The sequence below is a fragment of the Acomys minous genome (genome assembly GCF_964271855.1).
Source record: "Acomys minous genome assembly, chromosome: 5".
Taxonomy (NCBI): Eukaryota; Metazoa; Chordata; class Mammalia; order Rodentia; family Muridae; genus Acomys; species Acomys minous.
The window spans coordinates 130,401,956-130,546,134 of record NC_140494.1 but is presented as its reverse complement, the minus strand read 5'-3'; the positions used below and the strand labels follow the sequence as shown (position 1 = coordinate 130,546,134).

At 44.2% G+C, this 144,179-nt stretch overlaps 1 protein-coding gene across 1 annotated transcript; it reads right to left on the bottom strand.

The window, feature by feature from the left end:
• Window positions 1–59,743: 59,743 nt before the first annotated feature.
• ALDH1A2 (aldehyde dehydrogenase 1 family member A2) lies at window positions 59,744–138,846 on the bottom strand. The gene is made up of 14 exons (XM_084782986.1): window positions 138,713–138,846; window positions 102,829–102,933; window positions 102,547–102,687; window positions 100,246–100,375; window positions 92,131–92,192; window positions 90,006–90,134; window positions 89,793–89,906; window positions 73,399–73,501; window positions 71,522–71,706; window positions 70,129–70,293; window positions 69,861–70,018; window positions 69,145–69,219; window positions 61,771–61,859; window positions 59,744–60,403 (listed from the first exon to the last, which is right to left on the bottom strand). The coding sequence occupies exons 1-13, from the start codon at window positions 138,827–138,829 to the stop codon at window positions 61,787–61,789; spliced, it is 1,557 nt and encodes a 518-aa protein (XP_084639112.1). The 5' UTR covers window positions 138,830–138,846; the 3' UTR covers window positions 59,744–60,403; window positions 61,771–61,786.
• Window positions 138,847–144,179: the final 5,333 nt, after the last annotated feature.

The following is a 144,179-nucleotide window of genomic DNA, read 5'->3' as shown; positions in this document are numbered from 1 at the left end:
ATTCATTTAAAGTGAAAGACTTAATCTTGCCTCCCCTGGCACATCCTCTGTTTTGAAAATGCTGACTTGGCATTCTAAAAGGAAAGAGAGGTGCCAACTTCAAATCTCTTTTTAAATCCAAGTTTCATGCATTAATGAAATAGTCCCCTCTTTGCCCGTGGTGGCTGTGTCGCTTGGCCTCAGAGTTGGTGATTTTTCTGGAAACTCAATAGAACCGTTTCTCTCTTTGGCATGCTGGGAAATGTGGTTGCTAAATCTGGTTTGGAAAATCAAAATGGATAAAATATGGCATGAGATAGAGTTTCCTATTCTATTTGGGGAATTAAACAAGAAATAAAAAAGAAAGAAAGAAAGAAAGAAAGAAAGAAAGAAAAAGAGCAACCTGTGAAAACATATGTATCAGTTGCTCCTCAAGGTCAGAGCTGTAAAAGAGCACTAGAAGTCTCTGTGAAATTCTTGTCATTGTTGTTGCCTTTCCCCCTCAGCTAGCCAGTGAGGAGACAGAGAGCAGGCTCTCGAGTCAACATCTGGTTGTGTCTAGGCGGGGGAAGCAATGCTCCTTCTCCCACACGCAGGTGTGATGACACGGGTTGTCTGGACACCACATGGCAGAGTTCAAAGATGAGAAGGGAATGGGTGTGTCCTCTGTAATGGTCCACTTCATCTGTGGGCACAGTCCCCAGAGGGACACATGGGATGGAGGCAACTCACTTCCCATCACTTCTATGCACTGGGAAACAAGATGGCCATGGCAAGCCTGCCTGCCTGCCTGTCTTGGATGCCTGGGGAAGACAGTCTTTAGACATAACTATCAGGAACTTGCCAATCAGGTCACCGAGATGTTCCCTTTTGTGATTAAACCATCCCAAACCCTCACAAGAATGGGATGAGAAAAACCACCCGGAAGACTAAGCCCCTTTGTGACACGGGCTGTGCCATGAGGCTTGATCCTCCTCCTCCTCCTCCTCAGCTGTCTTGTCCACCATCCAGCTCCACACCAATGCTCCCGCCTTCCGTGGCTCGTTTTCCCATTTCATTTTGTATGTACTGCTCACTCATGTGAGACATAGGCCAAGTTTCTCCTGCTCTAAGACCCGGTTCATTGGAAATTTCCAGTTTCCTTCTTCTCCCACAGCTGGACCCTCAGAGTGTGCCCTTCCTGTTCTCTTCTGCCAAATAGTGGCTTGTAGGATATTTGTCACCTAAAGCCCAGCGCTGATGTCCGTAGTTGAAATGCAGTAGCAATGGGACATATTTGTTTTGTTCGCATGAAAGAGTGAATGAGGAAACGGGAGATATCACTATGCTGTGACCTGAAAGCACCCTGGATCCTAAAAATGCAAGTGAAAGAAGTTCTGGTCCAATCCAGTGTTTCCTAAAGACCCTTTGATACGCTTGGCATCCACTGAAAGGAAGGGGTGTGGAAAGGATTCTATAGTCAAATAAATTCTCGAATGTTCCACATTGTATCACTTCCTCATGAATTATGTGTCCCAATAAAGGTTCCCGAGAAGACTGGCCAGTCAAGACATCTTGTACTGGTTGGTTTCATCTGACAATATGCAAACAAAATAGGGAGGCCCGGCCATGATGAGTGGGTGATTCCTGACCTGTTGGTGGTTGGGAGACTGGAAGAGAATCCCAGCCCAGGGCGACTTCTGATATAGCACCCACTGGCAAAATGTGGCTTCCAGGGAAGCAGCAACATTGTTTGGGAACTTGGTAGAAATTCAAAGTCCTGGACCCCATCACAGACCTGCTGAATTAGAGATTGGGGGTTGGGTGCGGAGGGAGACTTAACTATGGTGCCATGCAGTCTGGTGTGTGTTAAGGTGGGTGACTCACTGGGCGGGAAGAAACTCCTGGCTTAGGATGTGTTGGGGAAGGTTTCTCTGAGGAGTGGGTTAGGAGAAGAAACTGGGTCTGCCTGCCTGCGTATCCTACAGTATTTATGCCAGACTCTTCTGTGGCAAGGCTTGGGGTTTCCTTAGCTTGCCTGTGGGATTATTGTCTAACCCAGAGAAGTGTGAACAAACCTTGTGTCTATGAATCGAAAGCAGACGCTTCTAGTGAGCTCCTCTGCGTGAGCTTACAGCATTTTGTCCACCAATTGCCTTCTCGGTCTTTATTGGGTCTGAACTGGGCGGGGAAGAAGTAGTCTTACAAAGTTGCCACATTGAGCAGAGCTTGAAGTTGTACAATACAACGGTTCCCACTGTTGATCCACCTTAGCCGATCAACTGTTGGGGAGCCGACAATTCCCTGAATGTTGAGAAAGGACCTGGGGGCCAGGTCCAATGAACGCCCCTGGGAAGGAGTGTTCAGCCAGTGTGGGTGTGGGTGGGGAAGTGGGGGCAGGTGTGCCAGGCATCTGCCATTCCAGGGTGATCCACACCTCAGCTCTGGCAGTTGACACTGTTTGCTCGTCCTAAGCAGCTCTTGAGCGTGTGACCTGTTCTCTTGAGTGAACTAACCTGTCAGGAAGAACTCTGAGCCAGGAACAACCATAAGTGTCTCACCAGATCCTTTGCGTACAGCAAGCAATACATCAGTCCTTAGGGTTATCTTCCTGACTCCATGCATTCGTCAGTGTGGTCTGTCTGGCCAAGCCTGACCCCTAGCACATTCACAAAGTAGATCTTGGGACCGGAAAGATGGCTCAGTAAAGTGCTGCCAAGCGAGCATGAATATTGGATTCCATGTTCAGAACTCACAGTTAAAGAGGCAGTTGTAGTGGCATGTGATTGTAATCCCTGACCTGGGGAGGTAGAGATGGGTGGGTCCATGGGGCTCACTGGCTGGCAAGCTGAATCAGTAACTCCAGGCTGATGAGAGACCCAGTCCCAAAGAGAGCAAAGTGAATAGTTCATCTTGGTTTCCACACACTCATGTATGTGCACCCATGTGTGCATGCATGCATGTTCAGCTGCACATACAGGAACACATAGTCACAGTTATGTCCCAACACGCTGACCTCATGCCTGTTCACTGAAACCCTGGGTCCCTGGGTTTGGGTGACTAGAGGTCCCCACGAATGCCTTTCCTCACAAGGGGTAGCTGAGCTCAAAGGACTCAGGCTTTCCATTTTGAAAGACAAAGCTTTCTAGAAAAGGGGAACGAAGTTGGGGGACAGGGCTGTTAACCTGGGGAACTTGATCCTTATGTCATTTCTCAGACAAAGGTGTCCTATACTTCCCTTCTCTAAGAGCGGATCTTGGCACCTGTGTTATCTAGACCATCGCATTACATATCCTGGCATTTGGAAAGAAGATCCTTTTATGTGGTTGTGAGAGAGACCTAATGCGTGATTTTCTCCTGAGGCCAGCTCCCCTTCTGTGTTTCTGTAACTATGGCCGGCCATACTTTTATATGTCATTTTGTAACACGAAGCCCACATTTAGAGCTTAAATTTAATTTTTTTAAATTGCTTTCCTAAAATTACTTAGAAGCTGCCTCTTCTGAAATTAGCTTTTATCCAATAAATTGTGTGGGACAGCAACTAGTTAAGGCAGAAGGTGGCCAAGGAGTGGGAGTGATTTGATATAGGTGGGGCTCTCACCCAATCCCTTGTCCCTCCCGAGAGCTAAGCACGGGCACGCAGGCGGTGTGGGGGGAAGGCATGGTAAGCAGCTAGGAGGGAATTAACTCTTGTAAAATGGATTAAAGGATGTCAGACCTCTTAAGGGTTTTCTCAGAACTGACAATGAGAAATGCAGATCTTCCCCCAAAAGTTCTTCCCATGGAATTAAAAGGCTAGTCAAGTTTTAGAAGAACGTGCTCAAATTTACACCTTACAGACTTCCAGTGCCTTCCACCAGAGCATGATGTCTAAGGGCAGGACCTGTGGGACCAAACCTCCCTTACCTGCGTGCAGCTGTATGAAATATGATGATGGGTGCCAGACTTAGCTACCTACGCGGACTGTGACGCCACCTCTACCTGCTTTAGGCCTTGTGACACTGAGTAAGTCACTACTCTGTCACCTTGACATGAGACTCAAGCTTCAGTGGCAGCGAAGAAGGAGGGTGCCTGGGGGCTGAGAGATTGGATAGATTTTGGGGAGCCATGGGCAGATAAAACATACTTTATTTATCAGTACACAAGCTTCTGTATAGACAGACTTGGGCAGGCTCCCAGGCACAGGGAGCACACAACGAGAGAGAGATAAACACACAGGCTGTAGACAGACAAACACAGACAGGCTGCTGAATGAATATAAAGGCCCAGACTACTGACATCATGGCAGTAACAGCAACAATGACAACAACAATAAATTAACACCCCCCCACATTTTTGCCAGAAATGGATAGCAGAATAGATTACTGATTACCTTTGAGGTTCTCTGAACATCCAGTATCATTTTTCCCCTAACTTGTTTGTAGCCTCCCAGACAACTTGCACTAGCCATGTTGGCCAATGCTGGATATTCATAGCAGCACCATGCCATCTGAATGGAAACTGGCCAGTAGTGGCCTGCTGCTCCTCTTATGCAGAATGAACCCATTGTTGTCAAAGGCTTGCCCCTGCCATGGCTGTGTGTGTGTTTGAGTTCTCAGCTGGTATCAACCAGCATTACCATTATTTTGTTGGTGCACCTGGCCACTCTGCTTGGGTCCAGAACTGGTTCTAACTAGTTGACTGCTCAGCTATGTTTTCATGGTGTCATTGATTGGGAAGAGTTTGCTAGTGAAATTTCCACAGGTAAAAGTGTGTGACGATATTAGTAGCATGTTTGTGAGTTCCATCAAAGGTAAATATAATGCCTCATTTTTCATCGTTGTGGCCCAAGACACGTAGCAACAGCTCAGCACAATGGGTTTCACCAGCCTTTACCTAGACATGTAAAGCTCTGCACATGACGGACTAAAGGGCTCTGCTTTCTGAGATTTTTATGTCTGAGCAAAGCAGATTTAATGGCCTCCTGGTGAGAGCTGTGGAAGTAAACTTGGGAGTCAACACCCATACTAGAACTGGCTTTTTTGGTGATGCAGATGCCTTTGAGTTACCCAGACCCCTGAAAGTAACCCCTCAGCCAAGCTCTTGTGAGTAACCCCAGTTTTATGCGTATCTAGAATACCACCGTCCAATATACTCTAGGTTGGTACTGGTGGATGGAGTCTTCTCAAGTGACAGGCATGCATGGGGTCTCTGAAGGCCAGTAAGGATGTTTCTAACCATATGCAGCACTTGAATGTAGCTACTATGGCTAAAGTACTGAACTCTGAATTTAATTTAATTCTAAGTCATTTGATTTCAGTGTACAGAGCCACAAGGAGTCAGTGGCCCTGCACAAGATTGCCATTGAGAGACTTTTCCTGGGAGGGCGTGAACAAATATCCACACACTCCATGTAAGGCACTGGTTAGATCCCTCCCCAGCAGAAAGTCCCACCCAAGTATAGCTTGGTCATCTGATGAGGTTATGAGGGTACTTACAAGAGCATGGAGGCGGGGTTACTTACATGGGTCTAGGTAACTCAAAGGCATCTGGATTGTAAAAAAACAAAAACAAAAACAAAAAAACCCCAAAAAAACCCAGTTCCATACTGAGTGTTGACTCAGAAGCTGCGTCCCTGGACCTCCCTTGTTCACCTGTAGGCAGCGCTAATGAAGAGTCTCCTTATGTAAGTCTCCTTATACAAGCATGTAACTTCTGAGCTCGTTAAGTTTCATGTACTTTCCTGAGCCTTGTAAGATTCCTCAGTCTTAAGGGCCTCCCTCCTCCCTCTAGAAAGAAATGTGTTAATTTGAAAGAAATAGCTAGCGGCAACAGCAAAAGCCTAGTCCTCCAACCGAGAACCTGGCAAAAGGCTAATTTCCATCGGACCTACTTAACAAAGGCAGAGGACCGCACAACGTGCCCCCCACACCACCAGCAGCAACATCTGGGTACTTGTTGAAAACGGAGATTCTCAAGTACCACGTTGCAGCCTCAAAACAGAGATTCTGAGGCTGAGGTCAAGCAAGCTGTATTTTCACAAGTACTTTGTGCTGCTTGAGCCACGAGGCAGGGGCACAGGCAGTCGTGTGCTCCACTAGATATTGAGCCCAGGGGTTTGTGCACACTAGGCAAGCTCTCTACCAAGTGAGTCACATCTCCAGCCAAGCATAAGTAAGTGACTTTATGACTAAGTGCGAACCATGAAATACCAGTTTTTCTAATTACCTCATAGACCAAATCTTTCCAGTTTAGATTCCCTGAAGAAGGCAACCAAGATGGTGAGGACAGAAACCATTACAGGAGCCGCCTGTCATCCTCTCTGTCAGAGCTTGAAGACCTTGGTGACCCTCGTGAGGATATTACCATTGCCCCATTTTCTGGGAGGCAGATGGGCTCAGCCAAGGGTGGTGGCCATCCCAGCCTCAAGGCAGTCACACTAAGTCCTGCATGCCTGTTTCTCTGCCCTGTTCATAATATTTCTGTGAGAAGTCGCTTCTGGTCCAGGAGTCACGCTCACTTGAATCTGTGAGAAATAACAAGGCACTGGCCCACGAAAGGCTTCAATGAGGTAAGATGCTGTGTGTCCTAGGACAGTACAGAGAAGGGCAAGGCTTCTCTTCCTGGGAGCTGGGCTCCAGTTCCTATGTGGAGGGGCTCAGCTCTGGTCTGTGGCCTAGCCCTTGGGACCTCTTTTCTCAATGGAGGTATGGAGATGACATGGAAGTCTACGTCCTTTCGGCTGGTGAAAGTATCCCGCCTTTACCTAGGGATGGGGCTTAAAGCACTGTCTGAAATAAGAACTGAGCTAAAATTAAAACAAAGGCCCCAAGACAAGAATCAGTCTTCCGTGGGGGAAATTCATCTCTGCATCCAACGGGCTCGAAGACAGAGAAGGAAACTGAGAGAAGCTGGGAGAGGTGCTGAAGGCTCAGGATACAAATACTAAAAAGTCATTCAGCTCTTCTGCCCACACCCATTAACATGGACTGGATGAGCCACCGCAGAGAGAAGGAAGCTTTGTGTTTGCAAACTCATTGTTCCAGGAGATCCCTGATAGGCCCAAACCATTACCTACCCCATCGCATTTGTAACCTGAGTAGTTTTTATTTCTCTCTGTCTCTCTCTGTCTCTCTCTCTCTGTCTCTCTCTCTCTCTGTCTCTGTCTCTCTCTCTCTCTCTCTCTCTCTCTCTCTCTCTGTGTGTGTGTGTGTGTGGTGTGCAGTGTGTGTGTGCAGTGTGCAAGTGGGTGTGCTTGCCCCTGCATGTGCAACTGGGCGCCAGAGGTCAATCCTGGATAGTTTTCCCTATTGCTTTCCACATTATTTTTGAGACTGATCCTGGAACTCACTATTTTGGCTAGCCTGCCTGACCAGCCCCTGGGATCCTCCTGCCTCTGTGCTGGGATTACAGGCAGATGCTCCATATCTGGATTTTTTTTTCCTGTCAATTCTAGGGATCTGAACTCAGGTCCTCATGCATGCAAAGCAAGGGCTTTATCCAGAGCCCTCTTCCCCAGCTTCACCTGAATTGCCTTTAGGACTATTTTCATGTGGCGGTTGGCAGCAACCAACTACAAACTTACGTAATCACAAATGTATATAGTAATCACTACTGTTGTGGTTTGAATGTGGAATGTCTCCCATGGGCTCAAGTGTTTGAATACTTGGTCCCTAGTTGGAGACACTGTTTGGGAAGGTTGTGGACTCTTTAGGAGGTGGAGCCTCACTGGAGAAAGTCGGTCACTGGGGTGGGCCTTGAGGTTCCATAGCCCAAGCCCATTTTCTGTTCTTACTCTGCTTCCTGAGTGCAGATACAGTGCAGCCCTCTGACCAGGCTCAGCCCTAGCTTTTGTCCTCATGCCTTCTCCACCCTGTGGATTGAAGCAGACCTTCACCCCTTAAGTTATTTTTTTGTTAGTTTTTAGGAATCAGACATAGGAGCCTCTGGCTCATCACTGTGTAAGATTTGGCCATATCATGCTTTGTGGTAGGAGGTTTGCTTTCTATTGTGTGAAGTATGTATTACTCTATTTCTGGTGTGCATCTGAGTAGTTCCCCTTTGTGGCTATTATGAAGAATGCCACCAGGCCACCGCACACTCTTCTTCCTGGGGGTGGGATTGGGTTGCAGGGCATGCAATGCAGATTTTAGCAAATACTAGCATCTCTCTGAAGGGTTGGCAATGATTTCATGCCCACCAGATTGTAAGAACTTTCAGGTTCTGAAAACTGTCTGCCCCACAGTGATGTCTGAACTGTCACCTTCAAAGGTCCAGTGCTGTGCGGAGGTCCTAAACCCTTCTTCTGATCAGTCATTTACACGGGAGAGTGGGTCCTCTGGCTCTTGTCCTCAGGGACTTCCACAAGAGCCCTGGCCAGATCAGGAACAGCTAGTCCACTCAGCAGCAGGGAAAAGCGCCTGGCTTGGCAGGAGTCAGGCCCGCCTGGTTCACCAGCCCTGTTCCTCAGCCTTGGCCCTGAGCTAAAACCTCTCTGTTTCAGGTCCTGTTCTCAGCTGTCACCCCATGGAATCACGGGCTTGACATGTGTCCTTTAGACTGCCTGGTCTTTGACAGAGCCCTGTCCCCAGCAACTCCGTTCCCTTAGCTTCCTCCTGCTGGACCTTTCTCCATCTTTCCTCAACCCTCCCTCAAACTCCTTCTCTACTTTTCTCCAAAACAGGAATTATTTTGCACATTTTCTTTCCAAGTCCAAAAATAGGAAAGAGAAGAGAACAGCTAATCTGGTCCAGCTGCGGGTTTGCTACTTAACAAAGATGTTTTAAAGCCATTTTCTCTCTGGTTTTTCCTTCACATCTGTCCCACCTCCCACCTCCTACTACACACACACACATACACACACACACACACACACACACACACACACACACACATACATACACACACACACACACACACACACACACACACACACACACACACACCCTAAACCTCCCCTCCAGAATGCAAGGAAGATATTTCAGGAGCTGCACCCAAAAATGCTAAGCGCATACCAGCCAATCCCTCTCTCATCTTACTTGCTTCTTGCTTCTCCTCATGAACGTTCCAGCACATTCTACCCCAGGCAACGTGCTGGACTTCTGGCTTTCTGGGGAAGTTTGGAGGACAGGAAAAGATGTGAAAAAGAGACCCTACCTTTGTAAAAAAAAAAAAAAAAGCAAGTTCAGTAAGCAGGCAAGCTGTGAAGTGATTGCATTTCTCTGTGAACTACCATATGCTATTAAGACATGTTTTTTTTATTCATTTCTCCATCTTACAGCTCTCAAATGTGTAACTTACACCAGGCCTGTTGGCCATTTCTGGGGCTGATGCGAATACAGCCTTGCCATGTTGACATGGCTGGCACTGAAGACACTCTGGAGGCTGATCTGAAAGGGCACTCAAGGACTTACTACAGTGCTCTTTGTGGTCAAGGACTATATCTCCCACATTGGAGGGCTTCTGATGGGAAAATGGACCATGAGCAATTAAATGGGGGGGGGGTATCAGGCATGTTGTGGGTAATGAGGAGAAATGAGGGTTCTATGACAGAGGACAATAAGCAATTAGCCTGGAGCATTAGCTTTGGATGAAAATGTTCCAGCCAAGTGCTGTGGGAAAGGCAGGTGCTAACTTCCAATGATTCCCAGATACAGGCCCCTCTTCCCCCTTTCTCAGGGTAGTTCCCTATCTGTACCCAGACCTGTAAACAGAATGGAGCAGGTATCAGTCCAAGCAGTGGCCAGCTTCCCAGCAAGCCTCACCCTTTGCCTGCCTGTAGCCTCCTCACGCCTCAGCTGGAGAAAGGGGCTGCGCCTCCACTTTCAGGCCCTGCTTAGTCAGGTGCTTCGCCCCTATTTCACTCAGCACCTCAAGCCTAATTCAGACACTTGGGGTCTATGACGTAGTCTTTGTCTCTGCATTCACGGAGCCTTAGAATATGGACCTTTCCCAGCACAGCTGCTGACACTTCTCTAAGTCACAGCGGGCTGAGCATCTGTGGAGGGGAACCCTCATGTCCAAATCCAGGTCAAATCCAAATCCTGGAAGGATCACTAGCGGGCATTTTCTTTTAAACATAGTACTTTAAAAGTATAATCTCATTTGGGCTCAAGAGAATCTACAGACAAGAGAGAGGAACATCCCCCTCCCCCTTGTTTTCGCTCAGAGTCTGAAACTTACAAAGAAAAAGTAAATAGGAGCCTGAAGGGGCCACATTGGCAGCACATTTTGGAAATAAGGAGTTTGTTGCCCACCCTCTGTGTCTCCCCTTCCCCCGCCATCACCAGCACTTAGCAAACACTGAATGATCCTGTGTGAATAAAATCAGGTTGTCTTATCTAGTATTAGAGAAGAATAAATTCTTTAGAGAGATGACTCAGAGCTTAAGAATTCTTGTTACTTTTGCAGAAGACCTGGGTTCAGTTCCCAGCACCAGCATAGTGGCTCCAACCATCCATAACTCCAGTTTCAGGAGATCCAGTGCCTCTTGGACTTCCATAGGCACTAGGCACAGACATGGTACAAATATATACCTGAAGGTAGAACACTCATACACATAAAGAAATAAATCTTTAAAAGTTACACACACACACACACACACACACACACCATTTTGGAAGACATCACTAAAGCAAAGTGAAGGACATCAGCGACCCCTTGGGTAGGTGTTAGCCGAGGAGCTCATGTCCTGTCGGTATAGACCTGGGCAATGGCCCAGTGGAGACTGTTGCTGGAGGATGTGGGCTGTGGCGTCTTTGAAGCTCACCCAGCTGGTGCTTCTTCAACTGCCCATCACCCACTCTCCTTTTAGTTTTAAGTGTTCTTCAGCTTTCCTTTGGAGGTCCACCTTTCAGCCCATGTGACTAAGGTGGGACCTCCCACACCTCCTGCATCTAGTGTTGATCAAACCATCATTTAGGTTGGTTTAGAGATGGGGTCATGGTCCAGTCTGGCTCAATGAGGGTCAGTCTGCTTTCAATACTCTCTCTCTCTCTCTCTCTCTCTCTCTCTCTCTCTCTCTCTCTCTCTCTGTGTGTGTGTGTGTGTGTGCGTGCACGCATGCATATGCATTCAATTGTGTGCGTATCTGTGGAGGCCAGAGGTTGACACCAGATAGGTTCCTCTATTGCTCACCACCTTCTTTTTGGAGGCAAAGCCTCTCACTGAACCTGAAGCTAACCATTTTGGCTAGATTGGCCGGCCATGGAGTCTCCGGGCTCTTCTGCCCTCTTACCCTCAGAGCCGGAGTTACCACCATGTCCAGTTTTTAACCCCAGTGCTTTGCCCGGCCAGCACTTCACCCACCAAGCTGTCTTTCTAGCTCCCTTTCAATAATTTCCAAAAGGAACTGTCCCTTAAGACTCTAAAGAAGTTAAACTTTATTTTTTTCTTATTCAGTATTTAATTTCTCCCTACACAGACAGAGCCCTTCTTCCTCCTGAGGGCTGATTATGCATAATTAGGAAATTGTAAGTATTCTGAGTCGTTCAAAGACACCTTCTGAGTAACTCAAGATGAACTTAGTTAATATCAATTGTCACCGAGTAATTACTGAAAATGTCCCTTTAATAAAAAGGACCTTAGTTACGGTGACACAATACAAGGCCATCTCACCCATGGTGATATTCTTTGGTTGTCAGTGAGTTAGAGACTATGTTTTGTCTTTTTCAAAGCTTCATCTTTAACGAGGCAAAGAAATTTAGTTAGGGAAGGGAAGCAGGAGAGAGATTTGTTTAAAAATAACTATTGCAACCTTTGCAAAGTTTTTCTAGCATGAATTCAATAGGAATCCAACAATAATTTAGGGGGGAAAAACCTCCCAGGCTGTTTAAAGAGTTTTTGATGGGGCCATTCACTTCTCCGCCTCAGTGCCCTTTCACTTGAGGAATCTGTGCCTGCTAAAGGCCGTCAGATAACGGGTAGTGGATATTTTCTTTTAAAGCCAGAAGTGGCTTTGACTCCTATGATGAGCATCTTAACAAGCCAGCTGAGGAAAATTAGAACCTTTTATTCAGGGAGTATCCTCAGGAAATGAGACTTATATACTAAATTTCTTCTTCCACAAACTATTGTCCCTAATGCAGAAAATGTGTGTTTTCAGGAGAGGGTGGGGGAGGTCTGTGGAGGTGCCCAGTGTGCCACTCTTGTGAGTGTGTGGTTGTGTGTATGCATGGGTGGTGTGTGGATGTGTGTGTGTGTGTGTGTGTGTGTGTGTGTGTGTGTGTGTGTGATGAATGTGTGTGTGGATGTGTGACTGAGCAAATGTAAGGTGTGTGTGAGTATGCATTGAAGCCAAAGATTAATGGTGTGTCTCCATCAGTCACCCTTCAACTTAGTTTTTGGGACAGAAACTATCTATACTTGGAGCTCCCTGAGTCACTGGCTGAATAACAAGGTCTTCCTGTTTCCACCTCCTCAGCATTGGCTTTACAAATGTACACTGCCATTCCATGATTTTAAATTTATCTATCAATCAATCTCTATCTATGTGTCTATCTGTCTATCTATCATTATCTATCAATCAATTTCTCTATGTACCTATGTATCTATCTATGAATCATATCTATCTATCTATCTATCTATCTATCTATCTATCTATCTATCTATCTATCTATTATATGTATGTATGTATGTATGTAGGCATGTATGTATGTATCATCTATCTATCTATCTATCTATCTATTATATGTATGTATGTACATATGTAGGCATGTATGTATGTATCATCTCTATTTATCTATCTATCTATCTATCTATGCTGAGGATTGGACCCTAAGCTCTCCATAGCCAAGCACTTTATGTGGGTGCTGGGCATCTGGACTCAGGCCCTCATGCTGTGAAGCAAGTATTTTATCAAATGAACCATCTCTCTAGCCTCCTGAGCTCATCTGTCTGTCTGTGTCATCACTGGGATCAGTTTCTAGGTCATTTCTGGGACACATCCATCCAGTGTAGACATGGTAACTGTATCAGTAGCTCATGTGCCATTAGGACCTTACATTTCTCTCTTAAGTGGCACAGAAATACAGCTGAGGCCATTGCATAAGCAGGGGGTTTACTGCCAATGTAATGACCACTTATCTGAATGGTCATCTTGTGGCAAGAATCATTTCAAATGCCAAATATGGCTGTTTATCCTTTACCTTACAATGAGTTAAGATAGGTTGCCTTACTCAAGTTCATATAAATAGTTGAGATAGGAGGCATGTTTCAAAGGAAGGCACCATGGCTCCCAAGGCTACACTGCCCATCCTTTCCCTCCTCAACTCTACTAGGAATGAATGAGTGCATATCCACTGCTATGAAGGAATGACAGCCTGTCCACTGCTATGAATGACAGCCTGTCCACTACTATGAATGAATGAATGACAGCCTGTCCACTACTATGAATGAATGACAGCCTGTCCACTTCTATGAATGAATGACAGCCTGTCCACTGCTATGAATGAATGACAGCCTGTCCACTGCTATGAATGAATGACAGCCTGTCCACTACTATGAATGAATGACAGCCTGTCCACTACTATGAATGGATGACAGCCTGTCCACTACTATGAATGACAGCTGGGATAGTAAGCAGGTACATTCTCCCAATACTAGTTCCTTCTCTAGCCCCTTTCCTTTCCTGAAAAATTCCTTAGATTTCATACAACATGATTACAGTTTCTCATGATTCCTTCCTATAAAACGTTCTCTCAACCACCTCATTAAAATCATTTCATCAAATTAGCCAGTGGCTTCTGTGTTGATAAAGTGGATGAGAAATTCTCATTTTGTATCTTCCTCACTGAGCCCAGAACCAACTAGTACATAGCTTCCAATTCCTGAAACCTTTCCATTGGCTACCAGTGTATACTATACCTGCCCCCCCCCCATGTCACAGGCCACCCTTTAGTCTCAGAGCCAGCTAGGTCTTCCTGTCATCTCACTATGCATATATCCAAGGACTGTAGTCTTATAACTCTCCTGTCTGTCTGTGATGTCATCAGTTTCATGGTTTTCAATGTCTACATCTTTTGTAGTTATGTCACCAACTGCTGCTTCTTCCCTAACTCAGCCAGCACCCAAAGTTCACATGTGTGAAAATGAGCTCCTGTTTAAGTCCAGCGAAGTCCCAGCAGCACTTCATCTGCTCAGAGGCTTGTCCACATCACTTTCATCACATCCATCTCTGCTCCCTCATCCAAGCTCTCGTCACCTCCTGTCTGGATGATTATAATTGTTTCCTAATCGTTTTCATGTTTCTATCCCTTGTCTAGAAGTACCAATTTGGAGGTGAGTCAGATCATGTTACTGTGCTGCTCAAAATAATTGGATGGTTTCCTCATGTGGGGAACGGGGCCGGTTGGCTACAATTGTCCAGCATCCACACACTTCTTACAATGTGCTTTAAGAGAATAGAGTTTACATTCTCTCTAGATCTGGGCAGACTCAGGGGATTTACAAGAATGGTAAAAGTAACTTTCAAAGAGGGATCACACACATCACGGCAGTAAAGCACCCATCTGCTTCTCTGGAGATTCTTGCTACTGAGCCTTGAACTTTAATCCAAAGACTCCAAACACCTCCGCCATGCTGTGAGGAAGCTCAGGTCCTAGGTAGCTGGTATTATCTGAAAGCCTATGAGAAGGGACGCCTTCAAAACTTTTGCTCTTTACCTATCAGCCACCAGCCTTGGGGTCTCCTGTGATTGAAACACTGTGGAAATGTCATGTAAAAACACGTGTTTCCCACCGGATTACCACCGTACAACCCGTGAGTATAAGAAAATGATTATTTTACTATGAATATAAAAATGGAGATGGGACCACATGCACCTCACATTTTCCTCCCTTGGGCCCTATACTCTTCTTTCAGGTACAGTCCCTACTAATGATAACAGACAGTATATTTTGTCACCATTTGACACTCATTACATGAGGAAAAATATTTATCTCCTCATAATTCTCAATACAAACGTCAATATTCGACTTACTCCTTGGCTCTTAATTATCTTCTGAGGAGGCAAAGAATAAACGGTTACCATCACCTTTGAAATATCTCCACATAAAACTCAGAAAATAAACATTCAGTCATGAAAACCAAAAGGTTTACAGCAAGAGAATTTTAGTCTTGCAAACCATCCAGCCTCAGAATCTAGTTTATGTAGGAGTTTGAAAGTAATTTGCCAAGCGGGCGAAATACCCACGCAGCCCCGGGAATACCACCAGGGCTGCTATGAACCAAGAGTTGGGATGTCACATTCCTGAGTCTACAGTACCACCTAGTACTTGAAAAAGCACCACAGGCTTCATTTATCAAGCTAAAATTTATGTTCTTACTACCCACTGTGTTCTTGAAGTTGCTTTAGACATGGGGAATTCTGCAAGAGATTAAAAAGAGTCTTTACCTTAAACATCGTTACCTACTTTCCCTCAAACAGAGTCATCTGGCTGGCAGTGTTCCCACTGGTGGCAGCTGCAGAACGCACATGTAAGATGGTAGTATTTGGCGCTTGCTCTTTGCCCCTGACCACACTGGATGCAAGCTACTGAGCTAGAGGAACCCAGGCACCGTTTTGTTCATTGTTCTCAAGTTCACTACTGTGTACCCGGTGTACATACGTATTCCTGTGTGTCAAGTACACATGCCTGTGTGTGTGTGGGGGGGGGGGCTGCCTGCGTATGCCTGTGGAGGCCAAGCCCAGCCTGGGCTCTTCCTCAGCCACTCTTTGCCTTATCTTTTGTTATGGGTCTCTTAACTGTACCTAGAGCTCATCGATTCAGGTAGGTTGGTCAGCCAATGAACTCCTAGGATCTGCCTGTCTTCCCCCAATCGGAGGTGGGAAGTGCATGGCTACACCCAGCTGTTACTCGGCTACAGGGATCTGAAGGCAGGTCTCCAGACCTTCAGTAGCTAGTTCTTCCCAAATAAGCTGGCTTCCTTGTAGAAGACCTTCCTCTTCTATGGGTCTCACAGGATCTCTGATCCAACTGTGGAGCAAGGAGATTAAAGATCTGGCAAAAGGCAGGAGGTTGCGTATGGGGCAGAGGCAAGGTTGCCAATTTAGCCAGTGAAATCCAAGGTGCTTCAGTAAACTTGAATTTCAAATATACAGGTTGATGTTGTTGTTACTGTTATTATTGTTGTTATTATTTAGCATGAGTATGCTGTGGATGTTGTATGAGATGTAGTAAAATTTTCTTATTTGGACTTAAAATCAGTCTGGCAGCTGGAGAAGAATCGCACAATCTCCCTTTTCCTGCTACTGTCCCGCCTGTGGCAGGGGACCCATGCCTCCTCAGCTTGATTCTGTATGCAGCCCTTTGCATTATGAAGCATTTCCCATTTCCAGACTTACCTTGTTTTCCCAACTTTAATGGATATTGCTTCTTGAGCCCAGAGAAGAGTTACTGGAGCCCTCAGCCCTGGCTTCAAACCAAACACACCTGCTTGCTTCCTTCTCTGTTGGTGTCCTTCCTGGTGGTGGTGAAGGGAGGGTCTGGGGCAGTGGAGGGTGGGGGATGGGGGGTGCGGGGTAGGAAAGAAGGAAGGAAGGAGAAGCCAATCCCCCCACCCCCTGCCCCACCCAAATGATGGCAACGTTCTTTGGCATTTACTTCCTGCTCTTCCCTCACATATAACTCAGCTGGTTTTAGAAGTGTCCCTGGGGAGATACCAGAAGATCGCCAGCTCCACAGCCTGCATGAGCTGACTTTAACACCAACACCACCTATAGCCTGACTCGGTCTTGCAGCTGCTTCTCTGGGAATGGGAGGAATTCATCACTTTGTTTGCCATTTCCAGGGCTTGAGTTCACAGTCGCTCGGCTCCATGGGCTTGGGCAGGACATCATGATGCGGGAAGAAACTCATCTTACAGTGGACAAGAAGCAGGGAGGAAGGAAGGGCCTGGGAGCCAGGTACAACTCTTCCAGGTAGACTCCACTTCCTAAAGTTTCTAGAACCTTCCAGCAGCTGGAGACCAAGCATTAAATTCTGAGTATGTGGGGAAAACTGCTCCATAAAAAGTCATTCAGTGTGACTTTTAGCCACAAGTATGTTTGTGGGGAATATATATGCATGGGTATTTTGATTGGTTTTTATACATTTTAAATCAATTTAATACTATAAAAGGTAAAATCTTTTTAAAATAGTGTTTGTTTTTTATTTAATTTAAAATATTTTATCTGTGTGTCTGTGTGTATGTATGTAGGTGTGTATGTATGTATGTATGTATATATGTATGTGTGTATGTCTTTCCTGCATGTAGCTCTGTACCATGTGTGTTCAGTGCCTTCAGAGGCCAGAGGAGGACATCAGATCCCCAGAACTCAAGTTACAGATGGCTGTGAGTCACCACGTGGGTGCTGGGAGTTGAACCCAGGTCCTCAGGAAGAGCAGCCAGTGTTTTTAACCACTGAGCCATCTCTACAGCCCCTAAATTATACATTTACTGCAGCAGCATGTTTCATTACACTTTAAGGAAAGCTGGTTTACTCGTCTTTCATTCAAGCATCTGGGACGCTGAGGCAGGAGGATTGAGTTTGAGGCCAACCTGGGCCAGCCTAACCTAGCTTTTTGAAACCTATGCCCCCAAAATGAAGAAAGGTCTTTTGGTAAATAATTATAAACTTACTCTTTGAACATATTTGAGCATTAATATATACATACATATAAAAAAATAGCCACAGTCTAAAAACCTGTGTAGCATTTAATATTTCTTCATTTTTGCCAATATGTGAGTAATAACTAAAACCATAGGCCAGTGAACAAAGACAGAACTTCATGCTCCCCCAGAAAGACTCAGAAATAAGATAAAGGCCAGCCATGCCCAGGTGGGTTCCCAGCCTGACCTTCAGCCCCCATGTGCGACAGAACAGGAGCCCCAGTCCTCAGGCACCACGGGCTCTTTTACCTGAAGAATTACCCTTTGGAATACTTTTAGAAGCATGTTTTCTTTCAAGAATTCAACAACCCTTTTGAAAAGTAAAATCTTTCCCTTGTATCATGTAGTCATGTCTTACCATATGCACGATAAAGTACATTGTTATGATCCTTTCTTGTAGTTTAGTTAGAATCCCCCCCATTCGTCCCCATCTGCACACATTGCTAGGAGGAAATCACTGGTCAACAGAGTCATGGGTTTTGAAACTTCAAGGCACCATGGAAGCCCTCTTCACCAATTTTGCAAACATTAGATGCTAAATCCTAAACGTAGAGCCTATCAGGCTGTGCCACAGTCCACTGATGCCCAAGGTAGCATTCTGTCATTTGCCTTTCTTGTATATTTCCTCACTGCCCTAGAAACTGTAAAATGACCTTTAGGGTTCTGTCTGAGGGAGTCAGGAGGACACATGATGGACATGAGAGGAGCTTCCCTAAATGATGAAAATAGAATTTCTTAGAGTGAGTGAGCGAGAGAGTGAGTGTGTGTGTGTGTGTGTGTGTGTGTGAGAGAGAGAGAGAGAGAGAGAGAGAGAGAGAGAGAGAGAGAGAGAGAGAGTGTGTGTGAGAGAGAGTTAGTTCACATATGACTAGAAGCAGGAATTGTGTCTCTACTTGCTGCAGTCACCCAGCTCTAGGAACAAGTCTGAGGCATAGCAGGTGATCAATAAATAACCTGAGCATATGAGTTGGTTTCCTCAGGGCAGCCCCATATGCACCCATTGCCCTGGGGGGATGAGACCCCAGCATGTCCCCTTAAGACGCCCGGAGCGTGGTGATAGCCCACAAGGATGCTAGTGAACAGGGTCCTTGCTGTCACAGCACACTTGTGAAGGAATAGTTTATGAAGAATATGGTGGTGGATTTTGGTTCAGTGGGCTTCTTTATTTTGATTTTGTTTCATAACATCTTTTTGATATATTCACATTTTTATAAAATGGTACAGTAAAGTTGTGAATGGGGAAGATAAATTTTTTTGAGATTAAAAACCAGCATTTGTCTCTTGTCTAAATTAGCCTCAAGTGTTTAGAATAATAAGGTGGATGAAAGTACTTTCTTTCTGAGCAGTAATCTGCATATTAGACATTTATGAGCACCCTGTTTCCATGCTGGCCTGTGAGAACCCATTTCTTTCCACTATCATCAAAGGTGGTTGTTCACAAAAACCGAACCCAAATCTGCCTGTCCACACACCTCATTAAACTCAACCTTTTCTCTGTTTCAGAGGCAAATGGTTTTTAAAGCTATGAATATCATACTGAAGAAATATGCTTCACATTCTGGGGCACAAGATGGGTTAAGAAAAAAAAATGAGAAATGCTGGAGGGTAAAGAAATAGAGAAATATACCCCACCCTAAGCAGAGAAACTGCACAAAGGGAGAGTGAGAGCCACAAGACTTTGTGTGTTTGGGTGGCCAGTGACACTCCTTTGAACACCATGTCCTCATGTGTCCTGACACTCACAGGCCTGGAGTTATGTCTCTTGCGTCCCTCCTGGGCTCAGACCTTGGCATCCTGTGGTGGTTCCTCTCAAAGGCCTTGTCCTCCCCAGTGTTTCCCCTTCCAACCACTGGCTCATTCTTCTATCAACAATTTCTACCTTACCAGGCATCACTGGGGACCACTGGAGGTGCCTGTCATCACTGCAGTGTAAATGAGGGAACTCCATCCGAGCACCTACTGTGTGCAAGTGGCCACCAGGGATGCGTTTCAGTCCTTCAACATTGTCAGAGTTAATTGGAGGAAATGTAGAGCAGTATGGGCTCAGAGAGGGAGTCAGGGTGGACCCCACCTGGGCAGGGAACATGTGTATGGGACCCGTTTGCTGCTTTCATCACTTGCCTCCACATCTGGACGGAGCCACATCTGGATCCCATTACCATTATGAAAGGTACAGGCTTCATGCTTGCTCCAAAGCTCAGCTCTGATTTCACAACCAGCTTGGAGGAGCAGGAGGCAAGTAAATACTTCCTGCTCCATTTGTAATCAACATGCACTTGACATCAATAAACTGGGGTAATTGCATTATCATTATCATTACCGTCATTATTACTGGACACAATCTAGGAGACATTAATAGAGACTTCTACAGAAGACCCCTGGGACATGTGGGACTCAAAGTGGAACAGAGAGGGTAGAAGGAGGGTGCCATTTGTCTCTTCTCTTAGTCAAGTAGATGGGAGCTTTTAAAATGTCCCCAGAAGGCTATAGAGAGTAGACTGGTAGAATAGCAACAGATGTCCCATCCTTTCTTCCACACGAAAGTGACAAGAGCTCTGAGCCTTCAGCACTTTCTGGAAACCTCAGATATTAAAACAGGACAGACTCTTCCAAATTGACAGGTACAAAGCTAACTAGTCAGTCTTAGTCTCTCTCTCTCTCTCTCTCTCTCTCTCTCTCTCTCTCTCTCTCTCTCTCTCCTCTCTCTCTCTCTATCCCGGTCTCCACATCTCTATCTTTCTATCTCTACCTTTATCTTTCTCCTTTCTCTCTCTATCACTGCCATCCCCCTGACACTGACTGGGACCCCTGGGACTGACCAGCACCCTAGGCTTGAATTTGTGTTCCAGTTTCTCTGCTGCCCAGTTTCCTACTGAAAAACAGTTCCCCTAGAGGATGCTTTCCTGGCCAGAACTCTCTCTTAATGACTCATGACTCCCTACTTCGGCCCCGAGGCCTTCTATCTGCAACCCATTCTGCTGCACTATAAATACCAGGGAGAGATGCTCATCGCCTGCCCTGAAGGCAGAACTAATAGCTGAACTTTGAGCAGGCCTGTCCACTGGATGCCCACTAGGTAGTGTGGGACATCAGACCTTGGCGTGGATTGTAGTAGAAGGTGAAAGGAAGAGGCCACTTGTCTTGTCCTTTAACTAAGTAGACAGGAGATGTTTCCAGAAGCTCCGTGTTGAGGATAGTCGCTCTATTATTGCTTATCTTGTTTCCTTAAGACGACACTTACGGGATGGTAGGGGTGGAAGAGGTAACCAAGGAAAGCACACAAATGATTTTAGTGCTCTCCATTAGTTTTTTTCTGATAATGTTGTATTTCTAATATAATAACAGAATTGAGTAGAATTAAGTATTTCTTATTTACATTATTTATTAGTTATTAAGTACATTATTTATTAGTTTTTCCTAATGCCAGACCCTGTGATCCTGCTATTGGCTTCTGCAGTGGCTAAGCCATGTGTTTAATGAAGCTTCTTGCTAACTCTGCACTCACAAGTGTGTCCACACCAGCACCTCTACACTTCCGCCCCTTCCTTTATTGGGTTTCTTTCATCTTTGTGGCTTTCCAGTTCACCAATACATGGTATGATAGTCAACACAACAATACATACAAGTAAATCCACCTCAGACTCACACCACAGTGCCCTTCAGTGTGCGCACAGCTGGAAACCAACGGATGGGACCGTAAGAGAATGTATCCCTAATTTGGTGCCTTTGATCACTTCAGACTTGTAAATTATTTTAATTGTGATTTTAAAAAAAGATATAAAGTGGACATTTACCCAAAGACTTTCCGAGTCACTTCTCTGGTAAGTGTATTAAAAGGGATGAACGAAGTGAGGCTTATTAGTTCTCTGTAATGATGGGTGACATTGAAATGGCTCTTTTCAACACAGCTTTTCAGTGAAAAGAGGCATGGAGACAGCAGTGCAGCCAACAGCTCCAAAAGAACTACAGCCAAGGGAAGATACAGGTCCAGTTCCACATTTGGCTAATTTCATTCACATTTCTAAAACAGCTTTCTGGTTTGCTTCACTGCTTTGGTGGCTTGTTGAAAAGAAAAGTGTTTTTTTTTTTTTGTTTTTTTTTGTTTGTTTGTTTTTTGTTTTAATAAAGACTCTTCCTGGGCCAGGGAGCTAGCTCGGTCAGTAAAGTGTTCACCTGGCAAGCAAGAAGACCTGAGTTTGATCCCCATAACCCATGTAAAGAATGCCAGGCATAAAGGTATACGTTTGTAATGTCAGTGCTGGAAGACAGAGACAGAGAGTCTCTGAGGCTCCAGTGGCTAGCCTGTCTTGCTTAACTGGTGAATTCTAGGCAAAAAAGAAACCCTGTCGAAAAGGAGGTGAGTGGTATCTTTGCCAGTAACACCCAAGGTTGTCCTCTGGCCTACACATGTGTGCCCCCCAACACACACAAATGCATGAGTGTACACAGTGCAATAACAATAATAAATATTAATAATAACAAATGACAATAGTAATAAGAATAGTTCTTCCTGGAGCAACAGCAAAACTACCCGACTTCGCAGATGCCAGCTCCACCCTGAGGCACTCCTTCCTCCAGGTCAGGGCAGAAACAAGAAAAGAAAACCATGTTAAACTGTTTATTCAAGTCAAATAAACTTGGCTCTAGGGCCTGCCAAGATTTTACAGTGCTAAAGGCAAGGGAGTATTAAACCAGGAAAGAAAAGGAGGGAAGTGACTGGTAAAATGTGGCAGATCTGGGACACAAAGGGCTCACAAGGCCAGGGAGCCACCTGCCTCGTTAGATCCGGTTTGTGAAATCTGAGCATCTGCCCCAACACCTGGAGTCAGCGTACAACAGAAGGAAAGAAGGAAAACTTGCAAGCCATTTCCCACTTCCTCTCAGAAGTCTCACCAGTCAGGCTCAAGGTTGGACAGGTGTGAACATGGCTTCCCTCATAGTGTGTCCTGCTCTCTGGCCTTCACTCCTGGAGTTCAGGAAGCGCCCCCAGGAGTCATATTAGTGATTCCTCTGCCTTAGCCTGCATGCTCTGTTTGGAATATTCCAGGCACCAATATTACAAAGGTCTTATTGGTCTTCTGTTTTAAGGTTGAATCTTTCTAAAACATTTTCTTCAAGAAAGAAGAGAAGGCTTATGATATCTAAGTATATGTATATCATATAAATAAGTGCATATATACCAAATCTGGCTTATGTTTGTTGCACAAGCTCCTCCATGTATTGTCTCCTGATGTCCTCCCACTCCTATGTGGCATCCAGGGTGAATAAGTTACCCTCAACACCCTGAGACTCAGGGCTAAAGGGCAAGTCACTTGCCGTGACTTGGAGCTCCGGCCTCCCTATTCATTGGGTTCCACTTACTTTTATCTAGCACATTCCTGGGGAGAACATAAGTCCATACATTGAACACAGAAAGATCTGGGAGCTAGCAGAGCTTGGAGGACAAGCCTACTGACCCTGGGGTTCCTGGGGCTGTGAGAATTCAGGAGATGCTGGGCTGGGACGTTACCTGCCGCCTGGCTCCTGGGCTTTGGCCTGGAGTGTCGGTCTGGGGCCTGGGTTAGCTTCCTCCCATTGGAGGATCCATACACTGATGAGTACAGGCGCTGGAATTAAAAGAAGCTTATTGGTGGGTGCGTTCTGCAGGATCCCAAATAGGCAGCGAGTGTAGGGGTGAGGGGTGGGGCCGCTGTCCGTGATACAGATGTTTTAGTGTTGTCACAGCCCTTTTAGCGACACAGTGACACAGCTCTTCCAGTGACACGGTTTTCTTTTTATTGGGGGGAATGAGGGCTGCATAAACCTTGAGGAAGTGGGCATGGATTTTCCAGGTGCCAGGCTAGGTGACTATCTCCAGAATTGCAGAGGTTGGTGGTGACAAGACTACATGTGCACTGGGACATGCAGGCACAGAACAGGGAGAGAGCAATCCCTACTCCTGTTGCTCTCAGGGTTGAGATTTCCGGGGTTTGAACACACCTTGACCTCACTCTAGCTCTGCGCAGTCAAGGTTCCCCACCCGGGAGCCATGGCAGCGGAGGGAAGCTCCGTGGGAAGAGAGAGGGTGGCATCTTCTCACATTGGAGGGTTTGTTCTAGAGTCCAGAGCTGCATTCTTAGGGTCACTATTCTGATTCTTAGCAGCTGATGCTAAAATGAATCTTGGTGTCCCCATGAAGGAGACAGGTCAATGTTGAGGCTATCAAAGCCAGGTTTAAGGACTTAACCTATGTCTCTGTGCTTACTAGCTGTGGGCCTTGAGCAAGTAGTCACCTCTCTATACTTCAGAGTAAGATGAGAACTGTAAGACTCTTCCACACAGGGGTTTTGAAAGGGTTGATTGAATGAAATCAGTCCTGTCCCTTCCCTATCTATGCAGAAGCTTTCAGACAGTGCCTAGAGCAAGAGAGATAATATAGTTCATGGATGAGAAAGTTGAAGATTTACTGTGTCTCACAGATGAGGAAGTTGAAGGTGGACTTTTTGTTTTGTTTTGTTTTCCAAGATAGGGTCTCTATGTTAGCCTTGGCTATCCTGGACTCAGCAATCCGCCTGCCTCTGCCTCTTGAGTGCTGGGATTAAAGGTGTTCGCCAAGGTGAGATCTTGAAGTTACTTCTTGAGGTTCCCTCTGGCTCCCTCAAGGACATTGGAAAGCAGGTCAAGTACATAAAAACTAGCATCTGCCTATGTCACTGAGCCATTGTGAAACAAATGGAAGGTTACAACGTAGACACGGTGAGCACAAGAAGAAGAACATTTGTTGTGCAGATATGAGACTCCCCACAGTAGCTAAAAGACATTCAAGAATCAAGAGAGCAGTGTGTTTGACTTTAATAAAGAAGATGGCTGCTGTCTTGCCAAGTAATGGGGAAGAGAATGGAGGCAACAAAGGGGATAAGTTGACAAAAAGAAAAAAAAAGGTAAAAAGGGAATAATCGGTAAAGTTGGAGCCTGGTGGAGACAGGAGGGTCTGTGGTGCAGAGCTCTGGTAGAAAGATTAGCCCTAGGAACCACAAGGGTGTCATCTCCTCAGAGGAAAAGGAGAAGGAGGCCATAGATACAGGCGCCTTCTGCATAGGCGTCAAGAGACCCTACTTGATGGCCCAAGCCATCTGCTAAGAGGTAGTCATAGCGTAGATGATTACAGAAGGCTTTTTGAGGCCACTCTGAATGGGAGCGAGAGTTGCCTTAGTGGAGAAGTAACGCAGAGCACAGAGGAAGACACACACAGCTGACACGGAGCGAGTAGAGCATCACCCACATTCATGGTCTGGCATCACTCAAATTTAGAAATGGGGATCTGGACTGGTTGGGAAATTCTGAAGATTTGAGAAGATTTAGAGAAAGAAGAGGGGGAAGAAATTAAAGTTAATTTAAGAAGATTCTGGATTAGGGTGGGAGAAAAACAGTCAGAAGAGACTCCACGACATGGAGGAGGCATGGATGCTGGGAGAAGGGATAGCCAGGGGCTTTCAGGAGGTGAGGGTAGCACGGTCAGACTCACAGACACGGGGGCTTATGAACTCGGAGATGAAACTGCTCTGGGAGATGTCAAAGTCCGTAGTATGGCTTTGAATTTCGGTGGCTAAAAAGGGGTATCAAATGAGATCAACAGTCTATGCACAGACTAATCTTTTGGTAGAGAAACTGGTCCTAGTGACTCCTGCCCTTCGTAAATCCCCACAATGCTGTGCCATCAATAGGCCACCAGGAGATGCTGCACTGACTCAGCATGTGTAGGAAGATTCTCTTGGATCTGCTCTGGCCCAGGCCTTATTCTATCTGACTAGCATAGGTTGGGGGTGTGCATGCCTTGATAGTGACCTGCACAGTGAACTTCTAAAGCTCATTTGGATTTTTGGCACATACCGCTCCCTGGGGCAATGCCAGTTGAAGTTATTATTTCCTCAATAACACAATACATTCTCTCACCTGCCCTGAATTTGCTTCCCCTTAAAGAAACTCATTAACATTACAATTGAGGGGCCTCACATGATTTAGGAATTGAGATGCTCCCAGCTGCCATTTTTGCAGAGTTGAGATCAGTATTTTTTTTTTCCTATTCATGTGCAGCCTCATGTCTGTCAGCCTATATCCTCTGTGAGTGTTTCTGATTAGGATGCTGACAGTGACCGTTTAACTAGCACTGTAGCTTCGCTGGCATTTTCTCATAGTTCATCTCAGTTGAGCCCCATTGCCAGCCTGAGCTGGGGAGAATGCCACCATACAGATGAGAAGTAACAAGTCTTGCCTGAGGACACATTCACCACCCTGGCCTTTCCCGAGTACTATGCTCTAGAGTCAAGGGCATGGCATTTTCTGGTTCTAGGTTCAGATTTCTACCCTAACACTTCCTCTGAATACTGTCTGGGTACCTTTATCAAAGCAAACAGGTTAGATGTATTTGCCCTGAAACAAGGTCATGGGCATCGAACATGAGAGTCTCTGCGTGCTCAGCCCACGAGAGCCACAGTCCCAAGTCCTCCGTTGCTTTCCTGATTTCTCCGTCCTTTCCCTGAATTGTAATAGACACAATGGTGCTCGGCATTTATAATTATAATTTGGAAAAGTCTGTTCTTTAGGTCACTTCAGGTTTGTTCTTTACTTTATGTCACTGAAACCAGCAAAACAGCAGAGTCTATACCGGTTTCAAGTTCCTGCATATGGGACATTTGCCAAGTGAGATAATATTAAGTGTTTCAAGACGTTTAAAATAATTAAAGTCCCATTAGACTTGTCCTCTGATCAAAATTAAATTAAGGAGAAATAGCATATAACTAGAAAATCCAAAAAAGCTTTTGAAAAGTAAATAATGTACTTCAAGATTATACATGGGTCCAAAAATAAAAGCAAATTAAGCTGGGCGTGGTGGCACATGCCTTTAATCCTAGCACTCGGGAGGCAGAGGCAGGTAGATCACTGTGAGTTCAAGGCCAGCCTAGGACAGCCAAGGATACACAGGGAAACCCTGTCTTGAAAAACCAAAAAAAAGGCAAATTAAAAGAGAAGTCAAAGTTTGAACCAAACAGAAATGATAGAGCATGTTGAAATTGTAAAGGTAGCTAAATCATTACTTAACTAATTATATGTAAATATTATAAGCTATTATGCATATATTAAAAGAAACAGCTCGGGTAAACAATCTAAGCTTCCATAGGGGGGAAAACAATAAAAAATATAAAAGCAAAAAAATCATTGATGTAGAAAAGAGAAAAAGCATAGACACAATCAATGAAACAAAAGTTGGTTGTTGAACTCAATAAAATTAATAAACGTTAAACAATATATCTACCCAGATTGAGTTTTTAAAGTGACACTACAGAATTAAGAATATCAGGAATGAAGGGGCATCATCACTAAAAATATTTTAACAAATTTATCCTAATATAGCTGGCAACTGATAAAAATAGACCAACTCCTTAAGGAACCCCACAGCCGAGTATGCCCAAAAAGAAGCAGAAAAGTATTTAAAAGAAACTGAATTTGTACTCCCAAGTCTTCTTATCACAAAAACAAACACCTCCAGGATCATGTGTGTTTAGTTTTGCGCTGCACCTGACAATTAAAGAAGAAATAATTTAAATTCTATATGGTGTAAATTTTTCAAGAAAACCATAAGAGAACACTTTCCAGCTCAACATATGAAAACAACATTACTCTGATAAGAGCACAATAAAAAGAAAATATAATAATTTATACTATATTAAATCTCATATAACCACAATTCTATCATGAACGGAGACGTGAAAGCCTTGAAAAAATTAATAAGTGAATTTCCGTACAAATTATAACATATTATGGAATATTGAACATTATTCCAGGAATACAAGGTAGGTTTAAAGCTTTAAAATCAGTGCAACTAACCTTACTAATAGAATAAAGGAAAAAAATATATTACCATAAATGTCACTAACATAAATGAGAAAGTGTGTGGCTCTCCCTAGTCCCTGGGGTTGTTGACTGGCGGAACTCAGGAACAAGGGAGCAGAAGCGGTGAACTGGGGGCTCCATGGCCACCGACGACGAAGAAAATAACCTTCTGGGATCAGCTTCAGGGAGGCAGATCAACTTTATTCGTGGTGAAGGAGGGTTATGTAGCACTGTGGGCAGGGGGTGGTGTGGAGAGCTGTGAGGTGCCACGCTTTAACATGGCCTTCCGCCATCCCGACGGTGAGCGCTCTCAAAGATAAACAAGTCCTTATATGGCAAAAGGCTGTGCAAGGGTAACTGGTGATCTGATGACGAGCAGTTCTGCTCTGACGCGGACCTATGAGGAGGTGGCACCTGGCATGAGCTGATTGGCCCTTGAGTTGTACTTTTGTACTTAAGCTTGGCCCTTCCCTTCTTCGGGGCCATTCCCACTGAGCTTAATCCTGAGTAAAGATCTCGAGAAGAAGTCTGGTTGTTGGTGTCTTATTTCCACTGGACGGTGCGGCGCCCACAAGGTGGGATTCCCAAGGTGGAGGGGTGTCACTGGTTGGAGGGCTAAGGGGCTGAGATGCCTCATTAGCATGGAGAGGCATACCAGGGATCCCAGTTCCTTTCTGAGCTGGTTCTCTCTTCCTATCAGGAGAAAGGGAGTTGGATCTGTAGTTTCCCTGAGGACTACCAGACATTTCAGGTAGAGGGTGTGGGGATCCGGGATCCCTTGTCCATAAAGGGAGTCCTCCGTTGTTCATGAGCAGCAGGGTTTCCAAACAAAAATGCACCCACGATAAGTATTACCAGTAAACTGTAATAGAAAGTAATTTCCTGCACTCAGCAAAGGCCACCTACGGAACACCAACCCCTAGGATCCTTGATCAGAAAGTCTAGATTAGAAATGAGGCGAGCATGTCTGCTCTCAGCAGTCCTGTATAAACTGAGCTGGAAGAACCATCAGGCAAGAAGATAAATACAAAGTCACCATAGGGAACTTTATTTCAGGTAACACTTAGGACTCTAGGTAGAATTTTTAAAGCTACGAGGCTAATTAATTGAAATAATAACATCATGAGAATAAATAGTTATGGATGTCATATGTGTAATATCTATGTGTACAAACATACAAAGCTCCAATTAATTCATGAAACTATAAAGCATTGATCATAGGAATCATAAAAGCCCAAAATAGAAAGATACACCATGCTCATGCTTAGGGAAGGCAGTATTGAGCCGGGCACAGTGGCGCATGCCTATAATCCTACCACTCTGGGAGGCAGCAACAGGCAGATCTCTGTGAGTTCAAGGCCAGCCTGGTATACAAAGTGAGTCCAGGACAGCCAAGGCTACACAGAGAGAAAAACCCTGCCTTGAAAAACCAAAAAAAGAAAAGTCAGTATTGTATGTGTGTTAATTGCCCAGATAGATCTGTAGGTCAAGTGCAATTCTAATAAGAATCTGTCTTAACTGTGGGGTGTATACGTGTGTGTGTGTGTGTGTGTGTGTGTGTGTGTGTGTGTGTGTGTGTGTATGTGTGTGTGTGTAAAATTCTTTTCATTCTTTATGAGAAGACAAAAGAATTAGAATAATAATTTTTTAAAAAATAAAATAATTTTGAAATAAGGACTTTCAATAAAATTACAACAATCCTGAAGATACAGTTTCAATGAAATAATGGCTCTGTAGACCCATGGAGCTGAGCAGAGATGCCATAAATCTACTACACAATCATGTCCACTGATTTTTATGGAGAGTACAAAGATGATTAAATGTTTTAAATAAATGCAAATGTATCAGATGATCATATGAAAAATTAAACTCAATCCACAATTTATAGAATATGCAAAAATTAATTCAAGTTTGACAATAGACAGAAACGTTACACTTCAAACAAAACTTTCAGAAAAAAAATAAGACCCTTGATAACTTGTCTTTCTCACATAAAATACCAAAAAGCACAATCCAGGTAATAAAAACCTGATAAATCATAAATGCTAGAATTAAATATGTCTTTTTGAAATGTTGTCTTTAAACTAAAATATACATTAGGATTGGGAGAAAATATTTGCAAGTCACATATCTGATAAAGGCCTTGATTCCACATGCAGGATGAGCTGCCAGACTCCAATAATAACAGTCAGCGAGGTCGGCTCAGTGGGTAAAGGAGTTTGCTACCAAGTCTAATGACGAGAGTTTGATTCCTGGAAACCACATGTTGGAAATAGAGAACTGACTCCCACATGTTGTCCTCTGGTCTCCAAAAATAAATAAATTTAATAGAAAATTAAAAGTGAAAATAAACCTAAAAATACTAGAAAGGTCTGAGCAGACAGTTGGCCAACGAGATTCGCCAGGGATAACAACACACTCGACAACTGTTGCTCGTTTCAGGACCATTGTTAAAGACACTAACAGCATCTAAAGGCTAAAACAATAAGTTTTGGCAAAGATGCTGAGCAACTGAAGTTCCCACACACTCACAGGAGCTCAAAGTGGTCTGGCTGCCTTGCAGAGGAATCTGCCAATTTGTTAAAATGATGCTGCCCGCCAACCTCTTCCCTAGATCTTTACCCATTTGAGATGATAGCTGATGTCACACGAAAATGTCCATAGCAGATTTATACAAAACTGGTAAATACTGGAATGGAAAGTGAGCAGACTGGGCGTGTTCATGGGGACACTAGTGTTTAATGGCTGAAGTGAGCCACAGACTCATCGCACAATGTGACTGAGATGTTTGAAGTGTGCTAATCCCAAATTAAATGCTATACATGCCCTGTTCAACACATGACACTCTTATAATGCAGATTATAAAAACAGGAAACAGATCAGGAGCCAAAGTTGGGCAAGGGTCACCTACACTCTGCCATGGTGGATCTTTGGAGGGCTGGAACTGTTTAATATCCAAATTATGGCATTTGGCTGTTAAACAGCCTGTGCTCGGGACTTACAGGACCGTGCATTGAAGAGGACTGAATTACTGTATGTATGTTGTATCTCATTTATGTGTGTGCTTATGTATGTATGTGTGTGCATATGTGTGTGAAGGCCAGGGGTGAACCTCAGTTTGTTCTTTTTCAGGAACTGTATACCTCAGGTTTTTGTGAGGCTCTAGTCTGCCAAGCCACTGAAACTATGGAGCTGTTATTACAGAACAGCATATCTTACTCTGAATAACGTTACCACTGTCCTGCACTCTCTAGGAAGTAATTTTTCCAAGGCTCTATGTAAGAGGTGTTGGCTATAACCTTAGAACATAAGAGAGTGAATGAGTTGTTAAGGCCCTTGACTGCAAGACTTGAAAGTATACTTAGCACTGAGTTAATGGTTGGGACTCCCTGACAGATAGCTGGGCACCTAGGAGTGAGTCTTACAGGCCCATGGAAGGACAGTGGCCCAGCTGCAAAGCTGTGCTGACTATGGCTTGGCACTTGCGTCTCTGCCCAGGAGCCATTTTCCTTGATGTTGAGAGGCCACATTCCTCCCTAGAGGTTCTCTGCAGGCTGAGCCCCTTGGGCAGCAGGAGCATCCGGAGTCTTCCTGTTTGGGACCCTGTGCCCTGGCTGGCTCTTACAAGCTGTATTTCCCTGTTCAGGTTGCAGTGCTCTGTGGAAAATGTGAAGCAGAAATTGTTGTGATAAGCCTGGAGCTGAGGGGCCTCTGGGGAACAGCCCCAGTGAGCTGGGTCACCTCATTTCATGAGGGCCAGGCCTGAGGGAGGATCCACAGGCTTAATTAAAGCCAGCAGGAAGGAGGGAAGAGGGAAAAAAAAACAGGGCAGTAAAGAGCAGCAAAACCGGACCTACCTCCATCGGCTGGAAAGCAACCTGGGCAGTCCCACACACTTGAACCCATTCACAATACAGTCTATGATCTTGATGGACTAGAGAGAAGGGCAGCACAAGGGCTTTATGGGTAATAAGCCATGGAGCCTGGGCAAGTGAAAGAACCTGAGCAGAAAAGACAAAGAGGCTGACCTAAGGGAGCCTCAGCATTCCTTCTGGAGACTGTAGGGTAGAGCTGGCAAGCAGTTGCTCTCTGGGTAACTAACTGGGACTTCCTAGCCAGCTAGCCTATCCTAATTGGTCATTGAGAGATCCTGTCTCTGAAAACAGGTGGATGGCTTCTGAGGCATGACATCTGAAGTTGTCTTATGGCCTCTTCTTCACATACATACACACAGATGCACACACATACATATGTACATCTGCACACATGTGTGCCTGCCCCACAAACTGACACACACACACACACACACACACACACACACACACACACACACACACACTTAGAATAGACTGGGCTTGCATTTTTCTAATGGCAGTGGCCCACTATGGGACTGGATCCTTCATAACTAACTCCGTTACCAGCAAAAGGTTCCACCTCCTGACACTGCCAGGATGACAGTCAGATTTCAACATGAAATTTGGAGAGGAGTGTCACACCAAAGCAAGGGCTCCAAGGCAGGGGAGGACTCATGAGCCAACATCTCTTCAACCAGGAAAGTGCTTTTTTTTCTGCCTTAAGTGGGACCTCAGTAAAAGTATAATATTGCTTTTTTAAAATGGTTAAACTAGTCCCAGCTTGGAGATTAGTACTCCTAAATTTGTAGATAAGAATGATTCCACAGATGGGAAATGATTTGCCCACACTCCTGCTGAGTTCAGGGCCATGGTAGGGCCAACACCCATGTCTCCTATTTCTGGGTGAAATCTCCTTATTATCTAAAACACGCTCCTGGACCAAAATTGCCTGGTATGCCTTCACTCCTGCCTGAGCCCAGGCACCATCGAGCCTTTATTCCAGATTCCTGGCACAGCCTCCGAATTGCATGTAGAAAGGACTCTAGTCCTGGCAGTGGAGGACAGGCCCAGGTAGAGGTGGTTCTTCCACACCATCTGGTTAGAGACCGACGTAGAATGAGCCCATGCTGTTCATCCCCAACCTTCCCCTCACTGTGAACCTGTGCCCCGAAACCCTTGAACTGTCCCCCCGACCCCCATCAGCCCCAAGAATGGTCCCTGACTTTCTGTGTTACAGACCAGCCCCTTCCTCAGTCTCGAGACACACTGGCCTCAGAGCCAGCTAGGCATCCTCTCCATCTTTGATGCCCCCAGCTCGTGTGGCTCTCTCTCCAGCTCTATGCAGTGACCTGTTCCAGGCCTCCATCTTTACGATTACCCATACCCCGCCCCCCGCAAGTTATCCTATTACAGATAGAAATGGCGTAGGTGAGGAGGAGGGGATGGAGGGACACATCCTCTGCCCAGTTCCTCCGAGGCGTAGAACTCCTCTTTACTGCTCTCTCGAGCCCTTTAGGCCACCCATGATGGGGGCAGAGGTCTTGGAAGCAGCCTTTCTGGAGAGTGCTGGTTCAACCACAAGGAGAAAGCAGTGATGGTGCAATGTTTTGCTCCTTTATTAGACACATCTGACTCTCAACTCCCAGAATCTCACCTCACATCCATCCTGAAGGTCTCCCTCAGTTTTGTGACCCCACAACCTTTATACAGCACCAGAAATAGCTCTGCATACGGTACTGGATGCTTGATTAATATTCAGTGTAATTCATATCCATATATTGAATTGGTATACTTTCTTCACACATTCATATTTATATATTTAGTAATATATGCATTAGCACATGGTTATACAATACATTATTATATGATATATAATCTGTTATAATAATTACTGTGTGTGTGTGTGTATGTGTGTGTGTGTGTTCTATCATTACATAAGTTCTGGGGATCAAACTCAGGTCTTCAGACCTGAGGGCTTTTACCCACTGAGCCACCTCGCCCGCCCCTGGAGTATATATATTAGCTCCTGACAATCTGTGAAAGTACTTAATGGTTATCAACAGGATTCTGCATGTCATGGCCGTGGCCAAGCCAAACAGGCACCTGGGTCTACAGGCACAGCTTAGCTGGGAGCATCGGTCTGGGAGTCCTGCAAGCTGCTCTAGTCTTGGAACGCACCCACAGGTGTGGCGGTTCCTGCCTCTCACATGGTCTTTTTTATGGGCCTCCATCTACTCACCTGCAACAGGGCTGAGTCAGGGAGCTGGAATAACCCTTCTTCACCTCAGGCCTGGGAGAAACAATTAGAGAAACATTGCAAAGCGTTTGCATGAACAAATTCATCTGAAAAACCACTTGAATGGGTCTCTGGGGAAGGACAAACAGACTTTTACAAGTTCACAGTTACTTAAGCTAAGGCCAGGTGATGATGTTTTATTTCAGGAAAAAGAAAACACCATGTGCTAGCCTAGTTGCTTATGTTGGGGCTGGCTGAGGACTGTCCGGGGAGGAGAGCTGCCCTGGGCTGGCCCTTGCAGGAGCAGCCATCCTTCCCAGCTGCTGCATCTCTGACAGCACCCCAGGTCCTGCCACCCTGTCCAAATGACGGGCTTTTCCTGACAGCCCCTTCCACAGCTCCCTTTAGCTTCATGTAGCCTTCATCGATTTTGTCTTCTTCTAGAAAATTTTCAGAGGAAATATGCTCTTCTTAGAACATAGTGTTTCCCATTGACACACCATAGGAGGTAGCTAAAAACATCCTCTTTTTTTTTTTTTTGCGTTGCATTTTTCTAACTAGTCAGCAGCAATCAGAGGACCACCCATCCTAGCTGGCAAACATGACTCTTCTCCTCTCTTCATTTCTTCTTACTTCCCTCCCTCTCTCCCTCCCTCCCTCCCTCCCTCCCTCCCTCCCTCTTTCCCTCCCTCCCTCCCTCCCTCCCTCCTTTCCTCTTGTTCTTCCTCTGTTCTTTTGCTTCTTTCCTTTTAAACATGATTTTAATGATTTACTGATTCTTAGCTCTGGGGAACCCAGCTTGTAGCTCTGTTTATAAAGCTGGAAGCTATAGCTATTTAGTAGTAAAAGTGGCTTTGTCATCCCAACAACTTGGAGGGGACCGTCACAGATTCGTGGTGTTTTAAGACTCATGTGACTGTATTGCTCGAGATCTGAAAAGGAGACAACTTTAGGCCTCTGAGAACCACAGAGGCCTTTTGGGTCTCAGGTCGAAATAAGTTGAGCTGTGAGAGTAATACAGAAAGATGAATATAAATTTCCCTTTCAGTAAAGCCCGGCTTATGCTGTGACCCCTCCCCTCCTCCTCCTCTTCCTCCTCCTCCTCCTCCTCCCCCTCCTCCTCCTCCTCGTTCCTCCTTCTCCTTCTGCTCCTCTTGGAGAAATTAGTCAAAGATATGAAACACGACGTAGGACTGACTATCTAGGTATTACTATATTCTTTTGACTCACCCCTTGACTTTTCTGGGATTATGCTTGCTCATAAGAAAACACAAGCAACTTGAACTAGATCACATTCTTAGCTTTTGTCAGCAGTAGGATCCTTTACTCCAAATCTTGCACAGGGCCTACCCATAGGAGGCCGACAAACTGGGAGTTTCCGGGATTGAAGGAAATTGGGATATTGCTTGCCCATCCCCAAGCCAGGGCCCAGGCTGAGGCAGAGTAGGGCTGATGCAGACTCCTTCCAGTTCTGGTAGGCAGACTGTCAGGACCACGGGCCTTGGCCCTGCTTCCTGGTGCTTCCACCATCTCATCTTCTCAGCTCCCCACAGGAAGAGCTGAATACAGGAGCCTCTGATTCAGACATGGCACCGTGTGTGATAACTGGGCAAGCCCACCCCCTGCCAGCACACCTCACCCTCAACCTTCATCCTCATCCCTGTTCCCTAGGCCCTGGCAGATGGGAGAACTGCCCTGAGACCTGGGAGAAGGCCAGGGGAGTGCAAGGAGGCGGTGACCTCACAGGGGAGGAGATCAAAAGAGGCTGAGCTCATCTGACCCAGGGCGGACAGCTGTGAGAACAGAGGGAGGCCTGAACCACTCCAGGCAGGGAAGGAGGAGGCTTTGGAGCCTTCTCCCGGCTCCAGGTGGTACCTGCTTTCCCTCACAATTATTTTTATGTGGACAGTTGAGGAGGGAGAGACAGGGTGGAGGAATCCTTGCTTGTTTTCCCTTTTAATTGATTTCCTGCTCTGTCCTTTTCTCCCACCGTCTCAGACTTTATAGGAATTTTGGGTTATTCAGCACACCCTCTTTCCTGTCAGACTGGACTTCATTTCTCACACTCCATCTGGGGCCCTGGTTCCTAGAGCCAACTGCCCTGGTTAACCTAGGTGAGATATTAAACTTCACCCGCATCAGGGAATCCCTCATCCTCCACCCCCAAGGCCTCTCCCTGGTGAAACTGAGGCGATAACAGTTCTCATGGTATTTCCAATTAAAAATTCCTGACATGCTTCCAGCATCAGCCAGGCAGAGAGGAGGGTGACAGAGAACAAATGGTGACAAGGGGAGAGAGAAAGCTGGAGAGGGGAGGGGTGGTGGAGGACAAGAGGGGGAAGGACTGACTGAGGCCAGAGCACCAACAGCAAAAACAGAAGCCAAGAGAAGGATGGGCATGGCTGACTGCCTGGGTAGGATGGAGAGGTCTGAGAGAGTAGCAGGACCCATCTCTGGGTGCAGCTGGGACAACTGAGTCAGCTGGCCCTTTTTTGGTGTTCCTTAGTGAGCTCAGTACAGTGTTTTGAATGATTCTTTCTTAGTGCAGTTTTATTACACCCGTCAGAGGGCCCATCCAAATCCGTACCCGAGGCCCCCCAGAAGGAAGGAACTTCAGAGGCCTAACCTTTTAAGGAAGGGGGACTCTCTCTCCCCTGGTCGTTTGTCAGCCTCTCAACTGCAGAGCACCATGTCCACCAAGCTCTGACTACAGGGCAGGTACTTGACAAATGTGTTTTGTTGAAAGCCGTGTGTTCACCCAGCCACAGGAGGAGATGAAAATGAGAGAGAGGAGGAAGGGCAGTTATGTAACATTCCCAAACACAACTGGAAAGAACATGCTGTGTGGAGGAGGAAGTGAGAACCAGCCATTTCACAAACCAGGAATCCCACAGGCACCCCCAACTTCCACACAAACCACGCAGAGGAGGGAGTCACTGCCCTCAGGGACCTTGGCCACCAGGGAGGGGGTCGCTTGAAGAAAGAGTCACATAAATGGTTTCCTGCAGTCAGTTCCAATCTCCCACAGAGTGTGTGTGTGTGTGTGTGTGTGTGTGTGTGTGTGTGTGTGTGTGTGTGATAAGCCACCCTCCACCAATTCTATCCCTCTCTAGATAATCGTCAACCCATTAAAGTTGACCGTCAAGACTGACCATCACTAACAGACTCTGGAGTTTGGCTCAGTTCAAGTCAGGGGAAGGCATTGAGCCTGCAGGAGTAGAGTGGGAATGCAAGAGTCTTCGGGGCAGGGAGTGGAGGGTGGGTGGTGAAGGGTGCCATTGTCAGGATTTCTTTTATGAATATGTAGGGAGCTGCAGGGTGTGCATAGAACAAATTTTAAGCCCAGGGTGAATGAGAGTGGACCAGTAGAGGGCGTTGTGGTGGATGAACCAAAAAGTAGGATGCTAGTGGAGATGGCTGCAGATTCTGGAAGCTACTTAGAAACTGAAGGGATTCAGTGAGGGGTATAAGGACTCTTTGCATTTTGTTTCCTTCACACTGGTGAGACAGGGTGTTGTTCTCTGAGGCAGATAACACTAAGCAGGATGTGGTGCGGGAAGCGGACGACCAGTTTTACTAAAGCTCTTCTTGTGTCCAGAGTGGACGTCCCTGCGTTACCTTGAGCTCAACACTGTTGCATTAATCACTATCTGCGCAACTTTGTGTTTATTATTTTAATTTCCTGGAAAAGTATTATTTCCATGAGGGCGGGACAGAGTCTGACTTATTCTCCAGGAAATCTGCAAGGCTTGACTTGTTGGCATCCAACAAACGTTCATTGCGTAGATGAGTGGCCATCTGCCTTGGCCCTGTCTTGCCCATGGGAAATCTCCATTTGGAACAATCTCCACTTCTGTGACTTTCACACATCCCAAACAGGATCTGTTACTAACTTCTCATGCTGGAGTTGAAAGTCACTGGGCTGGGAGTCAAAAGATCTGGGTTGAAGTCTTACTAGTTATGTGTGGTACCAGCAAGAGGGTTTCTGGGGAGTCGGAAATATGATCCTGATATGTTAGGAAACCTGAAATCCAGGCCACAAAACCACAACCAACCATGAAAAGATCATAGTGAGTGTCATGTGAAAGATGTTGGCACCAGTATGCCTGGTGATGCCTTCGTTTGTATTATTTCAGTTCATACTTATTTTGTAAATTTTTGCGTATATTGTCTGTGTATGTGTGTGCACATGCACATGCAGGGATGTGTGCTTACAGAGGACAACCTCAGCTGTCTTTCCTCAACTGTGGTCAACCCTGTTTGTTTAAGATGGGGTCTTTAATTGGCTTGGAGCACACCGAGTATGTTAGGCTGACTCATCTGTGAGCCCCAGGGATGCACCTGTCTCCACCTCCCTGGTGCTGGGATTACAGGGCCCTGTCACCAAGCCCAGATTTCTGGGTTCAAACTCAGGTCTTCAAGCTTACAAGGCATGCATCTAACCACCTGAGCTATGCTCCAGGCCCTTGTGTTTATTAGTTTTTAATTATATGCTACTAAGGGAACCTCAGAGCAGACCCAGGATCTCCAAGGAAGGACTAATTCTCCTTAAATGTTGGTCTGCTTCAAAAATAGTTTCTCTAGGGGACCTCTTAGAGACACTTGGCTCTCAGTGCTCCCTGGGAAGGAGTCAGAGTCAAAGACCTTGGGCAGAGCTCGGACTTGTAGGCTTGGGGAAAAAGTGCTAACCTTGGCTCAGAGTTGTGTTCCCATCCCAATGCGTAGTGTGACCATGGACAAGACACTAGCCTAGCCCATGACACGTTTCCACATGTTGGGACTCAGTGTTTGCTCCAGTCTAATTGCTGCCCCCAGGGTGGGACTGAGAGTTTTGGTGATGCTGCAGATGCAGAAGACCAAAGCCAAGAAAGCCAGAGCTGGAGGCATGAGGCCATTGACCTTTTCAGGTCAATGAGACAGTATGAGACACACATTCAAATCTCCAGATGTGTTTGCTTTTATGATTTAAAAGACTAACACTGAATCTGGTCCTAAACATTGCACTGGGGTGTCAGTCACCCCTCAGCTTCTGAAGTAAGTTTGCCCAAACTTCCAAGACCACTGTGTTCTGACAATAAGAGCAGCTATTTGTGCATGTTCATGTGTGTGCCTGTTCCCCTGTTCCCGTGTGTGCAACCACATATGTGTGTGTGTGCATTTTGAGACCAGAAGACAACTATGGGCATCATTTTCCAAGCACGCTTGTTTGTAGACAGCTTGCCAATTAGGCTAGGCTAGCTGGAGTGAGCCGTAGATAGCCACCTGTCTCCACCTCCCCAGGCCTGGAATCACACGTCTGTGGTACTGTGCCTAGCATTTTTTTTTTCTTCATAAAATATGGATTCCAGGGATCCAACTCAGGCCCTTGTGCCTACTAAGCAAGTGCATCACTGACTGAGCCATCTCCCCAGGCAGCTTTGCTCATCTGTTCTTACTTTCTGTCAGCCTTGGGCTGAGCACATCCCAACAAAACCATCCACAGTCTGAACCACTCTGATGTGCCTGCTGTTCTCATCTCCATCTCCCAAATGAGGACACGGGGAGCGCATAGGACTTGCCCAGGGTCGTGTGGTGGGGTGGGCACATGAGGGTTTGGATTCAGACAGTCCTGAGTGTGGAGACCAGGCCTCTAACCACCACTGTGGATTTTCTCTCTTCCTGAGAATGTGTTCCCTGTAGCTCAGTTCCACCCCAGCTGGGACGCTTCTAGTCTAGGGTTCATATTGGGTCTCCGAGTAATGTTCAGTTGCCAAGCAGGCAGTGTGTGGAGGACTGCTGTGTCCTGGGGAGAGGAAATATTTTGCTTCGTGAGTGTAAATGGTGCGTACAGGTTCTGCAAATTGTCCTCTGGGGGCTCCAGGCTGTGCTTGCAGGAAATGCTCAAGCGTCCACCCTGGACAGGACGAGCCCCAGGAGGAGGAACAGGTGCCCGGCTCGCACTTGCTGGGTTCAGTCAACAGCCTAGGCAGAGCTGATGCCCAGACCTAGTGTCACCCACAGAGACCCAGCGCAACTACCACACAGCGATGGTGAACTCTGACCATGGCATGAGGGATCTCAGTACCAGACAACCAAGAGAAACACAGGACACAGGAATTAAATCTGAACTGTACAGACCAGCAGAACACAGCATGTGGAGGACTGAACCAAGTCCTACCTTAAAGCAACAGACGTGCTTCCAAATTAGTGCTTTTTAGCCCCTCTTGAAATTGCTTGGATTAAAATCAACTTCCAAACAAGCCTGGGAGCAATATGCTGTGGTTTCTCCTCTTCACATCAATCTTCCAGCTGTTGCCTTGCTAGGATTAATTTGCCTCTGAGGGGTTTCAACACCCTCCTCCCCAGCGGATTTTCAGAGCCTGTAATGTCATGTAATCGGGACCATGTTATTTTTGTCTGGATCTCTGGGAGTGATGTAAGAGGGGACGGAAACTAGCTGACTCCCAGCCATTGGAGCAAAGGTTAAATTAGTTTTGGCTTTTCCCCAGCCGGACAGATCATTGTCCAAGCATTTATTGCACACAGCCATGCGGAATGGAAGTCTTCTCGCTCTCTTCTGGAGTTGTTCCCCCGCACCCCCCACTACCACCAACGCCCTGAGCAGTATGTCCGTCCCTTTCCATCCCTACTGTCTTCATGGTCCTACTTATGGACCCTCTGTGTGTTGGACAGTCCCTGTGTATGGCATAGAGATGGGCTGCATTGAGGATACACTGCTCAGTCCCCAGCCTTGTCAGCAGTGCAGAAGTGGGTGTCACACAGACCTCAGAAACACCCTGGTGGCTCTCTGCCTGTAGTTTCCACTTAACTGCCAAACAGTACAACTGCTGCCTACCCCAGGAAGTAGTCCAGTTGCAAGACACAGGACTGTCAGGAACTTTAAGCTTATACTTCCAGCAAGCCAGTGCAGGAACTAGGAAGAGCATCGTCAAAGACCATGTGCCCATGGTTACCATTTGCTTTACATTCTAAGTAACTTCAGAATGTGAGCTGAGCTGTGCCTGTTGAATAACACTGCAGGCCTATTGAAATCTGCCTGTTTTATTTTGTCTTTTTCTTCTGTTAGTAAACAGGAACTAACCAAGCAGCCGTAGGGTGGGTACAGGCTCCTGGGAAAACATCTCTCTAGGAGCAGGGAACATGGTGACAAGGTAAAGCGAGCTGGGACACTGGAACTCAAAGATAGCTCTGAGACGTCCTCAGGTCTGTGCAAGCCCCCCTGCATTATTTCCTTTAGCAGGTCCAGGAGGAAGGTTCTTTACTGTCCCACTTTCCAAGGTAGAGTTCACTAGTGGAGAGTCTGGGGAATAGGCTCCAAGTCCTGCAGGCAGAGTGAGAAAGCTGTCCAAGAGGGGCAGTGTGGGCCTGCCAGGCTGTTCCGCACTGTTTCCCAGCAGTAGGTGATAGGCCCAGGCTCAGCTCCTTCCTCTGTGGATCAGGAGCAATGGGCAGGCTCCTGTACTGTATGTATGTGACACGGGTCATGGAAAAGCTGAAGGCACTTGCCCTGGGAAGCACTGTGCAAGCATCTTGTTTGAGACCTGAGCTTCTCTGAACTCCATCATCGCCATCCACCTGGGCATCCATCACCAGTGACTGTCCCACAGAGTTGAAGAGCTCAGCCTTCAGGCAGGAACTGGGGAGCTCCTGGCTCACCACTCTCTACCCTTCTCAGTCATAGAGTCCTAAGCCAGGTGTGAGACAAGCTTTGACTCTCAAGTCTTAGGAGGCAGAGGCAGAGGCAGAGGCAGAGGGATCTTTCTAGCAGGACGGTGAATGTCTGCATGGAACTCACCTCACCTGCAAGATGGCTCCCTGTTCACTGACTGGGTTCTGCAAGATTTCACTGTCTGCAGCAACTTCAGGGCCAGCCTTTCCTGTTATGCAGAGGTTCTTGTTCCTTCCTGAGCTGGGGGACAGGGCAGTGAGGAAAATAACTTCAAGCAAGCAAAACGATGCTTTTTGTTTTTGTTATTCAGTGGAAGCTTTGTGTTCAATCAAACACTTGTACTGAACCCTTAAGAACCTTGGAAACGATTCTGGGTCAACACAAGGCTTGAACAAGATCTTTGCCAGCAGATGAGCCCAGGGGCGTGCACCTCCACACCTCCTTTGCTCCAAGCTTTTTATTGGCTGAGGAGAAAGGGTTGGAGTGCAGGCCCAGATATCTCATGGTCCAGGAGAGCAGCAGTCACTGCTATGCCTTCCATCAAAGAGAAACAATGTCAACTGGGTAGGCGCAGGCATGTTTCCACTGTTTATTCATGAAAACCTACCCCAGTTTTGTGAGTTAACCGCAGCTATTTTGGAAGTCTTAGGCATTCAGGCACCAAAGCCAACGCTGTCACGTGTGCTTCCGTTATCCCCGCCTCCTCGCTAATCCCCATCCACTTTTATACACTCTGCTCTTTCATTTCCCCATCACCCAACACACAGAGCAACAAAGACATAGAAACAGACTTAAAGCCATTTCTACTAGTCTGAATATAGATGGAGATTAACTTGTGTGGTTAAGAGCAGCTGTGACAGGCTCGGCCAATTTCAAATGAGTAACTTCCACCGAGGGACCCTGTATAGAGACAATTCTTGGGCTGAGCCAGCATTCTAGATGAAACCAATCTCTTTTCAGGGAAGTTACTGTTGGGAAACAATTGTCTGGTGGGTAGTTCCAAATACTCACCTCAGGTCCCCCGTCTGAGCACTAACCAGGCCCAACCCTGCTTAGTTTCTGAGATCATATGAGGTGTGCTCGGGGTGGTATGGCCACAGATGGCATATGGATCTCAAAGGAAAGTTTTTTTTAAATGCCACCCCAGACTCCTACCCAGATAGGTAAAGTGATCTGGTGTGTCTAGAGGCCTTGAGGCCTCTGGCTTGCAACTACTCATGTGAGTCTAGTGCGCAGAAGGCTTTGGGGGAGTCAACTGCACTCCACCACTCACCTTGGAGTACCTTCATAGTGGTCTGAGGGACCTACAGTGTGTGTGGAAATAGCCTGCCATTGCTGTAGGGCCACAGGCTAAATGAAAAGATATGTCTGCCACTCTGAAAGCTGGAGCTTGGCGTGTGTGGGAGTCCACAGCCGCGTCACCTGGAAGTGATTTGTCACAGATTACCCTGGATTCATTCAGTTGTGCATGAGGAAAGGCGTGGCCATCTGAAGCCATGCTCAGCAGGGTCTGCTCTCACGAATACTGGAGCTTTCCTCAGCCTGGGTCTATGAGCCAAGCCATGCACGTCTGCTGCCCCACACTGTCTGGATGGAAAGCTCTTTATCTTGAAGTGAACAGAGCAGAGATGCCTTTGCCTGTTCTCCAAGCCACAGGTCAGAGGGCTGCAGAAGGAAGGAGCCATCGGCCAGGCAGGTGCAATCACTTCAAAAGCCGGGCGTGGTGCCATGCCTGTAATCCCAGCACTCGGGAGGCAGAGGCAGGCAGATCACTGTGAGTTCGAGGCCAGCCTGGTCTACAAAGTGACTCCAGGACAGCCAAGGCTAACACAAGGAGACCTTGTCTCAAAAAACCAAACCAAACCAAAACCAAACAAAAACAAAATAAAACAAAACAAAAACAAAAACAAAAAACCCAGAATGCCAGTGTTGGTTGGACCAATTGGTGTTACTAGCTGGCTCACTCAAGAGCTTATCAAGTGAGTGAGAGATGGCTCCCAGCCTTGACAGCAAGTGACACTGGGCAGCAAGTTGCTTCCTTTAATGTGGATCATTGAGTGTGTGGGACTTCCTGTTTTGTGATCAGACATATAATAAGTTAAATGTCTAGGCTAGTCTCAAAGTCAGTTATGTAGCTGAGGTTGACCTTGAACTTCTGATCCTCCTCCCTCCACTCCCACATATTGGCATTATAGGAATGTACCACTGTGTCTGTTTCCATACGGTGCTGAGGATCAAACCAGGGCCTGCTATACTCTAGGTGAGCACTCTTATCAGTATTATCTCTTGCCCCAAATATTTTAATTACTTCATTTCCAGAAGTGGAGAAAACATTTAAAAATATCAAACAGAATATAAAATTCCAATTTAGGTATAGGAAATAACTGAAGTTTAGGAAGGAAAGGAAGAGAAAGGGAGAGGAGGGACATGAAAGAAAGAGAGGGAGGGGAAGGAGGGAGGGGTCTGGAGTTTTACCACCTTAATCTTCCTTTTCATTTTACTTTAGACTAGAAAAAATAGGCACATTTCTACCTTTTACCCTTGGTTTCTTGCTACAAATGACTTGCTCCAAAGGATGAAACAGTGAACCATGGACCCACAGACACAGCTGCTGCCACTGAGAGAAGGGACACTGCATTAAAAGGCTTCTATTGGTGGCAGAGAGCACTGCAAAACCTCAACAAATCATACACATTTTACCCTTAAACATTTAATACATGACCTCTATAAGCCACACACACCAGAATCCTATAGAGACAGACTCTGAAATCACAGATTCTTCAAAGTGAAAAGGAACCTGTGCTGACTGATGAGACACCGAGAGAGGCTGTGTCCTGGGTCATGACACATAGTCGTTGTTGTCTCTGAACCCAGGATAGGGACTGTATGTCTCTAATGTACCTTCTTCTGTCCTCTTCAACTGTAAATGGCTAAACCTGAGGTGAAAACACTTCTAGCCAAAGGAATTGAGCAGCACATTACCCATGATTCCTCAGTGCTGACAATTAACAGCATTTTGCATTTTTCTTTGTCAGGGCCACTAGTGCCCCCCCTCACCCCGTTGCCCTCCTCATCTCAAAATTGAGCCATTTAAAAAGAGATTTATTTATTTATTTATTTATTTTTACTGCTTCCATACTCAAGGCTGAGGAGCTATCCAGGTGGCCAGCTGACATTTTGACTTTCTCTTTGCAGAATGTCAAGACCTCTGCTTGATCACCACTCTGCTCAAATGGTACCTTCTGCAGCTGGGCACAACTTTGTTCTGAATAGACTGCACATATTGTCATGTTTAATGTTACTTAGCTTTCTGTAACTGTAACATACTGCCCGAGGCAATAAACTTACAAACTAAAAACTTTCTGGTTCATGGCTTCACAGTCTAGCCCATGATTAGATGAACTCATTACTTTAGAGTCTCTGGTGGGTGTGCCAGAGCACTGCATAGCCAGGAAGTATGTAAGAAGAGGAAGAGGAACAGGGTCCCCTCGAACCAAGTACAATTTGTCCTCAGAACCATTTGTAGCGTGTCATTTCTTACTCTTTCTTGGGAACTAGTCGTTAATGCTGGTCTGACAAGCAGATAACCCACTGGACTCAGAACCTTTCACACGCCCACATCTCCTAACAGTGCCACTGCATGGGCCAAACCTTTAGCACATGGACTTTTGGGGGGCCCAGACATCTACACTGTAGATTCTTTGCTCCCTAGTCTCTTCCTTCTGTCTCTTGTTCTCCCTTCCTTTCACTCATCATTTCTTTTCTTTTCTTTTCTCCTTCCTTTTTCATCTTGTTTATTTTTCTTCCTCCTCTCCCTCTCTCCCTCCCTCCTTCCCACCCTCCCTCCCTCCCACCCTCCCTCCTTCCCTGCCTTCCTCATAACTTACTCTCAGTTCCCGAGAGCTGAAGCCTTTGGCACATGACTGGCACCCCATACCAGAGGTAGCTACTTGGAGGCTCCCCTTACCAACTGGAGACTGGAACTGATTTCTTTTCTGGGAAGAAGGCAGCTTTCACTGTGACCATGGAAAGCATTCTGCCTTTTCTCCTTTCCATAGGAAAGGTGATCCTTTCTGCAGCTGGTGAAGCACAATTTGCTCTCTAGACCATTCATACCACAGTCTCTCTTTTGTTTTTGTCAGGAACTCATCAGGGCACAGCCTCCCTGATAAGCAGACATTATCCTGGCATCAGGGGCCACAAAGAACTAACATCGGGAATAAGCTTGTCAAAGCTTTGTTTTTGTTAGTGGCACTCAGTACCTGGCACGGCTTCTAAGCACAGAGCAGGAAGGCATTCCACCACACACTCCCAGCTGTCTCTAAAAGATGGTCGGCCTGAAGAATAACAAAGATGCTTGGTGTGATTGTGAGAATCTGACCACCCCAAGTCCTCCAGGCGGTGGTTAGGAGTCTGAAGCCAGCTGAGCTGGGAGCCCAAGCTTCATCCATCACCTTCAAAGCCGGACCTGCACAGAGGTCCTGGGGTGGACCACGCTGGGCCAACATGTCCCATTTGCATTTCTTTGTATTCACTGTTTGCCCTTTGCACGTCACCACCTGCTGTACCCCAAGGTAGGAGTCCATTAAAATGCTCTTAAGAGAAGGTGCCCCCTTTTCCCACAGCTCCCCTCCCAAACCTCAACCCTCCTCAGGAGTGTTCAAGGAAGGGTTCTTTCTTCCAGGATAGGACTCTGCAGGACAAAGCTCTTCAAGTATTTTATCTCATTTACAACTAGTTGCTTAAACCTCCCTGACCACACCTGTCCAGTTCCAGGTCTCCTTTGATGGAACTCTGGGGTTTAGGGAGAATTAAGTGCCTAGGCCTCTTCAAGGGTGGACAGTGGGTCTTAGGGGGACAGAGAAATCCCCAGGGCTAGGCAGATCCACACACAGCACCGGGGAGCCTAGCTGCTGTGTTCCCAAAGCTCTCTTGCCTGAGGGCAAGCACTGACTTCTGTGGCAAGGAATGTTTTCAGTGCCATCTGCCACTCCTGGGCAGATCCATAGATGGGCACCTTGTGGAGGGAGCCTTCCCCAGCTCTCAGGATGCTTGTGGGAGTTTTTTGAAGATTTTCTTGAGAATCAGATTGGTTCTGTTATGTTTATCTGTTACCTAAAATAACTGTATGTTATTTTGATCAGTATGTTAACTGAGAACTTTATTAAAGGTGGCAATCAGATTTCTGAAACAAGCCCAGGATGCATACTCTGTCAGGAAAGCAAAATGTCTGGCAGCTGTGCTGTTCTGGAATATTCTGAATGCATATGGGTACTGTACATGTGCTCACTGTTCTAAAGAATGCCTGGCCCTGCCTCTGTTCCAACCGGAAAATCACACCATTGCAAACTTCCTAAATTGCTCAACTTATCTTATTTTTTAGATTTATTTTTATCTGTGTATACATATTTGAATGCAGATGTTTCAGGGGCCAGAGGATGACGTCAGGCCCTTTGAAGCTGGAATTACAGGTGGTTGTGAGCCACCTGATGAGGATGATAGGAACCGAACTCTGGTTCTCTGCGAAAGCGGCAAATGCTGGTAACTGCTGAGCCATCTCACCAGTCCCCTAAATTGGTTTCTTCTTTAAAATTAATTTAAAAGTTGCTATTAAGGAGTTCTTTGGTTGTTTTTTGTTTTGTTTTGTTTTGTTGTTTGTTTTTTGTTTTGTTTTGTTTTAAGTGTTTTTCCCTTCATTTTACGTGTATGGTATTTTACCTGCATGCGTGTCTCCACATCACATGTGTGCAAGTGGCTTTGATGCCTGATCCCTGGAACTAGAGTCGCTGATGCTGTGAGCTGCCACATGGCTGCCGGGAACTGAACCCAGGTCCTCTAGAAGGTTCTCTTAACTGCTGATCTCTCTAGGCCCTAAAAGTTCATTTAATTCAGTAGTAAATGAAATCATCTCTAAAACTCTTGGGTAAAACTCCTTAAGATTTTCTCATTTTGGTCTCATTTGGTTGAGACCAGACTCAGCAAGTATTGGGAACTGATAGGGTACTTAGTGGCAACACTTGACAAGCAGCCATTCGGTTTCAGGTTCTCAGGACACTGGCTGAGAACAAGACAGTAACCAAATCAGGATCTGCGTTCTAAAGGCCACCAACCACATCCCTGGGACAAGTGTTGAAGATGCCATCAATTTCTTTATCAGCTGATGAGAGCAGCTTAACTGTGTACCTTTCCAACTCTAAGACACAATGGCTACCCGGCCTGCAGCAGGAAGGAGGAAATGGGTCTGTGGATTACGGCACCGTGGCCTTCTACATGCCACACACTGAACCGTCAACATGCCAGGCTCATGCGATCACACACCTCACCTCAGCAGATACTATTATATTCATACGGAAGACAGGGAAACTGAGGCAGTGGTAGGGCAGGTGGATGTCCAGATGGCCTAGCTCTAGGGTCAGGACCTCTGACTTCCCTTCAAGTTGTTAGATATACTTGCCATTTTTCATGTAGCTTATCCATTAAGTGAATCTGAGAAAATGCCCCTAAGATTAAATGGAGCTTTCCCCATGGAGCTCAGGCCCCCTTTGGCCACCTAACTTCCATGCCAGGCTGTTGCCTAGGAGGAGCCACTGATGCTCATCGGGCAAGACACTTTCCAAGCCTTTCTCTACCTCTGACAATCATGTTTTCACACTGTGCACAGGTATGCTTGAGTGCATTTCCACCAAGTAGGATCTTGTTCTGTCTGTCTGTCTGTCTGTCTGTCTGTCTGTCTGACTGGTCTGGTCTGGTCTATGTGCATATGTGCATGGACATTGAAACAAGCTTTGTTTACTCGACAGCATATTAAAGCCTTACCATTCTCTTTGCCTCCCCAGGGCATGGACAGGAGTTGGTAGGTGCAGTCTACCTTGCTAGACAGCTACACAAGAGTTTATTTACAGCAGCACCAGTGCCACCTGCTCGAGGGCAACCTGCACATCTGCCAGGGTGAGTGAGTCTGCTTGTGGGCTCACTGATCCTTTTGAATCATTCTTCTGCCGATCACCTAGTCCCACCCCTTGCTTGGTTTTCTGTCAGTGTGGCCTTTTTGAACTGATCTGGTAGGAGCTCTGGTTCTAGATGTGAACATTTTGTATGTCGTGTATATTTCAAGTATTTTCTTTTGGTGTATTGTGTGCAGCCTTTCAAAGACTATTTATTGAATGCCCTTCATGCATGTCAACAATCCCATAGGGTAGACACACTGTGTGTGCTGTTTTCCCTCCATTTTCTTTTTAATTTAAAATATATATTTGTGTGTGTGTGTGTGTTAAATGTATGTCTGTGAATGTTTGAGGGGTGATGTTATGCATATATTTGGAGCCCAGATGCTGACGTTGGTGTCTCCTCAATAGCTTTCCACCTTACATATTGAGGCAGGGTCTCAGAGCTTTCAACTAGTCCGGCTCAACAGCTTTCTGGATGCCCTGTCTCCTTCTGAGCCCTGGGATTACAGGAAGGATGTCATGCCCAAGCTGCATTAATGTGGATACCTGGGGTCTAAACTCTGGTCCTCACATCTGAGCAATGCTTTTCCCACTAAGCCATCATGTTTTCAACCTTCTCCCACCGTGTTATAGGAGAGGGGAACACAGAGGACCAGCAGCTTGTCCTGAGTCTCACATGAATGGCGAAGCCTAGCCTGTCTCGCTGCAGACCCGGTCTCATTACCACTCAATCTCTGCCTTAGGGCTCCCCTGGCCAGGTCACTTTGTGATGGGAAGAGAGAAAAGGCTCACACTCAACCAGGAAGTTCTCATCTGTGTTTTGATGGGTGTCAGTGGCTGTGACACTGTGATAAAGACCTAGGAAGGATAACTTGAACCACGAACTCCCTGGTGCAGGAGCCAAATCCCGCTCAGTATAACACAGCATGGGGCCCCGGGGTGGGGGTGGGGCAGGGGTGCTAGGAACCCGTGAGTGGAGGGAGTGCCTCTGGTAGGCTGGAGTTCCATTGTCCCAACATCGTTACCTGTTTGTTCCAGTGTCTTTGGAACTATCTTTTCCTCACTGCCCACCACCAACTACCTTTGGTTTCAGGCTGATGGCTGTGTGGCTCCTGCCCTCAGTTTCTTCTTCCTGTCTATAGCTCCCCTGGAGGCTCCATTAGAGCAGCCATTAGTCCACTGGCCAGCCTGGGTCACAGAAGAGACCTTGATGAACCTCTCTGTGTTACGGTTTCAGAGTGGCATTAAGCTTATCCTCTGGGGATGTGCCTCTCTCTGCAGTGTCCACTTGGAATGGAACAGGCTCTCAGAGCCCTGCTGGCACTTCCTGCTTTCCTAACACACACACCAGGGAAGCCACCCTTTGCCAGGCAGACAAGTGCTCTCCTCTTGAAATAGACTTCAAACACTTGGGGTTTTCTTCTCTAACACTTTTCTTCTGAGAAGTCACCGTGCCAGAGTGGGTCAGCATAGAGTTCAGGGTCTGGCTTTTATACGAGCCTGTGAATCTACCTATGTGCCACTGTATGGGGGTGGGAGTGGGGGAGGGTGGGTAGGGGGGCATGAGGGACTTGTATGCATGGCAAACCAGCGGTCCCACACTCTGACCTCTGACCTCCACCTATCCTTCTAAAATCCCCTTAGAAGCAAGGAGGTATTAAATCAAATGTCATCCGCCCCATAAAACATTTCTCCAAGATGTCATCAGTTCTTTCTCCCTTATCAAAATTTATCACCGTCTTCCTCTGCCTTCCCAAGAAGCTCTTCTTATTGATAATGGAGGGCTACCACAGAATGCTACAGAGGTCTGCTTTGCTTCCTGCATCAGAGCGGAAGTGGGGGCATGGCTCAGAACCAGTACTTCTCTCATTCAGGCCCCACATTCAGCGCGGGGCCAGACTGGACACAGGGTGTGCTATCTTTGTATGGAGGAAGGAACAAGCACAGGGAGTGATCAGACTGGCAGTGGGCATGGATTGTGCGGGGAGAAGTGAAGTCGTTGGACAGGATAGGAAGGATGCCACAACGGGAAAGGGTAGGTTGGGAGGGAGAGCTCTGGAGCTTGGGGCGTGGTCAGGCGGAGGTTGAGGGTTGGGACCCCATGGTTCCTGATACCCTGCACTCAGGAAGAACTCTGCTCTCTAGCTCCTGCATCGCCGTGCTGATAGCCTCTCCAGTCTCATTTGTTGTCAATAAACCAGGCTTACTCATAGCTCTCACGCCAGGGAGTGGTGAGATTTAAACACCGCAGTGTAATGAGAAGAACGCTGGTGAACACAGGGGACACGTGTGGAGAAGAGCAGGCAGCCCCGAGGCTACAGAGCTACAGAGCTCCGCCAAAAGCGTGGAGTCAGCGCGCAGCTGGGACCAGAACCCAGGTGCCTGGATCCTAGTAGGGGCCCCTCCCACAGCATTGGGCCATTCCCATGGCCCTCTAGATTTTCAACAATGCAAAGGGATTTCTTCCTAGGCTCATACAGAAAGCCGGCACTCAGGCCCAGCTCTGAGGTAAGCTAATTGGATGGGATACGAGAGGCAACCCAGTGATGAAGTCAAGGGATCCAAGTGCTGAAAAGATAATTTATCCCCTACCCAGACCCCTAGTGTGGCTTCACTGTGTTATTTATTAACTAAGAGCAGAAGAATGTGGACACAGAGTGCTAGGAGCATTAACAGAAATCTGTGAGCTGTTACTGACTCTAGTCCCTGGAGTGGGGCTTTTACTCTCTAGCATTGGGGTAGTTTTTCAAATACATAATCAGCCAGATTTTGGAAGTGATCTCTGCATTTCAATCCCATGCCATAAAGGACAGAAGCAGAGAAAGAGGCGGAGATACAGAGCTTCCATCTTCCCAGGGACCTGGGGAGACGCACCTTCCACATTGACCAGCCTCCTTCCCAGGCAGGATCCAGGTTCTCCACAGTTATCTGTCCCAACACTCCAAAACCCCTGTTGTCTCGCTGAGCGTGGGTGCCCTTCCCAGCTGGCTCCAGGCCAGGGGCAGAATTCTATTTTCCTTTGCAAGAGGAAAGAGGCTTGGGTCTGCTCACAACTGTAGCTTTCAGGTCCCTAAGCAGTGCTGATCTTCAGCAGGACATTAGCCAGTGTACACTGGGTCTCTGGGGTAAGCCAGGCACAGAACTAATAAGATGGGGTTTGTCTGGGGAAAGACTGCTGAGGCACGATGGACTTTGGTGGTGGTGGGTGTCCAATGTACAAATGCATTTTTCTTCTTTTTGAAGACTGAATCTAGTGTATGTAATTAACTACTAATAGTAACTAAAATAATTCAACTTTGAAATAAGATAAATAAATAGTACCCAGGACCTCACCCCTAGTTCACTTGAGTCACACTCTCCAAAGAGAAAATGGGGAGCTGTTTTTGAACCAGTTCATGGACAAGATTCTGCCACTAGTTCACGAGCCACTGCCCTCAAGAACCTCACGTCCCTTTCCAGCCAAGAGCCCTACTCTACAGATAGCACAACTGAACTCTGAAAGGGCATTGAGCCAAGGTCAAAAGGTGGGCCTTGATGTAAGGCTTCTCTTGGGTAGAGGACAGCAAGGAAAATCCAGGCCGAAGAGATGGCTTGGTAAATACTTGCTATGCAAGCTTGAGGTTTGATTTCTAGCATCCCTGTAAAAGGTGAGTGAGCTACTGTGCATGTCCCCAGTGCTGCCTGGGCTGAGACAGATGCCTAGAACTCACTGGCCAGCTAGTCTCTCTCTGAATCAGTGAGCCTCAGCTTCAGTGAGAGGCCCTGTCTCAAAAGACAAGGTAGAGCATGGCGAAGAAAGACATGGCCCGAGTCACCTGTTATTGGCTTCTAACCTACACACACACACACACACACACACACACACACACACACACACACGTACATGTGCATATACAGGGGTGCATGTGCTCACACACACAGGCTCACACTCATAAGAACATGTCCACACAACACATATACATGCATATGTATGAACATATACAAGAATACACACATGCATTCACACATGCACACACATGTGTTTTTGATGCCTGGATTTTTAAAATCACAATGGCCATCCCCTGCACCCTATCATCTTTTCTTCTTGATTTTTCTTTCTACACAAAAGGGCTTTGTTCCAGGTTTCATACTCCGAAAAACTCCTGCTTTTTTATTTTTCAACTTAATCTTGTAAGCCAAGTGATCATATGTTTAAGGGCGCACTAATGGGCTCCAGAGATACCTCATGGAAGTTTCTGGGAAGCGTCTGCCATTAGCCACCTCTTCATATTTGTCAGCAGGATAAGAGCCTTTTCCAAATGCCAACCCAGGAGGTAGAAGAGGAAGCGCACCATGCTGAGGCTCAGAACCCTGGACATAAGGGTTGTTCTTATGGGAATCATCTCTCTCTTTTGGCTCTTTTCCTATATCTGAAAAATGAGGGCATTAGACTAAATAATCCCCAACGTCCTTTTTACTTCCTAAAATGCCATCATACAATTACAATTCCTGTTGGAATCAACTTTATGTTTGAAACAGAGGTGGGAAGAACTGTCCCTTGGGAAGCCAGTTCCTTGTACCCTGACATGTCTGTAGCTCTGAGAACCAGAAATATGAGTTGGTCATTTCAGAGCTGGATGGGTGGCCAATTTTAGTCTTGATCAGGGAAAATAAAAGAGCAACAGAGGTGAGAAATAGCCTGTTAGAGTTGCAGAGGACCCACTGTGGAAAGCTGTGCATTAGCTTGCATGTGCCTGACCCAGGTCAGCCCTGCCTCACAGAGGGAGGAAAGCAAGGTATGTGTTGGTGAAATGGCAGGGGTGGGGTGGGCAGGTTTGTGTGTGTGTGTGGGAGCACTGGTGTTCAACCTTGCAGATTCTACTGTCCCAGCTAAGAGGAGGAGGAACCTTGATCTAAGGCCTCACTCCTGCCAAACTACAGGTGTTATTGAGCCCTTCAAGTCTCACATCCTGAGTGTGTGTGTGTGTGTGTGTGTGTGTGTGTGTGTGTGTGTGTGCTCTCGTGTATGGACATATCAAATCTCACTGTGGGCAGATTTGTTAAATTGTACTGTAGTGACATATTCAAAACATAAAACTCACCATCTTAACCATGATAGCACATAGTTCTGTGGCATTTAGAACATTCACCCTGTGGGCTGCTGCGACCACCATCCATCATGCCTTTGTGAAGCTCTGAACCCACAGAATCCTCAGCCCGTGGTCCTCCCTCTGCACCCCTGATGCCAGCCATCTGTCCGTCTGTCTGCCCTTCCTTCTTTCCTCCCTCCCTCCCTTCTTTTCTTCCTTCCTTCCCGTGACACTAGGAACCTCACTGAAGCAGAATACTTTACCATTTGGCTTTTTGGTAATTGGCTTATTTTACTTTATATAATGTCTTAAAGAATTATTATTGTTTTGGCTCATCACAAGATTTCCTAACTTTCCAAGGCTAAGGCTGAATAGTATATACAGTATTGCACATATTGATACATAACATGTACCTTTTACATTGTCAAATACAATGCACAGAATAAATACATGTAACTACCGGAAGCAGAGATTTAGTCGCTTCAGGATGAAGTAGGTGTGGGAAACATTTGGTACACTTCCATTTTCCCTATGGGGAAAGAGACAGAAAAGAAGACCTACACAGACCCTTCCTTGTTGTGTTTTGCTTATCCATGCCTCCACTAATGGATATGGGTGGCTTTTGCCTTTCGCTGTCATGAGTGCCACTGCTATGGACACAGGTGTATACACATCTGCTGAAGTCTCTGCTGTGACAGGTTTTCACAGGCATGAGAGGACTGTATTTGGCACACTGGGGTCTCAAGGGCAAATGCCTCAACTTGAGGATTTTGTATGGCTTCCCATGGAGCTAGTCCCTGCCCTCACAGCTTTAAACCTCTTAACCCTATGGCCCAGACCGTACTAGGCCTTGAGTCCCATCACCCTGTGACGCCCACTAGTGGGCAGCTGTAGCCACATCTACAGGTTCCTCTTTCTTCCCAGGACATGGTGGTAGCTCTACAGAGGCTTTCTTTATAAGTGCCATGGCTTCCTGCCTCTCATCTGAGGACACAGATGTGCGGCTCAAACCCCATGTAAATCAGCACATGTCTTGGAGTCTTAGGGACCTTCAAAATCAGAAAGAATTCAATTGGAGGGTATGGGAGAAACCTCCATACTGGAGACAAACATTAAAGGTCACCCAAGCATTCCTAAACAATGTGTTGAAAAGAATTCCCAACAAGCTTGTTTAGTCCAAAGCTCTTCCAAAGCCGAAGATCTCTGAGGGTTAGACAGAAGAGAAAGATAAATGTTTCTAATATGTATGTGGCTTTGGCACTAATTTCTTTGTTATCTTGGAGAGGAAAAAGAAGCCAGATTGGAATTCTTGGGTCATCATGCCCCAAGCTAAGTCCTCAAGATTCAATGGCTTTCTCAGATGGGTCTGTTTGTCCTACCCTTTTAAAGGTTATCAATTAGTCTTATGGGCAAGCCTTTATTTAGTTTGCAAGAATATCAGTTTTATGTAGGAATGAAACCAAACAAGCAACAGAAGAGCTATTCTGGGCTCTTGGGAGCTTGCCACCAGTGCTCCTTCAGGCCCAGCCGATGTGACTTCTGCCCCTGCTGAGGAGATGCTCCCGTCTGCAAGAGCCATTTCACGGCTTTGGGGAGGGAGATTCTACTTGTTTGTTTGTTTGTTTGGTCGGTTGGTTTTTTAAAGGTGTGTGTGTGTGTGTGTGTGTGTGTGTGTGTGTGTGTGTGTGTGTGTGTGCTATCTGTGTCTACCTCTGAAGGCCAGATGCCCTGGAGCTGAAGTTACAGGTGGTTGTGAGCTGGGAACTGAACTCTCGTCCTCTGGAAGAGCAGCACGTGCTCTCCACTGCTGAGCCATTTCTGCAACCCAGGAGAATCTTTTTCAAATTTCTCCTCTGGGGGAGTCCAATTTCCTTCCTAAGGACTCTTACTTCTCAAATGGCTCCCAGCCTTCCTGATGCTGCCACTCTTGAACCCAGTCCCTTCAACCATAACTTTATTTCATTGCTACTTCATAATTGTAATTTTGCTACTGTCATAAACCATAATATAAATATCTGGCATGCAGGTTACCTAATATGTGACCCCCAGAGGGGTCGAGACCCACAGGTTGAGAACTGCTGCTGTAGGTAAAAGGTTGCCACATTTCTTACATGTATGGGGCCACAGCAACCTGCACACACACAGGTACCTGCACATATGCGGGCACCTGCACACACACGGGCACCTGCACACACATGAAGAGGGAGGACGTAGGACAAGCTACATAGACAGGTAGCTGGTTTTCTTCAGCTACCACTTGGAAGGCATGGCTTTCTCCATGGGCTTCCTTCTCCCTGGTGGGCTCTCGTGCTCATCCCACTCTGCCTGTTCCACAGAGGAACAGGAGCAGGATGCAGCTTCAGTCGGCCCAGCTACAGAAAGTAAAATCTGCCAGCCCATAGGACACCAGACTTCACGGTGTCTCAGCTAGCTGTGAGGAAAACACCCTGCCTCTCCAAGATACTTTCTTCGGGGAAGCCTTGGGTTAGAGAAACTTCTGTCAGGAGGTCAGACTTCTGAATACTTCACCACATGAGAGGAAAAGGGCAAGGAGGCTGGCTTGATTGTCATGTGGGTTTGGGTCATGCGTGCTCCATACACCGTTCAGTCATGCTGTAGGATCATTGCAAGACCGAGAGGCCCTGACTGAGCTGCCTGGGCCACTCTTAGTGCCCCATAACCACTGTGTGCTGTCAGGCAGGCTGAAGGGGAGCATGGGGAAATCCCCCTGGCACAAGGCCTTTTCCTCCTGATGACCTCTCAGATGCTCACCTGCTTTAGGGCCAGATGGAGAGGAAGGTCAACCTGTCTGGCAGCCTTTGGGGTGAAACTGCTTGGATAAGGTTTCCTTTGGCCATTTATCTATGTGACAAGGGTCTGGCTGGATCACTGTTGCAGGGCTTGGCCACTCTTCAGCCTCAGGCCTTTGGAGCCTCTTGTGTCTTACTCAGTCCTGACCTTCCTTTCCTCAAGAAATTAGTGTTATCACATGATCTATAGCTGCTTCAGTGAGTGAGTGTGTGTGTCTGTGTGTGTGTGTGTGTGTGTGTGTGTGTGTGTCTGTGTGTGTGTCTGTGTGTGTAGAGGTCAGAGAAAATCTCAGCTGTCTCTCCCAGGAGCCATTCAATTTGTATTTTTGAGAGTTTTTCACTGAAGCTGAAGCCAATCAGGCTGGACTGATTGGCCAGCCAGCCCCAGGACCCAAATATCTCATGACCTTTTCTTTAAATCTAGGAACAAGGATTGAATTCAAATTCTTGTGCTTACAAGCAAACACATTATTGGCTGATCCATTTCCCCAGCCCAAAGGGCCTTTTTTTTTTTTGAGATTATAATATACTTACATTACATAATCTCCCTCTATCCTTTCCTCCCTCAAACCCTCGCCTGTATCCTTCCTTGTTGTCTTTCAAATACATGACCTCACTGGTTTATTTTTTTTTTCCTTTTCTTTTTTTGGTTTTTCAAGACAAGGTTTCTCTGTGTAGCCTTGGCTGTTCTGGATTCTCTTTGTAGACCAGGCCTGCCTCAACTTCCACCTGCTTCTGCCTCCTGGGTGCTGGGATTAAAAATGTGCACCACCACATCTGGCAAAATACATGGCCTCTTTTTAAATGAATTGTTATACGTGTGTGTGTGTGTGTGTGTGTGTGTGTGTGTGTGTGTGTGTGTGTATGTGTGTGTGTATGTGTGTGTGTATTAGGAATATATTAAGAATATACACACAGAAACCCACATATACATACACATGTACACGTGTATTTGTTTCTGAGTATGTGCATGCATGTGTCATGTGTTTCTGTGTATGTGTGTGTTCCAAGCTCCCCAGTCTGCATAGCATTACTTGTCTGTAGATTTGCAGGGCTGACCAGTTGGTATTAGATAACCAATCCATGTGCTCTTCCCTGGGAAAGCCTATTCTCCTGTTCCCAGAATTCCTTAGCTGCTTGCAGCTTTTTGTGTGAGGCTGAGGCTCCCTGGGCTTTCTTCATCCATGCTATCATGTCTATTGGTGTCATCCTTGCTCAGTTCTCTTAGGCAGACAATTGGTGAGACTTCATGGGTGCAGCTTCTGGTATGCTTAGGAGACACAACCTTACAGCAAACTCCCTATTCCCCTGGCTCTTACAAACTTCCCTCCCCTCTTATGCAGTGATCCCTGAGCCTTAGGCACAAGAATTGTGTTATAGATGCATCACTTGGTTGTAATAGTCTTTGTCTCTTGCAAAAGGTTTCCTTGATGAAAGGTGAGGACTGCACTCACTCGCAGGGTAAGGACAAATACACAGACTGTAGTTAAGAATTGTGCTGGTCTTGAAAACTGGTGTTTGTAGCTTCTCTTCCAAGATCTATGACCTCACTAGCCCTGGGTAGCTGGTTAGGTTTCCAGGCATGATTCTAGGCATGATTTCACTCTTGTTGAAGTCTTAAGTCAAATTAGAGTCTGTTTGTTACCACCAGATGGCTTAATTTCTTTTCGGCATGGTCTCCTTGTTCTGTGTTTGGAGATTGACATGTGGTCTCAGATTCCATGTTTGGAGCAGTCTACAGGGCAGACCAACTCCAGCACTCCTGGCTGGACAGTTCTCCTGGCCCTACTACACCTGCAGCCAAAGGCAACTTCTGGGGCCCTAGGAAGACAATTTCTGTGATTCCAGACAGATGTGTTTAACTCACGGACTTGTGCTGCATTTATTCCAGCTCCTTTGTGCTGGCCACTTAGAGTGGCAACTTCTGGTGCTACCCGTTTCCACACATGGCACATACCATTACACCAAAGGCCTCAGGGCCTCGTGCTTGAGAGTCCCACACTTCACTGAGCCCTCATTCTAGTTCCTTCTTACCTACACCCCAACACAGTGCTGTTCTCCTCACTCTGCCACACTGGCACTCAGCTATTGCTATGGGCAAAGCTGTTCCACCCTGGGAAGGGACTCATGAGATGGTAAAGGAAGTCACTTCATGTCATAAGACTTGCGAGGCAACAGGTACAACTAATTTCCCTGCACGTCCATCAGCTTTGCCAGTGTCTGGCTTGTGAACATTTGTGGAGAGAACCACAGAGCCGGGTGAGGGGGCTTTCCTCACATGCTACCTCTCTGATCACAGCCTCTGGCTATTGTACGGAGTGCTTCCTCGCTGGCCCTTGCTTCATTCATTGTGTGTACCTGGTGTCAGTCCTTCTTTAGGCTATAGCAAGTCACCCAAGCAGAGTTCCAACACTTTCTCTCAAATACCTGATTGTAAGGTCCATCTAGGTATTTCTGGTTCAACCACAATATTCATATCCAGAGCCCTAAGTCAAGACCTCAGCCCACAACTTCGATCCATCCTTCAGTTTCTGGGGCAGTGTGCACCTATCTCCCTTCTGACCTGACTCTGAAGTTGTAATTGTTCTCTTCTTTCAGATTAATTCAAGTGCTGGTAGCTTCTTTTCTTCCATACATCTCCATCCATCCTCATGACGTACACTAGTATTGTGTCGCTCTATATAGGATAAGAGAGAGACACACACAGAGAGACAGACAGACAGACAGACACACACACACAGAGACAGACAGACAGAGACAGAGAGAGACAGACAGACAGACAGACAGACAGACACACACACACACACACACACACACACACACACACACACACACAGAGAGGGGGGGGGAATCTCCAAAGGTCTTATTACCCCAGGTTTTTCTCTGGTTTCATCTCTGCCCAAAGTCAGGTTTGCTTTGGGAAAATCCGTCCATTCACCTTTGTCTCGACCAAAATCTTGATAGAGATTCCAAGGGTTGGGAGTGAGGGATGTAGATCCTAAATGAGGGAATCATTCTCTAAGAGCTCCACTCTGGTGCTGATGTAATGGCTCAGCAGGTAACAGTGTTTGACACATAAACCTGACTACCTGAATTTGATTCCAGAAACCCATGGTGGAAGGAGAAAACCAACTCCAGTAAGTGGTCCTGAGTTTTCTACACATGTATGTTCCCACCTCCACATCTCTCTCTCTGTCTCTCTCTCTGTCTCTCTCTCTCTCTCTGTCTCTCTCTCCCTCTCTCCCTCTCTCTCTCTCTCTCTCTCTCTCTCTGTCTCTCTCTCTCTCTCTCTCACACACACACACACACATGAAATAAAAATTCAAGTCTGTTATTAAGTAAAACCTGTCCTCTGAGAGCACAGAGGATTTCAGTGAACTCTAGCCAACAGAGCAGTCCCACTTAGAGCTGCAGGAGTCTCCTAGCAGCTCGGCAGCCTATGACTTTATTTCCCTCTGGTAAGAGTGAAGCTACAAGGAAATGCCCAGCTGATATGCCTATATTTATGTGCCACAAAACTGTAAACACAAGGGTTTTAAGCAGTGTCAGAGCACAAGTGTGTTTGTTTAACCTTAATGTATTCTATAAAATACCCTCACAGACTTCTGCTTAGTCACATAAGAGCACACCCCAGCCGAAAATCCCAGCGAAGAAGTAAAAATGAAAATGGGCTCAGTGGGACAGACTCACAAACACAAACAATCCCGAGGTGTACACAATATAAATGCTTTATTGCTAGCACAGAGGTTTCTTTTGAAGTAAATTAAAAGTCATAAATCTTCATTTTCACATTCTATACTGTGGTTTGAAGGGAGCTAGACGGTTGATGTTGTGTTCGCATGGGTGCGCTGCAGGAAGAGCAGAGCGCCCGCTGGAAGGACACGAAGCACCTGTCAGGCTGTTTGCTGAGTGCATTGTCGTCATTTGTCACTAACTGTGAGGAGAACTTGCTTGAAAACATTGTGGACAGGCAGGTTATAAATAGAAAACTGAAAACTGGTTTGGTTAGAAAGCAGAAAACTGTTAAATAGAGAAGGCGATAGATATTTGCCCATATTCTACACCTAGGTTATATTTGGCATTTTTAAATAAATGTTGTTCACCCAGGTTAGAGACTGGCTTCGGTTTGGCAGCTGGGGAGAGAGGATAAGGAAGCCAGTGATGCCCACACCAAATGGGGTTCACTGGAAGGCAGAAGGAAGGGTGGGGTTGGAAGGAGGGGGAGTTGGGCTGGCATCACAGCTCCCCGTCTGCAGGCTGCAGCTCACTTGTTGTGAGGCAGGAGCGGTGAATGGAAGCGCAGGCCGCAGGGCCGGGCAGTGGAGGCCTGGTGGGATGCGGCAGTCCCAGCACTCTGGTGCTCTGTGAATAGAGAAGGGTGTCATCAGGCTGGCCCACAGCAGATGTCAGGCAGGTGACCGAGGCACAGTGGCTGCAACAGCCTAGCACTAGAGCAGCAGGTTCAGATGCAGCGGGGACAAGAATGGAAAGGAGACTGTGCTCCTGACTCCAACAATAACTCACTCCTCAAGACCTGCCAGCCAGCCTTGGAAACAGCCATTTTTGCAAGGCCTCTGGCATCACCAACTTCCTGTGCCTATTTGGGATGTTTCAGTTGATCCGAAGATGAGCTTTGGAAAATATCTCAGTCATCAATGAAAACAAGGGCTGTGGTCTTTGATTTATTCCAGAATAAGCAAGAATCTCTCTCTCTCTCTCTCTCTCTCTCTCTCTCTCTCTCTCTCTCTCTCTCTCTCTCTCTCTCTCTCACACACACACACACACACACACACACACACACACAGAGTCTCTAAACCATGCAGTAAACTCAGGAGCTGTGACCTTTATCACCATCCACACCAGTGGATCTCAACCTTCCTAATGCTGCGACCCTTTAATACAGTCCCTTGTGTTGTGGTAACTCCCAAGACATAAAGTTATTTTCTTTGCTACTTCATAACTGGGATCTTGCTACTGTTATGAATCATAATATAAATATCTTTATTTTCTAATAGTCTCAAGTGACCCCTGTGAAAGGGTCATTCAACATCACCCCCCCCCCCAACTTGGGTCATGAAACACAGTTGGGTCATGAGAACCACTGATCTACACCCCCCACACACACACACCCTCCAAACTGGAGCAAGCTCAGAAGCTGTGAACTACCAAGATGACCTCTGACCTCCTGATCTGTACCTTCTGTTTGCTGTGTTACTTATGGAAGTAAGAAAAGGGCTCTACTACATGCCTACCACTTAGAACATCTGCAGTGTACCAGCTCCTGGCATTTTCAGTCTGCCCTGGCTCTAATAAAACCATTTCATGTTTTGCTTTGAAGAAATGGATAACATGAAATGGTAATTTGGCTGGAAACCTTGGAAAATTGTTCCTGGCCCAAACATCTGCCCTAAATGAGCTCAGCTGAGGTCTCCTTGGAAGAGGGAGGAGTGACGAGTGGGCAGGAAGGAGGAAACGAAGGCTGTGCCAGGCAGCCTTTCCTCTAGGAAGGCTCTTTGTGACAAGTGCTCCCTGGCCTCTGCTATCGCCCCAGTGTGTGGTATCATCAAGGTGACTCCTTCCAGAATGTCTATAAACCCTGCCTTGTTGGTCCATGCCAAAGCTACAGTGACCCGTCTGCTATGTCAATATTTAGGGAAGGGCTGGGATCGACTCTGTACTCCTCAGAGATGGACCACACAGAGAAGGCAGGGAGTCAGCAGTGCCTTCACCTTCTGCCGAGGCCACTTAGGAGTTCTTCTGGGGGATCTTCACTGTCACGGTCTTCACCTCTGAGTACTCTCGTAAGCCAAGCTCACCCCTGAAACACACAATGGACAGATTTAGACACCAATGGCCCAGGGGACCATGCCTGAGCTGTGGTGGCACCCTCAAGAAGGCGGGGCTGTCACCTGTGCGCAGCAGGCCAACAGGTCATGGGGCTCTGCACACAAACTCTTGTGGAGGAACAGCAAAGCCCTCCTCAGAGCAGAGAGCTGCCCTCTCATGGGCAAGCACACTGTTAAGAGCTCACTTGTTTTCAGAGCACAGTATAAAAAGGAAGTGATTCCTTGGTACCCTGAGGGGCAGGCCTAGGCTGAGTCAAGGAAGGGTGGCTCACAGCTGAGCACCATGGCTGAGAAAAGCCAGGCCCAAGGTCTGCCAACCCCTGGGCTGTGTTTCCACCTTCTTAGAGTACTGGTCGTTCAGAACTAACTGTGCCACTCTTTAGAAACCTGCTCTGAGAGGGAAGTCTTAGGTTAGAATCCTTATCTAACACAAAATTCTGGTTTCTCATTCCTTACACTTCCTAAATGGGGATGGGCAGGGCAGCCAAAGACCCACCGTGTGAGAACAGAAGCCAACTGCATCACCTTCAACATGGTCCCAACAAGTACTGCCCATGGCCCCATAACACTGATGGGAGGACTTAAGAAATAACTAAGGTGACCTCTGGGGGCACTCTTCCTAAGAGTCTCTAAAGTTACTTCCCTTCTGAAATTGTGGCTGGTGACAGGTCAGGAGCATTTACTGAGATACACTGCTGGGCTCAGGGCAAGCAAAGCCTAGTAACCCAAGTATAGCCCAAGTATCCTGCAGGTGAGTGCAACTCAGAGGAAGGGTCTGCCACAGTGTCACTTCAGCTACAGCACTTCTGTCTCCATGGGGCTGAGCTCACTCGTGTGGCTTTCTGGCCTCCCTAGTGCTGTGGACTGACCACACTACTCAGCACATGGAGGACACAGACGGAGAGGAGGTGGAAGGGAGGCAGAGAAAGGCTTTTGCTCTACAAGCCTTTCCTCGAGTTCTACCCCATTGGCACACTGCCTCTATCAGGAGATGGGCTACTCAGAATTGTGTCTATATGGGAGAGCCTCAGGAGAAAGCTGTCTTCTGCCCCAGCGGGCCACAGAAGACACAGTTCCTGCAGCTGTGTTGTACATGTAAGACCTAGGGCAATGGTTCATCCTGTTCCTCTTGGGATGCCATGGTCCTACACACAGCTCCCACAGCATTGCCAGTAGCTCCTCTAGGTACCACACCCAAGATGTCAAGGGTCCCTGGGATACAACAGCCAGCCAAGAAAGCTCTGCAAGCACACCACTGCTTCGAGAAGAGTGAACTGGGCCTCGTTGTGGCATACCCTCACTACTGCATCCAGGCTCTAGGTGTCTATTACCAGCTTGCTCTGCTTTCTCTGGATCTTTTCCTGCGCTAGGGCAATTCTGAATGTGTCTCCTCATCAGGACATCGCGTGCTTCCCGGTGGCCGCGAGGTTACTCACTGCCTTCTGTTTCCTTATGCACACCCTGAAGCACACTTTCCACTCTGGTCTGCAAGCTGTGAGAAGTATGAGGGGGAATCTATGGAATCAGAAACACATCACTATGGCTGCATTCAGGTGTGCCCATTGGCTCCCACCGTGTCTCTGTGTGTGAAACTGTGGGTAGCCTCACTGGCTGGAAGGGATGGATACTGAACCTTCTTGGAGGCAAAGGAGGTAACTCAAACCTACAGTCAAAAGGACTGCCATGTGCCCGTGTATCAAGGAGGCCATGAGAGGCCTCAGAGTAGCATAATAGTGACACTGTGGAGCAAATCAGAACCCTGGAGTCAGCTGACAGGAAAACAATGGCTCTCCCACTAGCTAGCAGAAGGGCTCCTTTGAGCTATCCCTTTCCTGTTGGCGACTCACTGGCGGCAGTTCCTGTGCCTCAAGAATAAACAGCTATCACCTAAGGACATGATTATGACTACGCTGTGGGGTTCTGACCCACGCCACACCAAAGTTTCTGTTTCTGTGGGTCTGGGGAAGGTGGAGGGGAGCAGAGCTGCTCACTCTGCTCAGTCTAAGAAGACTGTCCAAGGAACTCTACAACCCTTGAAGTTTAGATTCTTCAACAGCGTCACCACATTCATCTACAGTCTTTGCTCAAGAGGCAAGCCCTTCCCTGAAGCACTTCCACCCACAGTCCACTGTCCTCACTGCACACTGCCTCAGGGCAAAGACCCCAAGAAGCCCCCATGTCTGCCTCTCAGTAGACTTCATTAGTCACTGAGATGAAGGAAAAGAATACACCCAAAGATAAGAAAAAAGGTTAGATTTCAGTGACTCAGCAAACCATCTTGGAATGCTTGGATTTCTGGTTAGTGTGTTTCCCCACACATCTACCGAGCTTGCTGCGACCTCTGAATGAGGTCCCCACACCACCTGCACCAGTCATTTGGGAAGTCTATTAGAACATGAAGACCCTGGGAGGCTCTAGCCCAGATCTACTCAACCAGTCTCTGAGAGTGGGTCCCCAGAGAGACCCTTCAGACCACAGATGACTTCTGAGCACATGCATGAGCACGTGCATGCATGTGTGTGTGTGGGCACACTGCATGTGTGCATGTCTGAGAAGCGTGGCTACAGAGCATGCCAGCACACTTCTCATCCGTGCAGTCCTAGTCCTTGCTGCCTGAGACGTTAGAGTCCAAACTCTCTTTTTATCCTTTGGTTCAGAGGGATTTTGTAGCTTTCATCTCAGGGGACTGAAATAAGGCAGGAGCAAAAGTACAGAAAACAAGGTGGAGGGAACTTTTAAGGGACGCAGCACTGACAAGCACCCTCTAGCCTCTGACCCGGGGACACGGAAGGACACATCAGGTAACCTGTAGAGGGCAGCCTTCTTGCAGCCCTGGGGAGAAACTGAGGCTAGGTAGTCAGCCTTCCTTGGAGCTTGTTTCTGGAAGGGCCACTTCCTTCTCTGCTGTAGCTGGGGTGGGCATGGAAACTCTGGGACGTGAGGCCAACAAGCCTCCTTCCTGGAGGGGAGGCTAAGTGGATATTCTGGACACTATCAATTAGAAGGAAGCAGAGTAGGTTCTTTTATCTAAGGCATTTCCTATTACTCTAGGTCATTAATAAATAGAACACATGTTTTGTGACTAAGTAGAGACAGAGACACAGGTCATTTACACCACAGCTTCTTAAACTGTGGCCCATGGAGGCTTGTGTAGGGAGGGAATAGGGTCACGATAAGGTTGGCAACAGTCACGGGTTTCTGAACACTCAATGGCCAAAAATTAAACCAAAACCAAATATATGGTGTGTCTGAGGTGTTTCAGGCTGTGCTCGCCCATGTGGCATCTTGTGGCTTCATGTGTGCCTGCACGGTTCTGAATACATAACACACACTTAGCAGCCTGCAAGCCATCATGCTATCTACGAACCTCAGCAGTCAGCTCAGGGTCCAGACTACTGCTTGCTATGAGGCAGTGACTTCTGCTGTGAATTACATGCTTATTGTAATGAAAGGTTCCTTATAGAAATGAAATTTTTTATTATGGAAAATAAAGGCTTTTAGTATTTCCCCCTCTACTTCCTCAGCCTCTAGGTAGCAAAGTGAGCTAATCTTTGGACTGTATTATTACAATGTCTGATTTTTTAAAATTGTTATTGGAGTTTGATAAACATTTGTACAATGAATTTTAACTTTGGATTGGGATAGAATTTCCAACAAATTCTGAAATGGCCCTAAACTGCTCCTTCTACTTGGCAGTCCATGATAATACAAAGCAGAGTTCTCAGCTCTGAAAAGTGTTGAAGCTGCTCTTTGTCCTACAACATCAAATATCCTGCAAATTAGTTCTTTATATAAAAATAAACAAACACACCCATATCATTAATATGCAAAGTTTCAGTAATTTTTAACAAAATAGTAAAATTATATATATATATAAACAAATAATTACAAGGAATTCCTTTGATTGATTATCAGGAAATGTTTGGGTTGTATACCTATTTTGCATGCCTACATGCCTAGGATTTCAGAAAAAGGTGGGAAAACCTTGACTTTGATAAAGTGTAGTCAGCCTCACCAAAGAGCACCAGCCCTCATTGCTTTGTAACAACAGGAGGTCATATCACCAACATGTCTGTAAGTAGAGAGAAGTTGCTCTTCGTGTGTTCTTGGCCATGGTTATATAAGGTTTGACAGAACCAAACTGTCCCCAGAACAGCTTTCTAGCTAAGGACATTTCTTCTGGGAAGAGATCAGACCCACATAACAACAAAAGTCTGAATCCCGGCAGGGCCTGTTTCTGATGAGGGACAGGGCTCCATTACCCAGAGGCCATTTATTGCAAGTTTATTTTATACTGGTGATTCACCGTGTTAATGATCTGTAGCAAAACTGAATGAGAATAGTGCTCCCAGGACCGGTGACTGTCCCCACACTTCAGAGAGAGTGGCGAGGACAGCCATCGAGGCAGGAAATGAGAGGCAAGTGAAGTGCAGCCCCAGAGGGGGGCAGAGGTAAGGCCATATCTGAGCCAAGAAGAGGCCTCGTGTGTAGGGAGGCTGTGGCAGCTGATGGAGTACAAGCTCCTATGAGGACAGGATTCCGGAGGATTACAGTTCTGTGTGGAGGGCAGAGGCACAGGTGCATGGGAGAGCGGAAGAGCTGGTGCCACTGGCTGGGAGGCAGGAAAACCACTACACGTCAGAAGTAACATGTTCCTTAAGGAAAAGAGAAGCCACCCTCCAAGCAGCTGCCTCCCTCCCTCCTCACCACTGGCAGCCTCACTCTCTGAAGGCAAGCTTTAGGCAGGCTTTCCAGGCACAGCTACATGCTTATCAACTTAACCCTAACATATCCACAAAGCAAACTCCCAGGCAGGTACTCTAATTATTTTCATCTTGTAGAGAAGAACACAAAGGCTTGGGGAAACTGAAAGTTTTTTCTGATGCTAGAGGTGGGAAACCAAAGTGCCAAGGTTTGCATCTAAGCAGCAAGAGTTTCCAAACTACTCTTAGCCCTAAAACTGTTCTGCCCAAACAGTGCAATGCCGAGAGGCTGAAGGATGCCAGCTGCAGTGCGTGAAGCACACAGATCCCTCCTCATGTTTAATGGAGTCCCTGAACATCCCACAGACAGCATCCTTACCTCTCTCACAGTATTTCTGCTCAAGACTTCTGCTACCTTGCTTTGCCCTTCAAGCTCAAAAGAATATTCTTCTGCTCAACTGCTCCCCTCCTTAAAAGGTCAACACAGAGCCCTGTACCTGACCATGGTGAAACACTGCCCAGACTTTCACACTTACCTCCCTCATTTCTGAGTCTCTCTTTCTCTTCAGGGTCTTCCCTTCCGGCCCCTACAATGCTGCACATCTTACTTATCCAACAACATTCTAAATGCCTTAGTGTGCTGCAGTCCCTGCCCAGACGAAGCCCAGTGCTTTGCTGTCTATGTTCACTATTAGTAGATTGTGAAGCAACAATTTGCTTTTGAAAAGTCATTCAGTAATGGCCAAAGAAGGGGCAAGGGTAACGCTGCTTCTTGTGAGCCAAGGACACAGAAAACAGACTCGTTCCTGTCAAATGGAGACAGCTGAACTTTCTTCATGGGGTGTCAGATCAGGAAGCCTCTGGCCCCCGCTCACTCCATGAACACCACTCAAAAGAATCAACTTATATTGAAGTCTTCACGAGTCTCCTGTCTAGTGCCTTCTGCTATGGTGCTGTTTTTACAGGTCATCAGCATCTCAGGACAACTGGGTTAGTTCTGAAGCCTGTTCCAGAAGAGTCCCTGTGCTTGGCCCCTATGCTTCCATGGCTGCTGAGACGTGAGTGTCAGAGCAGACGTGCACTAACTGTGAGGCTGGGTAAGCTGTGACCACTCTACTCCTAATCACCTTAGCTGGGTTATCTGCACATTAAGGGAGGTATATCTGTTTCCCTGCAAAACTCAAATGTGATAATGTGAGGAAAGAAGTTACACAAAGCCAGATAACAGCAGTTACTTAGCTGAAGGCAGCTGCTGAGGTCCAGCTGTTTGTGTCACCCCAAAATGTGTATGTTGGAACCTACTGCACAACATGATAGTATTAATGAGTGGGGCCAGGCCACTGGAAACCGATTAAGTCATGAGGGCTCCACCCTAACGAGTGGGACCAGAGCCCTTCCCAGATGGGCTCCAGCACACTTCCTTTCCTCTGAACTTCATGAGGATGTGCTAAGTGCCATCTGTGAGAAACATCCTTCCCAGAAACCAAATCTACCAGCACCCTGTCCGTGGACATAGTTCCCAGAGCCATGAGCAGTAAGCTCCTAATGTTTACACTACCAAAAGAGGGTTGTATTGTAGAGGCCCAAGTGACAAAAATAACACCCGCTACTGTTAATGCAAAACTCTTCTAGCATCTTCTCCACCAGACTCTTCCAAGACATCTCTATATGCCTTAAAAACTCTACTCTGATATCTATCTCCTCAGTTACCAAGCAATTTCCCTGAAAGGCCCTGAGATGTGTTCAATTTATATCTCAGCTAGTCCCCTCCCGAGACCCATGTCCTAACCCTATAGTCCCAACTCTAAAGGATATGTAGGGGCTGAGCAGGTGGCACGAACAAATGACCTGGATGGACACAAAAGGAGTGGCAGGCAGCAGTTAGCCTCTTGGAGCTACAGGACTGAGGCAAGCTGCAGAGCTCGGAGCCCTGGTGACTTTATTCTGGAGGATGAACGTAAACAAGCCATCTTGGTTTTACATGGCGCCTCACGCCTTTAGCACACCTGATACAAGTTCCTGAAGCTGGGAAGGCAGAGTGAAACGTTCTTGTGGCAGGACCCCCAGATCCTGCCCTGGCTTGGCAGCTGCTGAACGCCAGGCCTGAAAACTGCAATAGTGTGTTCTCTGGGGTCTTTTCTGCCCTCACCAAGCAACATGGAGCTTTTACGCTGTACTTACAAGATGAAGTTGAATAATGGATCCATTTTCTCTGTCCACTGTGAGTATAAGGAAGCTGCATATTGCTCACTTTAGTACCATGTGATACTCAGCTTCTTTGAGGTTATGCTCAGTAAAATGTTAGACTAAGCTGGGCATGGTGGCTCACACCTGTAATCTCAGCACCCAGGAGGCAGAGGCAGGAGCACTGCTGTAAGTTTAAGGTCAGCTGACACTACAAAGTTCCAGGTATTTCTAGCTTCAGAGTGAGACCCTATCTCAAACAACAGAAGAAACAAAGCTTATGAATGGAGGCATAAAGGTGAAGTGAACTGTTCTGTCAACACCTCTTTGTACTGACATCTATGTATACACCAGGATCTCTGACACTTACATTTCTCTCCCATTTCCAGACATCTTGAACCCCCCAAAGGGGCTCTGAGCATTTAAGGCATTGTAACAATTGATCCTGAAAGAAGAAAATAGCACTGTTAATATGAATACCACCTCATAAAAACAATCCAAGTGGTGTATATCATTGAGAACTTTTTCAAAGAAAAATTCATAATGACTTTGATTTTCTAGTCTAGTTAATGAAAGCCTTTTCAGTTGGGGGTCTGCTGTCTTCTGTCTTCCCCATCCTTGCAGAGGACACTTATCTATTACCTTGGCCCCTGAGAATAATAACGCCCTCCCACAGGGCATTATTTTTTTGTTCCTCAAGGGTTTACATGTTGACAGCTTGGTCCACAGGCTCGTGAAGCTGGAGATGAGGAGGAATTGTTAAAGGTGGAGCCTGGTGGGGGACTCCTTAGTCATGGGGGAGTTACCTTAGAAGCAAGGGATTAAGGTAGTTCCTGCAAGAGCAAGCCCCACCTCTGAAACTTGCTCTCTAGTTTCTGTCTGGCTATGTGACCTCTTCCTCCACCACGATCTGCCATGAGGTAACATTGCCAAGAAAGGCCCTGCAAAAGTCTGACCATGCTCACTGAACTAATTGCCTCCCCTGTAAGCTAACTAAAACTCTCTTTGAAATAAAGGTAGTATTTAGTGATAGTAATAAACTGAATTAACACAGGCCTCCTTATAGCACAGGTGGGTATGTCTTACCAAACTGTCCCAGCTTGCATTGCAGACGACACCATGAGAGCCTTGTTGATGTCATTGGTGAAGACGGCGGCTACAAGCCCAAAGTCAGAGTTATTGGCTCTTTCTATAACTTCATCCATAGTCTTAAACCTCAAAATTTCCTGAACAGGACCAAAGATCTACAACAAAACAGTATATGTAAAGATGAAAAGTGTTAAAAATTGATTGCTGTCCAAATGCTCTGGAAAGCTCAGGAAAGATGTGCCTATTGTGAGAACACCCACGCTACCTCCTCCTTGGCAATCCGCATGTCATCAGTGACGTTGGAGAACACGGTGGGCTCAATGAAGAAGCCCTTCCTGCCCAGGCCTTTGCCTCCACACTCCAGCTTGGCGCCCTCGGCCACGCCGCTCTGGATGAGCTCCAGGACCTTGTTGTATTGCTTCTTATCAATCTGCAGGAGAAATCACTCCATGACTCTCAGGAGGTCTTCTCAAAAAATGGAAACACACACATTCTCATGAACCCCTTTTCTGTGATTTTCTTCCCCAAATGTCTCTGTACCCAGTCAAATCATATGAAATTGATACTACCTACTAAATTTTGAAGAATGAAAACAGTGGAAAATTTGTATGATTGCACCTACCAGAGGAAGAATCCAAAGGACTCTAATGACTCTCCAACCCGAGAAACCAGGGCAAGATTTTTTTAGATGCCAGAGGCTTGGCTCAATGGTTATTCACAGCTTCTATAAAAAATATTTCTGTCCAGATGATAGTCAAGCAAATCGCATACTAACATAAAACAATGGGCTGCACACAGCCTCTCAGTAGTGCCACCTTAGAGGAGTTCCTGCTTTGCTTTTAGAGGAGTGAATTAAACTTCCTAAAGGCGAGATTCTTGGTTGAAAACAGAAGCCCACACGGAAGCCCATACAGCCATTATGGTGAGTGGCATAAGGCCCTGCATTCACCAGGCTTTCTTAGCCAGACATCCATCTTCTCACCAGGGTTCCCAGACCGAGAGGTGGCTTCCTTTATTAGAAAACCCATGCTTTGCAACCCAGATGAGCGCTGCCAAATTCTGACCTTGACTAGATTAAGACCCAGGTTTGGGGGCCTATCATGGTTACAGCCAGCCTGAAGTCCTCAAAGAGTAGCTTGCCTGTGCAGGAGGCACATTTGGGCCGTCTCCCCCCCACTGCACTGTGGGTGCAACACAGTCAGAGTAAAAGACAGCTACACAGCCAAAGAGAAAGCCAGGCCACTTCTCACTCCTGCATGTTACAGACTCCCGCAGGGCGACAGAGAGTACTTCTGGCAGCTGGTAAAGGGGGGAGGAATCTGAGGAGGAGAAATCCATCTTCCCTGGCCAGAGCATCTGAGAAGTGGCTAGAAGGGCTGGAGTGGGGCTACATTATCAAGATCCACCCTGCTGTACCCAGATTTGGGTTTTCCTGTTAAATCACCCCCCAAAGTTTAAAATAAATGGTCTGCAATTCCAATTCCTTGGCTCTTTGGAGGTTACGTCTAGTAAAGAGAGGCACTACCCAGAGCCTGCATCCTCGCCTGTGAAGATAAGGTTAGGAGTAGGGAGCGGCTGTCTCACTGGGCCCCATCAGCACGCAGTATGTATGCTAGCTCTGATTAAAGTCCAGAAGGGTAATGCTTACTGTTCCTTACCTGAGGACCCTGCTCAGTGGTGGGATCAAAGGGGCTCCCCACAATGCGCCTCTTGGCCCTTTCCACACTTCTCCTCACGAATTCCTCATAGATGGACTCCTCCACAAAGATGCGAGACCCTGCAGTGCAGCACTGGCCTTGGTTGAAGAACACACCCTGGTGAGCCTGCTCCACGGCGTAGTCCACTACAAGAGGAGGCATCCATGTTCTCAACACAGCCTTGCCTGTGGCCTGTCAAGGAGCCGCCCTCCTCTCCACTCCAAAGGTCCAGATAAAATGCTCTGCTCATCATAGCCTATGCCAGGGAGTAGCTCTGCACTGAGAACATGACTTAGCTGTGTTTGAACCAAACAATACTTACTATGTGAACTTGGACAATCTCACCTCATTGAGCCTCCTTCTTGTTTCTGCAAACAGAAGGACCAGCCCTCATCACTCATAACAGATTTAAATTTCACCATACAAAAGACCCAGGATGATAACTGAATCTTTGAGGTGATAAAGGCATGCAACGGAGACTAACAGAAGCCACCAGAGTTGACGGTTAGCACACCACACCTGAGTGTAAGAGCTTACCAACCCGTTCCAGTTTTAAGGAAAGCAGAAATGAGAGTTTTAATGTGGCCTTTTCAGCTTAGTGTGCTGGTTGGAAAGGTAAACATATATTCTATGCATTTGACCTGTGGGCTGCCCACTCAGGACTCCCAATCAACTGGATCATGTATGCTTAATTATAATTTTGGAGGTTAAACTGTAACAGCGGTGACTCTTTGCAGACACTACATTTCCTCTACATATGGAATGTCCCACAGCAGCGGGATAATTATTGCCCTGCCCACCCCCCCGCCACTTTCCGATGTCTTACACTTCAGGGTAATATTGATAAGTCTGTGTGTTGGCTGCTAGAGCACTGACTGAATCACAGGTGTGACAGTAAACTGCCTGCTCCTCAAGAGGAAGAGGCACAAGCTCTCTGACTTCTTTGAGGTTTATTTTTAACTCCATGTGGTGTTTCTGTGTGCATGTAGGTATGTGCACATGAGTGCGGGCTCACTGAAGCTTGAGTTACAGACAGTTGTGAGCCACCTGACTGGATGCTAGGAATGAGTCTCAGGTGCACTGAAGAGCAGCACATGCTCTATCCAGCCCCAAGCTTTCTAATCTTGACAAGAAAGCTAAGGTAAACTCAGCACACCCCAAGCTGGGACGTGGTTCAGCCAGCGCACGTTCTCTCTCTGAACTTGTCTCCTTGTGGAACTGAGAAATAGTGCTGCCTGGAATGTGTGAAGAAGAAAAGGATGACAAGGGGATTTGGGAATTTCATTCTGGAGAGTTTTTTGTTTTTTGTTTTGTTTTGTTTTTTAAGATAAGAGCACACAGACGAGGAGGTCACTTCCTGTGAGTGTCTCCTAGGTTACCAATCTATCCTTCTGGTAAGATTTGTCCCAATAACCAGAGAAGTTGACATGGGCTTGGGAAAATGTAGCCAGTGAGCTGGAAGCAGCGTGTTTTGTTGTTGCTTGTTTGATGATTGAACAGCCACTAAACCCAGGTGAAAAGTTCTACATCTCTTGAATCTGGGCAGAGACTATATGAGGAGTTAGAGTCTTAGAATGCTGCTCTCTCCACTGCATATTAATGACCAAACCATCACCTTCCTATCTCATTCTGTAACATCAGAGAATCCACATGGCCCTGACTGTTCAGTGGTTGGCTTGGTGTACTTTCTCCTATGTTAAATGATTGTCTCCTCCGAGTATTGTGATGCCCTTTACTTCAAAGATCTGACTCTGGATATTCTGTCGAGAATGGCTATATAGAAGAGGAAGGTAAAGGGCAGCATTCTTGGATATAGGTGAGATCTGTGGGTCACTTACAGTCAGCATCTGCAAAAATAATATTAGGGCTTTTCCCTCCAAGTTCCAGAGTTACTCTCTTCAAATTACTTCTTCCAGCTGCTTCTTGAATAAGCTTTCCAACCTGAAAGGGAGAGAATGAAAAGAGGGCTGGCACCTCTTCTACTGCTGCAGTCAGCGTCAAAGCCGGATCCAGGCAACAATAGGACATGGTAGTTAATTGATCCTCCAGGCAAAATAACCCCAAGGGACAACTTCTGTGGTCAACTTGGGAGGACAAAACAGAGGCAGCTGAGGATGGTTGAACACTTAACGCTGAAGAGGATGGGACAATGCTTTCCTTTCATCATGGAAGACACAGGCCAGATTTTGTTGGAGATAAGTGGTAAGCAACATGTGACTAAATGTTTCACTGCCACTTTACCGTTTTCTTTGTGACTCTAGCTTCTGGGGATAAGAGGCCAATTGACCTGAAAGCCATCCTATCACAATGAAAACCTGCTCATTTACCCCCCAATCACCAACTGACCTCACCTGAAAGCCATCATATAACAACAAAAGCTGCTCATTTACCTCCCAATCACCAAGCCTCAAACCTTGGCCTCTGCTGTCGACTAAAGTTAAGGTGTTCTTGATAGTTGGGAGTCTGTCTAACTAGTGTGATTTTATAAATGCTCATTCACCTAGAATTCAAGTGAACAAGAGGCAGTCAACAAAAATAACACTCGACACTAAGTAGATATAATAGTGCTGAAACTGTGTCAAATGGAGACAGGCTTGTGCCACAGAGATGAACATGCTACCTCAGGGGCTGAGGGTGCTCTCCGAAGACTGAAGCTACCAGAGTACTCCCGGCCTGCCTGAGCAGGACCAATACTCTCTGGGGACGGCATATGTCCACTCATTGATGGCAGCAGGAGAATAAAGGCTCTGTCCAGCACAAGACCTCTTTGCAGTGCCATATTTGCCCCACCATGCCAAATGCGGTGGCTAATGCTGTCAAGTCTGCACCATGATTCATCTTCCCTTTGGCAGTGGTCTCTGATGGATGTCCTGTGCAAAACTACACCTCAGTGATGGCCTCCCAGGGTCCACACGCAACACCCAGTATTACACTGCAGAACACTGTGTCAGGTAACCTATACAGGCAGTTTGGTACTGTGCTGAGGAAATGTTACTTGTATGAAATTCTACTGAGAAATAAGGCTTTTAAAAATCTAGACGACGAATGCTATGTTTGTGTTTAGGCCTGGTGTTCTAGCTGTCTTACTGAGACTGCTGCAGGATAATGAGTGGAAAGGAGTAGCTAAGAGCAATGGCTCCCAGCTAGACCACCTGGAGTTTCTTCATTGCCTCTGTACTCAACTGTGGGATCTTGAGAAATCTGGTCAGCTTTCTTAGCTTTGGTTCCTTCCTCTGTACATGGGGATATGACTAGCATCTACATAAGAGTGTATATGTGCCATGATACAGCGACTTAACACAGATGGCTCCTAGAGCCCAGCCTAGCACACTGTAAGTGCCCATATATCGTAACTCTACATACAGGGGTGAGGAGCAAGGAGGACCTGATCTTCTGAGTTCAATGCAGAGATATCCAGGTGGCTATAAGAGTAGGTGCCACCAGATTTTCCAATGCATGCCCTCCACAGATCTCCCCCACTATGGCAGTTACCTCAGGAAATGCCCTAGTTGCCAATATTGTGCATTAGTTGGGTTGAATGCCTTTGTGTTTTACTGTAATTCTGTTTCAGTATCAATTTTTAAAGAAAAAAATGGCCTCATTCTGAGGAAATGACCTTTTTGTCACTAGATATGCTGGCCAATGATTATTTTAATGTCTACAGTAACTATATAGTCAATGAACATCAGAGAAGAATAATTTGTTGTTTTCAGAGAGTCATATCTCCGAAAAACATAGAATTAGTTTCTTGTTTTGCGTAATGTTACTCATCAAGATGTAGAAAATGCTAAAGTCAGGTGCTGAATACTAAGGACTGACTTTGCTTCACCAGCCAACGTTCTTTGCTGTCCTTCTAGCTTAGATCTCTTCCACCTCAAGGCAAACTGTTTCCAAACAAGCAAACATGTTCTTTCTTTCCTGTAAGAAGAAAACATGCAGACACAAAGGCAGTCTCTGGCCCTCTGGTGGGACAGACAACAGCGTGAGGGCGATATTACAACTAGAGTCTGAGACACCAGGAAGGGGGAGGAGCCTATCTATGGGCAGTTCAAAAACCAGCCACTCTTCAGCTCCATGCCAGCTCCTGGGAGGAGTCCCTGAAGACTTGCCCATCTGAGACTACTTGCTCTGTGAGGAATGCCATGTGCTCAGCTCTCTCAGCTCTTTGTAATTGATGTGGGCACACTGTAAAGTCTTGGGAGATAAACAAGTCAGTGACTTATTAAAGAAGACAGTTACTGGAATTCATGAGCATGTCATTCTTGCTGAGCCTAGGGCAGACATTTACATGCCCTGACTCATTCATGCTGCCCAAAACCCCTCAAGATGTCCTACCTCATTCTAGAGAACACCAGGTTTAAGAGTCAGAAACTAATAAACATTAATTACCAGGTTACCTAGCTGGTCAGCAGGAGGCTGACTGTAAGGCCCAAGCTTAGGGGCCTGCCCACCCTTCCCTATTTTGTCCTCTATTTTTCTTCCTTTTCTATGTCACCAAGAATGGAGTGTGTGTCACAGACCATCAAATCTCATCACTACACTACAAACTGATGGGAAAGGAGAAGAGCAGCTGTTGTACTTAAGAAAGAAGCTGCATCAAAGAGAAACTATGGATTTTACACTGAGCAAGATGTTGAGCAAACGTTTAGGGCAGATAAAGAAAGTGCCAGCCCAGCTTGCGCTGCTTTTCTCCAAGCCTCATTCTCTGACATTCATCAGGGATGAATGGGCCATCAGACTGTTCCGTGATGTGTCAGGTTTTGCCATTGAGAATGTTGTCCAATGATTATTTTCATGGCTGCAGAAGCTATATAGTCCATGAACATTAAAAATAAAACTTCCCCTATGACAGCCTTTCCTTAGAAACCAAGATTATGCATGATAAATACTACAGGACAAATATGAGATGAATAATGCCTTTCCTCTTTGTGGACAAAGTTCAAGTTGTAGCTCAGCCTTCAAGAGATAGATTAGGCAGTGATGGGAGAACAACTTCCCTCTGGAGTGGTAGCAGAACAGAACAATTCTAGAAATCCACCTGCTCACAGACTACATTCACTCAACGTGTACTCAACTGCCCTCTGCCATGTGCAAGGCTGACTTAGTCCTTCACCAACACGGCATTTGCAGTTATAAAGATTTCCATGTAAACCTAGAAGGTGTCCTGCTAATGGGGCTGACTCTGCAGTACACGTTGATAACGTAATACTAGATCCACATAGATTAAACCACAGAGGTTCTTTTCCATTAATACAGTTCTTCACTACAACTAACCCAATCAGGCCACTTCGATCCTTCCCTATGGAACAGGACAAGGACACAACATTAACTGCAGGGTCAGGCGTCTTATGCCTACCCATGGTTTTCTTAGTTCAAAGATCCAACCCTCTTTGACAACTTCTCTTTTACACCGCCAACTCATTAGTTTTCTTTAGATTGGAGCATGGAGAGAGATTAAGTGGCCCCAAATGGGAAGTGTTGCATATTATCACTACTACCAAACAAAACCAGAATTAATGTGACCTCAAAGCAGGGGAAAGAAATTTGCTTAAAGTTGGAGTCCAGGGAGAACCTGTACTAAGATGTCTGCAGGCCAGGCAAACCAAGCTACAGGATTATAAACACAATTCCTTGGAAAGGTGTTGGATCAAAACCTATAGGGTTAAGAAGTCTACAAAAGAGTGATTGGAAACTTAAGATCAGCCCCCGGGTTGCCTGCCCCTGCTTAGGCAGGAGGTTTGGGTGTAGCTCCCCAGAGGTATGTTCTATACTCTTTCATACATGTCCAGAAACTGGGAAGTGCATGGTGAATAAAAGAGGCTTAAGGGTCAAGATAGTGGGCAAACTGTATGAAAGCCATGCCCATTTGAATGAAGTCAGTAATGTGTAGATGAAAAGAGAAAAATCATAGTTTGGAAAACTAAAGCTTGCATGTAGCATAGAGATCATAAGAACCTAGTTTTCAGCCCATCATCTTTTGCAATGTAAGAAGGTTTCATAGCACACTCTTACCACTCCTGTCCCATCCATAGGATGACATGCCTGGGTAAGTATTGCCGTATACAGGTTTGTGGAGTAGTTTGGTTCCTAAGGATTAGAAGTCCTAGGCTTGACAGGCATGATGGTCCACACCTTCAATGCCAGCACTGAGGACGCAGAGATCTACGTGATCTCTGAGCTTGAGAACAATCTGATCTATAAAGCAAGTTCCAGAGCAGCTAGAGTTACAAGGTGAGACTGCCTTTTAAAAAGAAAAGAAAGAGAAGTAAAACCCTGGGGACTATAATGCGCCCTTTTCTCCTAACAAACCTCAGTTTGGAACTGCCCCTTCCCTTCTCTGCTTTCAGCTTCTTCAGGTGCGGAATGAAAGTTCAACCCAAGCAGTAAATTCATCCCTTAGCTCTGGTTAACTGGAGTTAAAAGGACAGATGGGACTCCTGAGGCCTGTACCCACTCAGAGACTGTTTTTCTTGCCTTAAGGAACAGAAGTAGCTTTTCCCAAGAGGACTACAGCTTCCTAGAACAGTAGAAAAGCAGGCCTCTTTTGAGTTTCCCCACACAGCGCTCCCTTATGAAGGAGTAAATGATAGTGTCTCTCTCACATTGTTTCCTAAGGCTGCACTCCCTGCAGAGGCTCCAACTCTATCTGTGTACCCCAAGCAGGAATGGGTGGTGAGTGGGGCTTTGCACACATGTGTGAAACTGGGCTAATTCTCAGCAGGAATGCTGGCACAGACCAGCCCTGCCTCCCATCCTTGTTTGAATAGCCTTCAAGATTGATATGAGGAGTGTCCCGGTGAGAGGCACAGCACTCCAGAATTCTGTTCAGAGCAATGCAACAGAAGGGGAAGGTAATTTGGTTTTCAACAAAGAAAATAATTTGTTATCCAAAACAACAACAAAAGAACACAAAAGGCTTTTCCATGCCATTTTTACACAAGGTGTTTGCTCTCTCCAGTTTCTGAACTTGAGTAAAAATGTTCATGAATTGATTACCTTAATTAAGGTGATTCCCTTCTCAGAGGTCAGAAGCAGACCTGTACAAAAGATCTCAATCCACTTTCTGAAGATGCCAGCATTCTTTAGAGTGTGTTCATTTCTTAAACTAAACCTCACTACACTGACCCTGCTTCTTCCATCTTCCTTCTAAATTTTCAGGGTGTGCTTCCTTGTTTCCGCAGAAATGGAAATAGGAATGGCTAAAATAACAGGACGCAGGCGCTTTTTGTGTGTCCTTCTGAAATACCAAGAAGCAAACCATATTAATCTGTTTTGTTTTCACCAGAAAGAAACAGAACCAAGACAAGTTTGCAGTGGTAACAGCCGTTTCCAAGCACTGTCTGTGGAAGCAGATTGTAGCAATCAACACAACCATGAGCTTCTGGCCTTTGTGCCATGATCCTCACCACTACCCATTTCCCACTGGAGCCCCACAAAAACCACACACCTTTCCTGGAACAGCCTCTGCATCTCTGAAAAACTGCTTCATCTGCTTGGCAAGGCTTTCCTCCCTCTGAGCACCACGGAGTAGCTAGCTTTCTCTCCCACCTTCCCACAGAGTTTGGTGCCTTCGTCTCTCACCCGACTATGTTTTGCCCATAGCTCTCAGCCTGCACCTGCTAACCAGCTGCCGGCCTTCCTCACCAGACTGAACTCATGGGTAGGGGTTCTATGTGATTTGTGTGTGCATATGTGTATGTGTGTGCATGTGCATGTGTAATTTTTCAGTCACAATTGCTTAAGCAGTGAGCCTAGCTACTCATGAAGCCTCTGGAAGTGAGGGAAACATAGGTGAGAGCTGTGGGAAGGCCATCCCTAGCGGAGCTTTGAGCATCCCTCTTCCTGATCTTGTAGCCTCACCTCTCACACAGGGGATAGCTCACAGTTGGAAGACTGACCATACCTAGGAAGCTCAGGCACTCACAGCTTTTTCTGTGTCTGGGCTCCACCTCTGAGAGTGTACACAGCTCAGGCTTGAGGGCACATAGCTGTGGCTATTTTTCAAAGAGAACCCGAGTATTCAAATGTACTACCACCACCAAGAACCAAGGGACCAGCTGGGGACAGCTCATGGCAGTGTGGTTGCCTAACATGTGCAAAGCCCCAGGTTCAGTTCTCAGAACTGCAAAAGAACTTGGGACAGGGTGTAAAATAAAAACAAAAAAAACAAAAACAAAAACAAAACAAAATAAGCCAAAAACCCACCTTGGAGGACAGCTTCCATCTCTCATCATGGCTCCATTCTAATGTTACTGTTGACTGAGTGTCTTTTCTGCGCTACTTGTTTTCACACACATTATTTTAATCTTCGCAGCAATCACAAGAGGCAAGAGTTATTGCTCCATTGTACAGTTGGAAGAAAAGAGGACTCAACGAGGGTTAGAAACGGCTTAGTGACTGGCACCCATGGAGCGGCAGAGCCTGGACTGAACTGGAATGTCCACGGGAGCTCAGAGCTTTTGCCACCGTGCACTCCCTCTGCGGTGGTGGCTCCTGCTCTCTAATGCACCATGGTTAGGGTCCCTCTGCTATGCACAGGGTCTTATGGCAGCAGTCTGTTGCACTTTGCCATCTTTTGTTACATAAAACATTTTTATTTCAGATAAATAAGAAACAAGTCAGGGTTTGGTTTCTTACTTTCTTTTGGTAGAAGCATGATTTACTTGAGTCAGAAAGATGTGTGTCTCACTAACTAGCTGAGCTAAAGGGCTAGGCTTCCGAGGACCTGGTCGTTCAGCCTCAGCCTAGAGAGAAGACTGCTGCAGAGTCCTTGCTTCAACAAATGAGAGAGGAAACCAGAACACTCTAGCCAGAAAAGGCAGAAACACACTTCCTCTTATTCTTTCACATTCATGATTTAAGAATTTCTAAAAAAGAAAAGCTTTTAAAAAAAATTAAAACCTGTAGATTTGAACATTTTGTCATAGCAAACTGTTATTTTTTCATTTACAAAATCCTTTGATTCACTACAGGATTTTGCACAACCTTAGGGAAAGGCCTCTTTGCTGTTTAAAAATAAATAAATGAAGCTAAAACTGCCCCAGACCGCAACCTACCTACAACGGCGAGAAGAGAGCTGACCTAAGGCCTCACTCCAGCAGCAGTAATGGGTTTGCATCATCCAACAGGACAGTCACCCACTTGGGAAATGAAAGGAGAACCCCCTGTGTGAATTAGCGTCAGTGGTAACACAGCTGCTAGCTACAAACATTGGCTTGGCACAGATCAATCTGGACTCTCCTGTAGTTTGCTTTGATGGTCTCTACTATCTTGTTGACTAATGATGAAATCATGGTTTGTTAATCTAACTGAATGAAAAAAAAACATTATATCAAGCAAAATGCAAACTGTCTTCCCGTACTTTGTTGAGAATGTTTATTGACTCTGTTTATAAGAAGCCTTTCATATTCACTTATTAAATATTTACATGCATTGTTTATGTATTTAGCTGCATAAAGAGAAGTTAATCCTGCCTTTAATCTGAGTACTGTTTGCTTTCTAGAGACTTCTTGCTGAAGTAAAATGGAAAGCAGCCGCTTCAAGGAAGCTTCTTGTTTCAGATTGTTGCAAATATTTTGTGATGTGCCAACAGGTTTCCTCTCCTGGAAAAATCCTAAAAGAAGCCATGAGCAAATCTACTTTAAAGTGACATTTTTGATCTAGAAAAATCTATGTGATTTTCTAAGTAACCAACAAAGTTAGAAAAAAAGTAGATGATGAACAAATATAAAGTAAAGGCAGGTAGGGAAATATGATTGTGTGGTTTGCCTATGAGGATCCTCTGCTTGCTCACTATTACTGTGAATAGTCACAACTTGATATTCATGTTCTAGATAAGGTCCTCTGACATCTGCCACTGACATCATCCCAGAGAGACAATAAGAAGATACCTCAAAAGCCACAGAGCTGGTACTCCCCCAAATGAATGTAAGCCTCCCTTGAGAGATACCAAACGCATACGCCACTGGAAGAAGTTAGCTGTAACAGTGCACACTGGAGTATGGTTCTCATTGTGGTCCATGTTCCTACCAGTCAAGCATGTTACCGCTCTCTTTCTACCTGGCTCTCTTTCCTAAACTCTCCTGGCTTCCCCCGTCTTAGTTGGTATTCTATTGCTGGGAAGAGACACTGTGACCACGGCAACTCTTGAAGCATACAGTTTTAGAGGCCAAGTCCATTATCACCATGGCAGTGAGCATGGTGGCACACATGGCACTGGAGCAGTAGCTTAGAACTACAGCCTGGTCCACAAGCAGCAGAAAGAGAGGAAGAGACTGAGCCTGGCATGGGCTTTTGAAACCTCGAAGCCTGTCCCGAGCGACACATCTCCTCCAACAGTGCTACACCCCAATCCTTATAATCCTTTTAAATGTGTCACTCCTTAGTGACTAATTATTCAAATATATGAGCTTAGGGGGACCATCTGATTCAAACCACCACACTCCCCCTTTATTGCTCTTTCCCGTAGTCTTTCTCCACCTTTAAAGAGTGAGTGTTTAGTTGATGTACTTTCTCCTGTTTTCAATAAAGCTATTGCCATCAAAATCATATGGTGTTGGTGAATGCAAACACAGATAGAAACAGAATAGTCTAGAAAGAGTCAAACAAATAAGAACACTCATGCTTGAAAAGTACACAGGGTAATCCAGTTGAGAGGGGCATCTTTTCAAGAAGTGGTGACAACTACAGCCATTCAAGGAAGAACTCCAATCTTTACCTTTTAACAAACACAAAAGTTAACTCAAAGTACATATTCTTAAATGTAAAGCAAAGCCAAAAATTCCCACAGGGAGAAACAGAAGGCAATCTTTGAGGTCTTAAGTCAGGCAAAGGTTTCTTAGGATTAATGCCAAAAGCTTGATCTATAAAATAAAATATTGCTGGACTCGTTCTCATCAAACCTAAGAACATTTGTTCTCCTTCAAACTACTGTTAAGATGATTAAAGAGAGACAACAGACACAGGTTAAGATCTGCAAAGTATAAAGGATTTGTACCCAGAATATACAAAGAACTTAGAAAACTCAACAGTAAGAAAAATTGTTCCCCTTCCTAAGGGGCAAAGATTAAGAGAAACCCCACCAAAGACAGTGCATGGCAGTAAATATATAAAAGAAAAATGCTTAATAGTAGAAAATTCTAAACACAAATCACATTGATATTAACATCATCTAGCTATCTGAATGGATTAAGTTAAAAAGACAAACCACACCGAACACTGGTGAAGATATGGGGGAGGTGGAAGTATTTCCATTGCAGGTAGAAGTATAAAATGGTATGAAAACATCACCCTGCCATGATCTAGCCATTCCATCCCTAGGTGCTTTACACACACACACACACACACACACACACACACACACACACACACACACACACACACACACTGTGGAGGAGGAAGCAGGGAAGATTTGTACATGAATTGCCCACAGAGGTTTTTATCTGAACTAAGCCCAATATGGGAACAACTCACCTCAAATATTCATCAACAGTTGACAGGATAATCGAGTTGTGATCTTTCCATAAAATAAAATACTATTCAGCAGTAAAAAAAAAACTAGTAGAAATATACAGCAGCATGAGTGAATCTCAAATTAATTATTCTGCACGAAAATAGCTATTGATACTGCCTCTGCCCATTCATATAAACGTGTAGAAAATGAAATTTAGTCAAAAAGTATATAGTACCCCAAAATGTAGGGACTGGGATGGAGGGAGAGATGGAGACTACTTTATTCTGGTGACTGCATGTACTTTCTGACTGAGCTCGTGCTCATAGGTGGATGGCTACCCATGCCTGCCTTACCATGCTGTACACTTTACATATGTGAGACTTACTGTATGTAGAGTATGCCTCAGTAAATCTATTAGTAACAATATCCTAAGCAAGTAATATGTTATGGTATAGGTTAACTGTACACATAGCTCTTTATTGCCCTTTATGGAGTACTAACATGAAAATTACATTGAGCCGATGTGTCTGGATATGGATTTTTATTTTTATTTTTAAAGTAAAATAGGTGAATTAGGGACAAATTAATGAAAATATAATATAATGGAAACTAAAAGTAAAGTAATCATGGAGAAAAGTAAAAGAAGGTAAGTGAAAAACAGAAGTAAAACCAAGACTATATCAGTGCCCGGTAACCTGTGATTACTGGCACATAAGACAGCAACACTTAAGGTTTTCACTCCAAGAGAGTCACAGCACAGGAACTCACCAGCTCTCGCTGTGCAGCACTGGGTCATCTGGCGAGAGTCTGTGGGATGGCTGGCAGGGACACTGCATCTAGCAGACAGTGTGGGTGGTCTTCTAGTATGTACAAATGTCTTGTCTCTGCACAAATTCACACACTTAGCAGCATGGAGTTCTAAGTGGATGTGGAGTGTGACCCAACTAATGCAATCCAAGCGAACCAGGGATGACTCTTGAGCAGGGATGAAGGATTCTTAGAAAAGTTTATTAATAAGAGTTCCTAGACTCACTGCCAAGTCCAACTTAATCCAGAAGCTCTGGGGTGACATCCAGCAACCGGAATCTGAATGTATTCCCACCAGCACCACAAGCGATGTGTTCCTGAGCAACTGCTGAAAGCAATGACATCTACACTACATGTTCCTTCTAGGTCCCCCTGCCACAGAGCTTTATTTTGGCAAACTCTGGTTCAAAGAGTGGCCCCCACACTCTAGGCCACAGCAAAATCCTAGGTGAGTTTTTCAATGGGTACCAAACTCTCTCCCTGGGCTACATTCTAAATAGTGCACTAATTTACGTAACGGATTTTAGAGGGGTTTGTGCAAGCTAACACTCAGTCAATCTTCCAAAACATAAAACAGAAGAGAAACACACATACACTACTTACTAGAAGCCAAAAATATCTGTAAACTATTTAAGAAAGCCACAAAACAAATAAAAGGAGAGTGAACTTGCCAGGGGAGAGTGGGATTTAGCCTTCAACAAACATGCTCTGCAAATGGAAGTATCATACTCAACTAGTGTTTACTGAGACCTTTCAATGTGCCAAGCAATATGGGTGGACCTTTCAAGTGTGTTGTCCCAACCCACAAATAAGCCTGTACAGAGTTACTACAGGCCTGCCAAACATGAAAAATGAAGGACAGGAAAGAGGCCAAGATCACACATTGAGAAAGCTGTGTCCTAACCCTTGCCTGGGAGAATCCATTGGCCCTTCTTTTATACCATACTTCTTCAAGCATTGATTGTTCTATAAATGTCACTCCGAAATAAATAGGAAGCTGGTAGTGATGATGCACACCTTTAGCCTCAACACTCAGGAGGCAGAAGCAAGTAGGCAGATCTCTGTGAGTTTGAGGCCAGCCTGGTGTACATAGCCAAGTTCCAGGATAGCCAGGACTATACAGTAAGACCCTATCTCAACCCCATGTTCCCCTTTAGACACCCCAAACAAATAAACAAGAAAAATAGCAAATAGCTGGGTGTGGTGGAACATGTCTTTAATCCCAGCACCCAAGAGATGAATCTCTGCCAGCCTTCCTACAACTATAACAAGTTCTAGACCAGCCAGGGTTACATAGTGAGATCCTGTCTCAAACAAACAACTACAAAACATAGGAAACAGTGGTGACTCGTCTTCACTGACACTTTGCTAAGAACCAGGCCCCATGGCAAACATTTCATTCCAGTTTGTTTCTCCTTCTCAACCCACAAAGTAGATAAAAATCATCCCTAATCTACAGACAGGAAACCTGAGGACTGCAAAGGTTTCATAGTAACAAGTCTTGTGACTAAATTAATACAACTATACAGGCATCTAAATCAGTTGGGTTTCCCATACAAATCTGGCATATGTAATCTCAATTGCTCTTCTTAGTGTAATTTGAGTCCTATGTTTGAATTTCTTGCTGACAAAGTACAATGTTATCTGCTGCTTTCTAGAGAGAGCCAAAGGGCGCTGTGGTGATGGTGTTTCTTCTCTCAGGTTGCATCGAACACTGCTTCCTTTTCTAAGTAAAAGATCAAGGATTGTTAACTCATGCTGAACCAGGTTAAGTTCCTAAGTGAATACAAAATTCTAGAAGAGTTTTAACTTACCACAAGGCTAATTCAACCGACCAACAGCTGTTCAACTTGAACATGATCTTTGCTTGTTTGTTCCTGCATAGCTTTCCAGATGGAAATTAGTTCAGTCTAATCTGGCTGAGAACCAAAACCTGAGGACTAGGAAGATGATCTAAGAGAAACAGCTACAGAGGGAAACCTTGTCATTTATCTGCTCCTTAAATATGAAGTGTCCCAGCAAGAACTCAGAGGCCCCATGCCCACCAGTCACTAAGTGTATGAGACCCAGTGCACACCGGCTGGACCTTCAAGTGCGGGTGACATTAGGAAATCAGACATGCACTGACTCCCCAACAGGCCTCATCTGGTGTGAGCAGGTTTTAGGGTTATGTATGGCTCCCTTCCCATCTTTCCCCATCATCTTGAAGAGACTTTGTAGAACAGGCAAAGTCTATGGATTGGTATGTAATCTGCCATGTTGGAATTTTAAATGTCTGTCTAAAGTAGAACTGCTAGAAAAATGAAAAAACAAAACCTGCATGCTATTGGTAGGGAGCGTCAGAAGCTCACCCTGCAGAGAAGTAAACACCGACCTACGACAAGGTGCTGGTCCTGGCATGTGGGGTTGATCTTGAAACATGACTAACACCAGCACCACGGACTTGCACACTAATGGCAGGCAGCACATTACTCACAGGGGTCTCCAGAGCTGGGGTCTGTTCTGCCATGGTTTTTTTCTCACAATTTTATTCCCATAACCTGCATTCTCAATTTCTCCAAAGAGAGCAGTGGTAAGATTAAAAGGAAGGCATACCTAAATTCTTCCCAGGTGAGAGTACCAATACAAAATTAAGAGTTAGAATTATCTCTTCCTTAAACATTTTTATTATTGGAGAGATGGCTCAGTGATTAAAAGCACCGGCTGCTCTTGCAGAGGACTTGAGTTTAGTTTCTGTCTCAGAACCATCCCTAACTCCAGTTCCAGGAGACCCCTCTTTTGGCCTCTATGGGCATTGCATGGATATTAAGCACATTTGTTCATGCAAGCATATATCTATATCTATATCTATATATCTATGTACATATATATATATACAAACTAATAATTAGTATTTAAACCAGAGGTACTAAAAATGCAATCCTAATTTGAATTTTAGAAAAAACAAATTAGAACAATGGTGAGAGCTTTTCAGAATTAAAGAATTTAAATGATCTTGCCATGAAACAGTTTCCACTGAAATTTTGCATTATCTAAAAATTGTATTGTTTGAGAGCTGGGCATAGTGATTCACATCTGTATTTGTAGGATTGTCATAAGTTTGAGGCCAGCCTGGCCTGCAGAGTAAGAATGATTTTAAAAAAAAACAATAAATGAGGGCTGGAGAGATGGCTCAGAGGTTAAAAGCTTTGACTGCTCTTCCAGAGGTCCTGAGTTCAATTCCCAGCAACCACATGGTGGCTTACAACCATCTATAATGTGATCTGGTGCCTTCTTCTGGCCTGCAGATGTACATGCAGGCAGAGTGCTGTACACGTGATAATAAATAAATAAAAATAAAAAACAATAAATGAATAAATGAATACCCTCTTTGAGATGCTACTCTGGATTTTAATGAACCTTGCCAGCAGTCAGAAAGCAGCACAGTGCTGCCCGGCATGGGGCTCTGGGCACAGCTTAGTAAGCAATATAGCAGGGGTGAGTAACTTAACCTACCCGGCTGTGCTTAGCTTACCCCTGCACCTTCTGTGGCTCCTGACGTGATGCAGTAGGATGACAAGCACGTGGCTGGCATTAAGAAGTATTTGCTCAATCATTGTGGACTATTAACACCCAAAGTTTAAGGCCTCCCTCAGAATCATTCATTTTTCTACAGCTTTATTGAGATTAATTCCATACATTATAAGACATTCCTTTTGATGTATGTGGTCTAGGCATTTTAGTCTAGTAACAGAGCTGGGCAACTCCCACAATGATTACAGCTACCTAAACATGGGGCATTACACAAAACCACAAGTAACTTCATATCCACCCACAGTCACTCATCTTAGCTCTTGGCAATCACTAATCTACTCTGAGTCTGTACATTTGCCTCTTCCAGACTCTTCTCAATTAAGTATGGTCATACAATACTTGTCGTTACCACGTTCTTTAAGTTTCATGTTTACAAAGTTGAGCCATATTATATATGTTTCATTCACCTTTTAATTGTTGATAATATACCATCTGTGGATATATTACATTTTATCTATCCATCATTTGACAGATATTTGGGCTGTCTCTGCTTTAAGGAGTGATGTTATAAACAATTGTGTGTAAGTTTCTGCGTCAGGGCAGATTTTGTCAAGTGCTTTTTTCTGTCTATTTAGATGACTGTGTAGCTTTTGTTTTTATTTGACTAATATGGAGTATTAAATTGATTGTTTTCTATACTAAGCCAACCTTGCATTCCTGGATAAATTTCTATGTGGTTGTGGTAAATAATCCTTTGTAATGCTGTTTCGCTCAGTCTGGACATATTTTATTTAGGATTCTTGCCAACTATACTCATATGAGATAAAGATGTAGGTTTCTTGTGACTCTGTTAAAAGTCTGCCTATATTTTGCCACAGTTTTTAATTCAGAATTCTTTCCAGTGGCTTGCTTTGTAGATATTACTTTCTAGTCTGATCCTAATTGGATGCAGGTGATCTTCAGAATGTAGTCTTTACTTTTAAGGCAGCAGACTCAGAGTGTTCAGGAAGAGCACCTCCCTTCCACATCCACATTTGGGGTGCATGGTTCATATATTGCAAAATTATAATGGCAAGCAAAAATCAAATAAAAGTTTGAAACCAGAATATAAACTCTTGACAAATATAAAATTCAATCATTTTAACTATAAATTACCATTCAAGTCTATTAATCTTATACAAAATCAGTAAGAGACCATTTAACTAAAGATCATTAAATTTGCCATTACTCAGCTTTGGGAAATTTCTAGATCTGCTCTGTCAGATATGCTGGTCATCAGTCACACGTAACTATAGAACACTCAGAACATGGGTAATGACGCTAAGTTGTGCTATAAATGTGAATTACACACCAGATCTCAAAGAATTCATGGAAAAATGGAAAAGTAAAATATGGAGTTACCAATTTTATAGCAATAGGCGGAAATAATAGTGTATTAAACATGTTACCAGTTTCACTTGCTTCTTTTCCATTTCCTACTCTTGTTGCTAGATACAGCTCTCACCCTTCCTGCTGGGCTGCACTGTTGTGGACCTGTGGCTACCCGGTCAGTGCGGCTGTCTGTCAGCCATGCGGTAGTTCTGAAGTGCCACTAGCTAACAGAGGAGAATGAATACAACATTGCTAGTTCTATTATCCTGTCTGGGCCTAGCCAGATGCAAGTGTTCCTTAGCATCTAGTCTCTAACAACTTTTTTAATCATCTGAACCTGAATCAAAGACATGAGAGAATAGCAGATTTGTAATGATCAGGGATCTGTAAGCCACAATGCATATTTGCCTTGATGTTTTTGGTATGGCTTACTAGGCAAAAAAAAAAAACAAAAAAACAAAACAAAACAAAACCAGTCTTCACATTTTCCACTGCCTGGAAAAATAAGATATTTTTGATGTACAAAAATGACATAGAATTCAAATTGTAGCACCTATGAAAAAGTTGTACTTGTGCACAGCCTCACTCACAAGTTCATATATCATGCATGCTTGCATGCTTGGCACCAGTTAGGCATAGTGGAGCAGGAGATGGAAACCATGCTGCTTGCAGAATCTCCAGCACATGGCTGCTCTACAGCATCCCTGACGTTGCTCCTTGAGGAGCCTGGGTGCTCACTGTGGGTGTTGAGCCTATGGGCACTATTTGCAGCATGGGGGGGGGGAGGAGAGAGAGAGAGAGAGAGAGAGAGAGAGAGAGAGAGAGAGAAATGTGTACCAGAGGACAACCTCAAGTGTCTGTCATTCCTCAGGAGCAGTTACCTTCCTTCAGTTTTTGAGGCAGAGCCTCTTCCCTGTCTTTAAACATGCCAAGCAGCTCAGGCTAGCTGGCAGGCAACCTCAGAAATGTGCCATCCCCAGCTGCCCAGCAGTGAGATTATAAATGTGCACCACTACATCTGCATTTCCATTAAACCCCTTTCCTCAGTCATAGGACTCTTAGTCAGCCCGTGGTCTCTCGTGTACTTACCTCAGTAGAGCCCGTGAATGCAATCTTGTCTATGCCAATGTGAGACGCTATTGCTGCACCTGCTGTTGGCCCATACCCCGGCAGAATATTGACGACCCCAGGTGGAAAGCCAGCCTAAGAAACACAAGTTGAGGAAGGTGTGTGTGAGTGTCACCCTTCAGGTCAGCTGGGCTCTGCGTCAGTCACAGGTTCCACATGAGGGAGGTGACCTACCTCCTTGATGAGGGCTCCCATGTAGAGCGCACTGAGTGGCGTCTGTTCTGCTGGCTTTATAACCACGGTGTTACCACAGCACAGTGCGGGAGCAATTTTCCAGGTGAACATCAGCAGAGGGAAGTTCCACTGGAAGGAAAAAGCAAGGTTGGTAGGCAGTGGGAACATTTTTCCATTACTTTTTTTCTTCTTCTAGGATTTTAAAAGAAGCTTTGACTTCTCAGATTTGAAAACTGTCCTGAATATAAATCTACTCCACCACAAAGTGTAGACCTTTGGGGGCTTGATGACATCATTTTGAAGGGAATGGCACTAGTTTTGAAATGCCTCCTTTTCTCTGCTCAGTGTGTCATCACACACCAAACACCACCTAAGGAAAGCCCATGCTGGAAGGGATCAGGGAGTCACTCTTTGTGTTTAGCTTTACTTTTTATTTTGCTTACATATTTCAAAAATTGGGCTTTGTTCTGAAGTTTCATTATGTGAAATTTTCCCTTAAATTTAGGAGTTTTACACCAAGATTTTCACATTGGTATGAAAAATGTTTTATGTATAGTAACTAGAAACTAAAATCCTACCTACAATTATCTCTAAGACAATGTGAATTTCAATGTGTCATTTTTTGTATATTTTGTCATAAAACATGCAACTATACATTTTACAAAATGTACCCACCAATGAATATACCAAAATGCCATAAGCATTCTTTCTATTGCAAAATACACCTATGCAAACCAAACGAAGGTATCTTTATGAGAATATGAACATGGGGACTAACATGATTTAAACGGAACATTAATCTTGTACTGTCATAAGCTCAGGCATGAGATTCCTTACTATCAAGTGTCATTGATAATTTCACTAAGGGAGGAAACAGCACTCCTGGTCTCCTGGATTCAGCCTCTGACCACAATGTGTTTCTGCCTGAAGCATCTCAGCTGCCATCCCTGAAGGATTCTCACTGGCTCTGGCAAGCTGCAAAAATATACAAGTGTCTTGCCTTCACCAAACACCCAATTTCTTTCCCCCTTGGTTGTTTATAAACTCAGGAGTCCTTGGTGATGTTTTAATTCCATCTACAGTGTGTAAATCTTGGAGGCAGTAATTGAGGGAGCTGGCTGACAAGAGCTCTTGCTTTGTGAGGGAGGCTGCAGCTCTGAGGGTCCGGGAGAGGGACAGGTTTGATGCTTGCAGAGAAGGTGGCAAACGCAGAGGATCTCCCTGATTGGAGGAGAGGAAGAGCTCTAACCAAACCTTTCTCTTTCCTTTCTTCATTCTCCAATGAAAGTCACAAATGGACCAGGGCTTATTGATCATCAGAACAAATACTAATAATTTCCTAAGAATCTTTGGATCTCCAACTCAAAGATTATTCTTGAGTCATTCTTCTGTGTTGAGAGAAAAATCTTCTTGTCTTATCTATACTGAGTTTGGTGTCAGCACGCCCTGCCCCTCCCCACTCAAGTCCCAGGCAGAACTATGAGAGAGTACAGTCAGAAACTTGGGTGACACTTTGTGTTGTGCCAAGGGTGTATGGGAGAGAGCGAAGAACAGTGTTTAATGTTCCAATCCAAACACTAGTCACTACATCTATTTTTCTTTACAAGATAGAAAACAGCCCAGGATGGTTTCAATTTGGACTGTGAGGGTAACTGTACTGCTGTGTCTTCTGAAGCCCCATCTCTCTAGACTCTTATGAAAAGAGGCAGCGGGAAGAAAGAGATTAAGAGCTCATATAAAACAATACGCCTGGAAAGACGGTGAGTTACCATTCTGATACACAAACAAGCAAATACAACCTCACATTATTTTCCATAAGCAGATAGACATTCATAACCGAGGGTGGGTTATTTATACACTGTTCTTTGCTTTGCTTTGCTTTGCTTATTTTTATCAGGAGAATTCTGTGACTTGAGAACTCCACTTGTGGTAATAGGCCTGAAACTCTATTCACCTGTTCAAATAAGCATTTGCAGGGAGGCTGTTAGAGATATGTCAACAACATGAGCTCAGGTTTTTCTTCCCAGTAATGGGAAACACACATCACTGAGGACCATGTTTTACGTGTCTTTAAGAGATCTGGGTCAAATGAAAATAAATACAAAGTGTGAGGAGATGCACTCACTGGGATGATCTGTCCACATACTCCAATGGGCTCATGTCTTGTGAAAGTAAAGTAGTCTCCATCTGAAAGAAAGAAGTGTGGTCACTCTACAGAGAGGGTCAAGGGGGTCAGAGGAGGCCTGAGGTGGCAGCAAAAGCCAGAAATGAAGTCGAAACACATCCTACTCACCAAGCACCACAGCTGGCATTTGTGTGTGTGTGTGTATGTGTGTGTGCATGTGTGTGTGCACGCGTGAGTGCGTGCGCATGTGTGTGCATATGTGTGTGCATGTGTGTGCATGTGTGTGTGTGTGCACGTGTGTGTGTATATGCATGTGTGAATGCACACACGCAATCATGAAAGAGGAAACTTAGACCTGGAACACAATAAAAACTCAGTTTTATGACGGGCAGCTTGGTCTTCATGTGGAGCAGGGGTCATATCTGACATGGACTCTGTTGCCTGCTTTTGGATCTCTTTCCCTAACTGGGCTGCCTCGTCTGGCCTCAGTGGAAGAGGATGTGTTGGGGTGGGTTTGTAAGGGGGCTCCCCTCTTCTGAGAAGGGATGGAGGAAAAGGGGAAGAGGGCCAGTGGGTGGGACCAGGAGGAAAGGAGGGAGGGGGCTGAGATCGGAATGTAAAATTAATGAATGAATTTGACAAATTAAAAAAACTCAGTTGTATGTTAACACATACAGAATAGTCAGCTGATTTAAATGCTGTGGTACCTCAAGTTTTTAAACGGCTTTTCTGGGTATTTTTCAAAATTAAAAGCCGTTAAGAGAAAGTCTATTGAACAAATTTTTAATGCTGGGCAGCTGGAAAGTATGAGGAAGAAAAGTAAGATGTATTCCCTACTCAGTGCAGTTGTCATAGGCAGAACCTGGGTCCTGGGGACACAGGTAGGTCCAAAGTTCCACCTCAGGGAGGTGTGATGGGAGGGTGCCCTTGTGTCCCTAGGGGCTTGGAGGATGAGCGGCAGAGATGCTGAGCAGCCTTGATTCTCTTGTAGACACTGGAATAATTAGCCAGGAATTCCAAACCAAATTCTTTAGAGAAATGCTGTTACTTTTATCTGGTTACTTTTAAAAAGCTAATTGGGCCAAGTCTTTGCTTCCTGTTTTGTTGCTGGCCTGTGGTCACCTCTTAGTGGTTTGTCTGTCAAAAGCAGCACCCTGCAAAGAAAGGGAAGTTACCACTAATACTCAAGAGAAGCCTCCCTATTGGAACTGGAGATAAAGGTGAGGACAGGAGGGCGTGGGTGAGACAAAGATAAATGACTCATTAGGTTGTGTATATTTGTCTCTCAACACATCTTAACAACTAACATTTATCACCCAGGGTTTTTAGCTAAGTTCAAAATTATGTTTTTAAATAAAGTTCTCTTTCTGCTCCTCTTGCTCCCCTGCCCTGTCCTTCCCCCCCCCCGCCCCATTCTTCCCCCTTCCTTCTCCCCCGTCCTTCCCACCCCCTGTCCTTCCCCCCCCCCGCCATCCCCCCATCCTTCCCGCTCCCATTCTTCCCCCTTCCTTCTCCCCCTTCCTCCCCCCCTCATCCTTCCCACCCCCGTCCTTCCCACCCCCATCCTTCCCCCCCGCCATCCCCCATCCTTCCCACCCCCGTCCTTCCCACCCCACGTCCTTCCCCCCCCCGCCATCCCCCCATCCTCCCCCCCATCCTTCCCCACCGTCCTTCCCCCCATCCTCCCCCCCTCATCCTTCCCACCCCCGTCCTCCCCACCCCACGTCCTTCCCCCCCCCCGCCATCCCCCCATCCTCCCCCCTCATCCTTCCCACCCCCGTCCTTCCCCCCCATCCTCCCCCCCTCATCCTTCCCACCCCCGTCCTTCCCCCCCCCGTCCTTCCCACCCCCGTCCTTCCCACCCCCATCCTTCCCACCCCCTGTCCTTCCCCCCCGCCATCCCCCCATCCTTCCCACCCCCGTCCTCCCCCCATCCTCCCCCCCTCATCCTTCCCACCCCCGTCCTCCCCACCCCCATTGCCCCATGCCCTATCTCTAGTCCTTCTCCAGATCAACCACTGCTGTTTTTCTACCTTCATCTCGCCAAGAAACTTTCACTTGCATGCAAGTTCATATGGAAGCTTCTCCTCACAAGTGTAGCCATGCTATTGTCTTCCACCCTCCTTTATCAGTCACGCAAAGGGCAAGGCAGTCCCTGGGTTTAGCAGCAGAGCGCTGCTACCTCTCCTGAGGATCACCAAGGTAGCTTTCTGCTTACACTACTGTAGACAATGCAAAAACGTAACACTGTGTATGTTTGTATATCTATGCTGGGATTTCTTGATTAAAGTGTGTTTTAATAAATGTTTGCAAATCATCTTTTATAAAAAGTTCTAACAACATGCTGACTTTTCTACTCTTTAACCAGTTTTCTCAATATCTGAATTTTAGCCAATCTGAAATCTGGAAAACGCAACTTTTTGTGTTTAATTTTGAATTGTGTTTAATGATATGTAAGGATGAACATACTGACCATTTTCAATTTTTTCCTTCAAATTTAAATCCTTTTCCTTTTTTCTACTGGGCCCATTATTTTAGTTGTTTGAGGAACATTGTGAAAAATCAAGGAAATTAGGTCTCTGTCACATTTTTGCAAGCTTTCCCCCCAATCTTCACCTCGTCTCTTGGGCTTGTTTAATAGATACTAGGCTAAGTGGAGGAAAGAAGGAGGTAGGCAGGCTTGTGCAGGCGGGGCAGCGAGTCAGAATGTAGAAACTATTCATAGGATGACATTTAGTCCAAGTGGTACTTTAAAGATCAAGTAACTACACCAACTATGTATGGAAACAACTCATGAATCTTCTGAATAGATGCTGTCAGCTGTGCCAATACAAGCCACCACTGCCCATCAGCTTACTGTTCTCTGGAAAGGTGAGCAGCAACGACACTCGTCAATCGGCATGGAAAGCTCCCACACTAAAACTATAGTTAGCTAAGGTGCTGCACTCAAGTGGCTAAATACAAAGCAATGAATCTGGAGTGGGGAACAGGACAAACACTGAGACAGAGGACAGATGTGCTCCAAGAAAAAAAGGGAAGATGAATCGAAGAATACAGTGTTTGTTTTAGCACAAGTGGAGAAAACAAGTGGTTCAGAGTAAATTCATTAGACACACATGTAATCACAGCATAGTGATTCCTAGGCTTCCCCATCTCTGTCCTACATATACAAGACTGTAAAGGTATCATGTATGTCAAAAACTACTGAAAAAATGAAAGCAAACTGCAGACCATAGCTTTAGAAGCTGATCTTAAAGGGAGTAAACTTCACATGATGATTGTGTCCCAAGATAAACTGAGCTATGAGGAATAAAACGTACTTGGTAATCTGCTCATAGATTTGATACACACTGAGCTAGAGGCTGGCACAGAAAGGGCACAGACTCTTCCAGTCCTCGCAGCCGGTTTCACTAAGTCCCAAATAAGGAAACATGGGATATCTTGTCTCTTGAACTTTTCCCAAGAGAACACTCAGTGAAAGAAAAAAGAAAGGGCCCTGGGCCTGTGAACTCAGTGGGTGTTCCTATATGTCCAGGAGATACTCTCAACTAGGGAGCTGTGATTCCTGGAAAACATGAGAGATGCACCTTCTGCCGGGCCCCTTGGGGAGGACTCAGGGCCCTGCACGGCTATCAGGGTCCTGCTCCAAGTCCCCCACGCTTCTAGATCAGGATTCCCAGGGGCCAGTCCTTTGAGAGACATCTTCCTGATCTTGTCCACTGACACTAGCTTTCTCACATGCTTCATGTAGCAAGTCGGCTCACTCCTTAACAAGGTGCACAGTGCTATTTGACGGCCTCATTTCAAAGAAAATTACCAAGTGACAAGTTTCACAAGTTAGTAACATTGTCCTGCCCACATTCTTCAAACCTAAGAATGAAAATGAAATAAGTCTACGTGTTGACTACTGTATGGGCCCAGCTCTGCAGGCTGCCCATGCTGTCTGGAATTATGTGCGTAGTGCTGCCCACACTTCAATGCTCAAAGCACCAATGATCTTCCTGAATCGATTCAGAACCCACTGCCATGAAGACTGTGCGAACCTCACAGTTAGATGTCCCATTGTGCTATGAGCTTGGTTGAACAGTACATTTCCACTGCGTATGCACACACAGTAGGTACATTAGGAAAAGCCTTTGTCCTAAAGGAGAAAGTACAGAATACGCCTCTTCGGTATTTGTGAAAAATTGAGCCACTCCCTATATTTTTTGTTGGGGATTTGATAAAATTACACAGGGGATGGAGGGAGGGAGGAAGAGAGAGAGGGTGAGAGAAAAAAAGACAGAGACAGGGAGATGGAGACAGAGAGAGGTCAATATTTAGTTAATTAAAAGTTTAATATTTAGGGGATAGAGAGATGGCTCAGAGGTTAAGAGCACTGACTGCTCTTCCAGAGGTCCTGAGTTCAATTCCCAGCAACCACATGGTGGCTCACAACCATTTATAATGTAATCTCATGCCTTCCTCTGGCTGCAGGTGTACATGCAGGCAGAGCACCGTATACATAATAATAAATAAATAAATCTTTTTTAAAAAGTTTAATATTTGAGTAATTCCTTCAAGGCAAACATTACTTTTAAAGTCAGAGACTATAAATGCCTTAAATTTTTAATATAACTTTTACTCTCCTATTCTGGCACATCCTGCATATAAACTAAAGTCTAGTGATATAATTATAGTTATAGTCAACAAATCTCAATGTATCAGAAAATGAGACATGTGATATGAACCTCAAGCTACCAGTGATAATAAACAAGAGAATTTCCATCGCTGTAGCAAGTCTTATACACCCAGTAACATGTTTGGGGTATAGCTCAATAACAGAGCATTTGGCTTCAGTAGACTTACTCTGGAGACGGCAACCCTTTAAATAGTCCAAGTATTAAGCATTGAGACTAAAAACATAAAATTATTCTGTTCTGTACTCTCGTACACTCCAATGTCTGCAGACACCATCCAGGCCTGTCTGAGCATTTTACAACAGTGACAAATTCTGTGGCTGCTCATTCTTGTCTGAAACTTTACATTAGCATGAAGTAGCACCAACACCAACTCCTTCCCGGGGTCACTGGGAGATTCTAAGATGTGGTATGATATGTTCCCGAGTTTCCACCAATAGGTCTCGGTCCTATCACTATTTTATTACACAGTCTTGAAGAAAAAAGTTAGTTTACTCCTCTGTACTTGGTTTCTGTGTCTATAAGTGAGATTAGCCTACGGGTCCCTCAGGTTCTTGCAGCATCTCTGCAGCGTCTCCAAAAGGTTCCTTGTGAAGCTGACTTCACCGCTTCCTGTCACACCCATTCAGATCCTGCTAACTATCCTGGCTCTCCTGTAATGGGTACAGCAAACAGCCTTAGCTCTCATTATGATTACAGAGGACGGAAGAGTTCACTTCTGCATTCACTATGACAGCGCCAGAACAAGCTGACTGAAGGCAAAAGCTTAGGCTTTGATCTTCATCTACGTTTTTAGCTCATCCTTCAGTTTAACAGGTAAAACTGGAATAAAGATGAAACATAAATAACTACAGATGACTTGGATAGTATTTTTTATTAAAACTTCTTTTAAAAATGTATTTATTCACTTTACATCCCAATCATAGCCCCTTCCTTCTCTCCTTCCAGTCCCATCCTTCCTTCCTCTTCCCCCATCCACCACCCTTCTATTCAGAAAGGGGAGTGCCTTCACCAACACACCCCAGCACACCAACCCACAGCAGGACTGAGCACATCCTCTTCCCCTGCAGCCTAGTGGGGCAGCCACGCCCGGAAGAAGTGGAGACAGCCCCTGTTGCCCTTACTAGGGGTCCCACGTGAAGCCAGAGCTTCTCATCAGCTACTTCTGTGTAGGAGACAACCTGGATAGTTTTTTTTTTTTTATCTTCGCTATATGTTGACATATCATAAAGCCTTTTTAAAACAAGATTCATCTTAATGTGTGGGTCATGTTTTCCTATCTACTATAAGAACCAATAAAATGGACACATTCAGAAGAAATTAGGATGCACCACAACTCCTCTGTCACACTTAGCAAACTGTAAATAAGCTTCAGTTGATCCCTCATCACAAGGAAGCTATGAGCAGGAGAGGAACAGAGGACTGTGATGGAATACTACTAAACTATTAAAAACAAGGAAATCCTGAATTTTGTGGACGAATGGATGAGACCAGAAATGATCATAATGAGTGAGTTAATCCAGAAGCAGAAAGACTCATATGGTATATACTCACTTATAATTGGGCACTAGACTAAAAGGTATGTCCCACAAAAGTCTTCACTTACAAGGAGATTGGGATAGAGGTGAGGACATCGTACTGAGACTCTAGGTAAGAGAAATATAGGAGATGGGGAAATAGAAGGACCCAGAGGGTCCTAGTAACCTACAAGAAGAACATCGTGATGGGTGGATCAGGGCCCAGGGGTGTCTGCTCAAACTATTGCACCAACCAAGGACAATACAAGTAGTAAACATTGAACCCTTACTCTGATCTACCCAATGGACAGGACACTCTCCACACTTATGTGGAGAGTGGGGACTGACTCTGACCTGAACTCTGGTGCTCCATATTTGACCACCTCCCCTTGGTGGGGAGGCCTGGGGGCACTCAAAGAAAAAATAAGCAGGCTACCAATGAGACTTGATAGCCTATGACCATATAGTGGGGGAGGAGGTCCCCCTCGGTCTTAAACCTAGGGGAGGAGATAGGGTGAAAGCGGGAGGGAGGGAGGAATGGGAGGATACAAGTGATGGGATAACAATTGAGTTGTAATCTGAATAAATTAATAAAATTAAAATTAAAAAAACAAAGATCAAAATGAGGAAAATATTTCCCAGGGCTGCTACGACAGAAGAGATAATAAATGAGCAAGAGGAAAATATCCAATAAATTGAAGTAATGATTATTATTAATCATCACAAGTAGTAGTTGCCACAGGAGGGTCAAAGCACAGGATTTATGGCCAGAGAGAATGGCTCCACTGAGTGCTAGGCCAGGAAATAATGGATAGTTTAATAAGGAGAATAGCATCAGGGCCCTTGTGAATCCAAGATATTGCATAATTCTGCAATAGCAGCTACTTGTGGGTCTTGAGTGAGATGGAATAGAGTGTGGTGGGTGAAACCCCAAGTCACAGGAAATGGCATCTTGTTGAAGGTTCAAAAATGATCACCCCTTCCCCTCTTCCCAAAACCTTCTAGAAAAAGGCTATCCTTTAAGAAGACAAGTAAGGTAGATACTTTTTCTCTGCATCTGATTGTCTGTCTATAGTCAAAATATACAAAATACAGTGACACAACTCTTAACACACATTTTGGTTCTTAGACCTGATGATTACTAGCCAAGTCACTTTGTTGAGACAGTAAGTTTTACTATCTTATTAGGCATACACTCTTTTAACTCCAGTTTGTCTTACACTGGAGTCTTACACAGATCTTAAATGTGAAAAACCATTTAATGTGTTCAAATGTTATGCAAATAAACATTCATTATTTCTTGTTATGATGACAAACAAAAACGGGGGACGTTTTGTAGAGAAATGTTGATAACACAAAAGACCACAAGTCCTAAATTCTGGACTTCGCTATAAAAAAAAAATCAACAATGAAATCAAATTAATATTGAATTACAGCATTGCAAAGGACAAATGTGAATGGGCTGAACCAATATGAAAGTAAATATCTAGTAATTATGACCTTCCTTATCAAGTTTCCCCTCAGAAGCCCCCGGCTTCTGCATGTTCCGTTTCCTCAGTCTCTTTCCTATAAAATTTCTTCCATCCAGTAACTAAAATAGATACTCTGAATCCTCCTCTGCCGCAAGCCCTTCCCTCCTGAGAGTCTGACCTAGCTCCTAGCTGCTAGTCTTTGCGTACCTACTCCATAGCTGACTGACAAACTGACTGAAGTGGCTTTCCACACTTCCATGTAGACTACATGTACACAAGAAGAGAGGTATCATCAGGGTTGGTGACACAACCTGTTTGGCCCTGTGCTCAGTTCAAGCTGTCACAAAGCCCAGTGTCGGCACTGTATATGGCTACTCTTTGTGTTCAGTGAAGTATTTCTAGTAGAGCCTCATATTTCCCTTTTTAATATACTCATGTTTCACATACCTACAGGAATGGTCATTCCATGAATTTTATCAGCCCAGCCTGCATAATACCGCAGGGTTTTGATGACTCCCTGCAAATCGATGTAAAATGCTTGCAGGAATGGCTTGCCACCATTTAGGGATTCCATGGTCTGCAGGGAAAAAAATAAAGAAATGTTAAGATCTCAGAATTTTGTAGTGACACACTAGTTTCTGTAGAAGAAGAAACAAGAAATACAGGGAACCTGGCTGGGTATAAGTGGTGATGCACACTTGTCCAACTCTGCTTTCCCAGACAGGAGAGTCTCCACTCTTAACACATACGTGTGCTAGCTATTCTTGTGCCTGTGTGTTTTCCTTAACCACTGTCCAGATATATAAACACAGCGCTTCTTTAACTGATGATAAAGAAATGCTCTGCTTGTCAAACCACCTCCTGTTATATTAATGGTCAGAGTTGAATGGAGATCTTCCTGAGAGTGCACTAGTAATATGAATCCACAAAGAGAAGCAGGGATGCTGGTTTTCTATGCATTCAACATGGACATAAAATGTTCTTCACAGCTGCCAAGCCCCCTGCTGAGAAGTGAAATATTCATGGTGCATAGCAAGCTTATTTATTACCACTAAATAAACAAGATCTCCTCTGGGGAAGCCCAGACTTTAACAATTTAAAGACTGGTTTTTGTAAACATTTATGTTAACAACCATTATCTATTAAGAGTAAAGTATCTGGTCCATTTATAAAAATAGCAACAACAAACAGCTTTACATTATAAACATCATTTTAATGACACGTTCCTAAATTGATTAAGTCTGTTACAAAAACAATGGCCATTAAAACAATGAAGACTATTTTCACTTGAGACATACTAGGCTATTAGAAGTTCAACAAATGAAATAAGCAAAAATAGATATTTACATTTTCATGTTTCTCTCTAGGAGAACATTATGTAACACATACTGATATAAAATTATTTACTTACTTAGAAAACTAAAACTGAAAATTTTCCACTCAATGAAGCTAAAGAATACTATTTGCCACTGACAACAGCAACACTTACCTACTTACTGCACAAAACAAAGTTCATTTTTAAGTGCTACTTTGTCACCACACTGGCTCACTTTTATAAAAAGAAGTTCCAATAATTTCCCAGTTCTTAAATTGGACAATAAATTCTCTATATAGTTTGCTAGCAAATAGCCAAAGTCTACAAAAACAAAGAGAAAAAGTGGGGCCCATAGCATTTGAGGACCATCCAAGGATGGATCCCCTGGCATACACTTAAGGACACTTAAGTGGTCCTTAGCTCCAGAAAGTCTTCTTTCTCAAAGAAACTAGCTATTTAGAAAAGATTTATTTTTTATTAATTGTGTGTGTGTTCGTGTGCATGCGCGCGTATATGGGTATAATCACATGAACATGGATGCCTGTGGAAGCCAGATGTCTGATTCCCTGGATCTGGAATTTCAGGCAGTTATGAACTGCCCTATGTGGGTGCCGGGAACCTAACTCAGGTCCTCAAAAGAGTACTATGTACTTGTTTTTTAATTTTTATTTTTAATTTATTATGTATACAGTGCTCTGCCTGCATGTACTCCTGCAGGCCAGAAGAGAGAGTAAGATCATATTATAGGTGATTGTAAGCCACCATGTAGTTGCTGGGAATTGAACTCAGGACCTCTGGAAGAGCATCTGGTGCTCTTAACCTCTGAGCCATCTCTCCAGGCCCTAGTATGTACTCTTAACTGCTGAGCCAACACTTCAGTTCTCAAAGCACTTTTATTAAAAACACACACACACAGCAAAATCCATCAGATAAGAAGTCCCTATGTGGTGTGTGTGTGTGTGTGTGTGTGTGTGTGTGTGTGTGTGTGTGTGTGTGTGTTTGATTGATTGTTCAAGTGAAAAAAATGGCGATATCTCTCATGATTCTAAAAGGGCAGAACAAATGGAGTAGAAAGTAGTATGGGGGTACATATTCGCCTTTTCCTATTTGATTTGCAAAAGAGCCACTTGGCATTTGTCTTTTACAGATAGCCTAGAGGTCCTGTTTCTTGATGCTTTTGTTTTGTTTGTTAAGTGGATGTATTTTGCTTTGCTCCTGGGAGGTGTGACAAAGTGAAAAAGGAAGATTCTTAGTAGAGATGCAATGCTGACTTTTTCTTCAAAATGCCACAAAAAGCTTCCCCAAAGATATCTTATATTTCATATATATACTACACACCCCCTAACTCCCCTACCCAACAACACGTCACAGAATATGTCCCAGTTGAGTGGTCTTTTGGAGTAGAACCCTAACTGCTTTCTTAGTTTACTCACTGCAAGAACTGCCCTGTCCCGTTCTACCAAGTCGGCAAGCTTGTCCAACAGACGTCCTCTTTCAGAAGCATCCATCCTTCTCCACACTGAACCAAGAGAGAAGGCCAGGCGGGCTGCCTGCACTGCTTTGTCTATATCCACCTGTTAAGAAGAGGCACAACTGAAGAGAAATACTCCACACAAAACGTGATGCTTGAACCCAAGTGTAGCAAGAAGAACACGTAATCCTTGTTTTGCTGTTACTGGTGGTTATTCCACAGAAAATCTTTAGGCAGTGCATACCTTGTCTGCTTCTTGAACTTCACACACTTGCTCTCCTGTGGCTGGATTACAGACAGGGAACACTCTCCCACTCTCTGAGTTCTGCCATTCATTGTTAATAAAGATCTACAGAAGGACACAACAAAATGGGATATGAGATATGGGAGATCAGAAGCCGGCCAATGGCCAAGCAATATGGGGCACACTGGTAATACCAGCTCTATGCACTTGTAGGCACAGACATGTACATTCTGAAGTGTGGAAAGACATTCAAAACAGGACCAAGTCCAGACTCGCTCCTCCTCATGCAGGAATACCTTCTTATGACATCTGCTTCATCCAGGGGCGAAGTAGGAATATTACCTTCAGTGAACATGCCAACCAATTAAAATGCCCTTCGATCAATAAAAAAAGAAAGACAGAGTCTTGTGTACGACCCCACACGGAGGGGTCCAGTTTCTGCCCGTTATCTACAGGCTGTGTAAAGCCCTGGGTTAAATGATGGCCATTAGGACAGTCGTGCCAGTTTCTCTGATGGAAGTCTTAGAGAATCTTCAAGGAACCTACATTCTGCTGGAATAAGCATTTCCCTAACCATAGTCAGCTCCTGAGTCAAGAATTGACTGTGCCTGGTCTAAGGAACAAGTTAAACACGTCACAGGACACATGTGTTAGCAATGCCAAAGGGCTTCTAGAACTTCAAACTTGTCTAGAGTTCACTAGAGGCATGCTTTTCCTGCATTTGATAAGGATTTTAAAGAGTTCTTCCCCGTGTCCCATTCCTTAGTCTTTGGAATAAACAGCCATGGTCTTCTGGATTCAAGTTTAGTTTTTAAGTTTTCCTGTGGAGTATATTTCTATGGATCACCTGTCTTTCATTATTTCTTGGAGGTTTTCTAAAGATCAAATTTAAAATTACTTCAGAAAAATTCTCTTTACATTTGTTTATGTTTATTCCTGTGTGTGTATACATGGGTGCTCACTGTGGCACACACACAGAGATCAGAGGACAGCTGGTTGAGGTTGTCTCTTTCCACTATGTAGGTTCCAGAGATCAAATTCACATAGTCAGGCTTGGCAGCAGGTGCTTTTACCCACCAGCAAAAAGAAAAACATTAGTTGCATTAAACAGGATAAGATTCATGCTTTCTTATTAGCATTTCTAGATCCATTGATCACTTAAAACCTTAAGACAAACTGGAGGGACTTAAGGTTATCGCACGCCCCCTGGCTCTTGACGCATTATGCTAGTTCCTTATCTTAGGATCAATTTCATCATCACCCAACACAGATTTCCAGTGAATGCTTAGAATACAAAAATAGGAAACTATGAAATCGTGGGATTGTGTAGAAATGAGCAAGCCACCGTGAGCACACTGTCCTTTAGGCTTTTAGTTACAACAACTACGATAAGACATTTCAAGAAGCTAGAAAACAGAGACATCATCTGGGTCATATTTTTTAACTTTTATTGTCCATAGCTAAGAATTCAGAATTAAGTTTCTTTATCATGGGACAGAGGACAATTAACAGAGAAAGGCCCTTCACAGCTTTTACATCAGAAGGTGGAGGCAGAAGCACAGATGCACCAGGTGTTTGGTGAGGGTGCCAAGAGCTGTCTAGTGAAGTCCTTGGTTAGGAGGCTCTACAATAACTTTTCTCAAACTCTAATCACAGAATCAGCCTGAGATAGTGTAGCTCAGTGATGGAGCGCTGCCTCATATACATGATCCAGAGTCTGATCTCCAGCACTGAAAAAAGAAAGGGTGCTAACAAACAATAGTGTTCCTCTGTCTACCCCCACCCCACCCAGGTCAAAAGAAAAAAAAAGGAAAGAAAAAATAAAAATCACTCAATAAGAATTTACTCATTTAATATTGTGTGAGAAGGCTACCAAGGCACTGGGCCATCTTCTTTTAATAGAAATATATTTGATAATTCTTTTATCTTCATGATGTCTATGAGCAAAACTTTACTTGATACAACATTTATAAAACTAAAAATGAAAAGTTTTATTTATAATATTAAATGAATTATAATATTAAGAAGATGGCCATCTGCACTGTGAGAAGGCAGAGGCCAGAAGAACCAGAAGCTCTGGCCTAGTGCAGCCCAGCAGAGTGTGTTTAAAAATCTGGCATCAGTATTTCAGGTGAGGGAGCTATTCCAGACTCATGCATGGAGCTGCTGTGCAGGTGACTGTGCTCACAGACAGTGCTTACCTCAGTTAACTGTATGACACCCAAATGTCTCGCTTGCTGTGCCTCAGTTAGCTTGTTCTCACCCTTCCTTTATTCTCATTATACCGTTTTCAAAAATAACTGAAAATGTAAAACCTTGCTAAAAATATTAGAAAGGGTTCATTGGCATCAGAAGGGAATGTGACTATTCCTCATATGCAGTGCTATTATGAAGGGGTTCCCAGCGGCCAGTGCTGGGATCTAACTCTCCTAGAACTCCAGTGCTCTTCTCTGTGGTCTAAGCTCAGTGTCCGCACCACTCCTACTTTGCTCTATGCTCCAGCTGTTCCTTCCTCCAGCTCACCAATGCTTACTTCACTTGGACCTAAGCTGTTAGTGTCAGTGTTTCTATTTTTTTTAACTTCTTTGTTATTAAAAATAATGATAGTAACAAATTAATCCCCATGGAATGACATGGACTTCTGATATTTAACAATATAGTTTAATGACTAAACAAGGAATCAGTAAAGTTCCTCGCAGTCAAATCCAGGCAACAAGTATGAAGAAGTAAGCGAGGTAGGTGCTCACCATCTATCAATCAAACACTGCAATAATCTGAGGTAGGTGCTCACCATCTATCAAACACTGCAATAATCTCTACTACAAAAAAGTAGGTGGACAGCGAAATTTGTAGGAAAACTTTTAATGAAAAAATGACTATTCTTTTATTCATGTCTCAAGGCTCTCCCTTCCATACTTACCTCTTGCGAAGAGAAAACTACTACTTGGCAAGTTACCACTTCCTCCCTGAAATCAGACTTGACAGAAGTAATGAGGCAAACTGGCATCACTTTGCTCCTGATGTGAGGCTGAGAGACATGGGGTCCCCTCTGGAGTGTTTTTCTCCAAAGATACAACAAAACTCTGGGTGATGTAAATTGGCTTTTCTACAGAGCCAATGTGACAAAGAGGGAAAGGAGCAATAAGCCACCAAAAAAAAAAAAAAAGTGTATCATGTCACATGGACTAGCTCCTGGGCCAGAGGAGAAAAGAAGAAGAGAAAAGATGATGAGACAACTGGGAAACTATGATTTGGGCAATAATATTATGCCAAACGTTGGTATTATGCCAAAACATCCTCATTTTTAATATTATACTGTGGTTATATGAGAACAGCTAGGGAGTCTGGGTGAAGATTTAACACTAGTTTTTCAACTTTTTGTTGATCTGAAACTATTTAAAAAGAAAAATGTTGAGAGTTATGAATCCTCTTTTAGTGCCTATCTTTTTAAACTATAAAATATCAAAACAAATAATTTGAATAAAAATATAAATGGCTCAACGCCTTCCTTTTCCCAAAGTAACCTTTAAATGTGAGTTTATGGAAAATAAATTAACTCAAAGAGTAACTTCAAATATGGAGCTCTGTTGCTAGAAATGCTTAATTTAAGGTTTTTCATGTTATTTTGACACAAAGGCTTGTTATCAAGAAACTAGGAAATTCTGCCTTACAGTGTTATGAGTTTCAGGGTGGGTTGTAAGGGAAAATGTGGACTTTCCCACTATAGAGTGCTTCAAAATAGAAAAACAAAAAAACAAACAAACAAAAAACCCTCCGACTCCCTGTGCGACTACTGCTCAATTTTGTAAATTACAAACATTCACTTTTAACATCATTCTGTGGTGTAAGTGAAGGCAAAACAAACAGATGGCCCATAAAAGAAGAAACCTGCCCTTTTCGCGTTCCTAAGAGGAGGGGACAAATTAGCTTGTGAATGTTAACTTTCTTTTCATGGTTGTGAAAATCTGTTCCACTAACGTTTTATGGGTTGTTGTTGGTATTGAAAGACATACTGGATGTGGTAGGCTCTTAATTAATGTTAGTGGAAAGGAATGTCTATCGGGAGGGGAAATGAATCACTGTCCAGAATCTTTACAGATAAGGTTAGAAATACAATAATACCTCTGCACCAAGACAAAATCTCAAACATACTGAAAAATGAAGATTTTTTAATTTGTTTTTATTGTGTTCTGTTGTACTTCATACAAAAGGATATCTGTAATAAAAACAGCTAAGGTATATCTTATTGAAGACACTATGAACACACTATTAGCAGTATCCTGAGTGCTTCTTCCTGACTCTGCCTCCAGCCTGCCTTGCCTGCTGCTAGAGTTAACTGCTAGCTGGACTTTTCATTCATCTATTCTTACAATCTTCTTTCTTTTCCTGACATGGTAAACTCATTATTAAAGGCAGCTCTCTACCTGATCTTGTGAAATATGTTGTTCGGTCATCTTCACATTCAACATTGTATCTGTTCGTCCTGTGGTAACTGAGAAATCTACATTTCAACCTCCCACCTTGGCATGAACCTCTTCGTGTAGGCTTTAGCTGTATTACCTTTGTCTCTATAAAAATTATTTATTTTCTTTTTTCTTGTACCATACTGTCTCATTATTAGACCCTTTTGGTATGTCGGTCTTGAGGCTTAAATTGGACAATACTAGCCTTCCAACTCCGTCCTCTGTAAATAGTTAACTATCCTGCGCTTCTGCCTTTCCATACCCACCTTAGAATCTGTTTGCTGATGGCCACAGAGTAATTTACTAGAACTTTTGTGATTCTATTTAATCCACAGATCAAGTTAAGAAGAACTGACATTCTAACATGCCTAGCCTTCCTATTCATGGAATACCCTTCTATTTGTTTAGATCTCTTTTGATTTGTTTTAGCTGAACTGTGGGTTATAAAGAATGTATTCTCATAAAGATACTGAAGCCAGTCTCTTATCCCGCAGCTCCTTCAATGGCACTGCGTGTTTTAATCTTAAACCCCAGTGCTTGTTTCTGGCATAAAGCTTTCTCCTGGAACCTTGTTGTAATCCCTCGCTAGTCTTGGGAAGCTTCATATTTTGGAGTGAGGGGCAGAGTCCTAGAGATTCTACAACAATCGCTTCGAGTATAAACAAAGACAATCTCTTCTTTCTCAGTCCATACACCTTTATTTCCTTTTCTTAGCTCACTGACTAACTAGGAATACGTTATAATATTAGAGATGAGTGACAGCAGGGGACATCTTGCTTTTTCCTAGTATTAAGAATGAAAACATCTGGTTTCTCACCATTAAATATACTGATGGCTCTACATTTTGTATAAATGTTCTTTATTAAGTTAAGAAAATTCTCTTTCTGGTCCTAGTTTGTTGAGAAGTGTTTTGTCTTGAGTGGGTATTAAGATTGTCTCAAATATTTTTCCTATAGAGACATGATGATACAACTTTTTTCTTTATCAGTCCATTGGTCAGGAAATACACTGGTCCATTTTCATATGTTACTGGACTAAGTTTGCAAATATTTTGTTGAATGTTTTGCAGCTATGCTCATGAGAGTCTGCTTTGTAGTTTTCTTTTCTCATAATCTTTATATGCCTTTAGTATTTGAATAATGATAGCCCTATAAAATAAATTAATGTCCCGCTCATCCTACTTTCTTGAACAGAATGTGAATAATTTATTTATTTATTTATTTATTTATTTATTTATTTATTTATTTATTATGTATACAGTGCTTTGCCTGCATGCACACCTGCAGGCCAGAAGAGGGCATCAGATCACATTATAGATGGTTGTGAGCAACCGTGTGGTTGCTGGGAACTGAACTCAGGACCTTTGGAAGAGCAGTCAGTGCTCTTAACCTCTGAGCCATCTCTCCAGGCCCGAAGAATTTATATGTTTGATAAAAGTCAGCAGTTGTAACACCTTGATTTGATGATGCTTTCAACTTTATTAATTACCAGCTCAATTTCTTGAATACATTTAGGCTTACTGAAATTTATTTTTCCTTGTTTAAGTTTTGGCTCAATGCATCTATAAAAGAATTGTTCATTTCACTTAAGTTATCAAGTTGTGGATCCATGGTTGCTCATAATAGTTTTAAATTTTCCTTTTTAATATAATACTTTTAAATGCCTCCTTTTTTTCATTCCTAATATAGGAATTTGGTTTTTCTCACTTTCTCACATTTGGTACTCTTACTGATTTTTTTTTTTTTTTTTTTGAGAAAACAGCCTCTGGTTTTTATCAGTCTTTTTTTTTTTTTTTCATATAAGCTAGTTTTTAAAAGTATTTTCTTCATTCTCTGGTTTCCTAACACAGAAGCTTTTTTTCTTTTAATATATACATTCAATATTATTTTGATGTTTTATTTTTATTTAGTTAAAAATATTTTCACTTTCTCTTGAGTTTTTTTCCATTGGCCAGGGTGTAGTTTAGAAATATGTTATTTAACCTCCAAGCATTGTGAGGAAGGATTGCCCAGCTATCTTTCTGTTCCAGTTCAATCCCCTGCGGTCTGAAAGTATATTTGTCTTATTTCTACTGTTTGGAATTTGTTAAATGGTGTCTCTAGTCCTGCCTGCGGTCCATCCTTCTGCTGTTCTCGAGTATCCTGCTGTGCTGGGTGGGGTTTATCTTACTGTTCCTAGGACCTGCACCTGCATTGCTGCTGGAGAAAGCCTCACTTCTGTGCTTTCCCTTAGCTCTCCACTCATTTTCAGAGCATGGTTCATTTTCATTATTAGAGGCAACAGCAGTAAGGGTACCTGCCACTGGTTCTTCTCTTTCATACTGTAACATTTCATATTATAACAGATGATTATATTTAACATATAGGATAAGGCAGAGACTGGAAATAAAAATATCTTTAGAAATGATGTAATTATTTATGTAGAAATTCCTAAGAAATCTACAAAAATAAGACTATAAATTTAGCAAAGTCTTAGAATATAAGGTCAATATATAATTGACACAATATCAAAAATCTCTAGAAACTGAAGCTTAGACACATACAGCTGTAATGTGCACATATACATATTTCTCCAGGATCTGCTTGCACTGTGACAGAAAGATCTTTAAAAACATTATTTCCTTCATTGATTAAATCAAAGTCTTGTGTAACTACTTCCAGCAGCAAACACTAACCTCTTAAAATACAGGAATTTAAAAAAAAACTTGCTTAAAGAAAAATCTAAAAAGAAGAGCTATGGGTCAGGCTGGTAATGCACAACCATGCACAACTCCCTCTAACATCTTTTCTGTGAAATAAATTGATAAGACATAAATAGCATAATTTGGAACTAAAGTGGCAGAGAATAATTAAGCATAAATTTTTTATTTTGTAGAAAAAGAAAACCCTGTGTAATCTTTCTTAAAGGAATCCTGGACTTGTTGGTAAGTACTATTGAAAACTCACAGAAGATATGTCCTCTGCTGTTCTGGGACTTATAATAATATTTCACAGAGAGATTGCTTTCAGGAAAGTTAAATGATGTAAGCAGTCTGTGACTTAGTGCCGAGATGGACAGCAGAGATAAGTATTGTAAATGTTCTCTTCAGGGAGGGAGGGCCTGCTGCGGTGGTGGCCGAAACGTTAGAAGAACACTTTGGGAAACAAGGAATAATGAGGGAAGATGAGCTGGAGCAGGGCAGGGCAGGTGGAGGATGGAAACTCTATCCCTAATAAAATGATTCCGCTGGCCTGACAGCTCCTCTTCTTTGACTGCAGCCCCTTTCTGGGGAAGCATCTGATATCCTGGCTTAAATGTGACAGAGAAGAAAGAAAGGCAAGTCTAGCTTCTCTCCTCCTGTTGCTGAGTCTGGCCCTGTAGACAGCCCGCAGGATTGGGCTTCCTCAGGCTCTACACCATCAGCCCTAGCACAACATCATCTTCCAGGTAGGGAGTGGACATTCAGAGAAGTAAGGCCCAGGAAGCAAGGAAATCCACTTAAACAATAGTAAGTAAATCCAAAAACACAGAAGAAGCAGCCAAAGGCATAGAAAGTAGGAAGCCATGCCAAAAGAGAAATAATTTTCAATGTTATCAACTAACCTCACATTTATGAAGAACAAAGATAAAATCGGGTGGAGAATAGCATGGGAGAAAAATAAGTTCCCAATGATACACAAAGTTATTAAGATAGTGCAAGAAAAATATCTTTAAGTTTACTTGTCTTAAAGTAGAAGAGGCCCTGAAACAACCTCACAGATTTGATGCTGTAAATAAATCAATAGAGAAGGAATTCACGGATTAAAGGTGAGGAAACATGGATAGAGGAAGTATATCCTGGCAATAAGTAACTAAAGAAAATATTCAAGGAGAGTGAGGGAATAGAGGGAAAGATGGAGCACAATGACACAGAGAAAATACACCTCTCAGGAGAAGTCACAACTTAAACATTGACATTCTGAATTATTCCGGCTTAATAACTAGCTCTCTTTTTCTTTTCTTAACCATGAAACTATGTTTTAAAAAATCAAGACCAACCCAGGCGTGGTGGCGCACGCCTTTAATCCCAGCACTCGGGAGGCAGAGGCAGGCGGATCACTGTGAGTTCGAGGCCAGCCTGGTCTACAGAGCGAGTCCAGAACAGTCAAGTTTACACAGAGAAACTCTTTCTCAAAAGATTAAAAACAAAAAACAAAAAACAAAAAACAAAACAAGACCAGTCAGCAAAGAGAGAGCCCATGAAAACAAGCAAACAAACGCTGGCAGGCATATATAATGATTGTGCTATGAGAACGCTTAATTTGCTGTAGGCTTGAGTCATGGTCGTGGCCTCGGCAGCCTCTGCATTTTGCTAACACCCTCCCAGTGAAGGAGGAACTGCAGAGGGTGTGGATGCTTGGGCAGTGTCACAGCGATATCTGTAGGCCTGTGCCCTGAGTCCAAAAGATTCCAAAAAGCCATGCAAAGAAATAGAAAAATAAAGACCAGGAGCCAGGCCAAGGAGATCAGTAGCCTTAGGTTGCATGTAGGCAATGTCCCCAAAGGTCTTGGGGGTCAATGGGACTCTAAAGGGTTTGCCTTCTTCTTTATAATGCCTAATAAATCTCTATTTTCAGTGGCATCAATGCTTTCTTGTCTGTATTTGCTTGTTTGTTAACCCAAGAATTTCCCTATATAGCCTCTCCTCTCCTTTTTTTTTTCCAAAAATCTGAATTGTTGAACTCAGGAGGCTGTGGCCCTGGACATGGGTTTCTATGGTCTCTTTTTATTAGCACCCTCCTGCCCTCCATCTTTCTATTTGTTTCATATCTCTTTTGCCAATATTTGTTGAGTGTCTACTCTCTTCTAAACATTGTGTCTGTAGGGTCTCCTAGATTTGTTTTCCTTTTTCTCTAGGCCAAGTGCATTGTATCTCTCAGCCTAAGCGCATTTGTCTCTCTCCGGCATGTGGTCCCATCAGTGAGAGGGCCAAGGAGGCTCCTGACTCACCATTCCAAGAGACAAAGACCAGGGCTTCCACATCCACATCAAATCACATGCAAATAATTTTTAAGGGGAAGTAAATGACTCCTGAGACCAAATTGCTTGTAGAAAGCAGGCTTGGATAAAACAAAACCAATTATGTATAATCTACTGTCCCATAATTCTTAACTGTGCTACTGGCATCTGTTTTAGTAAAAACAGAAAGAAGCAGTCAAGAGGGTGGCTTTGATAGAAGCATGTTGAATGACAGCATCTAGGGCCCTGTTGGAGCAACATGGCACTGAAGCCAAGCACACACATGGCGTCAGTGGTGACACAGTCCCAAACTGGAAGAAACTAGATGTGCCATCCATGTTGCAGGAGGACTGCTACTGGTCCTGGTTAATGTTCCTTTCTTCCTGTTCCACTTTCTATAAACAAGGTAATGCCTATACAAGCTCATTACTGTAAACTGAGCACATTTAAATTGGTAGTAAAACCAGAGTATTTACTCTAGTGCATGTATAAAGTGCCTCGTCCAAGGTTTTGGAAATGTTTCAAGTTTTGAAACCACGCAGCTGGCAGCTTTACAAGGCAAACCTTACACTGAAACCCCTCACTCTGGAAAGTCTCCTGGTGTCCCGTGTCAGGTAGTACCATTCAGCAGGCATCCATCTCCTCCCGCCCCTTGGATTCTTTTGCAATAAATTTGCATTCACATGGCTCTTATAACTCTTCCAGCACTACAGGCTCCAGTGGCTGTTGATTAAACGTATGTATCCTGCGCATTCAATCTGACTTTCATTATGGTCACTTCGTAAAACTGCCCTGAGCCGGACAAGCGATGACACATAGCAAGAACCTGGAGACCCTGCAAAGTCTCAGATGAGATTTTTCCCCCCTCTCTCTCTCCCTCTTTATTAATAGTGACCACTTGATGGCCTAGCTCTAAATCAGCCCGCATATTTGACAGCAAACGTTCCTGTCCATGGATTATATATAACCTGTCCTAAACACCAGATGAAAAAGGGATAACCCCAAGAAAGGAAGGGCTTGCTTCCATGTAAATCATGTTACAAATTGGACAACACCCAGAGAGTTCATTGTTCGCCCGCAATTGTGAAGGCCATTCCCGTTTACTATTCCCCTGGAATGGATGTTAATTAAGGCCGACTGAGACCATAAATCACCCTGAGAGTTTTACAATGTAATTCAGCATTAAGCATATGTATTTAAATAAAAAGTAACTGATTAACCACTAGTGCTTTTCCAGAAGTTGCTGAGGCCATTTCTTTATAATAGAGGCATGTCACTTTTCATTTTTGTGGTGAGGAAATGAAAGAAGTATTATCTTTGTAAAAAGGTAATAGTTAGGATAGTTAAGGGATTCATGACACTGATTATTAGGAGGAAGAGAGGAGCTGAAAAGAATGGGGGAAAGGGGAGAACAAAAAGGTTAGTGGTGGCAGTTGGTACCTATCTCTTATCTACTTTATCATTATTTCTTCTTTTGGTCCAAGAATTTACTATGCATCTGTTCAACATTAGGCACCATGCCAGGCACTGGTGGGTACGAGTAACCTTGCTGGTAACATGAAGTGTGTAGTGCTCTGGTCGGGGAGAGCAGCCCAGCTGTTGCTGTAGTAATGCAATGTTAACAATGCTTAGAAGTATTCACTGAGTCTCTCCTATGCATCTAGATACATGCTTATAGAATGACATATCTCTGTGTGTGCATGTTCATGTATACAGGTTTATGACACATACATAAGTGTCCATGTGAATGTGGAGGCCAGAGGATTCCTTCCTCAGGCATCCTCCACTTTTTTTTAAGAGTCAGAGTCTTTTAGTATCCTAGAGTACCAAGAAGGGTAGGCTGGCTGGCCATCAAGCCCCAGGGAGCCACCAGCTCCCACATTTCCAGGACTGGGATCACAAATTCACACCACTATGTTTAGCTTGTTCTAGGGATCAAACTCACATCCCTGTGCTTGCAAATCAAGCATTTTACTGGCTGAACTATTTTCCCAGCCCCAATAAAAATGATATGTTTTATATTCAAATTGTATATAATAATATCAAAAAGATAATTTGTGTGCTTCCTTGAAATCGAACCAACGCAACCACACCTGTCTGACAGAAGCAGCAGGCCATTCTTCTGGAGCAAGGGTCGGGCTTCATCCTTGTGCACGGCTGAAGAGGCAGGGATGCTAAGGCACGTGCGCTTCAAGAACTGGGCTAAGAATCTAGATACATGTCTCTGATCATGCTTCTCAGAGTAAGACAGCCTTCAGAGAGACAAATGGTTATCTAGGAAAGTACTCTGTTCTAACACTCGTGTGTGTGTGTGTGTGTGTGTGTGTGTAGTAGCAGTAGTAGTAGTAGTAGTAGTAGTAGTAGAAAAATAAGAAAGCCAGAAAAATAATCTAGAGCAGCTACTACAATTAGCTACCCAAAATGTACTTAGAACTTTTACTATTTCGTTTGATTTTATATATGTAACAAATCTGTGATGTAGGCACCATTTCACTTTCCTATAGAATGAACTATGATATGTGTTACAAGCCCAAACTCATGCTACAAATAATCACACAGCAAAACCTTGAGGTCTGCTGGGCAGGGTTCTTTCCATTCTACCCAGCATTCCTGGGTTTCCTCCTTGTCTTTGCCAAGCTTACAAAGACCAAAGGCATCCAAAATCAGGAGAAAAGTAACTAGAGAATTCACTGTAAAGCCAAACATGAAAACTGGTTATCAAGAGAATACTAAAATCTAACATTTGCACACATGGTCTGTGTGGGCATGGTTCTAGACACTTTGTACTCAGGACTGCCAAATGAAGTGAATTCTTTCTGTTCTGAAGATGAGGAAGTTGAGGCTCAGGAATATAAAGAACCTGCCAGCAGCCAGGAAGGCAATGGATCCGGAGTCCAAAACCTCAGCAGTGGGTACCTTCCACCCAGTGTGAGTATGGTGCTGGAAACTGGGCAGTATCCGGTCCAGCCTCCTCCATGCTGCATAACCTGCAAGTAGCATTTGTACTGTCAGCCTCTGTGTTTCCTCCGGTTTGATCTGGCCAACTCAATCCTTCCAGGTCTCACTCATGCCTAAGCCAGAACAATGGGGTAGAATACCACAATTCCATGCCGAACTCCCAAAAATAATATTTTCCATCAAGTATAGTCCCATATCTCAATACAGATGGGAGTTGGTGCCTCTGGGAAGAACCAGCAACCTTGCATAAACCAATGGCAAACAGTATCCTACATTCTGCAGGTCTAAGTTCCCACCTAAATTAATGTAACTGATACCTCAAAATAACATAAAGCAAGTGGCTGACAGACAACAGAGAATCAATTCTCACAGTTCCAACAGCTAGATGGCACCGGAAGGTTAGTAATGACCCACTTTCTGCCTTTCCTTCCCCTTTGTACTCTCATGGCAGAATAGAAGGGCTAGCTGTTTTAGGTCTCTTTTCTAAGGACATAGTCTAATCATGGCAAACTCTATCTAATCACCTTTCAAATATTTTGCCTTTAATGCTATTGCCTCAGTAGTCATTTGGATTGCAATATAAAAAGCTGAGGAAAGATTAGATATTCGGACAGTACATCACTCTCAGTCTGTCTAAATTCCACATTAAAACCATAGCAATTCTTAAGCAAAACATGAACTTTTATGAGCCAGGATATTTGAACATGCTGCTTCCCTTCTTTACTTGTTAAAATATTAAAATAATGGGGATCTTTCAAAACAAAATTCAAATACAACCTCTTAGGAAAGACTTCCCAAGTTCCTCAGCTACCTGCTGTCTACCTATCCTATCACCCTATTATACTTTTATCGATGTTTTATGCTGTTTGCTCCTTAAGGTCAACTACACCACTATGGCATCTTAATTTTTATAGCTATCTGAAAATACAACTATAGCCTTAGTAGCTGCTCAATAAATGTTTGTTCTGCATTGATAACTGCATAAGTAGCAAGTATGTTTTTCAGTAAGAACAAGAACAATACGCACTTCAAATTCGAGGTTCTTAGAAGCCTAGAGCCACTCCCATCTCAGCTTTGAGACAAGCTATGCCTTAATCAACAGTGAACATCTCACAGTGTGTATTTTCTCCTTTTACCTTGTCTGAATTCAATCTCCTATTTTATGGCACCACTAGGATATTGTCAATGTTTTTCTTGTCTAAACTAAGACAAACAATTTTCAACCAAAATGTGATTTTAGTGTCCTAAAAACAATGCCAATATCTTGTTAAAGCCTTTAGGAACAAAGGTGATTCACAGGCTCTTTTGAATGACACACAGCTTGGAAGGCCATGAGAACTGCATTTCTCACAGCTGACCACTAGCAAATGTGTAGCCAGTCTACAGTTTAATTTTCAACAAACTGTCTTAAGAGTCGATTTATAAGGAGATATTACTTTACATGTGTAGTCTCTTTGACAGCATTGGGAGTGTGTGTTGGGAAGCGGATAAAGGGCAGGGAGAAGAGCAGCTTGTGTTCTAATCCTGGCTTCCTGCTAAATACCTGGCAAGTGACTATGCTTTTCTGGCTTATAGTGTCTTCCTGGAGTAACCCTGGTAACCAAAGAAAGGCTAATGTGTGGCATTTGTGACACAAATCCTTCCCAGCTCTTGACAGGCTGAATTCTGGGTAAGTTTGGAGAGTATGCTCTAGGAAGATCCTCTCCACTAACTGCGAAGTGCGGCTCGTGATCTGTTGTCTGTTGTTGTTTCTTGGCGTGCTCAATCACGTTACATCTGAGGTCCAAAGGAGCGAGTGCAACCAACGGACACTTGGTGAGACGGCCTATCGTTAGTTGTGGTAAAGCACAATGTTGCACTCCCTCGGTGTGCTTCAAGGCCTCACAGCCATTTAGACAAGAGCTGCTGGACTCACCTTCTGCCTTCTGCATTCACAAGTAGCTTGTACCATTTCCCCACTATTCTAGGTTTTAACATGACTACAAAGACAACATAAAGAATTATGAAATTTAGGTAGAAAAGTCCTAAAACACAGGCCAACTGGGACTCTGTTCTATACTTCTCTCAGGAAAACTGGCTTTATTTTCAGTGTGCAACCATCTGTGTGGCAAGTTAAGGCTCTGTCACGCCTACTAAAGCTCCATTTTAATATTTACTGAGGAATATCTTTGTCTGATCTGAATTTTAACAAAGACTGGCTTTGGCTAGGAAGAGACAGTCACAGAGCTAGAAGAGGCCTTAGAATACAGACATGCATACATACATGCATACATACATACATACATACATACATGTTTCCAATCCTTTGTCCATGGCTGTCTACACCCAGAGAGTGGCAGAATAGAAGCTAGAACCACCGTGCTTCAATTCCCACACCAGTGCTTTAGCTACATTTATTTTTGCTGATGTCATTTGAAAAGCAGAGTGGATAACAATAATGTGAGCTAGCTTCTGTCACAGGGTTTGCTAGAAACCTTGATATAATCTCTTAGAAATTATTCAGCAGAAGGAGTTTTATGCGCATCTAAGCCATTTTTTTCTTCCAGCATAGGGAGACAGTTACTTCATATTTCCCTTTTTAAGGCACAATGTGTTAGTGAGACCTTGGCTTACATTAGGAAATGTGACTCAACTTTAAAATGAGGTACTGGGACAATTCCATGGTGTCCCTCGGTGTAGGAGAACTGCTGCCAGGGAACAGATAGCAGCCAGACTATGATGAGCCTCTGACAGCACATTTTCTTCTGGGCTTGCTAAAGAATAGTTGTATGCTGTTAAAAACCAGTCTCTGTGCACAGGAGCTGCAAGGGGAGACTTCAAAGGCAATCCTGTCCTAGTGACTTGGTCTAGAAGGGTGGCTTGGGACGCACAGAAGGAAAGGGAACGGCAACCAGGGCTTCTAGGAGCTGACTCCATCTGAGTGAGTGAGTGCCTTTTCACACTCCTTTCCTCTGTAGAATCTGGGTATCCACGCTGAGCAAGAGAAATGCATCTGTTGCCAAAGTGTTTATGAACCAGTCACAGCTGTTTGGCAACAGTTTCCTTTCCTGGCTAAGGAAATGAAAATAAAAATTCACACTGGCACTTTACTAGAGACTTTCCATGGAGAGCATCTGAAAAGCTCTGCACTGAGGTATAATTCCCTTCTGTAAATATTTTACAGCATCCTAGATGCTCAGCACCTGGGAAGGAAATATCATATAAAATACTTTCCTCTCTCAGAAATGCTACCTTCCCAGAGGTATGCTTTCCGGAAGCCTAACAAGGACAATGCACCACAGTGAATGCTTTCTGCCAATCAGAAGTGCCCCTTCCCAAATCATAAAAGAAAGACAACTCAGTCTCCGTGAGAGATGCTCAGATATACAAGTAGAGAATATGGCTGTGCTATTGGGCTAACACCGGAAAACAATATACAAGCGTGCTAAATTCAGTCAGGGAGAGTCTATACAATTTTATTTTCCAAGAGAGTGAGAGATTAGGGAGATGTTTCATGCAGTCAATGGTTGCTGCACAAGCATGAGGACCTGAGTTGGGATCCCTAGCACTCGCACAGTGTGTGTGCCCTCAGCAGGGAAGTAGCCTGGGCAAGGGGATCCTTGGAGGTCAGGGTTAGCCAGTGCAGCCAACCTGTGAACTCCAGGTTCACTAAGAGACTGAAAAAATAAAGTGCAGAGTAGCTGATGAAGACATCCAAAGTGGGCCTCTGGCCCTCCATACATGAGTGTATACACACACACACACACACACACACACACACACACACACACACACACACACATATACATACAGAGAGAGAGAGACAGAGACACAGAGAGACAGAGACAGAGACAGAGACAGAGACAGAGACAGAGACAGAGACAGAGAGACAGAGAGAGCGCAATTGCCCTCCTCCGACTCAGTGTAAACCTAGACTTGCTTTACTTATCCATGCTTGTATCTGTGTATGTAAAACAGAGTAAAGTAGTAAATTCACCAAGGATTGAAGTGATTAACCTTGAAAGTATCTTTTTCATCTTTCTTGTAGAACATCCTGGGAAGAATGTTCCAGAGCTAAAGATCTCCATATAACTATCGGTCTGCCTGTCCCTACAGCCCTTAGCAGGAGCAAGTCACCTCTTTAACTGTGTTTCTTCTTCCATAGGAAGCTGGTGTGCTATTAGTGTAGAGTATGTATGTACCTACAGCTTAAAATGAAAGGCCCTCCTCTCTCTGCGTTCCTGCATGAAAGGTCTCTGAGCTTCATTTGGTTTCTCCTATATCCTAAGATAGCAAACATGAGAAAATACCCAAAAGACAAAATTTTTTTAAATGTCCCTATGGAAAGGGGGTTCGAATAAGGCATTGAGATTGGCTATCAACAGGACAGGCTACCCTAATGATTGCATTAAGTTGTTTTTTCATCTCATCAGTTACTGGGAGGAAGACTCAGCAGTGCATGTTAGCCATGCAAACTGCATCAGTTAACCACTTCTGAAGCGGTTCTGGAGGGCAAATCAGGCTCCGCACCCTTTTCAGCTGACAGCACAGTTGCCATGACTACAGTATAATCAGAGGTGGTCATTAATAATATTCTAACCAGGCAATCTAAACTCTGAGGAATTCTCTAAACAGCAGGTATGGATAGGATTTAGGTGGGAATCATTTCTTATCCTCAATCAACCCTTTGACACAAGCTGCCATGTTGGAAGCTTTAATGGAAAGTTTTATTATTTTTATAGTAAATGCTTTGAATTATGTGCATTAAATCCTGCAGTATGCAGTGCTTGGGAAGTTAAATATTACTTAGTTTACCACTGACTTGCATTTGAGTCATCACTAGAGTACACGTTAGTGGATCAGTAGGCAGATCTATCATATGTACACAGAGGTTCAACAGTTTCTAGTTAAAGACACAGACTTGCTGTATGTACTCATTTCCACTTTCAGGTCTACCAGTTGTTTCAATGGATATACTTGTTGGAGTTTTATGAACAAGAGCCAAGCACTGGTGGCCAACACAGTACAGTGCTCTGTAAAACTAATAGCTTTTGTGCATTACAAAGGCAACAAAAGTCTTTTTAACTTAGAGAAAGCGTCTCAGCTTACTTTACTGATAGCTAAGAGTCAAAAAATACAAAGTAAAAAGACAGAGCAGGCTCAGATCGCTGACAGTGAATATCAAACCTTCTCCGGAACTATCTACCTCTGTCCCTGGCACAGAAGTGAGGACTTACACTCTATGCCTTGCTTCATGCCAGCATCTGGCTAAGAAGTGTTAAAAGCCCCACCCAATCACCCAAATGGCATCTTGTAGAAAAAAACCACCTAGATGACTGATGGCATTTTTCACTTTAAAGTCTATGTTTTGGCATTATGGAGGCATGGCCTCTGTTCAATAAATGTGATCTTTTATTGGCAAAAGCATGGTTTTTACCAAGCTTGCTTTGCCATGGCCTAATTCATCAATTTTAATCCAAAATCAATTAAAAATTTAAATAATGGATCTAACAGTGTGTGACTTAAATGCCACTTATTCTGTGTCCTAAGCTGAAAGGCAGAAAAGAGAATAGGCTTCCTAGAAAGTATGCAATTATAAAGTATCTGAGACACACAAGGTCAAAATTTAAAAAAAAGGGGGGGGGAATGGTTTGAGACAATTATTTTTCTGAGCTGATTGTAAGTTTGTATTTTAAATCAAGCACTGACTGCCCAACATATGACACCCACATGCAGGGCTAACATACACTGTAATGACATAGGCAGGAAGAAGCAGGGCATTGGCAGTGAGGCAGCAAAGACCCACGCAGCTTCTGAGGTGAGCATCTAACACCAAGGTCTCTCTCTGAAAGTGAAAGGGCACCGAGGAAAGCAGAGAGACAGTAGGACAGTCTGATCAGTCATCAGTCATATTCCCCAGAGGACAGATCATTTTGGGCAGCCTGATGAGGGACAGAGCTAGCTCCAGATTAGCTGGGGAGGAGCTCAATGCCTGGTCTCTCAAGGCTACTTGAAATTCTTGATGCTATCTCAAGTCACTCACAGCAAAAGGTCCTAGGAAATTGCAGAAGCCCCATGCCCAGATCAGCGCAGACCTAGCATTCCCTTAGACCATAATTCCAAGCACTGTGAAGGGCATTTCTACATCACTGTGAAGGGCATTTCTACATCACTGTGAAGGGCTTTTCTACATCACTGTGAAGGGCTTTTCTACATCACTGTGAAGGGCTTTTCTACATCACTGTGAAGGGCTTTTCCACATCAGTCGTGACCTCCGAGCTCTCCCAGCTTCTTTCAGACATAGGCCGTGTCTTAGTCTTATACTTGCTTTGTCCCCTAGAGGTGTTCCTAGTTTTATTACTGAATCTCAATCTTCCCCTCACCCACTTTGAACACAGACACACACACACACACACACACACACACACACACACACACACACACGTGCATGATCCCTCTATCCTTCACACAGTAACGCAACAGGTCAAGTTCCTATATGCATAACAATTACTAGGGAGCATGACTGAGGTGTGTCATGTAAATATTCTAGGGATCCGTTTTCTCATATACAATGTAAGATAAAACACTTTGCCAAGAGGTAATGCTGAATAAGATACTGGATTACTGAAAAGCCTGGCCCAGTGTGCACTGAAATGTTTTATTAATTTTGATTTAAGATATGAACAATTGAGTCAAGGGGTTAAAGAGTTGGCTCAGCAGTTAAGAGCACTTGTATCTCTTACAGGAGATCTGAGTTCTATTTCTAGCACCCACATGGTAGCTAACTCCAGTTACTCTGTCATTTCAGTTCCAAGGGATCTGACACCACCTTCTGGCCTCTGAAGGTTCCAAGCATGCACACTACATACATACCTACAGACAGACAGACAGACAAAATATCCATACACATAAAATAAAAATAAAGCTTTCTTAAAAGCATTTGATTCAAAGCAACTTATGAGTCGCCCATAGTCTGTGTGTTCGTTCGTTCATTCATTCATTCATTCTCTTCTGTTGCTTGAGGACCCGTTGTCAAGCCATCACAGAGAGAGATGGAAAGGCAGAAGGGGCACCCACATATGAATTAGCTCCCCAGGTCCTTTCCTGATGCTGCATGGAAGCAGGCTAAGAAAGGTGCTTCAAACAGCTCTGTTCCGGAAAGAAACTGACCAGTGGCCTGGGAAATAGGCTTTGAGAAGAAAAGCATGGAGAGAGGGCGGCAGTGCCCACTGGCAGTCTTGAGTAAGCCCAATGTAACATGATTTCTTTTTGTCTTCTGCCTGGAAACAAATGTTCTTTGCCTATCTTCCCTGGGTTTAATTAGTCTTCTGTCTTTCTCAGGATTGACCCTTCATTTGCAAATAGAGGACATCAGAAAGGCTGGTGGGTGTGGGTGTTGGAGTGAAAAGAAGTTGGAGTGTTTATTTTCAAAGCCACAGGGGTCCCCATTTGAAAAGCACCCAGCTTATCTCAGTGTTTTTGTTTGTATGATTTTGAATTGGAAGGTTGGAGCAATTCATTTAGGAGATTAAGCTGTCTTTACAATGCATCTGGATGGCCTATCTATTCAATGTATTGCTAAGGTTAAGAGAAGTCTTTCCAGGGCACTCAGTGGTCCCAGGACAACAATTAAAAAGGATTTTTTGAACCTTCCTTCATTTCAGTGGCAATTAATTTTCCATAAATGGATGTCTATTTGCTGCTCACAAATAAGACTCAGAAATCTTGTGTCCAACAGTTTAGGATAGCCAGTTTCAACAAGATACAGGATGGTCAGTTACATGAAAATTTATTATGAAGGGGAAAAATGAATAAAACCTCAGTCTAAGTATATTCCAAATCACTGAGAAATCCTGCGGTACACTTACACCAGAGAGCTACTTAATAATCCAATTCAAATTTAACTAGATATATTTTATCTTGCAAACTTAATCATATTTTCTTGGGTCATTGTACATTGTACGTGTTTCAAGAATGCCGAGTGAAAAATAGCAGATATCATCTTGTTATTGTACTTACTCTTGGCAGAATTGGAGAATTTCATCAAACAGAATAACCTTGATGAATGAATAAAGTGATATCTTAGAAATCAAGTTAGTTTTGACTCTCAGGATAAACTTAATTCTAGTAACAAAAGCCCGGCCTGTTTGTGGTAAATTTTCCCATCATAGAGAAACTTAAGGCCAAAAAGACAACTGACACCTTTGGCTGAATGAGAAATTAATTTACAAGTTTGCAAGTGAATGGTCCTTTTCATTTCTGTTCTGTTGCAGTGTGAACGTCCTGTGCTGGAAGGGCCAAGGTTAAGGAAGTTTTCTGAACCAGTAAATGAAAGGGTTCTTACTTCCTCTTGACAATAAATAAAAACAAATTTTTCATTTATTATTGGTAGAAAGAAATTATATTAGTATAAAGAGAGTGAATTTCTTAATGAAAATAACTATATCTACTCTCTCTCTCTCTCTCTCTCTCTCTCTCTCTCTCTCTCTCTCTCTCTCACTTTTACAAATGTGCAAAAGAGTCTATAAAATCCTCCTCCTCCCTCAGGATTTATATTGCAATATTATTTACAATGATTCATTCCAAACATCTTTGACTTAAAAGGATGATGAACTAATAAATGCCAGACTTTGCAGTTTATAGATTATACTTGTTACCTTAAACTCCACCTAATGTTTATAAAGACTTTAAAACTTTTGAGTTCTTAAAACTCCTTCCTTCCTTCCATCCCTCCTTCCTCCATTTATTCATTCCTTTTTCCATCCTCCTTCCCTCTTTTTTCATGGGTCTCTTCCAAGGAGAAGAAAGAAGAAGAAGAGAAGGAAGGAAAGGGAGGGAGGGAAGAAGAAACTATCAAATGTTTATTTGGTCAAGAGATCTCTATTTACGATTTAATGTTAAAAACAATTATTAGTAGTACTTGATTGTGAAATAAACTTCATGCTGGCAATAAGTCCTTCTAAGAAATACCACTGAAAGCTGACACTTGACATGGAATTCGTCTTCAAGGAAAACTAGTCATGACTACATGTTAGTCCTACATGAGAAGCTGCTGGAATGCCAGCGTCACTCCCAGTGGCCCCATCTGGCCTGAGCACTCTCCCTGCATGATAAATCACTGACAAGGTCCTTACCTTCCTGCGTTTGATCTCAGCTCAGCAAGATGTGGTTTTGATGTGAAGAACTCCAGAACTCTTAGGTCAGAGACAAATCGCAGTGGCACTGACCTGCCAAGTGCTAAGTCTCTATTAGACTGTGTGAAAAGCTGTGAGCTTCTGACAAGTTTTCTCACCTCGGAGTTTCTGGGCCCTCTGTGGTTTTCATGAACTTAGCTTGGCAGAAACGCTGCTGCAACTGCTTAAAGAGGTAACTAGGTACCTTTCCTCTCTATCTTAAGGAATTATCACAGCAGTCACTGCTCTAATTTCTAGAGCTGTAAATCTAGCAAACATGAAACATGTGATTTCTGTTGGGTATATTTTTATATAGAGATATATTTTAATGTGCAAAATATTGTCTTGTATTATGCTTTAAAAACAAAAAACAAAACATGAGAATCCCAAACTGATTCTTTCTCGGTGAACTTTTACTGCACTGCAAACCACTCATGTATAGAAGGAGAATCATTAACAGAGGTTTTGTGGACCACTCTGGTAATTACCACTATATCTTTGGGAAAGTATTCTTAACAAAAGCATCCCAAAATTGGTCCCAGAAAGACAATTAAGTGTGAATAAGTTCAGCATTGCCCTTCCTGTTCTCATAACCCCAGGTTCTGGGTATTGGAAATTGGAGTTTTAAAGCATCCAGATAGGGGAAAACAGTTCTTCTAGTTCTTTATATAAGTAGGTAAACAAACATGCATCTCATTCCATCCTCTTGTTTTAATAGTAATAAAATTATGTCTTAGAAGTTGTCATTCAGCACCACAAAACATCCTCCTGTTTCTAGGACCTAATGTACTGGGACACTCCACAAGCAATCAATTATATTCGCTTATTCATTAGTTTAATAAATACATGTTACATGAGGAGCCACTAAATGCTCATGAACTAAAGACAGATCACAGTCCTCGAGTGTCCTGTGCTCTGCCTTGTTCACTCCTGTCTGTGTACCTCAGTGAGAGGCTCTACCAAGAGACTAAGTGGGTGGGAGTAGAGGAGTTTCCCATCCTGGGATATGTATGTTATCTTGAAAAGAAATACATAAAATACAGTTATTTCAAAATGATATCCTGACACTCACTGCCTAGTTGACATCTTATCAATTAGTGACTCCACAAATGAGTAATGCAATTTTTTCTAGTGTGTGCTCATGAATTAATTCATTCAAATACCAAAATGTTTGGGGTAAACAATGTATGAAAGCATCCACGACATGAAAGAACATGAAATTCAGTGGGTAGGGAGGATCTGGGGAGAGGAAGAATGTTTTGTATGGAAAAACATTTTTAATAAAATGATTACTTTTGAAACAAGAAAATTCAAGTCCAGGAAGAAAGCTAGTGTAAGTGTTAAGCAATAGCTAACATCCTTGATGTAACATCATCAAGCACACACATCATTCACCAGCAGTAAGAAAGACAAAGACTGGAGCTAGCCCTCCGACATTACCTTTGAAAGGTTTCTTGTAAAAGACCTTAGCTGACTGAAATGATGAAGTTCCAGGTAAGCAACAGCACGCCTCATGGTTACAGACATTTTATCTCACAAATCTTTCTCTCTGGGCCACTCACAATCAGAAATACAAATCAGACCCATACTATCCCCCTGGAAAACTAAGCTAGTGACTTTGCAATCCTGAGTCAGGGTAAAACATTTATTTCTTTTGCTCATATCTGTATACAGACATCTAGAGTAAATTCTGAGCAATGATCTCTCTCCTTAAAGCAGATAATCAAAGGCCCCAAAATCTCTGTTCTGTGTGCTTCTTTTTTAAGCCTTCTCTTTTTCTCTGTTAGAATCCCTGGTAATGACATCCAATTGTGGGCAAACCTCATTAGTCTCCCTGCTGTTTACAAGACAGGATTTATGCTCAGTGCGCCGAACACAATGACACACATCACTAAATGGCTAAAACTACCACCCAGGCTTTAATCTGAGAAAATTTTCACTCAGTGCAAATACCTATCAGCATAGAGGAACATGGAAGAGCAATTACTGCCAACACATGTAGTCCTTTAAGAGTACACCAATAAATGCCCAATTGCAAAGGTTAATTTAATACAACCCAGGCTGTTATCTGGTGTGTCACCAATTCAATCCATTAAGTAATTACTAAATTCTCAAGAGAGCTCATAGAAGTCAAATGTGGCTATTCCAGGCTCACTGCTTCTGTTTTCCCTAAAGACCATTTAGGCTAACAGCTGGAAAAGAGCACCACAAAGTTTGTCCAGCCCAACCAGCCATTTTAATGAACAGAAGTGTGTCTGACCATGGATGCCCATTGTCAAAGGTCGGCCTGAGAGAAACACCTTGAGACACAGAAGAGAAGCCGAAGTGACAACAAATAAAAGGAAGAGAGCCGGGCGGTGGTGGCACACGCCTGTAATCCCAGCACTCCCAGGCAGAGGCAGGTGGATCTCTATGGGTTCGAGGCCAGCCTGATCCACAGAGAGAGTCCAGGACAGGCAAGGCTACACAGAGAAACCCTGTCCCCAAAAACAAAAAACAAACAAACAAACAAAAAAAAGAAAATGAAAGGGTGAGGAGGGGTGGGGCTTGTGGGGATGTGAAGAAGGAAAAAGCTCCTCTTTGAAAATGAAGACAAATGTAAAGGCTCTAAGATCCCAGCTAAGGAGACAAGAGCACTCAGCATTTCTTTGCTTAGGAGTTTTGAGCCATTTCCAACGAAAACGTAGTCATGCACCCAGTCAGCTCCTCCTTCTATCAATGGCCCTACTTTAAAAGCTTTGGGTACTGCCTGGGTTGCTCTGTTCCATCTTCACGCTCAGGCCCAGGTAGTAACCATGCATCCCGCCAGAAGTCAGCCCTCCTAGCCAGCCAGAGCGAGCATCTCCACTCAACTCTTTCTGGAAAGTAACTCCCAAGTAACTCCTTCACAGAGGTAACAATAAAATTATACAAAATAATTGGCTGGGGGCATGACTTCACAAAAGGAATGTGAAATACTCCCGAGCATTCAGCAGCCTCCCAGTGCACATCCTCATTGCCAAGGGAATCATCATAACCCTGACAAAGAACAGCAGCTTTTAAATGAAAAGGAAGCAAGCAAACAGGTGTTGCTCAGGGCAGGGTGTGAGTCCCCGACCTGTGAATCACACCTACCCAGCTGGTTCATACTTAGTGTGTCAGATTGTCTCCGTTCACTCTCTTGGCCTTTTTCTTTAGCCATTCAAACTGTTGCTACTAACAGCTACAGAAAATACTAATCAACGGGGAGTTTGGAATTTGTAGTCAAAGAACTGGGTTTGGAATGTGCTGTTAAAAGTCAGTAAAGCTGATGGTCCAGACTGTATTTCTTTCTTAGAGCTCCTGTGCAGTTCCTTGCTGTCACCAATAGTAAAGAAGAGGACAGCACACCGGCATTGTTACCTACTGTGGTTATGGAGCCAGGAAAAGGTATTTAATTTAAATAAGCTCAATGTTATCACTTGTGAAAGGGAGATATTACTATAATATTCATGTCAAAGGATTACCATAAGAATTAAATATACTCATATGTGAAGCAGTGTTCATTAAGCAGTTATTAATAACAAATTATACAGAAAGCGTTCATTTGGAAAACATTCCCAAAGCATCTATACTGCTACACGTAGAACTCATTGCTTTTGGTAGGCCTTGATGAATAAGAGCTTGCAATTTAGTAACATGATCACACAGAAAAAGTATAATCTCTAACACCAAGTTATACGATGTCAAAGAAATACAAATAAGTAATATGAGCACACAGACAATGCAAGCTCATTATGGAAAAGTCTATCATGCAGACAAGTCTGTTGGGTGTTACAAGGCACTGCACGTGTGTCACACTCAGAGACTCTGACAACAGTCTCAGAAGCTATGCGTACAACTGCATGAGTCATATTGCCTGCAGAATCCAAACACAGATGTAAATGTGTGGTGCCAGCCTTGACTTTTAAAACATGAGTTAAAGTATTAAACTGAGAAGTACTATGTTGTTATTTTCCACCCTATTGCTAAAGAATAATTCAAATTCTCTGCACACGAAGGATAAAACCTGTACCAAATTAATTGTTGGGGTTTTTTTTTTTAGATTTTACTTATATTTATTTCATGTATATGAGTGTTTGCCTCAGTGTATGTCTGCGCACCATCTGCATGAGTGCTCAAGGAGGCTAGAAGACATCTGAGGCTGTAGTTTCAGATCGTTATGAGCTACCGTGTGGGTGCTGGGAACTGGACTCATGTCCCCTAGAAGAGCAGCTAGCGCTCCCAATCACTGAGCCATCCCTTTAGCCCCTGCGCTAGTTTTTTGTTTTGTTTTGTTTTGTTTTGAAGAATTTTGGACTAGCCACTGCTCTGCTTTTCAAATTGTCACTTCTACACGCTTTCTCCGTTATCTATAAACAAGCAGTGTATAATTAAGGATTCATGTATTTACCATGACCTTTCAAAACAGAAAGAGCAAGCAAGTCCTATGGAGTGAGAATAGCAGTAGCTGACCTTTAAGCACTTACAGTTATAAGTAATGAAAGAACGTGAGGAGAATTAAATATGACATGAGAGAATTGTAATAATTACTGTCTTGATGTTTTAAAATAAGTTCACTTTAGGGAAACCAATGTTATTAACATTACCCATAACCTCTTGCAATTTCCCATAACAGAGAAGATCAGGCTTGGAGACTATATAATCTAGACTCCCTAATTTTATTACTGGATTACATAGAACAAAACGTAAAAACAAAACAAAACAAGGTACCAATTAATATACTGACTTTCCATATGCTGCTTCATTTGCCCTTCATATTTATGTTTCTTTGCACATAAACAAATACTGATTCCAAAGAGATCAAGACATGAATACAAAAAACAAAATTTTTAATAATAAAAATAAACCTTTTAGAACAATATAAGAACACCTCGAAACACTTGAAATTACAAAGTATTTCTTAGTCAAGAAACAAAATGTCTTCATTTGCACCTAAAACTTTATGTAATGTGACCAAAAAAATGACAGAGAAAGAACATAATCAGAAAGAAAAGCTTGCATATTACATATTGGACAAAAGACTGAATATGAAAAATTACTATAAATCAACACTTGTGCATAGACACAAAAAATAAGCAAAGCAAAACAAAACAACAACAACAAAAAAACTAACTGGCTTACCTAGGAGACAACCAAATGGCACGTGAGTATATGAGAGGCTTAGCCTATTAAAACAGCAGTGAGATGACACTCCCTCGTTATTAGATTGTCAAGTCTACTAAGTATCAGAACCCAAGTACAGGTGAGGATAGAGAGCAATGGGGTCAGTGGTGAGCTGACAGGTAGTGAAGATGGAAAGGTACAGAATCAGGTTACATAGGAACCTGGCATGCCCAATTGGACTGCTAGAGAATACAGTGCTGTATGCATATATCCTAGAAGCTCCCTTATGAGTTATATAAGAGCCATGCTGGAGGCTGCTCAGCACAGCATCATTTTTAATAGCAAATACTGAAAATAGTTTAAATTCTGAATAGTTGAATAAATTAAAAATTAGGATACAGATACAGTACAAAGTAATGTATGATCATGACAATGAATAAATTGTAGGTATACCTAACAATGCAGGTGAACTTTCAAAATGTTGCTAAGCAAAACAAAATATATCACAAGATATGTATAACATTGTGCCATTTACAGTAAATATTTTATTATGCAAAACAACACCAAACCATTTATGGACACTCCTATGTGTATGGATAAGATAAATATTAATGCATCTGAGGGGGAAAACAAACTCTGGAAGGAGTTTGCAGGAGGGTCTCAGTGCAACTCTTTAAAACTTAATAGTTACAGATGTTCTTCAATTCATGAGGACTTCACTTAAAATTTTCAATTTTATGCTTAAAAGCAGTATTCATTCAGTAGAAACTACACTTCAAATGCTGCTCTTTTCCCCAGCAGGGAGACGTGAGGTGATAGCCTCCGGGTATCCTCGGTGGCAGCAGCACATGTTGGAGTGCACCGTCCTTCCTCCACAGTACACTGATGCTTAGCTATGATGTCAGGTAGGTTACGTGTGCTCATGAGTTTTCTATTATTGGCAGCTTCAACTTGCGATGGGGAGGGAATCATGTGCTGTGAACTGTTATCATATTCCCTCCATACACGCACTTGTGTCACCATCTATAGCTTTCCATATGCTTGGCTCCTCTTGTGTGTATCTAACAGCACAGTGGCCTGCTCAGCCAGCCTGAGACATCTCCGTCCCGCTGACTCCTCATGCACGTGACACAGTTTTACCCTGTGCTCACACATGAGAGGCAGTTCCATGTGCGAGCTCACACCATGGCTGAGTGGGGATTCTCTTCAGGTTCTTCCCAGTGATAACCACATCTATACATCATTTTGTGCCAAACAGTAGCCACCAATGCTTTGTACAAAAAAGGCCTTAATCAATGCTAAATTAACAAACAAATGAGCAAAATTAAGTAAGCAAAAGGATAACTCCAGCTACAGTTAAAAATAAACTCTGCCCTGGGCAGTGCAATTAGATAGCTTTCTCTGGGGTAGAAAGATGGCTCAGCAGTTAAGAACATGTGAGGACCTGTGTTCAATTCCCATCACCCACATCCTGACCACAACCATCCATAACTCTAATTCCAGAGAATTCTACCACCCTCCTCAGACCTTCTCAGGCACCAGATACACAGACACACATTCAGGGAAAACACACATATAAGATAAATAAGTCTAAATCTTAAAATAAATGGAAAAGTCTTTCTACTGAGTTACATTGCTACACTGGATATCAAACTTAAAGCACAGATGAGACAGAAGTGATCAGCTTCAGGCTTGGTAGATAATGAAACCAAGGTTTTGTGCTGACTACTGATCTCCTTCCAACACAGGACTTGCGGAGAAGTCCAAATTTTACACCTATAGAAAGAAGACCTCCACATGTTCCCATAAATTCACACAGGTGTTTTCTAATTTCATTTGCCAAATCCTTATCATTCACCTTCTTACCCCAAAGTTTGACACCATCATACCCAGGCTATAGATGTGGTACAGGCCCTGGTGGCTGGAAAAAGAGAAAACTAGGTTCTTTTTTCTTAGTGAATTTTAAAAATTTGTAATAACTTGCCAGACTGACTTCCTGGAAGCAGTTCAATTTACAGATGGACTTGTGACCTGAGGCACTTTGTCCTGGTTTGACCTTCAGGAAATCCTAGAAATGGCACAAAGCAAAATGCTTGGAGTATCAAACCTGAAATAGGCAGCCTTAGGCTAGATGAATGAAAAGTATGTATGTATTTATATATAGTCTTTTTAATTATTTTGAAATGTTTTCTCATCTTTAGTAATTAATATCAGAAGGAATTTTCATAGTCATATTCCCCTAAATTCTTACAAATAAGAGGCAAAGGTCTGTAGCTTCATCTGGAGAGCAAATTGTATCTTTCTGGAGACCTAGGGATGAAGAAACCTCTAGTTTGGTTCTCCAAAAGTCAGACAATGTGTGGGTAAGGAAGCTGAGCAGATAAATGCTACAGACACCAGTGCCTAACTGCTGCAACTGGGTGGGGGCGGGGCTTCTTTCTAGAATTAAAACGAGAATGTTTACCCCAAGACATTCTAATTTTTAACCAGCCATAGTGCAAGGAGGGCAATTAACTTCCATGTAAGTCCCAGCGAACCATAAAGAGCCCAGCAGAAGTCAGGGCATTACAACCATCCAATTATCATTCCTACAGGAACCTCCAAAGCTTAAAAAATGTTTCCAAATCATGTGACACAGAGACTCACTGTGAATATACTGGTGAGAGTCTGGTGGAAGAGAACTTGCCTACTAGGGAAAATGTTAGTAGTTTGAAGGGAACAATTAGCTTGGCATGGTGGTGCCCACCTTTATTCCTAGCACCTGGGAAGCACAGGCATGTGGGTCACTGAGGTCAGAGCCAGCCTGGTCTACAAAGTAAGTACAAGACAACCAGGGCTACACAGAGAAACTTTGTCTCAAAAAAACAAAACATAAAAATAAAATAAGGAAAAATTAAAAATAAAAATGAAAGAAGCATATGGTTTCGTTGTAGTACATGTTTGTAAAAACCTAGTTCAACAATCAAAAGGCTTTTGTTGGCTCAGCAAGGCCTTGCTAAAGTGAACATGGGCTCTGAACTAGTCCTCCTACATCAGACACCAAAGTGCTGGGATGTCAGGATGTGTCACCACACCTTGCTTAATTATTTTAATGAATAAAAAAACAAACAAATGTAATATGGTTCTTATTGTTAAAAAAAAAAAAAAAAGACCGTCTGAGAGGCAATTAAAGATTAGCTAAAGTGGTATAATGACAGTCCACTCTATTGACATTAGAATTGTGTCTGAGAGCAGGTGAAGGGTCTCAGTGACCCGTCACTATAAAGGAAGAAATCAAGAAGAGGCCAGGAAGGCTGTCAATTAGTACTTTCTGGAAGGTCTCCCCTCCCACATTTAGGCATTATTCTGGGCAGTCAGAGCCAGTGAAAGTGTGTTCAACTTCAGATTACATAAACTGAAGACACTATTCCAAAGACCTTCTGAGACCTGGCTACATCTTTGTTCAAACTGTTTTAAAAAGTATTCATAACTTGGCATAACTCAAAGCCTTTTTTCCATGTCAAAGGCTTGTAAACTTTCCCCAAAATGTGGGTTATATGGTCTATGCTACAAGGACTCAACTATGACATTGTAAGTCCCAAAGAAACAATAGACAATATGTTGCTGAGCAGACAGAGGTGTTGCAAAGAAACTATATTTGCAAAACCAGATGGGCCTGTGTATAGTCTGTTGACTACAGTAAACTGTTAGTAAAATAACAAAAACACAAAACCAGATATCAATATTTGCACCTCATTATTCCACTGAGAAAGCCTCAGGATTTGGGCTTGAGGTGGTTATTGGCTTGGTCATGGTTGAATCATCAAGATTCACTAGGAGAGAAACAACTATACATGTCTGGCTTTTCTTAAGGTTGGCTACACTGAAGTCAAACCTTACAGGACAGGCTCCTAAGTCTTCAACAGATGAAGAAAAACTAGTGTTAACCACTCTATAAAACAGAGGTGCCTCAGGAAATGACGGCTCCATATGGTAATCCAATCCTTGTAGTAGAAAGCAACAGAGCAGGACCTCAGGAGAATCATGTAATCCCAGTCCCACGGCGACATTGTTTAGCTACTCTTTGTTAAAGGGATGATACAAACATCAAAAAGCTGTATAATTATTTTTAAATGTATTTTACTCGTGTGTGTGTGTTGTGTGTGTGTGTGTGTGTGTGTGTGTGTGTGTGTGTGTGTGTGTGTGTAGGGGGTGTGGAGGCCATAGGGCAATGTAGGGTGTCCTCCTTGACTATTTTCCTCCTCATGTTTTTAAGGCAAAGCCTCTCACTGCATCTGGAGCTCACCAATTTAGCCAGACTAGCAGGTTAGCAAGCCCCAGGGATTTTTCTGGTTCCATATTGCCAGCAGGAGACAGGTGTGGGCTGCCACACCCAGCTTTTTATGAGAGGGCTGAGGACAGGATCTCAGCTCCTCATTCTTGCAGCCCAAGTACTTTATTAACTGAGCCTTCTCCCCAGACTCTGAAAAGGTTTGGAGAAAAACAAGGGAAAAAAAACCCCAAAACTACAAGTCCTCTATATACACGCAGCTAGATGGATAATTTCTCATCAAAACAATCATGAGGAAAGATTTGAGATCAAAGTTCAGAATGAAATCCACTATGGCAAGATCCAAGGTAGAGATAGGCAAAAATCATGACCAAGAACAACAAAAATAACAAATAGTAAATTAAAGTAGAGGAACCAAAAATTATAAAGGTAGTGCTGGAGGTCTAGCTCGGGGGTTAAAGCCCTTGCTCTTCTCACAGGGAGCCCGGGTTTGGTTCACAGACTCACATCAAGTGGCTCACAGCCACCAGCTTCAGAGGATCTGACACTCTTCTCTGGAATCCTTAGACACCATTACACACGTAGTACACATACCAGAGATACCTAAATAAACATATATTTTGAGGAAATGTATAAAGGTGACCTTTTGTTTGTTTGTTTGTTTGTTTTTTTGAGACAGAGTTTCTCTGTGTAGCCCTGGCTGTCCTGGACTCGCTTTGTAGACCAGGCTGGCCTCGAACTCACAGTGATCCACCTGTCTCTGCCTCCCGAGTGCTGGGATTAAAGGCATGCACCACCACGCCCGGCTCTTATAAAGGTGACTTTTAAGCAGAGTAGATCAGTTTCACATTCTCATGTGTCCATTACAAGCAACACAAAAATGAATTTAAGCTTCCTGTATTTAAAAAGTGCCTGTCATAAATAAGAAAAGTAAACAGTATGACAAGAAATACGCTATCATTTTTTTTAATTCAAGGCCAAGTTCTTCCTTATCACTTATTTCTATTTTTACTCTCCTTCAAAGGATTTTACAGAATTGAGATGTGTGTGTGTGTGTGTGTGTGTGTGTGTGTGTGTGTGTAAGTGCTAAGTAAACCAACCAGCCCTGTGAAAGTGCAAGCGACACTGCAAACACTATCACTACGTTGATCAACTGATCTACTGCTATGCCGACAAAATTTTGTCACTCAACCTTTCTAATAAGACTTTAAGTTCCTAGAAGGCAGATGATGTTCCATAATATAACTTGCATTACTGTTAGGAACATGGCCCCTCAAAAACCTTTTGACTGAGTTGAAACTGACCCCAGAAAACAGAATGCACTTATTAAAAAGGTTAAATGAACAAATAAAAGAATAAACAATAGATACGCAGATACACATTTGTTCTCATTTTTTTTTCCCAGTGAGCTGCCTTTTCTGTTTTCTCTTGTGGGTGTAGCATACAGGCCCCAACAATGTCCTGTTTCTGAACCCTTCCACCTCTCCACAGTGTCAAATGCTGGGAGAACACAGAACCCTGTATATTGAGGCCAGTTATGGAAATTTTTCAGTTGCTCGCTAAAATAGTGAACCAGTGGAGTTAGCAGGAAAGATGGAGGCAACAGAGAAAGCAGAAAAGTAGAAGTGGAATAAAAAGACACTTTCTAAAGACCAGGGGTTCTGGGAAAGGGAGAAAGAAGGAGGGGAGAGCAAGAAAGACCCCACCCCTCCTCACAGTCAGGGGCAGCTCCTAGGAGAATGCTAAGCCTTAGTTTTACAACATGTATGCTCCCAGAACATGCCGACAATACAAAAAAATGAGGCAGATGAAACAGAAATAACTCAGAAAAACTGAGAAAAGCACAGCTAAACACAATCAGATCCTACACCAGCACTAATCAGTCTTCAAAGAACACAAAGGAACATGCATTCCCTCAGCCCCACACTGGTGCCCTCCATGCTTCCACCAGTATTCCTCTTTCTTGACTATTGGTCTTGAAACAAGCAAACAAACAAAACCCATTTTCCGTAGTAAGAGTTATTTTAGAAATCTAGGTTCTTATATTAGGAGAAAAAGAAAACAGGCATATTCCAAAAGTATTACTGCCATTTACCCTTAGTCCAAAATGTATACTAGAACTTGGAGCAAGCAGTAGGTTTGTTTTTTTATGGAGTGCAATTGCTTAACAGCCAATACAAAGCCACATTTAAGCTCTTTCAGAAGGCTTCTAGATTGGACTTTGCCTTCACAGCATTTTTACAGAACCTTTGACAGACAATTAACATAATATTCACTATTTCTCCCATTCCCTGATTTTAAAAGGGCAAAGTTCTTTTGGAAGAAGAAATAAAATGATGAAAATTGCAGATAAATACAAGATCACAAATGTAAAATATTCTAAGCACATATATTTAAAATTTTTCATAATCTGACCAGTTATGTTGGTCACTGATTACTTTATATTGATCGCCAGATCACACAGGAAATCATATTGTAGAATCACAATAAGGATATGCTTAACAAGAAAAGATGATTAACGATAAATCTATGTGCCTTACAGTACCTTTATCTGATGCAAATGTTGTGTTTCCTGCTTTCCAACAAACCCTAAGGCATAATAAAATGTCCATTAACTTTAAATTTTTTTCTAACAAATATGATAGCACTAAAGGATTGGCTGGCTACCTTGTTCATTGCTCCGTTTGAAAATGCAAATATAATTTCCTTCACTTCTGATCATGAATAAATTTTTAAAAGGCCTCCTAACTCTTTCTTTTGAAGGGAAAACAACAACTTGGGCTTCCAAAAGAGCAATCACTGTCCTGTTAAAATAAAATAAATCAGAACTGCTTGTTCGTGATTCCTGTCTTGGAAAATTTAGAAGTCACACTAAAGAGCTGAGCACGGAAGCTGCTGGGAGTGCTCACAGATGCCTGATTTTACAAGTTTTTGTGAAAGAGCTTGCCTGTAGATGAGTGTTATTCCGCGTTTACGAGGGTTGTTTGTCAAGACAAAAATAAGGCGCCTCCTCCCCACAAATTAAAGAATCAAGTTACAATCCATTATTTCATTTCTGATTGTTTTTCTTGGTAATAAGTGGGAAAGAGGATACTGGATAAAAGTCTTCACGGAGCTAAAAAGACTCCGACATTAAAGGCTCCAATTAGCTATAAATCAGTTGTCTTTCCTACTGGGGGAGAACAAGAGAGAGAGAGAGAGAGAGAGAGAGAGAGAGAGAGAGAGAGAGAGAGAGAGAGAGAGAGAGAGAGAGAGAGAGGAGGCGGCTAGAGAAAAGAAGAAATGGTGGAGTTTCCAAATGAAATTCTGAAAAAGATATCTACTGCAGACTTTCAGGGGCTGTTAGGAGAATCCGATCAAAAGTAAGTCTAAGACAAACCCTCCGGAATCCCGTGTGGATCTTGCCCCTTAAGATCTCTAAAGCGCATCTGAAGAGGTTAGGGACCCTCATAAAACAAAACTTTTATGTGCGTGCTTCCCTGGCTTGTTCCTAAACCCGGAGATGTGCCACACACTGGCACTATTGTTATGCAAACAATGCCTAAAGGGCTATAACCATTAACGACCCCTCATTAAAATGGCTTTCAAAAATTTGTCACACCATCTAAAAGCTAACAGGTACATTAAATACACCTAAATCCACATTCAAAAATACGAATCCTGCTGATGATCCTTATTCTGAAATGCAACATTTCAGAAACGATGTTTTTGCATTTCTCTTTCAACTGTTAGTGTCAGATACGAACAGCTTAACTCTACGTTTCGCGTATCTTCTAATGCCCGGGGTGGAACACGTATTAGCTGTATCCTGTGCGCGCGCTAAATTTAAGTTAATTGGCAAAAAGTTTGCGGTAGGAATGGAAATCAAATAAGAGGGTTCTAAAATGAACTCTCAAGAAATGTGGCTTTAAATGCTATGCTCACCTCTTTGCTATAACTAACATACAATTCCTTTGTGTATGTATTTCACAATTTGCCCTCGTGGATAAAATAGGTTTTTGGTTTTTGTTTTTCCTGAGGACGTGGGGTTGGGGGAGGGAATCAACACCGGTTAGCAGGCGCATATTGCTTTTTAATGCGATTTAACAACAATTCCTGGTGCTTGGCAAATCTAAGATGTCAGAATTCGTTAGGGAAAAAAATCATTAGGTTTTTCAGTGCAAAAGTGAGCTCCCTGATTTGTGCAAATTGAGTTGTTTCCTTCTTTTCTAAAACGGCCACTGCCTACAAAATCCCGAAGAAATCCTGGCATCCATCTACTGCGTCTCGGCCAGGTTTCCGCGAAGGCTGTGGGGACCTGGGTCCTGACACCCCCCTCAGAGACCCGGGTCTGAAGGTAGCTAATCCCGCCGGGCTGCGCAGCCCGGACCAAGAGGACCGCGGGGCTACACAGGGCTGCAACACCCGGAGAACTGCACCCCGGTGTGCTCAGAGGAAACCCAGGGGAACCCCTCAAGCCGGACCCTGGCCTGCTCTGAGGAGACCTGGCGAACCCCCAAAGTCGGAACTCCATCTGCTCTGAGAAAACTTGGGAGGGTCGCTGAGCCGGACTCCTGTCTGCTCTTAGATCTGAGGGACCCCCGGAACTAAGCCTCGTTCGGCCCTAGGGACATCTAGGAGACCCCCAGAACCGGCTCCCGGCCCTCCCTAAGGAGACCTAGGGGACCCCAGAACCCGACCCAGGTCCGCTCTGAGAAACCCCACTTCCCCAAACAGCCCCGAGGTCGTCACCACGGTCCGCCTGCCGATGGCGGACCCCCGCCGCTGCCTTCTGGTTGGGACCGGTTGTCCCCAGGCGCTTTCCAAGCTGCGGCGGGGACTTCAGAATCCCGCGTCGCCGTCCCCGCGGAGGCGCGGGGATGACAGGCGACCTCTGGGCCCCGGCCTCCGAAGGGATCCAGGAGAAGCTTCTGGAAAGCGTCCGCGGACGACGGCTTTACCTTGGTGTACTTGATCTCGAGGTTGGGCGTGGGCGACGGCAGGAGCTGCAGCGAGGCCATGAGCGCGGCGGGGTCGGCCTTCACCTCGCCGGGCATGGCGATCTCGCTGGAAGTCATGGGCGGCCGCGGGTGGGTGTGCGCGGGGCGCTGCGCGGCCTGGGGCGCGCTCGCTGTATATAGGCAGGTGTCAAGCGGGGGCGCTTCTTATTGGACGTGCGGCCCACAGGCGCGGGGGGCCGGCCCATGAGGACGCCCCGCCGCGGCCCGCATTTGCATACGGCCGCGCGGGCGCCGCGCGCCCACACGGTCAAGTCCGCGGCCCACGCTCCCCGCGGGCGCCCCCCCACCCGCAACCCCCCAACCCCGGGGCCTCGACGGCTGCGGCGCGGCCTCGCGCGGGACCGGGCTCGGCGACAGCGGCCCCCGCCGAGCCTAACGCCCGCCGGCCAGGAGGACAGGCGCCCGAGCTCAGCCCACGCCGAGCACCCTGGGCCCTTCCACTCTCTTCTCCTCCCCACCGGGGTCCCCAGCAGCCCGAGAGCGCCTTCGCCCAGCCGTCCACGTGGCGCGAAGCGCGCGTGGCCACCGGGTGGGGTGATAGATGCTCCCCACACTCCCAAGGAGAACCTTCTGGAGTCGCCTCCTCGCTGGGTCCCGCCGGGCTTCTCAGCCCAACTGCTGCCCTCTGCCGGCCCTGCGGCCTAGCTGTGCCTGAGGGACTGAGCCACAGGGGCCTTGGGTTCTACGGATCCCGGATCCCGGTCCTAATGTTCTCCTACCAGCCCTTTCCTTTCCAGGTCCCAAGCACACCAGGAAACACTTGTTATCTGTTGCTCTGCTGGTAAACTGCCATCCTATCGGACGTCCCGGTGGAGCGTCCATCTTCGGCTCTTCTTGTCTGACAAGCGGCCTTATAGTTAGTAAAGATGGGCAGAAGGATGGGTCCAATTGAAGATCCTAGACAGCTCAGGCCAGATGAGCTTGGGAGAATAATTGAACTAATAATCAGGGCCCCATATAGAAAGATGTTTATAGGGCTTTCTGCCCTGATCCCCGTGAAAGCTTCACAGCCTTTGCGTCCACACTGTTTCCTCCTACTTTTCTGTGGAAGACTCTGAACTCGCAAGCAATGGCTTCGTTCTCATCTCATTTTCAGAGCTCCTTGACTCAGAATAAAATTTTTTGCATGTTCACCAGAAAATGTTTACTTTAGATGTGCTCATTAACTAAAACTGCCTGATGATTGGTGCTTAGCTGCTACGCAGACAGAAAGAATGTTGTTGTCTTACTGAGTTTGTGAGACACGTCTCAGGCTCTGAGGCTTCAGAGTATCCGCCTTAAGTGACATGAGTGGGCTGCTTTGTGAAGCAAAAATACAGCTTAATCTGGGCAGTTGACATCTGTGGCCAAAGATCGTGTTCTAATAGCACACTGTGCTCATGAGAATCGTTTTATTAAGCAGTAGAAGGTCAGCCGAGGAAGAATAAAAAGAACCTGTGGGGAGGTGGCTCTGTTGGTAGAGTCCTTGCCTAGAATGCTGGGTTCAGTTGCCAGCACCACATACAACTGGGGTCATGATGCACGCCTGTAATTCCCAGCATCCCACTGAGGTGGAGGCAAGAGGACCCGAAGTTCATCTCCCCTTACTTGAGGAGAGAGCTTGTCTGGGAGCGGGATGGTGATCTTAGGATTTGGTGAGGAAAGAACGAAAGCCCTAGCAAATAATAGTTTTTGATGTTGTTCTTCGTTTTGGTTTGCTGTTGTTGTTTTGGGATGGTTTTTTGTTGTTCGTTTTGTTTTTCAAAGGTCCTTTTCCACTTTCAAACTAGCTATAAAGACTTCCTTGCTCCCCTGTAAGCTCATGACCTTTCCTATAGCCATAGGTCACGGACTGTAAGAGGGACAATTCTCAAAAGTGCACTGAGGACAAGACCTGGGTGTTCCACCTAAGCAGGGCCTGAGAGTGTGTAGGGAAGCTGACCTTTTGGGCGGCGTGTTAGTAGAGAAGTGAAAGTTCACTGGTAGAGGTAGCAACGCTGCAGCCTGCAGCGGAATCTGCAAGGGCACCTGACAGAGCAGTGAAAAACTTCAGGGAGCATCAGATGCAGCCACCGAGGAGCAGCAACCAAAGCTGGTAAGATAGTTAACTCTAAGTTGTGGGGACTTTGGTGCTTGTGAGGATCTTAATGATGGCGGTCCTGAGAAGCCATCAGAAGCTTTGGGGGAAGAAAGAAAAAAAAGGGAGGGGGAGAAATGTGTTAGGCCCGACGGCTGAATGTTATCTGGAAGGATGATAGTCACATGTAGAAACTACTGGTATGGTCTTCTCGAAGCATAAGCCAGAGCTTTCACTTTTGACCCATATCTTATTTGCTAGCTCCAATTCGAAGGAACAGTATCGATGGATCGTAGGGTTATCGGCATTTTATACAGATAAATTAACTTCTATCTTGGAAAGTAAGGGAGTGTGTCTTGACTTAGCGTCTCTGGACATCTAGTTCATCTTCAATGACAGCTGGTTTGAATTGTTCCCTCGTGGCCCCTTTCCCGTGACACTTTGTAATTAGACACTGAAATGATCTGCACAGGACCAGAGTCTTCTGTTTCCCATCTGCCTTCTTCGGTTCCTAAAACAACTGGGTGGGGGCTGGTGGGTGGAAGCGGGGGTGGGGGGTGGGGAGGGGCTGTAACTAAAGCATTCCTATTGGCTGATCTGAGCAAAAGGACTATCTGCCGTTGACCACTCCCACCACCACCGTGGCGGCAACTTCCCTAACCTTCTCAGAGTAGACAGCACATTTTCTTTGAGGTGTAAGCTTTGTTACTGGCCCCAACTTTTACTATACTTGTTCACATTCAAACATTTCTGCAAGTGGTTTCCTTCATGTATTAAGCTGGGAAAACCCTCCCATCTTAGACGCAGGATTGCAGCCACCTTTTGACTAGCTTCTTTGCCTCAAGGTAGGAACAAAATTCAGCAGGGAACCGAATGTTATGGCCATAGTAGTTCTTTCGTCTACATTTTGTAGACCCTGGGGACTTATATTCCTCAGCGTTGAAGACCCTCTCCTTGTCATTCTTTGCACTTTTTCCTTTATTATCTTGTTTGTCGTAGTCTCATTTCTTCCATAGATCTTATAATTTTGGGAACGGTCTTCGTATTTATAAGTTTTGATCTTTCCCACTGATTTGGTTGTGATTTTTTTTCCCGCATCCTTAAATGTTTCTCCTTTCTAACCTCCTCAGTCTGTGATTATTTATTGTTTAGGTGCATCTCATTTGAAACCCCCTGCACCAGGAAACCTAAGCTACAGCATGCTCTGTTTCCTTGTGAAAACAATTTACTAGGCCTAGTGGAGCCAATATCCTGGAGCTGTAGAGGAGAAAAATAAATTCTTGCTTCATATTTCCTCACCTGAAGAATAGAATGCAACATTGTAATTTCAAGGCATGGGTTTTATGTGACGGTCGACTGTAAGGTTTAAAACCATAACAATTTAGGCTGCATTTTAGATGCGTTTAAGATTATACACTTATTTATTAAGAACTGTGCTTTCCAAATCAACAAGGGTACCCAAACAGGACACAAAGATTCCTCTCCTGGAAGGTACCTTTGTTTCAGAGCTAGCTGAACATTCAGCATGGGATCCAAGTGTCTGCGTGTAGGACAGTCTCAGCATCAGATAAGGGCACAGTCTCAGCATCAGATGGGGGGGGGGAGACAATCTCAGCATCGAAGGGGGGGACAGTCTCAGCATCAGACGGGGAGGGGGGAGACAGTCTCAGCATCGAATGGGGGGACAGTCTCAGCATCAGATAGGGGCACAGTCTCAGCATCAGATAAGGGCACAGTCTCAGCATCAGATGGGGGGAGAGGGGAGGGAGAGACAGTCTCAGCATCAGACAGGGGGACAGTCTCAACATCAGATGGGGGCACAGTCTCATCATTGGATGGGGGAACAGTCTCAGCATCAGATGGGGGGACAATCTCAGCATCGGGTGGGGGGACAGTCTCAGCATCGGGTGGGGGGACAGTCTCAGCATCGGGTGGGGGGACAGTCTCAGCATCAGATGGCCCGCTTAATGGCATTCCCATCTCCATCACCAGCCATGCTGACAGCTCACCTTTCCTAACTGACATGCTGCCATTGTAATTTATCTTCAAAAAAATAAATCACATGTTATAGCATTTCTATCATCCAGGTTAATCGAATCAGTTCCTTAAATGTCTTTACGTCTAATGATTTGGAAGAGGCACATTGTTTGAAATATTAAAAGAGAAAAATCAGGGCCCTTGGGTTCTATGCAGAATGATCTCAGAGCTCATTTCAGATGTAAGTGTCTCCTAATGGTCTCATCCATCTCCAGTGGGATGTGCCTGGACACTTTATGTAAAATATTTCCTGAAAACTCTAACGGACAAGCTTAATGCAAGGTATATTTAGAGTAAAATACATTTAATTCATTAACAAAAGTTCATATAAAAAGCTTTACCTATTTTTATCCAGAAATGTTTAATGAAGTATTTTGGACCCATTATGAAAATTCTATAAAACAAATGCACTTATTTAACATCAATATTAACTTTTTTATTGGCCATCTAAACACCCATTTAATTAGCTCTTCCTCCTAATGCCCAGAAGAGGCTGAGATCGGGCCATTTATTAGCTATAAAAATTCTCTAGATATTAACTCCCTCGTTTCTTAATGTGGCCTGCGGTCACTGTATTCCATGGAAAGGGATATCGGTGGCTGCAGGAAGTGGGTTACAGGCTGGTAATGACTCCGAAATGCAGCTTCAGTATAGAGCGCAATACTTTTCCTTTTGAAAAGTATCCTCCGTGTTTGGGGGACTCCAGGAGATGACTTTAAAAGTGGGAACTAGACTTGTGATTGTTGTAATGCCCGTTTCTATTTCGTATACATTCTACAGTGAGTGATCCAGGCACACCGTTGAGCTCCACACTTTATCAGTAACCACACTTTAAAGAAGGGAAGAAATTAAGATCCCTGCTGGCAGTCTTTTCTGCCAGACCTGAGGAAAAAGGCATCAGCGCCCTCTGCAGTTCATGGTGTGTATGTGCAGGTGAAAATGTAAACCTTCCATGTATTTTGTCTGATACTATGACATCTTACTAAAGTTAAATTTGAATTAGCTTGCAGAAAACATCTTGGAGGTTCAGACAAATTTTAGACTGAAGTTGGTTTAGAATAAAGACTGTCATCAAAGCGTCTTTAAAAACAGTCAATTTTGTCATAAAAAAATGTTAGACATAGAACCTGTTCCCATAGAATTTAGAGATAGAGTTTCATGGATCACAGATTAGGCATTACTATTACTACTATGTCAGGTTAGGAGATTTTACATTTATATTGTGTTGGGGGAGTGTGGGTGCACAGTCCATGTGTGCACGTGTGGAGTGTGGGTGCACGTTCCATGTGTGCACGTGTGGAGTGTGGGTGCACG

Coding starts and splice junctions, on each gene's coding strand:
- ALDH1A2 (XM_084782986.1), bottom strand. CDS start 138,829: ATGACTTCCAGCGAGATCGCCATGCCCGGCGAGGTGAAGGCCGACCCC. Junction 92,193..100,245: donor TGGAATGACCATTCCTGTAG/GTATGTGAAACA, acceptor TCTTTCTTTCAG/ATGGAGACTACTTTACTTTC. Junction 89,907..90,005: donor TGGGAGCCCTCATCAAGGAG/GTAGGTCACCTC, acceptor TGTGTTTCTTAG/GCTGGCTTTCCACCTGGGGT.